The sequence below is a fragment of the Capra hircus genome, chromosome 15, assembly GCF_001704415.2.
Source record: "Capra hircus breed San Clemente chromosome 15, ASM170441v1, whole genome shotgun sequence".
Lineage (NCBI taxonomy): Eukaryota > Metazoa > Chordata > Mammalia > Artiodactyla > Bovidae > Capra > Capra hircus.
The window spans coordinates 64,067,960-64,169,960 of NC_030822.1; the positions used below are offsets into that span (position 1 = coordinate 64,067,960).

General features: G+C 39.9%; 1 protein-coding gene across 7 annotated transcripts; it reads left to right on the forward strand.

The window, feature by feature from the left end:
• EXPH5 (exophilin 5) lies at positions 1,414-94,205 on the forward strand. Of its 7 annotated transcripts, none has more exons than XM_018059823.1 (7): positions 1,414-1,864; positions 2,357-2,513; positions 60,547-60,707; positions 64,114-64,276; positions 73,189-73,234; positions 85,030-85,165; positions 88,079-94,205. In XM_018059823.1, exons 1-7 carry the CDS (start codon positions 1,789-1,791, stop codon positions 93,409-93,411), a joined length of 6,072 nt encoding a protein of 2,023 aa, XP_017915312.1. In that variant the 5' UTR covers positions 1,414-1,788; the 3' UTR covers positions 93,412-94,205. The 7 variants fall into 7 exon arrangements, with proteins under 7 accessions (XP_017915312.1, XP_017915313.1, XP_013824953.2 ...); XM_018059824.1 differs by having other exon boundaries at positions 85,033-85,165; XM_013969499.2 differs by lacking the exon at positions 2,357-2,513.

A 102,001-nucleotide genomic window follows, 5' to 3' on the forward strand; every position in this document is an offset into this window, starting at 1 on the left:
CCTTGTTGCATTTTTTTTTCCCTTGGGGATGGTTTTGATTACAGCCTCTGTCCATAGTTCTTCAAGCACTCTATCAGATCTAATCCCTTGAATCTATTTGTCAATTCCACTGTATAATCATAAGGGATTTAAGTCATATGTGAATGATAGTTTTCCCTACTTTCAATTTAGTAAAAATGAAATTCAAATTGACTGCAAATTCAAAATAAGGATCTCCTTATTGCAAAATTCAAAGTGTATGGTGCTTCCTTATAGTAGGTGGAAATCAATTAATTGCTATACCCGGAAAAAAGAGCCTGTGTCCACATTTTTAAAGTTCCATAATTATGCTGAATAAATGAACACACTAAAGAGGAAAAAATACAGACATCATGAAGGAGACACATTCCTAAACCATCATTAATACAGAGATTATTTATAAAGGAGCTCTGTGAGTTGTACAACATTAGTGAACTGAATTAGTTCCTGCTTCACCGAAGTAACAAATAGACACCCACGGAAATTTATTTAAATGGTTACTTGCCTAGACATATCTTAAATAAGGTGAATAGAGGATCTTGAGGCCAAAACATAAATAACCATTTTTGACATTTTGTTACAGATACAAAATCTTTATTATGGTTTTTGCTGTGAAAAGGGATGATGTACATGGAAGCAAATTTTAAATGTTAGTAACCATCACCACTACATAAGAAGTGACCAAATTAAGGCTTTGGGGCAATAAAGTTGATCTGATGAAGTTATTGTGTGCAAAATGAAGCCAAAGAAACAAAATGTTTTCTGAAACAGACTTGATAATTTTTAAAATGTATATTTTTGAATATATTTAGAAATTTCCATCAGATCTTGGAATAATGCTTTCTAGGGAAAGCTATTTCTGTGGTTTCATAGGATTACATTTTACTTTAGTCAGAGGATTAAGATGTTTTAAAGTGGCACTTTTATTACTTCCCTGAAACTGTTTATTAAGATTATCAAATCTTACAGAAAACTACAAACAGGTGCTTTTTAACCATCCTTTGGGTATGTCCTCTCCTGAAATACCATAAACGGTTTTGATTTTTCTAAAGTCTGAGAATGACTTTGTGAAACAATGACCTGCAGGTATCCGAGAGGTGGGAGACTCGGCAAAAAATTAATTTCCAAGGATAAACTAAATTCAGCCTTGTGGCTGTATAAAAGTTCAATTCTTCTGGGTCTTTCTAAAAGGAATAACCCTCCTGCCAGTTCTAAAGCTCATAAGCTCAATTCTATTTCCTATGGGCTCTTTATTAGAAACGAGAATTTGTCGTGAAACTCTCTTTTTCACGCCTACTAGTCAAGTTCAAGTTTTGTGGGCAAACAACAGCCAAAATAAATACGCTGGAGCCAACACTCAAGCCTCCGCCCCACTTCGGGGCTAAATTATGTGTAGGCTTGTTAGTTAAACAAGTTTGATACCGGGTGGAGGAGGGACAGGCAGGAGCTGGGAACGGCCCGCCCCTTCGGGATGGGATTGGTTCCCTCTCCCCCTCAGCGGTTCATTTTGCATCTCGGTTGGATACGCTGAGAGAAATATGTCATTAAGGTGTCATCAAAATTAGTCCTGTAGGTGTGGGCTGCTCCCTAGGTTTTAGATTTTCAAAGGGACGGGCTTCATTGGCTCTGAAATCAAGTACCTGAAACTGGTCTTCTGTAGCTTGAGAAATGTCACTGTAACAGGAGGCGCCAAGGAGCTTAAGGGTAATGCACACACAGTAGAGAAAATGACGAAAGTTCCTCAGGGGTTTGACTGCAGTTTCCTAAACGATGAAGAAGCCAGGAAGATCCTTCAGGTGCTGGAAAGAAATGAGGAGCTCCGGAGAGCAGAGAAGGAGAGGATCAGGTACCGAGCTAACTCTTTGTTCCCCCGGGTCTGGTGCACAGTTGAGGGGGGGCCCGCGGGGTCCGCCGAGCCCGGCGCGCGCGGAGCTGTCGCCGGGCACCTGTCTGAGGCTCGGGGACGTGCAGCCTCCGCCCGCGGCGCGCGGCGCGGCAGGGGGAAATCTGAAGAACCTGGGAGGCCTGGCGGGTGCTCTTTCCAGACGCCGCCTCCCAGGCAGGCTGGTCGGCGAGCTCCGCTCCCGCCGCGCGGGGCGCGCCCCTGCCCTGGGCGTGCGGGCGGGCGCCTCGGCGCGTTTCTCTCCGCGTGGGTCCCGCGCGGCTGCCCCGCCCCTCGGCCGCGACGCGTGGGCGGCAGTCGCTGCTTGCGGTCCGTCCGAGCCGGGCGGCAGGTCGCTCAGGTGTCCTCCAAGCCGCCGCGTGGCGTGGGCCGGGCGGACCCGTGAGACGGGGCGGGGAGCGCGGTCTTGGCCGGCGCGGACCCACGTGTTTGCAGAGTCCTCCGGGTCGTCCACTCTCGCCGCACACGCTCTTGGAGAAACCTCCCCCTCTCCACCCACGGAGCCAGTCAGCAAGGCCCAGGAGAGCTGGCACCTCACTGAAGGTCAAGTGTTTCCCGCCTCAAGAGCTGGAGTTCGAGGAACTTCCAAACGGTATGGAGTGAATTTAGCTGGAACTGGGGACCCTTGGGGTCGCTGCAATGGTTTGATCCCCTCGTGTGTGGTGCTTGGGGAAGATGAGTTGCTGCAGACCTTCACCCTTGACCTTATTGTGCGGTATTACAGATGAGGGATTAAGTTACCAGGGAATGAAATCCGGAGATAATTGCCTGAGACGTAAAGTAACCATTTTTTTCTGCTGGGGAAGTGTGGGATAAGTCCTGGAATGAATTAAAGACTTTCTTATCTGTCCTGGATTAAACCTACTCAAGGCCTTCTCCAGTAGACTGTGGAAAAAAATTCAAAGTATCAGTCTTGGACCAGAAAGTGTGGCATTGATTGGAATTTAGAAAGCCGTTTTGTTTGTGAACAACTTGTTGGTGATCTAAGTTCTGTGTTGCGACTTTCTTCCAGGCATCACACTTACCCACCGGGCAATACCCCAACCAAAAAACCTCCAAAGATACTCTTCACATAGGGAAACCCTTGCTGGTTTTTTAGAAGCAATTGGAATACACTGGGCCCAAAGCCCTGTCTTCACCAGATATGGCTAAGCCCACCCCCAGCCCCCAGAAATGACTCCTGTGGGGAGAAATGAATATTTGAAGTTTGAGGATGTGTATTTCATACCATCATAATCTGCCATTAGAAAAACAGGCTCTATCATTTCCTCAAACTGCAGAAGTGTGCCCTACTGAGCCCAGTATATCCATACACACACACACACGCTTGTACCCACATGTGGGCACATGCAATGTACACAGGCACACCCAACCTTGGAAAGGAGAGCTTTGCAGTTTGTTTTCAACACATACTCCAAAAGGACTAAGAAACTGGTTGCTCTCAGTGTGTGTTCTTGGAAGTATTTGTTGTTTCTGGAGAGGATTGGACTTCTTAAGTGAACCCAGTATATTTGGGGGGAAAGTGAGGGTAGAATTAGGAAATAATGTGGAGGGTAGCTTCCACTGAAGATGTTATCAACATCCTGCTAACTGTTCATGAAGTATAGTTTTTAGAAATACTAATGTCATTTATTTTAAAATTCAAGGAAATTTTGACTTTTTGTATTTGACCTGATGCTTGCCTTGTTGTATTTTCTATACAGCAGCCTATGGTGCCCATGGCAGCTGACCTTAGAGGGAAGTGGAATTACACTTGGGTGGCAAAGGCCCTTAGGCTAGGCTTTAGAAGGAAGCCTAAAACACACTCATATCCTAACTGGAGCATCAGCAGAAAAAGCCATAATGCAAAGACAAAATCAATACTGTTAACTACTAAACAAACTTTGAAAAATAATAATAATAAATAATTAAACGACACCATTAAAACAGAAAACTAATTTAAGGAAAGCAGACACTTGAGCCCAATGCTCGAGGCAATTATTTCTACTATTTTATTTTCCCCTGGTTGATTCCTGAGTCCCATTGTCAAATACCTATCACTGGATAGCAGTCTCCGTGGGATTGCTCTGCTAATGAGCTCACAGGCATCAGTTTTAGTAGCAGATACTGGCATACAGAAAAGGCCTGTAATGACGTATCAACTTGGTTCTTCTGCTCAATTTTTTATCATCATATTTTCCTAATCAAAAGTCAAGACACATGACATATAAATCAAGGGTTTTATTTGGCAGAAAGTACAACAGTCCCAAGAGATGCTCAGAGGCCTTTTTAACTATACTGAGAAACAGTCTCCAGATCTCTTGACCAGGACAAAAAGAGAAGGGGTTAAATGTGGAAGCTTGGGATGTTTGCTGGTTGAGGCCTGTCTATGATAGCATTGAGCTGTCTACAAGACAACTAAGAAGTATCCTACAGTTAGAAATATAGGACTACAGTATCATGCAAGGCCAGAGGTATCCAGAGGTGGATCTTAATGGCATAGAACTAGCTGAGTTCACTGTGCAGGAGATTGTAGCCCCACCTATAGAAGTGAGCTTCCCCTGATCTTCCTTCATTGGTACCAGCACTCTCTGACTCCACCTTACTGGGAAAGTATTTACATGAAATATTATAATGTTTCAAATATATGAAGAGTTTATTCAAATTTTTAAGAAAACCTGAAGATTCAAGTTGTTAAATAGGCAAAACATAGAAATAAATAATTTATACTGTTTGGAATATATCCAAACAGTAAACAAAACATATGGGAAAATGTTCACCCTAACAGTAATTTTAAAATAAGAAAACTGAAGTAATCTCATGATACCATGTTACACCTTTAAAAATAACAGAAAAGTGGGGAGGGAGGTGGGAGGGGGGTTCATGTTTGGGAACGCATGTAAGAATTTAAGATTTTAAAATTAAAAAAAAAATAAATAAATAACAGAAAAGACTTCGTGAAGTGAAATGGATACATTCTACACGTTGTTAGTGGCATTTTAAATTGAATACTATCTTTTTGGTGAACAATATGCTAATACCTATGAAGACGTGACTTGCTGTTGACCTAGTCATCCAATTCTTGGATGTTTCTCATTAGTAGGAGATTGAGGTGGAGAAGATGACCACACGAACATTTATTAAGTGCTGCCTTTTAGGTAATAATAGTTATTATTGTGATAATAATAATAATAGCTAACATTTATTGGTCTCTTACTATATACTATGTACTGTATTAAACATGTTATATATATTTAATTAATCCTCTCAATAACCTCAGATACACACTTTAATTCCATTTCACAAAGCTGGAAACAACTTAGAAACAAAACATAGCATATGTTATGTTATGTTAGAGGAAAAACAAAACAGATACTCTCAGATATTGCAGTTTTACCTGTAAGCAAAAGAGTGGGAATTTTTAAATCTAAGTAAGAGTGCAGTCATTACAAAGGACAGTTATGAAGATATCATTATGTTCCATCCAGTGTGATATTTTAGTTCCATATTTCTGACTACCTTGGTTGTTTTGTACGCACCTCAAGCTTTTCATGGATGGAGTGGTGGAAAAATATGTATGAGGCATTGTTCTGTGAAAAAGCAGAACACAAAATACTGCTTATGTTATTATTTCAGTTTCTTCTGGGCATCTGGGCACATGCTTAGCAACTAGAAGAAAATAAGTAAAAATTTGTTCATCTCCTTTCTGTGACTCTCTAGGGCCTGCCATAGCTCCTGGCCTATGGGGAACATTCAGTAAATGTTTTCTGAAAGGTGTGGGCTTGCCCTGACAGCTGGGGGCTGGGTCACGCTGCCCTCAAGCCCAACACTGCCAAGATGGGAAGGCAGACCTGGGGGTAAGGATGCAGGAATCCTGGGCACATGCCACCTGGCTCTGGGAAGGCAGATGAGGGGAAAGGTGTAGGATTTCATGGCTTAAAGGAGAGGGAGGCCCTAGTCACAAGGTTCCTGTCTGTATCGGTTCAGTTCAGTTCAGTCGCTCAGTCGTGTCCGACTCTTTGCGACCCCATGAATCACAGCACACCAGGCCTCCCTGTCCATCACCAGCTCCCGGAGTTCACTCAGACTCACGTCCATCGAGTCAGTGATGCCATCCAGCCATCTCATCCTCTGTCGTCCCCTTTTCCTCCTGCCCCCAGTCCCTCCCAGCATCAAAGTCTTTTCCAAGGAGTCAACTCTTCGCATGAGGTGGCCAAAGTACTGGAGTTTCAGCTTTAGCATCATTCCTTCCAAAGAAATCCCAGGGCTGATCCCCTTCAGAATGGATTGTATAGCCCCTTGTAAATACTTGATGAAGGAATTAATGGTCCGCACTGGCTGGAGTCAGAGGTTTCTGCAGTCCCTTGCTTTTCTTCCCATTTCTCAGTCTCTGTTTCACCTTCTTTTCATTGCCCAGTACCCTCTGCAGGATGGTATTTCTCCCTCCTGAACCCTGTCGTGGACTATAATCACCCTGTTACATGTGTCCTCTTCAATCCTGTGAGTTTGGGATCTGAGCTACAGAAATTCTCTGAGATCCCGTAACAGAAGTGAAAATTACAACTTAAATTCCAGTCCATCAGTTATACTTCATTTTGGATTGTGGAAAGGTTTTTTTCCTGGAAGTGTTAACTTGGGTATGACTTTTTGGGCCTGGTACAGTCTGTGGTTCTAGCTGCAGTGAAGAGAAATGGCTGAGATTTTAAATCATGATTGGCAAGTGAAAACTTTCCCCTTACTGCTCTCACACCTTGGAGAAAATATACATCTGTGTGTATACATATATACATATATATATATATACACACACATAAATATGATAGATATAATAAAATGTGAAAAGCATCTTCCATTTTACAAAAGTCTTTGGAAAACCCAACTACCTATCACCCTCACCATGCCCATCTCATAAGTGTGACTGAAAGTACTAAGAGATTATATCAAGTAGTCAGCTCACTGAAGAGACAACAATAAATCAAAATGTGTTTTTTTCTATTGCAGAAAACTTATAAAGTATAAGATGTTATAGCACCTGATGTAATTAAGTTAGAAAATGGCATGTCTAGATTTAGACTATCTTTGCTCAGTGGCAAGATTGCAGCCCAGGATGGTTTTCCCATGCTTAGCTGTTTCAGTTGATTTACACTAGTGTAGCTGAGCTGTGACTCAGTCTTGAGGAGGTCTGTATATATCAAAGTGGTGAAGTAATTGATAGCTGGTGGCAACTGCAGCATTCTGCAGAGATTAAAAGCCAGATACACAGGTGTCCTTTCTCTCTTAGGCTTTCTGCCTGCTTTCTCCTCTCCCAGCAGGTGAAATCTGCCTCTGGCAAGGACAGACTCAAGAAACATTGGATATTTATGGGGCATCTGTTATGTGCCAGACACTGTGCTGACCTTGAGGATACAGCAAAGAAATTCTGCTGCAAATGGCTTCAATCTATGAAAGTTTTTGGTTGGTGGTAAACCCTGTAAGATGAAGAGTTCATATATATGTAGCTTGCTCTCATGGAGCCCTGCATGGCTGAGGAAGGGACTGTGAGAACTGCCTGGAGGTCATTGGGATGCCCTATAGGCTGGAGTGTTCTGATAATGTAACAAAGAATGGGGTCAACATCATGGATCTCTGAGGTGTCTACACTTTTCAATAACATCCAGTTTAGTTAATTTCTTTAAATTGAGGGGAAAGCTTTCTCTCAGACAAATTCTCCTGTCTAATTGCTCCTTAAATTGGTCTCTGTGGGCAATACATGTGGAACTACTATACTATTATAGTTCCACATCTAATCTGCAGAAATAATTAAAAGAGTTAAGGCTCAGAATAACCAAATAAAGTGAGTTTACAGCTTATTGTACAAGTGAGTTTGTTTTAGTGACCTTAGGAATTATTGACCTTTCATAATTTTTACTTTTTGAGTTTTTTTTTAAATATAGGCAAACTGAAAATATATTAAGTAGATCAAAAGTTAGATGTGGGTCTTTTCAAGTGAGAGTGGAAAAAAAGTTGAGACACTTAAAAGAGATGAAAACATATGCTTGGCTGCATTTTGTTCTTACAATGAAGAGGGCTGAAATGCAGCCATGTGGGAAGTCTGCTTGAGAGAGTGGTGTTGGCAGATAATGACAGGAGCCTGGTAAATAAGGACTTTCCTGGTGGCTCAGCAGTAAAGAATCTGCCTGCCAATGTAGGAGACATGGTTTCAGTCCCTGGGTCAGGAAGATCCCCTAGAGAAGGAAATGGTAACCCACTCTAATATTCTTGCCTGGAAAATCCCATGGGCAGAGGAGCCTGGTGGGCTACAGTCCATGGGGTCGCAAAAGAATTATACATGACTTGACAATTAAACAACAACAACAAATCTCAAGGTTGATGATTAGTGCCCTAGTTAGGTTTTGTGAGATTTTAACTCTTAAAGTTAGCTTTTATCCTCATCTTAATCTAATAAAGCAGGTATGTTTTTTTTTTCCAAAAGCTAACAACAGCGGCAACAGTAATAATAGCTCTTATTTATTGATTACTTGCTCTGTGCTAAACTCTTCATATCCATTATCTCCTTTATTTTTACAACAATCTGATGAATTGAGGGATATTTTTAGTCTCCATTCAGATGAAGTTTAGGGAGGATAAGTAACTTGATTGAGATAATATTGCTAAGAAGCACTGGATTTGTGGACTCCATCAGCACTTAAATCACTGTGCGGTACTGCTTTCTACAATGAAGTTGAACTGATTATCCTCACATTGTCATGTAGCTTGTAACAGAACCAGCTCTGATATCTTTGCACTTACAGATCTTGCTATTCACTGACCATAAAAATAGAGAACATACAATTCTAGGTAATCATGTGTCCTTACTAAAAATTGGGAATATTGTTACTAAGGAAAAGAACATAATGGATATTGGAGGGCCACTAATGATATTTGCCATATATACAGGAAAATTGCCAGCAACTGTTGTCAAGGGAAATAATCAATAAACAATATAATAGGAAGAGAAAGGAGTTTTACTTGAGCCAATAAGGACTTATAGCCCCCCAAACAGCCTCTCAGATAACTCTGAAGAACTTCTCTGGAGAAGCATGGTTTTCAACACAGTTTTGTATATTTTCAGAGCAAAGAACATCAAACAAGTCAAGGATACATTCCTTCAAATTAAAAAAAAAAAAAAAGAAAACAGTTCAGCATGTACATAGCAAGCCAGTACAGCCTTAGCACCTGGGAAAGGAGTCTTATCATTTAAATAGTACTAGTATTGGTATCCCAGGAAGGGAAGCATTTAATCTTTATTTTTAACATGCACATTCTTTACTTTTGCATATTCTGCCCTTTTCTTTAATAATTAAAGCAGATATACAATGTCTGTACACACAGACTGTTTTAGTTAGCACAAAGTTCAGGTTTACTTGTGTATAAGCCAGAATGACTTCCTCGTACCTCAATATGTGAAATTTTCTCTTATTACTGTTTGTTTTTTTAAAAAGTATATATGCATTTTGTAAGGATATACTGTAAACTACTAAGATGGTTATCTCTTGGGTGTGATATTTATAGGAACTCTAACCATTTTATTATTATTTTATTCCTTAAAATTATTATAGATTTTTAAATTACTTCTTTTGATAATAAAGAAATGCAAGAGATATAAAATAACTATATTTTCCTTCATAAATATGACTTTAAATATCTGAATATTTTTCTGCCCTTTTCTTGATAATGTTTTACACATTTTGTAATGTTAATATATTCATGGGTAAGTTCATTTCTGTACATCAGTCTCGAGTTCCTGTGGTCAAGGATTGTCTCAGGGATGGAGAGCCTCATACACCTAGTAGGTACTCAATTCCTAATTAAGTGAACCTTAACTACTTCCATGAGGGAACACAAGTAAGGGAAGGATAGATCTGGGGATATGACATAAAGGACAAAGAAGGTCAAGTTAAGGCTAGTCAGAAAATATTTTTCTTCCTATTAACACATTTGAGTTTTAAAACTGAGAACCAGTTGGCTAAGAGCCTTGCTGAAGCAACTCGCGTCTGTTTTTCTGCAGTTAGTTACTGCACAGGCCATAATATTGAGAGCCTTAGGCTCACTTCACTCTCCTCAGGAATGTTTCCTTATTGGCATTGCCGATGGCCCTATCTAAAGGCTGTACTCAAAACACCAGCTTGGCATACCACAGGAGCCAGCTTCCTCATTCCTCTGTGTGTTAGACTTTCTAGTGATGAAAGAGGAAATTGGGGGCTATAGCAACACCAAACTCACCACTTTCCAAAGAAAGGTTGTGGTGTTTTATATTTATATCAAGTTTGCCTTGGTTTCGACTTTAAAACAACACATGTAATGGTAGTTAAGGAGGGAGCAGCCTGATCTGAGCTGGGAGAGGGTAACCTGGCAACCACTGTTCTGTTCTGCAGATCTGTGGTAAAGAGCTGGCCTCCAGGTGTCAGGACGGGCGCACCCTCTGAAGGCACTTGAGTAGACTCTGTTCCAGGGCTCTCCCAGGAACTCTGCTGGTTCCTGGGCTGGTGGCAGTGTAACTCCAGTCTTCACATGGCATTCTCCCTGTGTGTATCTGCCTCTGCCGTCTAAATTTTGCCCTCTCCATAAGGACACCAATCATACTGAATTAGAGCCCACACTAAACACCTCATTTTAGCTTGATTACCTTTGTAAAGACCCTGTCTCCAAATAAGGTACTAAGGGTTAGGACTCCAGCATATCTCTTTTGGAGGACACAATTTAATATATAACAGTAAGGCTCATTCTCTATTTTAAAATAAATTACTGTAAACCACTATATCAATAATCTAAAAAAGAAACACGTGTGATCATATCAATTGATGCAGAAAAGGCCTTGATAAAAACTCATGGCAAGGAAGAAATAGACCCTAAAAAAAGGCATCTACAAAAAATCTTTTAGCTAACATAATACCTAATGGTATAAGACTGCTTTCCCCCTTAAGATTGAAAACAAGACAAGACGTACAATCAATCTTACCGTTCCTATTTAACATCATACTTGAGGTCCTAGACAGGCAGAGAAGTAAAAGATACACATATCAGAAAGGAAGAAATAAAACTATCCATATTTGCTAATGACGTGATTGTTTACAAAGAAAAAAATCTAGCAAAAGAAAAAAATCCTAGAACTAATAAGTGACTTTAACAAGGTGGTAGGATACAAGATTAATATATAAAAACCTATTGTATTACCATATACTAATAATGAACAATTAGAAATCTAATTTTTATGGAAGAACAAAGGAACTGAATAGACAAAGCAATTTTGAAAAAAAGAAAATTGAAAGAACCACACTAATTGATTTTAAGACTTACTATAAAGTCATAGTAATCAAGATATCATAGTATTTGTGAAGGGGAAAATTTATATGATTTAATGGAACAGAATATAGTTCAGAAACAGAGCCCCAAAATATAGCCAATTGATTTTTTTCACAAAGGTATGAAAGCAATTCAATGAAGGATAGTCTTTTTCAGCAAATGGTGTTGGAATACTTGGACACAAGGCCAAAAAATCTCATCACCTCAAAATTAAACTCATTAAATAGTTACTCTTTGAAAGGTAAATACCATATGCTATCATGTATATGTAGAATCTAAAATATGACACAAGTGAACTTATCTATGAAACAGACTCACAGACATAAAGAACAGACTTGTGATTGTGTTGCCATGGGGGAGGGATGGATTGGGAGTTTCAGATTAGCATATGCAAATTTATATATATGGAATGGATAAACAGCAAGGTCCTACTGTATAGCACAGGCAACTGTATTCAATAAACTGTGATAAATCATAATGGAAAAGAATATGAAAAATAATGAATCACTTTGGTATATTAACAGCAGAATTAACACAACATTGTAAATCAACTATACTTCAGTGAAATTAATTTTTTAAAAAGTTATTCCTTATTCCTGCTCCCTCCAATTGCTGGCAGCCACCAATCAGCTTTCTGTCTATATGTATCTACCTCTACTGGACATTTCATATAATAGAATCTTCCATGTGATATGTAACCTTTCGTACCCACTTTACTCAGCATGTTTTGACGTCTGTCTGCCTTGTAGCATCTATCTGTACTTCATTCTTTTTTAAAAATTGTTCTGAATGATGTTTCATTATATGTTTATACCGCAATTTGTTTATTCATTCTTTGGGTTGTTTCCACCTTTTGTCTATTGTGGATAGTGCTGCTATGAACATTTATCTACAAGGATTTTGAGTACCTGTTCTCCTTTCTTTTGGGTGTATACCCAGGAGTGGAATTACTGTGACATTTGCCAATTCTGGGTTTAACTTTTTAGGAACCATCAAAACTATTTTCATCCACACTCACTTTCATATAATTGTAAGAGTATTATGTATATTTTTATGTGTAATATCTGACATAAAAATAACCCCTTCAAATTAAAGACTCTTAGTCAACATTTTTTGTGGCTGTATACTATTCTTCTATGTGTATTTTATAATTTAATTAATCATTCCAATATTTTAGGTACTTCAATTTTCTCTTATTCTTTTTTGTTTCTCATTGCTATTGTTAACAAGTTCAAGCTCATACTGCTTACTATACTACACACCTATAAACTGAGAGATGAGTTGTTGGGGCTACTTTACTTAGAAAGCCAGCAGATCAAGAAGATGATGAACTAGTAACCCAAAGAATCATCTTACCTGAGTTAGAATTTTGGCTTCTTTTATACCTGGAGGGGAGGGGATGTGGCTGGTTGTTGCAAACTTCTTGATGCCAGAATTCTTTGTTTTTGCATCTGTACATTTAGGTGTGGTCACAATGTTCTTACAAACCTCCAACAAGACAAATATTATTCTCTGTTCTGCAACTTTTTATCTCTATATGAGTGGGGAAAGTGTTATGCCTTTAAAGATAAGAGCCTTGAGAATGGGCTGTCCTGTATATTTCAAGTTACAGGCAACATTATTTTACAAATGGTTCAGAACCAGCATGACTAAGCACAAGCAACAGAGCACAAAGATTAGAGATAAAGGAATAGATTCAATATGGAATCAAGTTTGTTATGCTGTGTTATACTATGTTAAACAATGTCATTACAAACACTTGTGCTTACATCCTTAATTCAATTAAAAGTGTCTCCCAGATAAATTCTAGGCTTCCCTGGTAGCTCAGCTGGTGAAAAAATCTGCCTGCAATACAGGAGACTATGGTTCAATTCCTGGGTTGGGAAGTTCCCCTGGAGAAGGGATAGGCTACCCACTCCAGTATTCTTGGGCTTCCCTGGTAGCTCAAATGGTAAAGAATCTGCCTGCAATGCGGGAGACCTGGGTCTTGTATTCTTGCCTGGAGAATCGCCAGAGGAGACTGGCGGGCTACTGTCTGTGGGATCGCAAAGAGTAGGACACAACTGAGCGACTAAGCACAGCTAGGTAAATTCCACAGTGTAGAATCATTATTCTATAATATAAATATTTTCTAAATTCTTGTTTTATGTTGGGAAATGATTTCCAAAAAGTTCTACCAAATTGTACTTTGACTTGCAGCAGAAACTGTCCTTCCCGGGACTGAATTGTACTATTATTTTTAATCTTTGCTAATTTTGTAGGCTAAAAATTCTTATACTAGATTTAATTTCTGAAACTGTGGTTATAATGAATTTGAACTTTTTTCATATGTTTACTATTAATTTACATTTCATAACTTATGAATTATCTATTTATACCTTTGCCTATTTATATTTCAGAATTTATATTCAGAAAGCGTCTTGTCACAAATAACAAATCTAATCATGGCTTTAATCCATTGGGAATACATTTTTTGGAAATAACTAGGTATCTGGAAATAGGTCTGCTAGCTGGTTTAATGGTTTAGGATGTCAGGTTGGTCCCTTTGCAATGAAAGATGGCTACAACTGCTCCAAACACCACATCCATATTTAAGGCGGGAGAGAGGGGATAAGGGTGCAGCCAACTACATCTGTCCATTTGATTATGAAAGTGAAAGCTTTGCTGAATGCTATCCCAGCACACCTCCCCTTAACTCTCATTGACCAAATCCAGGTCATAAAGCCACCCGTTGCTGCAAGGGAATTGAAAATCAAGGCGTCGGATTTAAATGTTAGACAAATCATTTGTGATCCATCCTCTGGGACTGCATATTTTGATGCCCACAACAAAATCAAAAAGGGGGGAAACTAGGGGAATGGATTCTAGAAAGCAAACACCACTATGACACAGAGTCTTAATGGGGTTTTTTCTTACTGCTTTATATGTTTCTCTATACATGAAGGAAATTGACTTTTGTCCTATTTATGACAAATATGGTGAAAGAAATGGCAACCCACTCCAGTTTTCTTGCCTGGAGAATCCCAGGGACAGAGGAGCCTGGTGGGTTGCCATCTATGGGGTCTCACAGAGTCGAACACGGCTGAAGTGACTTAGCAGCAGCAGCAACAGCAGCATAACAAATATATTTCACAGATTTCATTGCACTTAATTTCTACTTATCTAAGAAAACGATTTTTAAAATTGTTTATATAATAAAATGTAACCAGTCAGTCCTAGAGGAAATCAGCCTTGAATATTCATTTGAAGGACTGGTGCTGAAACTGAAGCTCCAATACTTTGGCCACCTGATGCGAAGAGCCAACTCATTGGAAAAGAGCCTGATGCTGGGAAAGATTGAAGGCAGGAGAAGTGGGCAACAGAGGATGAAATGGCTGGATGACATCATCAACTCAATGGACATGAGTTTGAGCAAACTTTGGCAGATAGTGAAAGACAGGGAAGCCTGGCATGCTGAAGTTCATGGGTTTGGACAGGACTGAGTGACTGAAGAACAATTAAGTTTAAATTTTTTTCTTTTTGTTTTTTTAGAAGCAGGCAGGGTTAGCCAAGCCCTACAGATTAGGATCCTTCAAGAGAAACTGGGACCTTGGCAGACCTGTCCGGGGATTTGGAAAACTGGGAGAGACAGTCGCTACCGGAAGTTCCTCATAAGGCAGAGGGAGGAGGAGAAATACCCTGACTTTTCCCTTCTAGACCTCCAGTTCCTGCCAGTGCCTGGCTGAAGCCAGCTGGAAGCCTCAAACTTCTAGTTGAGCCTGAGAAGTGTACTTATAGGAGTCATCTTCCAACAGCGCAGAGCAGGGAAAGAAGTTTCTTGTCCTCTTCTTCCCTCTTCCATCCTGGTTGCCCTCTTCTATCATCCTGTAAATTCTGCTTTTTCTCACTTCCCAGCCTTATATTGCTAAGGCTCTGTTTCCCTGCCAGAAAATTCCCTTCAGTTTTCTTTCTGATTATCCTGCACTCACTGTTCATGCCCCGTCTGCCCTCTCACAGTTTCTGTCTCTTGCTTCAGCATCTTTTGAGAGTTGCCCTGTTCTTCTCTTGCTTCTCTGTGCTGCTGCTTCTCCCCATCCTTCTGGGTGCCATGGTCAGTCTCCAATACGCTCAGGTTAGTCAGGGTCTTTGGATGGAAAGGAGGAGTCAGTCAGGGCCCCTTAGATAGAGAGGGCTTTGCCCAAAAGTTACATGTGGGCTGAATTTGGAACTTGAAGGACTTGGGAAACCAAGGCAACTCTAGGGAGCAGCTACACTGCTTGCCTGTCAGAGCCTAGCCTGTCCTTCTTCTAGGATGTCTTTGATTCCCTCACTTCATGCTGTGCACTTTCAACTGGCTGACTGTACACATTCTCTGGTCCAGATTCTGATGTTCATGGCCATTATGGCAGGTCACCTGATGCACCTCTAGCCTGCCTGTGAATGGGCTGCCCTAGGATCAGAATCCAACCTGTGGCACCTCCTAGGGAAAACTTATTGCTGGATTTCCTAAGTGGGAGCTGTAGACCATTCCAGTTCAGCTCAAGGTGATAAAATGTTGACTTGGTAGGTACTAAGATTCACTTGTCTGGAGGGGGTTGCACCTGGGTTCTCTGTACTCACTCTGTGTCTCCTCTCTGTGTGCCTACCTGGGCACTAAGATACATTTAATGTGTCTGCTTGGCTTCTGTGATGACAAGTCTTGGAACTGCAGGCTCTGCCAAGGCAGAGATTCTCAACCCTGGCTGAAATGACAGCCACCTGGGGAACTCTCCAAATGTCTGATGCCATGTCCCACCCTGACATTCCAGCCAAATTGGTTGTGATGGGGGAAGCATAGATGTTTTTCAGAGCTTCCAAATGACTCTAATATGCATAAGAGATCCTATCTTGGTTGCCAGGACATTAGGTTGTGACTTCACCTACAGGCCACTCCTTTACATAAATTGAGGGACTGTTGATTTCTCAGAAAATCCTGCGGTTTGGGAAGGGAAAGGCTGGAGTCTTGGAGGGCTATGCCTGACACAAATGTAAAAAGCCTCATTTCTAGTATTTAAAAATTACTTGGCAGGATCAAAGGGACCTTCTGCCCCTGAAGCTGTTCAGTCTGACAGTTGGAAGAATTTCTTTTTCACTTTCTGCTGTTTTTGTTTTCTTTTACTGCCTCTGTGTGGTTACACAAATACAAATGCTGTAATATTCAGGAGCTGATTAGCTCCTGGCTCTGAACTCCCTTCCCTGAAGGAATGACCGAGCCCTGGTCATACTTCACATTGACTGTTGAGTGGTTATGTTCATTATGAGAAAATAGGACATAGTTAAAGAAGGACAACACGGAAGTCCAAAGAGTTTCTGAAAAGGTAAAGCATCCTGCTTTCACTACAAGTTGGTCAAAAGAAAGAGGAAGGAATTAGATCTCTTTCTTTGCTGATTCTGTGATTATTCAGGAATATGTGATCGGTAATATTTTAAATGTATGCAATACTTTAAAGCTTCCCATACTCACAGGATTCTCTCAGATATCCTTTAAAGTAGAAAAATGGAGAAGGAAATGGCAACCCACTCCAGTATTCTTGTCTGGAAAATCCCATGGACAGAGGAGCCTGGTGGGCTACAGTTCATGGGGTCACAAAGAGTTGGACATGACTGAGCGACTGAGCACAAAGTAGAAAGAGCAGATATTATTTCCTTATTTTCCCAGGTGAGATATTATTGTCCTTATTTTTCTCTTTTCTCAAAATATCTCATGACCATAGTACCACCAGGGGTGGATGTGAGACTGGAACGCAAGACTCTGTGCCCTGTGGCAGCTGTGCATCATATCCTGAGGCTTTACGGGTGAACTGACCCAGACACTGAACAGTGGAGATGTGTGGATTCAAAGGGAAGTTAATGCCTTAGCTTTGAGGGAGTTAAATAGCCATTGAAAGAATGTGTGGGTTGTGATCCTAGACTGCGATGATATGCGGGGGTCAGTATGGGACCCCTGTGATCCCCCTCACCCCCACCTACAGCCACACCAAATAAACCCACAGTCTAGGTGAGACCCAAGTGCAGTCCACGTGACACAGCTTCTTGACAAGACCCCCCACCCCCTTTTCTGCTGCAGATGGCTTGCTGCTCTTCAGCCCTGCAGTGAGCTTCCCAGAGGTGGGGCTCTGAGACAGGAAGGAGTGACCGTGGGGCCAAGGAGTACAGCAGTCAGAACCCCCAAAGGGTCTGGAGTGGCCTGAGGAACATCCGAGGGGTCCCCATTAAATCCTCTAAACAGCCAGCATTTTGATTTAAACAGTATCAGAGCCCAGATAGGAGCAAAGGTTTTTCTTTTCATTTGTCAGTTTTTAAATTGCAGAACTTTTTGCAGTCTGTTTTAAAATTTCTGTCATGTATTTACATGTGGTCCTCTTCCTTTCTTCCTGGTGCCATAAGGTAGATTCTCATGACTTTTGGATCATCCACACTTGAGTAGCTGAATCACCTCATTTGCACTTGAGCCTACACTTTGCACCCCCCTTCAGGATCACTGAAGGCCAGGTGAGAACTCTTGTCTGCTGAAAGTTGTCACCTCAGTAGCTGGTGTTGGGTCCTTCACTCCTCAGAGCAGAAGAATCGCTGGGGCTTGGCAAGGGGACTGCTGACAATGGCCTTCTCAGTGAGGGAGTAGGTCAGGAGGGTCTGGCCATCCCTGCACTGGGCCTGCTTGCTTGTGCTGTTGCCATCAGGTTTTTGTGCCCAATGCACAGTGAGGCCAAGCAGACTTTGGAGTTTGGAGCAGAGAAAGGTTTATTGCAAAACCAGGCAAGGAGACGGGTGGCTCATACCCTAAAAGCCCCGAACTCCACGAAGGGCTTAGGCAAAGCACTTTTAAAAGCCAGATGAGGGAGCGGGGTCTGTGATCAGCTTCTGCACAGTTCTCTGGCTGATGGACAGGTAGCAGGGTGGTGTCACAAAGGTTAACATTGTCACTTGTTATGCTCCAGGAGACCTGGGGCTATGTGCTGATGGTTGTCAAGTAGTTAACATCTTCTGTTTGTTGGAGAGGGGGAAGGTTTTTTTTTTAATATATCTGCAAAACAAATTAGGAAATGTGTGTCAAATACTATCTAGGTACTCGAGAGAGGAGCCAAAGAAGGCCCCATGTCCTGGGAAGGCCCCATGGGGTCCTGCTTGGGTACAGTGCCTCTTCTTCCTCAAGGACATCAGTTTCTCCCCTATTCTCAGCAACCCCCAACCTTGCCCCCACCAAACACTCTTAGTCTCAGGTTAGGCTATAGCACCGACTGCACCAAAGACAACAGGAAAGGCCAATAAATTAGGTCATGTCTGTCTGCCCACAGCTGTTTAATTGCTTTGCCGCTGCCATCCAGGCAAAACTCTTTAAAAGGTTTATGAGTAACACATTCCCTCCAGGGTAGCTGTCTCCACCTTCAAAGCCACACAGTCCCCACCCTTACCTAGCTCTACTTTGCACTTTGTACAGCCAGTTCCCCTGAGCTCTGGCTCCAGCTGCTACCCCAGCTTTTTTCACTTCTTCTATCAACTTGTAACATCTTGTTCTGGGCCTCCCAGGTCCTTAAGGAGAGTCAGGGGGAACAAAATGATACATTAATGTACATTTTAAAAAAATTATAAGCAATTTTAAGTTGTCTAAAAGCCAACAAAGTGTTGTATCACAATTTCCAAACAGTGATGCAAAACAATTACAGTTTTATCATCAAAGTGATTAAAGTGCTTTTCTCTCCTTACCTCATCCAAGCTTATCTCTGATATGCTATAGATGCTTACAGGTAGCAGTCCCTAAAGACAGAAGATTCTACACCTCCAGGAGCCTAAGTCTCTTGGGGAAGTAAGCCAGATCCTCGCTATTCATTTGGATCTGCCTTTCTTAGGAGATTGGTTGCCATCAGGGTTTTCTTTTTATTATTGTAGAGCAGTCAACTGTCAAAGTTAAGTGTTGAGGGTAGCATTGCAATTTCACCTCTTTCTCTTGGACCTGCCAGATATGACAAGCTTCTCCGTTTGCAACATTACGTCAACAGTCTTGGGAATATGTCGCTGCCTCAGGACTCTTCTCATAGCACCTCACTGCATCGGAACTCAGAGTCAGGTCCTCTGTGATCCTTTCAAGAGTGAAAGCCCCATAGAATAGAATTTTTTTCCCAGTGTGTTGACTCAACAACATGTCTGTTAGGTAGCACAGTCATTTATAGATTCAAGGGATTAGATCTGGTAGAAAGAGTGCCTGAAGAACTATGGATGGAGGTTTGTAACATTGTACAGGAGGCAGTGACCAAACCCATGCCAAAAAAAAGAAATGCAAGAAGGTAAAGTGGTTGTCTGAGGAGGCCTTACAAATACCTGAGAAAAGAAGAGAATCAGAAGGCAAAGAAGAAAGGGAAAGATATACCCAACTGAATGCAGAGCTCCGAAGAATAGCAAGGAGAAATAAGAAAGCCTTCTTAAGTGAACAATGCAGAGAAATAAAGGAAAGCAATAGAATGGGAAAGAATAGAGATCTCTGCAAGAAAATTAGAGATACCAAGGGAACATTTCATGCAAAAATGGGTGCAATAAAGGACAGAACAGCAAGGACTTAACAGAAGGAGAAAAAAATAAAAAGAGGTGGCAAGAATACACAAAAGGACTATACAAGAAAAGGCCTTAATGACCTGGATAACCACATGGTCACTAACCTAGGCTAGACATCCTGGAGTGTGAAGTCAAATGGGCCTTTAGGAAGGATTCATATGAACAAAGGCAATGGAGGTGATGGACTTCGAGCTGAGCTATTTCAAATCCTAAAAGAGGATGCTGCTTAAGTTCTGCACTCAATATACCAGTAGATTTGGAAAACTCATCAGTGGCCACCAGACTGGAAAAGGCATTTTTGTTCCAATCCCAAAGAAAGGCAATGCCAAACAATGTTCAAACTACCGTACAAATATGCTCATTTCAAATGCTAGCAAGGTAACGCTCAAAATCCTTCAAGCTAGGCTTCAACAGTATGTGAACCGAGAACTTCTAGATGTACAAGTTAGATTAGAAAAGATAGAGAAACCAGAGATCAGATTGTCAACATCCACTGGATCATAGAAAAAGCAAGAGAATTCCAGAAAAACATCTACTTCTGCCTCATTGACTACCCTAAAGCCTTTGACTGTATGGATCACAACAAACTGTGGAAAATTCTTGAAGAGGTGGGAATACTGAACTACCTAACCTGCCTCCTGAGAAACCTGTATGCAGGTCAAGAAGCAACAGTTAGAACCAGACATGGAACAGACTCGTTCAAAATTGGAAAAGGAGTATGTCAAGGCTGTGTATTGTCACCCTGCTTATTTAAATCATATACAGAGTACCTCATGTGAAATGCCAGGCTGGATGAATCACAGGCTGGAATCAAGATGGCCAGGAAAAATATCAACAACCTCAGATATGCAGATGACACCACTGTAATGGCAGAAAGTGAAGAGGAACTAAAGCTCTTCTTGATGAGGGTGAAAGAGGTGAGTGAAAAAGCTGGCTTAAAACTCAACATTCAAAAAACTCAGATCATATCATCAGGTCCCATCACTTCATGGCAAATAGATGGGGAAACAGTGGAAACAGTGACAGACTTTATTTTCTTGGGCTCCAAAAGTCACTGCAGACAGTGACCTCCGTCATGAAATTAAAAGAAGCTCCTTGGAAGTAAAGCTGTGACAAACCACTGCATATTAAAAAGCAGAGACATCACTTTGCCAACAAAGATCCATGTAGTCAAAGCTATGATTTTTCCAGTAGTCCTGTATGGATGTGAGAGTTGGACCATAAAGAAGGCTGAGCCCCAAAGAATTGATGCTCTTGAACTATGGTGCTGGAGAAGACTCTTGAGAGTCCCTTGGACTGCAAGGAGATCAAACCGGTCAATCGTAAAGGAAATCAACCCTGAATATTCACTGGAAGGACTTCTGCTGAAGCTGAAGCTCTAATACTTTGGCCACCTGATGTGAACAGCTGACTCCTTGGAAAAGATCCTGATGCTGGAAAAGATTGAGAGCAGGAGGGGAAGGGGACAACAGAGGATGAGATGATTAGATGGCATCACTGACATAACGGACATGAGTTTGAGCAAGGTTCAGGAGATAGTGAAGGACAGGGAAGCCTGGTGTGCTGCAGTCCACTGGGTTGCAAAGAGTCAGACATGATTTAGTGATTGAATAACAGTACTTAAGATCCTACCATGGGGCTTAGTACCAAACATACTAAAGTTCTCTCTACAATCTCTTAATGTAGTGAAGGAGATGGATTTGAAAACAGTATATTCACTATAATGTGGTAAATAATAAGACACTTTCACACAGGGACAAAGAGGTCATTTAACCCTATGTGTGGTCTCAGGGAAGACTTATTTTTTAAACAGTTGGACATGGGTACCAAATCACTGTGCTATTTAGATTCTTGTGGATTTTAAAAATTAATTTATCTTAATTGGAGGACAATTATTTTACAATATTGTGGTGGTTTTTTGCCATACAATGACATGAATCAGCCACAGGTGCACATGTGTCTGCCTATCCTGAAGCCCACTCCTACCTCCCTCCCCATTGCACCCTCTGGGTTGTCCCAGAGCACTAGCTTTGAGTGCCCTGCTTCATGCATAGAACTTGCACTGGTCCTCTATTTCACATATGGCAATATACATGTTTCAATGCTATTCTCTCTTATAATCCCACCCTCGCCTTCTCCCACAGAGTCCAAAAGTCTGTTCTTTACATCTGTGTCTCTTTTGCTGTCTTGAATTTAGGATCTTCGTTACCATCTTTCTAAATTCCATATATATGCATTAATATACTGTATTGGTGTTTCTCTTTCTGACTTACTTCACTCTGTATAATAGGCTCCAGTTTCATCCACCTCATTAAAACTGACTCAAATGCATTCTTTTTTATAGCTGAGTAATATTCCGTGTGTATATCTACCACAACTCCCTTATCCATTCATCTGCTGATGGATCTGGTTGCTTGCATGTCCTAGCTATTGTAACCAGTGCTGCAGTGAACATTGGGATACGTGTGTTTCTTTCAGTTCTGGTTTCCTTGGTGTGTATGCCCAGACATGGGATTGCTGCATCATATTGCAGTTTTAATTTCAGTTTTTAAATGAATCTCCACACTGTTCTCCATAGTGGCTTTCCTTCATTTCAGTTTGCATTCCCACCAACAGTGTAAGAGGGTTCCCTTTTCTCCACATTCTCTCCAGCATTTATTGTTTGTAGACTTTTTGATGGCAGCCATTCTGATTGGCGTGAGATGTTACCTCATTGTGGTTTTGATTTGCATTTCTGTGATAATGAGTGATGTTGAGCATCTTTTCATGTGTTTATTATCCATCTGTATATCTTCTTTGGAGACATGTCTGTTTAGTTCTTTGGCCCACCTTTTGATTGGGTTGTTTATTTTCCTGGTACTGAGTTACATGAGCTGCTCGTGTATTTTGGAGATTAATTCTTTGTCAGTTGCTTTGTTAGTGGGCTTCATTCCAGGGTTGCAAGGATTCTTCAATATTCACAAATCAATGTGATATACCATATTAACAAATTGAAAAATAAAAACCATATGATTATCTCAATAGACGCAGAGAAAGTCTTTGACAAAGTTCAACACCCATTTATGATTTTTTTAAAAAATCTCCAGAAAACAGGCATAAAAGAAACATACCTCAACATAATAAAAGCCATATATGACAAATCCACAGCAAGCATTATGCTCAATGGTGAAAAATTGAAAGCATTTCCTCGAAAATAAGGAACAAGACGAGGATGCCCACTCTCACCACTACTATTCAAAATAGTTTTGGAAGTCCTCGCCACAGCAGAGAAGAAAAAAATAAAAGGAATCCAGATTGAAAATGAAGAAGTAAAACTCTCACTGTTTGCAGATGACATGATCCTTTACATAGAAAAACCTAAAGACACCACCAGAAAACTACTAGAGCTAATCATTGAGTATAGTAAAGTTGCAGGCTATAAAATTAATACACAGAAATCCCTTGCATTCCTATATACTAACAATGCCAAAACAGAAAGAGAAATTAAGGAAATTAAGAATGGTCCCCTTTACCATTGCATTGCAATGAAAAGAATAAAATACTTAGGAGTAAATTTACCTAAAGAAACAAAAGATACATTATCTCTCGATGAGTATTATCTCCTAACAGTTAAATTCATTTTGGGCCTGTGACCAGGATTGCGGGTGAAGGGAGGAGTAAGCAGATTTCTAAACAGAATTCTGTTTTGAACAAGGGAGATTGAAACTTATTCCCCTGCTCCAGATGGCCTGTATAGGAATCTGGGGAGAAGGAGAAAGCAGGAGAGGAAGGGACTGACTGGCCTACAGGAGCCACCCCATGGCCAAGCCAGGGTGAACAGCCTGCCCAACAGCAGGTGCTCAGTCAGCAGAGGAAGCTGCAAGGGGTTTCATTTCCTCCCCTTCAGCTCTGGACTTCTGTCAGGAGGTTTATTTCTCTCCAATTGCAAGTAAAAATAATTAAGACTGACTGATCATTAAAATACCTTCTCCTCCCCTTCCAAAAAGAAGCAAGACATTTTATTTCGAGTGTCTGTTTCCCTCTGAGAAGTTCAGCAGCACCATTCTCTTCATTCTGGACTCAGCAGAATTGTATTTCACCTTCAGCAAGTGGGAGATGATCCCCTGTCTTCCATGTGCCCTGTCCACCAGCCCAAGGCATTGGAAATCTTGTCTGGAAGCTGTCTAGAGTCACTGAAGAGAGAGGCAAAGCATCATTCTGCCTTGTGCTACTCAGCACCCATCAGGTAAGCTGCTGTACACCAGGCTAAAGGCCCTGGCAGACCATTTGGTCCTGGGTCTTTCAGACTTTGCTTGAATATTTTGAACGCACACCTCTCGGTTCAAAGCAGCAAGACTGAGAATGGTGTCTTCAGCAGGAACGATGATAAAAAGTATACCCCTTTCCAAGTTTATCATAACAGTATTTAATTTGAATAAATCCCAACATGTTTTAGGATCAAGATTAGTGATATTTTTATTAAAATAAGAAATCGTTGACAAATATTTTGAAGACCTACTATTTGCATGGGCTATGCAGACTTCTTTGGTAAATGCAAAGTGCAGAACCCGAGAAATTTATAACCTATCATTTGGGCAGACAAGTTGTGAAAATGTAAATAATATAAGGTTACACATGACTAAGTACCTAATGGGTGGTACAGACAGTAGGGTTTTAGCATGAGAGAAAGATGGATAGTAGCTGAAGACTTAATAAAGAAACTGGCCTTGAAGGGTGGTTGGATGTGGATAAATGGAAGGTGTATAAAGGGAGAATAATTTTCAATTATGACTGTTAATGCTTCCATTGAATCAAATCTACATAACAAACTACTTGAACTTTAATTTTAGCTGGAATATGTAAATCTTCAATTCAGGAAAGCTATTCATGTCAATATTAGAAACAAAAGTCCTAAGGAAAAAGGCTGATGTTTATGTACTGTGGGAAACCGCTGGCTTGCTAGGGCATTCTGTCAATTGAATTCCTTTCCTCCTCCTCCCCAGAGATCTATTCATCGTTGGTAACTTCTGCTGAATGTTTGCTAATTTTTAGCAATCTTTTGCATGGAAAATGAGATTTAGGTTAACTGTTTATATTTTTTCTGTGTATGATAAATACCAGAGCAGCACAAAATCACTTCTGATAAAACTTCTGTCTTATCAGAAGATATGGAGAAAGCATTACACTTTCTCCATATCTCAGGCTTTCAGCTGAATCTGCTTCATCAAGGAGCAGTCACTAGCTGCTGTGTAAGTGACAGGCTGGAGGCCACAAAAAGAAATCTTTAGCTTCTCCTCCAAGGTCTGTTCTTTACATGAGAGCATAGGAGTCTCCACAAGACTTGCATGATCTTAGTATTGACATTTACATGTATATGTACAAAAGAATTGAGAGAATTTCAGGTAATTCTTCTTTATAATCCAATGACCAGGACAGTATTAAAAATATTAATAGATAATGGTTGATCACCATGAGTAAATTTGGATAATCTTTCTTGACATAAGGCCAGCAAATGTAAACTCCCTATAACCATTTAAAATAAACAAAAAAAAAACAAAGTTCTTTACTTTCCTACTTCGTGTCCTTTGCTCAGATTACTTTCTGCCAATGATGGTCTGCATGCATCCTCCTTCCTCAGCTCTACACACACACACAGCCACACACACACACACAGACGCACACACACATACCCTGTACCTACTGTCCAAACCATTCCAATATTCACTGGGGATGAGCTTCACTAGTAAGGAACAACCATGGATTCAGACTCTGCCCTAACAGGGCTTATTCTCCAATCTGTATTCTATCTGTCTTTTAAGACCCACTTTCAGGAATGTTTTTCCAGCCTGTAGTCAGAATTAATCTTATCTTTCTTTATGATCCCAAACCAAGAGTTTTGGTTTTCTACTATGTGATTGTGCTATAGTAAGAAATATATATGTATTTGGTCTTCATCCAAAGTTCCTGGCACTGAAAGTCTAAAACCCTTGACATTTCCTGGGTGGGAGGGGTGAGAGGAGTATTTCTTGTTATTCATTATGAGCCCGTTTCAACCACCTGAGTTTACACAGTGCGGTAACTCTTGGAGGATGGGAGTTAGTTGCGAGAGGCACCAATCATGTGATAACAGGGCTGGAAATTTTAGCCATCCCCCTAGTGGCCCCCCCCCTTAATCACCATGGCTAGTGATTTAATTAGTCATGCCGACATAATGAAGCCTCCATAAAAACAATAAACAGCAAAGTTCAGAGAGCCTCTGCGTTGGTGAACAAGAATGCCTTTGCATGCTAGGAGGGTGGCATATTCTAAACTCCATGGGGACAGAAGCTTCTGTGCTCAGGACCCTTCTGGATCTTGTCATATGTGTCTCTTCATCTGGCTATTTATTTGTATCCTTTAAAATATCCTTTGTAATAAATTAATGATAGTAAGTAAACTATTTACCTGGTTTCTGTAAGCTGTTCTAATAAATTGTCAACCTTTAAGAGGGGATTTGGGGAAACCCCAATTTACAGCCAATCAGTCAGAAGTACTGGAAGTCTGGGCATGAGATTGGTGTCTGAAGTGGAGTTAGTTTTGTGGGACTGAGCCCTTGATTTGTGGGGTCAGCACTAACTCACTCACAGAAGTGCTGTGAATAGAGAATCTATTGGGTCTATATCACAGCTATTTTGTGTGTATCTTTTCCCACTGTTAGATCTTAAATTTCCTAGTGTCTTCAAATCATTCTTACAAATTTAGATTCTCATTATAGTTTAATTGAATTCTTTTTTTCTCCATTCAAAGAATATTTTTCAAACATTTAGCTAACAGCCAGCCCTGGTTCTTTCAAACATTTAGCTAAGAGCCAACCCAGTTTTTTGGTCATGTGACCAAAGGAAAAATGTGTAAGCAAGGGCATTGCAAACAGAAGAGAAACTTGGAAAACAGCCCACAGAGCATGACAAAAAGTTTTGGATGGCTGGCACATAGGATTTAAATGAGAGTGTAATGAAAAACTAGTCCAGATAGGTAATCGTGAAATCTGATCATAAAGTTTTACAGATGAGGAGAATGAGACACAGAGATGTTATTTGATCAGCCCCAGCAACAAAGGGATCAGAACCCATCATCTGATTGTCCCCACCATCCAAACCCAGCACTTTTATGGAAGCACAGACAGTGATGTTATGCAACCATGCCAGTCTGAGGCGAGTGGCTGGGAAAAGATGAAGATAGCACTGGAGAGTATCTATGGCAATAATGTCTGGGCATCGGGCCACATGATGCTTCTCTTTGTACTTCTACTGAAGCAAGACAACAATAGCAGGCAACAACCAAGAAAATTAGGTGCACTGAAGACAACAGCTTGCATTGCTCTGTGGCATGTCGCAGTGGCCAACTGGAGCTCCAGTTATGATACAAAGACTGGTCTGTGAGCTACACTTTGAAGCAAACACCAAGAATTACCAGCTCTGCCATTCTTTTGGTCTTTGCCTTGAGTTTAAAAGAACTAATATTTTCAATGACACCTGTTAATTACAAATAATAAGCAAAGGTGTTAAGCAGGTAAGACATTAAAAAATGACACAGAGCCTATAAACATATGAGGTTAAGTTCAACCCTCTCCAATAATCAAAGAAAAAATTTTGTGAAAAAATTCTTTTTCCTTATTAGATATCAGATTATCAAGACTAATAACAATAATAACTACTGTCGGCAAGAACATGGGATAATTGATACAGATATAGAATCTGCTGATTGGAGAAAAATTGGTATAAGCTTTCCACAGAACAATTTGTCAATATGTTTCATTAGTCATTAAAGGGTGTTTATCCTTTCTGGCAATTCTACTTCAAGGAAATTTATCCTAAGACATTCATCAGAGAGGTGCACAATGCTAGGTTGGAATTCTGTTCACTCCAACATTATGGCTATGAAAACTTAGAAATAACTCACATGTATAATATTAGGGAAGCTGGTACATACCCTATGGCACAAAGTCACAATGGTAAAAGGATACTGACGTAGTGCAGCATTCTTAATATAATGCTAAGTGGGATGTGCTGGCTGCAAAAGAAAAAAAAAGTTTTTGTAGCTTAAAAACATTTTTTAAAAATACGTACGTGTATAACAGGCATGTTGAGCAATCAAGACTCACAGAATATAATCAGAAAACACCTTTAGTTTTGCCTTGAAATGCCACTGAATAACAACTTGGGCTGTCCCATGACTTTTTTGCCCACTCTCAGCTGATAAGCATCCTTTGGTCACTTGAGGACACAAAACACAGCCTCAATTCAATACGATGGTTAGATTGTCCAGTCCCTGATGAATTCCAGTGTCTTTCAGAGAGCAGCCATTTTCCCGGCACAGCCACAGCTTGCGGCAGTGACGGTGAGGGAGAGTTTGATCCTACCTTACCCTGTCAGCCTCTCCCCTCCATCCCCTCAGAGATGGCTCTTGTCTATTCCAGAGCTGAAATAGAAGGTAGATGGGAGGAGAGGTACATGTTTGGATGGGGTCAGGGTGTATGTTAGAAAGCTCTTGCTTGCCTGGGATAGAGGTAGTGTGGTTGGCTTCATGCTCTCTGAAGCTGGGCCGATGTTTAAATTTGCTTCTTGTGGGCTCAGGTGGGGTTTTCATGCTCTATTCTGCAGCTCTCTTGATGCAGCCATGTGCCGTCCCCTGCTCTCTGTCAACTCCTCCATGTCCCTAGGAATCCTGTGACTCATTCACAGCCTTTCTACTAAGATTTCTTCACCTCCTGAGCCAACTCTCACGGACGAAAATGAAGACAACCTCGTTCCCCGCCCCAGCCTCTCCTGTGGTCCAGGTCTTATCCGTGGGAAACGCAAAGAAGTGTTTGTGCATGAGAAACTCTGGAAGTAAGGACTGAGCAGTCTCTCTTCCGTCTCCCTTTACTTCCCACATTCTGGGCTGGGTGGCTGGCCTGTTTCTCAAACTCCTGCTTCTCAGGCAGGAGTTGACACCAGTTGTCCTTTCCCCAAAATTCTAAGGAACATATATTAAGCTCTTTCACTGGTACTGTTTTTTTTTTTTTTTTTAAGATAAGCTTTATTTATTTACAAAGATTTTTAAAAATTAAACATATAATTTTATAAGTTAGTATTTTAAAATTCTCATACATTTTATCAATTTTTAATAATACAACAAAAGATTTAATCTTATAAGAAGATTTTAAAAAGCAAACATCATGAAAATGCAGACAGTGGTACTGTTGAAGTCTAGCTTTAAAAAAAAAGACTCCGTGTCTCTGCTCTTCTGAACCAGTGTGGGTGAGTAAAGGGACTTGTTATGCTACCATGAGATCCACTCTCTTTAACAGATTTTTCAGTACACATTACAGTATTGTTATCTACAGGCTCAGTGTTATACAGTGGACCTCTAGAATTAATTAATTCATAAATAAATGAAGTTTTATACCTTTAATTAGCAACTCCTCATCTCCCCTTCCCCCAGGCCCTAGCAATCATTATTCTATTATTTGCTTTTATGAGTTCGACTATTTTAGAAACCTCATGTAAGTGGAATCATGCATTATCTGTCCTTCTGTGACTGGTTTATTTCATTTATAATTTCATAATGTCCTCAAGGTTCATCCATGTTGCATATTACAGGATTTCCTTCTTTTTTATGGCTGAATAATATTCTATTATATGTATATACCGCATTTTCTTTTACCAATTCATTTATGATGAATTGGTAAATGATGGGCGTTTAGATTGTTTCTGCATTTTGGTCATTATGAATAATGCTGCAGTGAACATGGGAGTGCTAATATCTTTTTTTCTAGATTCTGATTTCAATTACTTTGGGTAAATACCCAGAAGTGGGATTGCTAGATCATATGATAATTCTATTTTTTAAATTTTTTGGAGGAACCTCCATTGCTGTTTTCCTTAGTAACTGCACCATTTTGGAGTCCCATCAATAGTGCACAAGGGTTGTAATTTCTCTACATCCTTGCCAACACTTGTCTATTGCTACTACTACCACTACCTCTACTACTATTACCACGACCACCACCACCACCACCACTACTACTACAATGGCCATCCTAATAGGTGTGAGGCAATATCTCAATGTGGTTTCAATTTGCATTTGCCTAATGAGTCCCTTGGACTGCAAGGAGAGCCAACCAGTCCTTCCTAAAGGAGATCAGTCCTGGGTGTTCTTTGGAAGGACTGATGTTGAAGCTGAAACTCCAATACTTTGGCCACCTCATGCGAAGAGTTGACTCATTGGAAAAGGCTGATGCTGGGAGGGATTGAGGGCAGGAGGAGAAGGGGACGACAGAGGATGAGATGGCTGGATGGCATCACCGACTTGTTGGACCTGAGTTTGAGTGAACTCCGGGAGTTGGTGATGGACAGGGAGGCCTGGCATGCTGTGATTCATGGGGTGGCAAAGAGTCAGACATAACTGAGCGACTGAACTGAACTGAACTGAATGATTGTTGACATTGAGATTCTTTTTATATACCTATAATTTACTTGTATGCCTTATTTGGAGAAATGTCTATTCAAGACATTAGCCCATTTAAAAATTAGATTATTAGGGGTTTTGCTATTGAGTTTTAGGAGTTCCTTATATATCTTTTCATTCTGTTCATGAGGTTCTCAAGGCAAGAATACTGAAGTAGTTTGCTATACCTTTTTCCAGTGGACCACGTTTTGTCAGGCCCTAACTACCAGGGACATGACCTTCAGCCAGCAACAGTATATCTTAGAAATTTTATTCCTTTATCAGAAATATAATTTGAACATATTTTCTCCTATTCCATAGGTTACTTTATCAACCTACTGAGTATTTTCTTTGCTGTGCAGAAGATTTTTATTTTGATAAAGTCTTTCTTGTCTACTTTTGCTTTTGTTGGCTATATTTATATTTTGTTGGCTTTTGGTGCCATATCCATGAAATCATATCACACATCCTGTTGTCAAATATATTACAAAGCTACAGTAATTAGAATAGTATGATACTGGTGTAAAGGTATACATATAGACCAGTGGAACAGAACAAAGAGCCCAGAAATAAATCTATGCATATATGTCAACAAGAGTGTCAAGAATACACAAGGTATAAAGCATAGATAGTCTGTTCAATAAATGATATTGGGAAAACTGGATATCCATATGCAAAAGAATGAAATTGAACCCTTGTTTTACTGCATACACAAAAATCAACTCAAATGGCTTACACATAAGACTGGAAACTATAAAAGTAGAAGAAAATGTAAGATAAAGTCTTTGGCTTTTTTTTTTTTTTTTTTGCTTTGTTATTATAAATCCTGCCAAGCAAATTCTCCTTACTAGTCTTCTCACAGTTCACTTGGGTATGTGGAATCTGTTGCTTTCATGGCTCAGCTAAAATTAAGACGGGCCAAGGCCCAGTGTAACATCGTATTACCCCTGCTTTAAAATGCTCAATGGACATATGCGCACAAAGCAGTATCTCTGGTTGTGGAGACTGAGTGACTTTTCCACCCCTCCAAGCTTTTCTGTAATTTTCACGTCTTCTGAACTGAGTGTAATTTCACTTTAGTAATTAGAAAAAAACTGAGCTTAAAAATTATATAATAGCAAATCAAAGTCAGTTTTGTTGACATTTGAAATTTCCTGCCTCCACCCTTGTAAACAGTTTCCTACATGTTGCTATGGCTGGCTGTTTTCACTATACTCTTTCAGATGACAAGGAGCTTGCTGTAATTTATCTTAAGTGATGAGTGACACTCTATTGTAAGTCTGCAGTGGGGAAGTATGGAAAAAACTGGCTCACCCTGTACAACCAGTCCTTGGGAATGGACACAGTGATTGCAGCATAGCAACATTCTGGTGCCAATCCACCAAGCTGAAAAGCTACCAGACTTGTGGCTCAGCTCCTTTGCTCTGCTTTTCCCTGATCACATCCTTGGCCACAGCTGCTTTTCTTCTTGCCACTTTCCTTTCTGCTGCATGGCTTCTGCCTGTTCCATATTCTGTTGCCTCATGTCTTCTACTCACGGTATTGCTTAACACCTTCTCACTGTGTATCTCAGTCTTTGTGTCGCTTTAGTTTGTTTTACTTGTAATAATGATTTCAAGACATATCAAGAAGAAGGATGTGATTAATCACTTTCCAAAATAGAACACATCAGTTAGACAGCATTCTTGCTAATGTTTAGCTTTGGGGTTAAGCATAAATCCCTGGTTTAGTTGATTAGGGCCAGGAATGTGAAGAATTTTGAATTGCATGACCCAAAGCACAGCAACTACCCATGACTATTTTGCTATAAGTGAAACAGGCTCCCAACACATCATGGACTGCCTCTGTGCTAGAAGAGCAGTCTATGTCTCTCAGACATATCTACCACCATGTTTAATTCATTGCCTCTATGGCTTGAGTCCTATTTTTGGATATCAGTAAAACATCCATTCCATAATTTACAAAGCAAAACAAGAGGGAGGAAACCAGATATCTAGATTTCTTTTTCTATGCTATACATTATTTCATCATATCCTACCTAAAAGAAAACAAGCATTTTTGCAAAGTCAAAGTGATTCAAAACCAAACAGAGAATAACTTTTAAAATCTAAGGTAATTGTTAATAAAGAATAGGCCATATCCATCTACAATACCAAGTAAAAGTTCTTTCATTTCTACTTGTCTTCTGTAAAATACATCTGGCATTACTGCTTCGTTATGACTTAGATTTCTTTTCATTTTTGACCACTGATTGTTTATAGATTGAGAATAATTCTGTACCTCTTCTTGATACACTGAGACATATTCATGTAAAGTACATAATAGCTTCTGATGGCAGGTTTCCCTGGTGGCTCAGATGGTAAAGAATCTACCTGCAATGTGGGAGACCTGGGTTCGATCCCTGGGTTGGGAAGATCCACTGGAGAAGAGGATGGCTACCCAATCCAGTAGTCTGGCCTGGAGAATTCCATGGACAGAGGAGCCTGGCAGGCTACAGTTCACAGAGTCGCAAAGATTTGGACACAACTGAGCAACTTTCACTTCACTTCACTTCAGCCTCTGATGTACAATATCATTTTCATTGTGGAACAAAGCTTCATTTAGGCCTTTTCTCCAAAGACCACTAAGATTTTATGATAAATAATTTAATACATTATAAAGAATGATCACAATTTTTTTTTGTTATGAGAAAGAAAAATTTTAGACATTAGAATCTGAGTTAAAATGAGAGTAAATAATGCCTAATAACAGTATTGCCAATAAAATTCCTTTTACCTAAGTGTTAAGTTTCCATAAATAAGTTACATAATTTGGAGTAGAGACAAATATTTGTACTGCTGGCATTGCTTCATTTCACCCCAGGTACTGATTTTATTATGGAATAATTCTAGGAGTGCTTCTCAGGAGTATGTTTGGGTAAATAAGTGAAACTAAATCTAAAGACAAAACTTAATAAGATCTTCTGAATAATACCATATGAAAGCAGACATAACTGATCATAATAATAATAATTATTATCATTGATAATATTCAGCACAATGATTCAAGGGGAAATGTTCAAAGTAAAGCCCTTTGGGATGTGATTCTGCAGTAATTTCTGATGAAATGGAATGTTGGTTTGTCAGGTGAGTAGATGGAGGAAAGCCCTTTAAACCCAAGCTGATCATTGTGAGGCAAGTTTTCTAGGGAGGACTTGGAAAGGCAGCAGCCCTTTGAATAAGGGTTACTTCAGACTGTATTACAAATTGTAATCCAAACCAATGAACTTTAACTGATGTCCGTGTCAAACTTTCTTTGAATCCTTCAGTGGGTAATGGTTTGCAAGTCATGGACTTTCTGAACCTCCATTATACCTGGTGACAACCCAGGGGCCATTCATGGTGGTGGCATTTAGGAAACCTCAAGCATTTTCTTTAAGTTCTGTATCCCAAAGCAAAAACTGAATAACCATTTGAGAACTATCTTTCTTTCCCCCTTTGCTTACTTATTTGGTCAGTATGTAGGAAGGGATCTAGGGGAGAGAGTCTCATATAGTAACATTAAGTTCCTTAAAGTTAAAGCTACTTCCAAAATACTGGATTTGAGTTGATTTTCTAACATCTTTAAGCTTTTATGATACAGAGAATGAATTAGTCAAGTATGATAATTGTGGGTATTAATTACAGTGAAGGCAATATAGTCTTGCGACCATTCTGTCTGGACCCAGAATGAAACTATGAGGGCATCATTTTCTTTCATGGAAAGAAAGAACTGCCTAGACTCCTGCCTAGGCTCCTGTAAGACCTACCTAGGCTCCTCTGAGACTGTTTCTCTTTCTGTATTTTTTTCCTGTCAGGACACATTATAAGAATTAGCATTAAATTGTCTGAATATGAGAAAAAACATGCTCTGAGTTCTCACTCATGAAAATGGAGGAAGGATGCACCAGATTTGCATGAGTACAGTTGTCTTGCTACATAACGAGCAGTGTAGACAGTGTGGTCAGAATTTAGGATTAGTTGTTTTCGGGAAGAAGCCATGAATAAGAAACAAATCTAGATGTTGAGATCATATACTTTATCTATTGATCAGAATTTATTGGCTCTAACCTGCCTTGCAGTTGTCCTAGTAACATAACAGCCTTACAAGAGGCATTCATATCTGATTCTGTAGCTCTGAGCAACTTTCCTATACTTATAAAACCGTAACAGTCAACTTGAATTAATTAACAATTGCCTTACAAGTTCCAGTGGAAGATGTCTGAGCATCTATGTAAAGAGAAAAGGGAGAAGCAAAGGCTATAAACTCTAGTTTTTAATTCTCTTGTGTTCCTTTGTTGGGTTATTCAACAAGTACTTCATCATTGTTTGTTGTATGTTCAGAATATCTGGCACTCTGCTTAGGGAGATGGCGATTCAGTGATAAGACACCCATTGTGGAAAAAAAGTTCAGAGACAAGTGAGCATTGATAATTCAGACTCTGGAAAACAATCTGGAAATAACTGTATTCACTCAACACATGTTATGCTAGGTAGTAGGATCTGAGCCTAGGTGGAAGCCTAGCTCTTTCACTTACCACTGTATAACCACAGGCAAGATTTTTCATGCAGCCTTAGCATGATAAAATACTAGAAAGCATCCTTGAGAACATCTAGTTCAAACCCCTAATATAACAGAAGAAGAAATTCTGGTCCACAGAGAAGAAACATTCATGTTCGTTTGTTCACCAAGGGCTTACTGAGCCCCTGCTCTATATAAGACATCATTCCAGAAGACAGGACAGGCAAGGTCTTTCCTTTTATGGATTATATTCTCATCAATAAAAAAATAAATGAAGAAGATGAAATCATATGATGATAAATGAGATTAAGAAAGGCAAGCCAATTAATTTGATAGAAAATGATTATAGTTTTGGAGAGTCATGGAAGGCCTCTCTAAGGTTGTGACATTTTAGCTAAGGCCTAAACGACACAAAGGAACCACCAGGAGACAAAATAGGGAAGAGCATACCATGTGGAGGAAATGGCAAGTGGCTTGCTGGAGGAACAGAAAGAAGGCCAAGTCCTGAGTGGTGAGGAGAGGAGTATGAGAAAATTGAAGAAAAGGCGAAGGGCCAGATACTGTACAGACTTGAAGACCATGGAGTTTGGAATTCTAAGTATGATTGAAAGGTCCTGGAGAGACTGAAGCAGGGAAGTGGAATGCATGATTTAACTAGCATTTTTAAAACGTCACTCTGGCTGCTGTGTAGAAGCTGGATGGAGGGTCAGAATGGAAGCACACAGAGAAATAGGGGGTTCCTATGTTTGTCCTGGTGAGCGATGGTGGTGGCTTGGGCCAAGGAGGTGGCCATGGAAATACTGCTAGAAAGACTACAAATTTCAGGAAGGCTTGGCACTGTCTCTTTTGTGCACTTATGTATCCCAGGCTTCCTGAACAGTGCCTGGAGCATAATATGTGCTTTAAAAATATTAGTTGAATCATTGAATGAATAATCACTCTCTGAAGTTAGACTGGAATCAGGTTTAAGGTTCTTCTCAGTTCATGTATGTTTGCCTTAATAGAGTTGAAAACAATAAATATTCTTTAGACCTTCTACTAAAATTGATGCAGCGTGCTTAGCAAATCGTGTGCCCAAATCTTAGCATCAGCCAGTGCATTCAGTGCAGTGTGAGGGCTAGTCCAGTGACATCAGTGAGTCTTACCCAGTGCCCCTCACACCCTATACCCCCACTGCTATCTTTAACGTGGTATTTAGGCTTTTTGTGAAATCTGCAATGCAAGGTTTGGTTTTCTTACAATCCTACTAAAAATTTAAGTGCAACTTGGAGATTCAAGAGGGGTGGGTGGCCCACAGTAAACTTGATGCTTTTGAGTTTCTCTATAGGAAAAGGAAAAGCCTAAGGGAAATTCTCTTTACTGCTGGCCATCCACCTCTGTTGAGGAAGGAGATAACCCAAGTTCCACTCCCCAGTCTCCATCCATCCACCCCTTCACTGCCTGTTCTGTCATTTTGCAGATCACCCTCACTTAGCATTTCATTTGTGCCAGAGCAGGTATATGGGCCTTACATGCATTAACTCTCTTAATCCTCAGGAAAACCCTATGAGGATTGTTATTGCTTTTATCCCTTCTTTACAGATAGGAAAACAGAGGCAGAAAAAGGTTTAAATCACACTTTAATAAAGATCAGGGACTGCATTCCAACCAGCCAGTCTGACTTTAATTTAGCCTCTTTGTATTTTAATTTCCTTGTTTCCAGAATGAAATAAAAGTATCTTTCTCATAGAGTTCTTGTAAAGATTAAATTAAGTAATCATGCCTGACCTAGAATCATATAGTAATATATATTATATAATATAGATAATATGAGTTAATATAAGTAATCATGCCTAGCCTAGAATCAGTATTGCACAAATCTTACCTGTGACTAAGTTTCTAGTGTTATCCCTATGGAAAAATTACTTTTTGCTTATATGACTTTTTGGTTTTTATGGTTTTTTAAAAAAATTTCTTTTTTTAACACCAAAAACATTTTGTATTTGGTATTGCTAATTAAGAATGTTCTGATAGTTTCAGGTGAACAGCAAAGGGTTCAGCCGTACGTGTATCCATTTTCCCCCAAATCCTGCTTCCAAGCAGGCTGTCTCATACCATTGAGCAGAGTCCCATGTGTTATACAATAGGTTCTCATTGGTTATTCGTTTTAAATATAGAAGTGTGTACATAACTTTCTGAAAGTCCCTAACTATCCTTCTCCCCAGCAGCCATAAGTTTATTTTCTAAGTCTGTGATTCTCTTTCTGCTTTATAAATAAGTTCATTTGTATCATTTCTTCTTAGATTCCACTTACAAGAAATATCATGATAATTTCTCCTTTTCTGTCTGACTGACTTCACTCAGTATGACACTGTCTAGGTCCATCCATGTTGCTGCACATGGCATTATTTCAATCTTTTTAATGGCTGAGTAATACTCCATTGTGTATATGTACCAAATCTTTATCCATTCCTCTGTTGATGGACATTTTGGCTGTTTCCATGTCTTGGCTATTGAAAACAGTGCTGCAAAGGACATTTGGGTGCATGTATCGTTTTTGGTCATGCTTTTCTCTGGATATATGGCCAGGAATGTGATCACAGGGTCATATGGTAGTTCTGTGTTTAGTTTTTTAAGGAATCTCCATACTATTCTCCATAGTGGTTGTACCAATTTACATTCTGACCAACAGTACAGGAAGGTTTCCTTCTCTCCACACCCTCTCCAGCATTTGTTGTTTGTGGATTTTTTTGTTATAGCCATTCTGACTGGTGTGAGGTGATATCTTGTTTTAGTTTTGATTTGCATTTCTCTGATAACTAGCAATGTTGAGCATCTTTTCATGTGCCTGTTGTCCATCTGTATGTCCTCTTTGGAGAAATGTCTATTCAGGTCTTCTACCCATTTTTTGAGTGGTTTTTTTTTATGCTATTAAACATCATAAGCTATTTGTAAATTTTGGAGACTAATCCCTTATCAGTCACATCATTTGAAAATTTTTTCTACAAATCTGTGGGTTGTCTTTCCTTTTTGTTTATTGTTTCCTTTGCTGTGCAAAAGCTTTTGAGTTTAAGTAGGTTCCATTTGTTTATTTTTGCTTTTATTTCCATTATTCTGAGAGGATTGAAAAAGATGTTGCTATGATTTATGTCAGAGAGTGTTCTCCCTATATTTTCCTCTAGGAGTTTTATAGTATCTGGTCTCACATTTAGGTCTTTAATCAATTTTGAGATTATTTTTGTGTGTGGAGTAAGAAATGATCTAATTTCTTTTTTTTACACATGACTGTCCAGTTTTCCCAGCATTTCCCACCATTTTTTGAAGAGACTGTCTTTCCAGCATTGTATAGTCTTGCCTCCTCTATCATAGATTAATTGATCATAAGTGCATGGGCTTATTTCTGGGTTCTCTATCCTGTTCTATTGATTTATATTTCTATTTTTGTGCCAGAAACATACTGATTTCATGACTGTAGCTTTGTAATATAGTGTGAAGTCAGGAAGCCTGATTGCTCCAGCTCCGTTTTTTCTTTGCTTTGGCTATTCAGGGTCTTTTGTGTTTCCATACAGATTTTGAGACTTTTTGTTCTATTTCTGTGAAAAATGCCACTGGTAATTTGATAGGGATTGCATTGAATCTGTAGATTGCCTTGGGTAGTATAGTCATTTTGACAATATTGATTCTTCCAATCCACAAACAAGGTATTTCTTTCCATTTTTCTATGTCTTCTTTGATTTCTTTCATCAGCATCATATAGTTTTCAGAGTACAGGTATTTTGTCTCCTTACGGTAGGTTTATTCCAGGGTATTTTATTCTTTTTGAAGCAATGGTAAATGGAATTGCTTCTTGAATTTCTCTTCCTGATCTTTTGTTGTTAGTGTATAGAAATACAACAGATTTCTGTGTATTAAGTTTGTAACCTGCAACTTTACCAAAGTCATTGATGAGTTCTAGTAGTTTCCTGGTAGTGTCTTTAGGATCTTCTATGTATAGTATCATGTTATCTACAAACAGTGACAGTTTAACTTCTTCTTTTTCAATTTGGATTAACTTTATTTCTTTTTCTCCTCTTATTACTGTAGCTAGGACTTCCAAAACTATGTTGAGTAAAAGTGGTGAGAGTGGACATCCTTGTCTTGTTCCAGATCTTAGAGGGAATGCGTCCAGCTTTTCACCATAGAGTATGATGCTAGATGTAGGTTTGTCATGTATGGTCTTTATTATGTTGAGGTATGTAGACTCTATGCTCACTTTCTGGAGAGTTTTTTTTTATTATTATTATAAATGGGTGCTGGATTTTGTCAAAAGCTTTTTCTGCATCTATTGAGATGATCATATGGTTTTTATTCTTCAGTGTTTTGATGTCCTGTATCACATTGATTGATTTGCAGATGTTGAAAAATCCTTGCATCCCCGGAATGAATCCCACTTGAGCATGGTATATGATCTTTTTAATGTATTGTTGGATATGGATTGCTAGTATTTTGTTGAGGATTTTTGCATCTATTCATCAGTGATATTGGCCTGTAATTTTCTTTTTTGTGGTATCTTTGGCTTTGGTATCTGGTCGATGGTGGCCTCATAAAATGAATTGGGAAGTTTCTTCCCTCTGTGACTTTTTGGAAAAAGTTTCAGAAGTGGTCCACTTGAGAAGAATGTGTAGTCTGCTGCTTTTGTATGGAAATGAAGTGAAGTGAAAGTTACTCAGTTGTGTCCAACTCTTTGTAATCACATGGACTATAGCCTGCCTGGCTCCTCTGTCCATGGGGGTTCTCCAGGCAAGGATACTGGAGTGGGTTGCCATGACCTCCTCCAGGGAATCTTCCCAATCCAGGGATCAAACTCAGGTCTCCACATTTCAGGCAGATTCTTTGCCAACTGAGGGAGACTAAGAATACTGGAGTGGGTAGACTGTCCCTTCTCCAGGGGATCTTCCTGACCCATGAATGGAACCAGGATCTTCTGCTTTGCTGCTGCTGCTAAGTCGCTTCAGTCATGTCCAACCCTGTGCAACCCCATAGATGGCAGCCCACCAGGCTCCCCTGTCCCTGGGTTTCTCAAGGCAAGAACACTGGAGTGGGTTGCCATTTCCTTCTCCAATGCATGAAAGTGAAAAGTGAAAGTGAAGTCGCTCAATCGTGTCTGACTCTTAGCGACCCCATGGACTGCAGCTTACCAGGCTCCTCCATCCATGGGATTTTCCAGGCAGATGGATTCTTTACCAACTGAGCTTCTGGGGAAGCCCAACTTTTGCATGGAATGCTCTATAAATATCAGTTAAGTCCATCTCATCTGTCATTTAAAGTCTACATTTCCCTGTTGATTTTATGTATGGATGATCTGTTCATTGATGAAAGTCGGGTATCAAAGTACCCTACTATTATTGTGTTACTGTCAATTTCTACCTGTATGTATGTTAATATTTGCCTTACATATTGAGGTGCTCCTATGTTGGGTACATATATATTTATAATTGTTATATCTTCTTGAATTGAACCCTTGATCATTATGTAGTGTCCTTCTGTCTCTTATAAAAGTATTTGTTTTAAAGTCTTTTTTGTCTGATAGGAGTGTTGCTACTCCAGCTTTCTTATGATTTCCATTTGTATGAAATACCTTCTCCCATTCCCTTACTTCAGTCTGAAAGTGTCCATAGGTCTGAAGTGGGTCTTTTGTAGACAACATATATATATAGGTCTTGTTTTTGTATCCTCCTAGCCAGTCTATGTCTTTTGGTTGGTGCGTTTAATCCATTTACATTTAAGGTAATTATTGATGTGTATGATCCTCTTGTGCAGATCATAATGACTTATTATGACTGTGTGGCTCATAATAAACTGTGGAAAGCTCTTAAAGAGATGGGAATAGCAGATGATTTTATCTGTCTCCTGAGAAACCTGTACGTGGGTCAAGAAGTAACAGTTAAAACCCTGTATGGAACAACTGATTGGTTCGAGATTGAGAAGGAGTATGACAGGGCTGTCTGCTGTCACCCTGTTTGTTCAAGCTGTACACTGAGCACATCATGAGAAATGCCAGGCTTGATGAGTTACAGGCTGGAATCAAGATAGGTGGGAGAAACATCAACAACCTCAGATATGCATATAATATCACTCTAATGGCAGGAAATGAAGAGGAACTGAAGAGCCTCTTGATGAGGGTGAAGGAGGAGAGTGCAAGAGCTGGCTTAAAACTAAATATTAAAAAAACTAAGATCATGGCATCTTGCCCCATTACTTCATGTCAAATAGAGGGATAAAAGGTAGAAGTAGTGACAGATTTCATTTTCTTGGGCTCTAAAATCACTGCAGATGGTGACTGCAGCCATGAAATCAGAAAATGCTTGCTTCTTGGCAGGAAAGCTATGACAAACCTAGACAGTGTGTTGAAAAGCAGAGACATTACTCTGTCAACAAAGGTCCATATAGTCAAGGCTATGGTCTTCTCAGTGGTCATGTATGGTTGTGAGAGCTGGACTGTAAAGAAGGCAGATCACTGAAGGATTCATGCCTTCGAATTACAGAGGTTCTGGAAAAGACTCCTGAGAGTCCCTTTGAACAGCAGAGAGATGAAAGCATTCAATCTTAAGGGAAATCAACCCTGAATACTCACTGAAAGAACTGATGCTAAAGCTGAAACTCCAGTATTTTGGTCATTTGATGTGAACAGCTGACTCATTGGAAAAGCCCCTGATGCTGGGAAAGATTGATGGCAGAAGAAGAGGGTGTCAGAGGATGAGATGGTCGGATGGTATCACCGATGCAATGGACATGAACTTAGGCAAATTTCGGGAGATGGTGAGGGCCAGAGAGTCAGAGCATGCTGCAGTCCATGGGGTCACAAAGAGATGAACATGACTGGGTGACTGAACTTCACGATCCTCTCACCATTTTGTTAATTGTTTTGGGTTTATTTTTGTAGATCTTTTCCTTCTCTTATGTTTCTTGCCTAGAAAAGTTCATTTAGCATATGTTGTAAGACTGGTTTAGTGGTGCTGAATTCTCTTAACTTTTGCTTATCTTGAAAGCTTTTGATTTCACCATCAAACCTGAAGGACAGTTGTTGGGTAAAGTATTCTTGGTTATAGGTTCTTCCTTTTCATCACTTGGAATATATTATGCCATTCCCTTCTGTCCTGTAGAGTTTCTGTTGAGAAATTGGCTAATAATCTTATGAGACTTTCCTTGTATGTTATTTGTCTTTTTTCCCTTGTTGCTTTTACTATTTTATCTCTGTGTTTAATTTTTGTCAGTTTGATTACTATTTGTCTCAGAGTGTTCCTCCTTGGGTTTATTCTGCCTGGGACTCTCTGTGCTTCCTGGACTTGGTTGACTATTTCCGTTCCCATGTTCAGGAAGTTTTCAGCTATTATCTCTTCAAATATTTTCTCATGTCCTTTCTCTCTCTTCTTCTTCTGGGACCCCTAAAATGAAAATATTGGTGTCTTGAATGTTTCCCCAGAGGTCTCTTAGGCTGTCCTCATTTCTTTTCATTCTTTTTTCTGTATTCTGTTTTACAGCATTGATTTCCACCATTTTATCTTCCAGGTCACTTATCCATTCTTCTGCCTTAGTTATTCTGCTATTGATTCCTTCTAATGTATCATTCATCTCTATTTGTTTGTTCTTTAGTTGTTCTAGGTCTTTGGAAAATATATTTTGCATCTTCTCCATTCGTTTTCTACGATTCTGGATCATCTTCACTATGATTATTCTGAATTCTTTTTCTGGGAAATTGCCTATCTCCATTTCATTTAGTTGTTTTTCTGGGGATTTGTCTTGTTCCTTCATCTGGGACATACTCCTTTGTTTTCATCTTGGTTAGCTTTCTGTAAGTGTGGTATTAGTTCTAGAGGCTGCTGGAATTGTAGTTATTTCTTCTGTCTGCCCTTTAAGTTAAGTCGCTCTGTCAGTCGTGTCCGATTCTTTGAGACCCCGTGGACTGTAGCCCACCAGGCTCCTCTGCCCATGGGATTCTCCAGTCAAGAATACTGGAGTGGGTTGCCATTTGCCCTTTGGTGGATGAGAATAAGAGGCTTGTGCAAGCTTCCTGCTGCGAGGGACTGGCTGTGCGGAAAACTGGGTCTTGCTCTGGTGGGCAGGGCCTTGCTCAGTAAAACTTTAACACAATTGTCAGTTGATGGGTGGGGCTGTCTCCCTCCCTGTTAGTTGTTTGGAGTCTACATGCTCTATGGTAGGGCTATTGGTGACCTAAAAGAGGACTTATGCCAAGGCACATCTCCCAGAACTGCTGTACCAGTGCCCCTGTCCCTGTGTTAGGCCACTGTCAACCCACGCCTTTGTTGGAGACCCTCAAACACTCCCAGGTAGGTCTGGCTCAGTCTCTTGTGGAGTCAGTATTCTTTTCTCCTCGATCCTAGTGCACACAATGTTTTATTTATGTTACATTAAGAGTGGAGGCTTTGTTCTCCCCAGTCCTGTGGAGGTCCTGTAATCAAATCCTGCTAGTCTTCAAAGTCAGATTCCCTGGGGATTCCCAGTTCCTTGGATAGATTCCTAGGCTTGGGAGCCTGATGTGAGGCCTAGAACCTTCATAACCATGCAAGAACTTCCTTGGTATTATTGTTCTCAAGTTTGTGGGTCACTCACTCGGTGGGTACAGGATTTGATTTTATGGTGACTGTTACCCCTCCTACCATTTTGTTGCAGCTTCTCCTTTGTCCTTGGATGTGGGGTAGCTTTTTTTGGTGGGTTCCAGTGATTGAAGAGAGCTTCCCTGGTGGCTCAAATGGTAAAGTGTCTTCCTACAATGTGGGAGACCCAGATTCAATCCCTGGGTCGGGAAGATTTCCTGGAGAAGGAAATGGCAACCCCCTCCAGTATTCTTGCCTGGAAAATCTCATGGATGGAGGAACCTGGTAGGTTACAGTCCATGGGGTCTCAAAGAGTCGCACACGACTGAGCGACTTCACTTCTTCAGTGGTTGATGATTGTTCAACAGTTAATTGTGATTTGGGAGCTCTGGTAGAAGATGAGTGCACATCCTTCTACTCTGCCGTCTTGAACCAGTCTCCTGCATACATGACGTTTTGTGTGTGCAGGATCACATCTCTCACTTATGTCAAATACTGACTGAGTTGCTTCACAATGATGAGTGTAGAACTCATTCCTTACTCCAAATGTTGAACAAATATGTATGGATTGATCCCAGCTAAGAGCCTGTTAATGGAAGCTTGTGTGTCCAATGCACAGTGAGGCCAAACAAGCTGAAATGTCAGAGTTTGGATCAAGGCCAGGCAAGGAGACAGGTGGCTCTTGCCCTAAAACTGCCAAAGTCCCCAAAGGGTTTCCACAACACAGTTTAAAAAGCCAGGTGAGGAAAAAGATGTCTCAGGGTCTGTGATCAGCTTGTGCACAATTCTCTTGATTGGCTGATGGTGAGGTAGCAGGTTGGTGTCACAGGGGTTAACATGATCAGTTCTTAGGCTCCAGGAGGTCTGGGGCTATGTGCTGATGGTTTTCAAGTAGTAACATCTTCCATTTGTTAGAGTTGTTTTTGTTGTTCAGTCGCTAAATCATGTCCTACTTTAATTCAAGTCTCCTGGAGTTTGCTCAGATTTATGTTCATTGAGTCAGTGATGTTATCTAAGGATCTCATCCTCTGCCGCTCCCTTTTCCTTTTGCTTCCAATCTTTCCCAGAAAGAGGGTCTTTTCCAATGAGTCAGCTCTTCCCATCAGGTAGCCAAAGTATTAGAACTTTAGCTTCAGCATCAATCCTTCCAATGAATATTCAGCATTGATTTCCTTTAGGATTGACTGGTTTATTGGAAAGGGGGAGTTTTTTTGTTTTGTTTTTTTTTTAAATATCTGCAAAACAGCTTAGGAACTGTGCATCAAATACTATTATCTAGGTACTTCAGAGAGGAGCTAAAGCAGAGGATATGAGAGAAGGCTTGTCCTTGGAATGTCCCATGGTGTCCTGCCTGGTTATAATTATCCTCTTTTTCTTTGATACTCCTCAATCTTTAGGAGAACACGTGTTGAATAAGAAAATGAATAAAGGTTCAGGTGAGAAGGTTAATCGTTGACAGAGGTACCCACAGAGTCCTGCTCGATTACAAGACCATGCTAGGCCCTGCATCCATTTAGAGAAATGAGACACAATACTTGTCCTCAAGGAGCTAATAGCTAGTGAAACAAACATGAGCGTGACAAGCGATTCAATACGATTTGGCAATTATAGAGGTGACACTGGATGCTTTCCCAGGTGATTCAGGTAAAAGGTATAAATGGATTGTGTGTGTGTGCTCAGCCACTCAGTCGTGTCTGACTCTGGGTGACCCCCATGAACTGTAACCCACCAGGGCTCTTCTGTCCATGAAAATTTTCAGGCAAGAATGCTGGAGTGGATTGCCATTTCCTACTCCATAAATAGGTTAAGAAAGAGATAAGACAAAACTAGAAAGACAGAAAGCCATGAGGCCAAATGAGGGGATGGCACTTAAACTCTTAGGCCTTGGTTTGGACAGCTGGTTTTTTCTAGGCACCTTCCTTAGGGTGACTAATCAATAAGAAATGACTTGCTGTGATCTGAACCAGTAAAGGAATTACACATCCTTCGTATTACTTAGATCATTTTTATCTTTTGTTGTGACTTTGTATCACATGAGAATAAGCATTCAAGAAGATTTACACAGGTTAATTTTTTAAATATAGAGAAGGTTGTCTTTTATTCTAGGTTGGATCAATCACAGGCATTCAGGGATATTAAATGGGCTTTATTATCTAGCTTGGCTTGAATGCTGGTGCCATTATTTCCTACCACTCTTAGAGTTCTAAATGTTTATTGTTTTTGTCATCTCTTGCTTGCTTTTGTTTATCACTTTTCCTTATGTGAGCTTCCTTCCTCAGACTCCCTTCTATGGTTTAACTTTACTGTGATCAAAAGGACACATTTTTCCAATACACCTGCCCGTTTTTACCTAATCCCTGTCCCTTTCTGAGTCTTGGCCTTGGGCTGAGCCAAAAAATAGACTCTGATATCAGGGGCAGTGGCTGTTAAAAAAAAGACTTTTCAAAAGAGCAAACAAAGAGAAGAGTGGCCAGGCCCTGAAATGTAAAGCTGCAGTTATAGCCACTGAACAAGGGCTTTTGCATCCTTTATTCTGCCTCTTCTTGGCTGAGAACTTGCAGTAGTTGTCCTAAAGCTTTCCCTAGAGCATAAATGATGAGAAATCTAGACCTGGAAGTATCAGCTTTGGCGCAGGAAAACAAAGGCAACATTCTCCCCAAATTGTGAGTTTCCTTGGGGTTTCAGGGTTGGAAAAGCCCTTGCTTGGACAGGCTGATCCTATGTCTGCTATTATACTAATTCAATGTTTAGGCTTTGACTTGGACACAGTTCCCACCCCCTGCACCCGTCTGTTGTGGTTTTTCTTTTCTCTGTGTTGTGGTTGCTAGGCAATATAAAACAAAAATGTATTTGAATTCCTCTGTGAGAGGAAACTTTTAATGCTGCTTTGATCTCCTCTAATTCAAGTGACAAATACACTTTTATGGGATTCAGTGTAATTGAGCAATTTATTCTAGGGTTTACTGATAACTGAGCCAGTGGGACTATGATAAGGTGGGGGGTTTGGGGAGGATGTTGTAACAGGTCCCTATGAATAAGTTGAGGCTTGATAAAGATCAGGATCCTTAGCTGCCCAGAAGGCAAAAAAGATGTAAGAAGATAGATAGGTCAGCTGTGAAAGGAAACTGATATAAACCAAGGAAATAAGACAAGTAGAGGAAAAAGATGTGTGCTGAGGAGATGAAAAGGGAGGTGAAAACAGCCAAAAGAGGAATTGATGCCCTTGGCAAGAGGTAATGATAAGGGAACTATTTTGAGAAATTGGAGATTTTTCTGACAAGGAAATGGCCGTTGTAATTCCTGTTTTCTGGCTTTGGGGACCTGTTTGCTTTCAACATTTATCTAACTGCTCTCTGCTCAATCACATTTGAATATACATTGTCACCTTTTTAATTGGCAAAAGACCCTTTGAGCTTGTATTGGTTGCCTCGTTCATTAATGGGGTTCATAGTACCCAGAGACAGAGAGCTAGGTCAGGCTGCCACTGGCTTTCCAGTGAGGCATGAGCTCCCATCCCAGTTCTTCTGCCCCAGCCTGCTGGTCTCTGTAAATGAGGGCAGTGATACCTGTGCAGCTTTCTGAGGATGACTGCTGAATCCTGGGAGATAGTGGGTGTTCAGTACACAGCATCTTCCCTTATTGCTTCTTATTGCTGTTTCACCTAAAGACAGGGAGCTTGACCTGATTATGCTTTAAGCCCCTTTTCAGTTCTTATATGATTTCTCAATGATTTAATTAGATGTGAGAATGCTGAGTTGTTTGACTATACATTTCAGGCCAGAAGATATCTTCCAAATAATCTTACCTGTGTCCTTAAAAAAAAATATTGTGTACAAACTATCCCAAAGCTTAAAGACTTAAAATAACTTCTATTCATTTATTATTCTAAGGGACAGCCCTTTGTTCTGGGCTCAGCTAGGTGCTTCTCCCGGTCTGGCCTGGGATCACTCATTTGGCTCCATTCATCTGGCAGCTAGATGGTGTTGCCGACTAAAAAATTAGTCACAACCTGAAAGTAGAGAGTTATTTTATTTGGGGGGGAATGTTAAGGACTCTGAGCCCTGGAGGAAGCATCTCAGTTATCTTGAGGATACTGTTCCTAGTAGTCAGGTGAGGGAGCAGGCTTAGTTTGTAACAAAGGAGGCAGGCAGTCTGAACATCAAAGACTATTGTTAAGTAAGGAAAACCAGGAATTTAGCATCCTATCTTCTTTGTATGAGAAGATGCAAGCCTCTGAGCTCACTGAATTCATTCCTTTTGTATGTACCTCAGCTATCTGGGGCCAAATCCTGTTTCTTGATTGTTTGCATCCTAATTCCTTGTTCACCACAAGGAGTGGCAAATGTGGTGAATGACTGCTCTGGCATTCCCCCAGTTCCTCAGCAATCACTGCGGGGGGTGATGGCATCTGCTGGATCTCAGGCATTGTGTTCCCTTTTGGGATCCCTCACTCACATTTGGAAGGCCAGAATCACTGATGGCTGTGACATTTCTTGCCCACCAATATAGCAGGAAATATTTCATTTCACAGTGTCCAGATGGTCTAAGAAAGTTTTGCTCACACCTCTGGCTGGGCCCTTCTCTACACATGAATGCATCCTCCAGGAGAGGTTAGCCTGGGCCTTCTTCAGACCAGAGAATCAAGATTCCTAGAGGGAGAAGGCAGAAGCTGTAAGGCTTCTTGAGGCCTAGACTCAAAAGTCTCAAATTTCGTTTTACTACATTCAGTTGGTCTAAGCAAGCATAAGGCCAGCCCAGATTCAAGAAGGCAGATGAGGGACAAAATCACTCCACAAAGGAGTATGCCTTCAGCCATGAAAGGAACTGCGCAGGCCTGCTTTGTAATCAACCTACAGTGTCACTGAATCTTTCACAGGCGAGAAAAACAAAGCCAAGAAAGTTGAATATTTGGCCAAGATCACCCGTTAGACTAGAACCTAACCCTCATTCCATGCTCTTTCTACTATCTGAGGGCAGCTCAAGAACAGGCCAGGGTTTGGTTCTCAGGGAGCAAACAAGTGGGGCCAAAGATGGTTCTCAGGGAGCAGACAAGTGGGGCCAAAGACCGCAAGATGAAGAACACATTCTCGGTGGTTAGTACATAGTTAGTCATGAAAATAGAGATGAGGACAGCTATCTGCTCAGAAAAACATGGGCAAAGAACAGTAAGTGGCAAAGGTCAGCAAGGGCACAGTGGGGGAGTATAAGGAAGAGGACAGGGGAGATGGGTTTGTTACTCAAAGATGAAAAAGGGAAAGAAATTTAACATAGAAGGAGGAACCTCGGAGGACAGACTCATTGCAGGCTCTAGAATGGAATTGAAGGCAGCACATGGCAGACTGATTCCTATGAATGAAGGAAGAGCATTTGGACTTGGAACAGAAGGCTGGGACTGCAAAAAAAGACCTGATTTCCTTTAGTCAACTTAATCAGCCTGGGGGTAGATAAATTTCATGTGTAGACAGCAGTCCCTTGTAATATGCTGAGTCAAGCTGGGCTAATGAAGCAAAAAACTGTATACTGGTGATTTGTCTATATGCATGTCCTTTGTAACCTTGAGGTTATTTTCTTGATCATAAGGTAGACTGTGTGCTTGAAATGACTGGCTGAATATATAACAAACCAAAATAGATGAGGAAGAGCCCTGTGCAGGCTGGCCATGAAATTGGTTGAATTCTACTTGCAAGCAAATATTATCTCTTAGACTGAGGCCAGTGGAAACTTAAAACAGTGTCTTTTTAAGTTTCACACATCAAGGTACCGCTGCTTTATGTTCAGACTTTTTTTTTTTGCTAGTGTTGAGCTAATTTGAAATTTTATTTTTTAAGTAAATGAATGAGTTTATAATTGGTGTGCTTTTTTTAATGTAAGAAGCTCAGTCAACCTCTATAAGTATACAGATTGTATTTATTTTATAGAGCATAGGGCTTGTGGGTATATAACATTAAGGAGTTAAATTACTGACACCTTGGAGAAGGAAATAGCAACCCACTCCAGTGTCCTTGCCTGGAAAATCCCAGGTACGGGGGAGCCTGGTGGGCTGCCGTCTGTGGGGTTGCACAGAGTTGGACACGACTGAAGTGACTTAGCAGCAGCAAAGTATTTAGACTTTTATGTCATTCATAGTTTCCCTTACTGGTTTATCTTTACTTCAAGGGCCAGAGCTATTTGTGTTTACTTATTTAGTAATATGTAAACAAAATGCCATTGTTGTTGTTCAGTCGCCCAGTCATGTCCGACGTTTTGGAACCCCATGGACTACAGCACACCAGGCCTCCCTGTCCCTCACCATCTCCTGGAGTTTGCCCAAGTTCGTGTCCATTACATCAGTGATGCCATCCAGCCATCTCATCTTCTGATGCCCTCTTCTGCTTTCAGTCTTTCCCAGCATCAGGGACTTTTCCAACGAGTCGGCTGTTCTCATCATCAGGTGTCAAAATACTGGCACTTCATCTTGAGCATCAATTCTTCCAATGAGTGTTCAGGGTTGATTTCCTTTAAGATTGACTGGTTTGATCTCCTCACTGTCCAAGGGACTCTGAGGAGTCTTCTCCAGCACCACAGTTCAAAGGCATCAATTCTTTGGCACTCTGCCTTCTTTATGGTCCAGATCTCACAACTGTATGTGACCAGTGGGAAGACCATAGCCTTGACTATATGGACCTTTGTCAGCAGAGTGCTTTTCAACAGACTGTCTAGGTCATAGCTTTGTCTTGTCATAGCTTTCCTGCCAAGAAGCAATCATCTTCTGATTTCATGGCTGTAGTCACCATCTGCAATGATTTAAAGCCCAAGAAAATGAAATCTGTCACTGCTTCCACCTTTTGAAGTAATGGCCAGATGTCATGATCTTAGTTTTTTAAATATTTAGTTTAAGCTGGCTTTTTCACTCTCCTCCTTCACCCTCTTCAAGAGGTTCTTTAGTTCCTCTTCACTTTCTGTCATTAGAGTGGTATCATCTGCATGTCTGAGGTTGTTGGTGTTTCTCCCACCTATCTTGATTCCAGCTTGTAACTCGTCCAGTCCAGCATTTCTCATAATGTGCTCAGCATATAAGTTAAAGAAACAGGGTGACAACAGACAGCCCTGTCATACTCCTTTCTCAATCCTGAGCCAATCAGTTGTTCCATACAGGGTTCTGTTACTTCTTGACTCCCATACAGGTTTCTTAGGAGACAGGTAAGATGATTTGGAAGTTCTTGATTCAAGTAATGCTGATGTCTAGCATGCAAGATTTTAAGCATGACCTTACTAGCATGGGAGATGAGTGCAATTGTTCAATATTTTGAATATTCTTTAATATTTCCCTTCTTGGGAACTGGAATGAGGATTGACCTGTGGCCAGTGCTGGGTCTTCCAGATTTGCTGGCATATTTACTGCAACACTTTGATAGCATCATTTTTTAAGGTTTTGAATAGCTTTAATGAAATCCCATCACACCCACTAGCTTTATTGACAGCAGTGCTTCCTAAGGCCCACCTGAATTCACACTCCAGAATGTCTGGCTCTGGGTGATGACCACAGCATTGTAGTTATCCAGGTCATTAATATCATTTTTGTACAGTTCTTTTGTGTATTCTTTCCATATCTTCTTGATTTTTTCTGCTTCTACTAAGTCTCCACCGTTTCTGTCCTTTTATTGTGCCCATTTTTGGGCAAAATGTTCCCTCAGTATTTCCAATTTTCCTGAATAGGTCCCTAGTCTTTCCCCTTCTGTTGTTTTCCTCTATTTTTAAGCATTGTTCAATGACGAAGGCCTTCTTGTCTCTCTTTACTATTTGGAACTCTGCATTTAGTTGGGTGTAATTGGTTTTAGGAAAGGCAGAGGAACAAGAGATCAAATTGCCAATATCCACTGGATCATTGAAAAAGCAAGAGAGTCCCAGAAAAATATCTATTTCTGCTTTATTGACTATGCCAAAGCCTTTGACTGTGTGGATCACAAGAAACTGTGGAAAATTCTGAAAGAGATGGGAATACCAGACCACCTGACCTGCCTCTTGAGAACCCTGTATACAGGTCAGGAAGCAACAGTTAGAACTGGACATGGAACAACAGACTGGTTCCAGTTAGGAAAAGAAGTACATCAAGGCTGTATATTGTCACCCTGCTTATTTAACTTCTGTGCAGAGTACATCATGAGAAACACTGGGCTGGAAGAAGCACAGGCTGGAATCAAGCTTGCCGGGAGAAATATCAATAACCTCAGATATGCAGATGACACCACCCTTATGGCAGAAAGTGAAGAGGAGCTAAAGGGCCTTTTGATGAAAGTGTAAGAGAAGAGTGAAAAAGTTGGCTTAAAACTCAACATTCAGAAAACAAAGATCATGGCATCTGGCCCCATCACTTCATAGGAAATAGATGTGGAAACAGTGGCTGATTTTATTTTTCTGGGCTCCAAAATCACTGCAGATGATGACTGCAGCCATGAAATTAAAAGACGCTTACTCCTTGGAAGGAAAGTTATGACCAACCTAGATAGCATATTCAAAAGCAGAGGCATTACTTTGCCAACAAAGGTCTATCTAGTCAAGGCTATGGTCTTTCCAGTGGTCATGTATGGATGTGAGAGTTGGACTATAAAGAAAGCTGAGCACTGAAGAATTGATGCTTTTGAACTGTGGTGTTGGAGAAGACTCTTGAGAGTCCCTTGGACTGCAAGGAGATCCAACCAGTCCATCCTAAAGATCAGTCCTGGATGTTCACTGGAAGTGCTGATGTTGAAGCTGAAACTCCAATACTCCAATCCCCCTGATGCAAAGAGCTGACTCATTGGAAAAGATCCTGATGCTAGGAAAGATTTAGGGCAGGAAGAGAAGGGGACGACAGAGGATGAGATGGTTGGATGGCATCACCAACTCAACGGACATAGGTTTGGGTAGACTCCAGGAGTTGGTGATGGACAGGGTGGCCTGGCTTGCTGCGGTTCATGGGGTCGCAAAGAGTTGGACACTACTGAGCGACTGAACTGAACTGAACTAAACCTTTCCCCTTCTCCCTTGCTTTTCACTTCTCTCATCTTTCTTCAACTGTTTGTCAAGCCTCTTCAGATAATCACTTTGCCTTCTTGCTTTTCTTTTTCTTTGGCATGGTTTTGTTCACTGCCTCCTGTACAATATTACAACCTCTGTCCATAGTTCTTCAGGTACACTGTTTTCTAGATCTAATCCCTTGACTCTGTTCATCACCTCCACTGCATATTCATAAGGGATTTGATTTAAGTCATACCTGGCTGGTCTAGTGGTTTCCCCTGCTTTCTTTAGTTTAAGCCTGAATTTGGCCATGAGAAGATGATGATCTGAACCATAGTCAACTCCAGGTCTTGTTTTTGCTATCTAGATGCAGCTTCTCCAAGTACAAAGAATGCAATCAATTTGATTTTGGTATTGATCATTTGGTGATGTCCATGTGTAAAGTTGTCTCTTGTGTTGTTGAAAAAGGGTCTTTGTTATGACCAGTGCATTCTCTTGGCAGAATTCAGTTAATTAAGAATTAATTAATTCAGAATAAAACTACTATCTTACCCTTGAATTTTCTCACTCTTGGTTGTACATGTTCACCCACTTTCCTGACAAAGTAGGAATACTTCTGATTTAAAAGCCACTGGATTTCTTCAAAATCGTGCCCTTTCATTTATCTACATGTAACCACTATCCACATTTCATTTCCTATTCTTTTAGAGACAAATATTAGCATAAACTTACAGATTAATTATGTTTTAACCTACTCTAAACCTTGAGAGAGAATGAGGTTTATATGGCTCAACATTCAAATTTTAATTAGAATTTTAAAAACCTAGGGGAAATAACTTTTCTCACATTACAGTGAAAAACTCTGAGACATTGATTTAGAAATTGATGAAATGTACAATTGCCAAAACACAAAATATAGTTAGCAAACAGACATATGGGAAAGTGTTCAAAATGTAGCTTTTTTTAAGATGAGAAAAAAATTCTTAAAAGAAAAAATAGCTGCCCACATTTTAAATTGAAAGTATGAAATTTAGGAAGTAAAAATAATCAAAATAGGAGATCAGCCCTGGGTGTCCTTTGGAAGGACTGACGCTAAAGCTGAAACTCCAGTACTTTGGCCAACTCATGTGAAGAGTTGACTCATTGGAAAAGACTCTGATACTGGGAGGGATTGGAGGCAGGAGGAAAAGGGGACGACAGAGGATGAGATGACTGGATGGCATCACCGACTCGATGGACGCGAGTCTGAGTGAACTTCAGGAGATGGTGATGGACAGGGAGGCCTGGCGTGCTGCAGTTCATGGGGTCACAAAGAGTCGGACATGACTGAGCAACTGAACTGAACTGAACTGAGTCTTCCAAGGATGACCACTAGTAGTCTTACATGTTGCTGGCATGAGTAATATTGCTGCAGCCATTTTGAAAAAAATAAAAATAAAGAGTCATAAACACACTTTGACTTTTTGAACCCATAATTCTACTTCAGCACCTGTCAGGGCACTATGAAAATAGAAAATGTGCAGTGATGTTCATTAAGCAGTATTTATAAGGAAAATAACAATGTTCTATACCAGAGGAATAGAAAATAAATTATAGAAATCATAGTAGTTTGAATATTATGCAAATATTTAATGGTTGCTCCAAAAATAAGTAATGTTGAAGGTGTTTTATATATAATTTTTAAAGATTATATATGTATTATCTGAAGAATGACTTCTTCTACGCACCTATGGAAATTAGAAATTGAGGAATCTTTCTTGATATGTCTGTGTCCATAACCTTCCAAGGTCACGTAATCATTTGGTTGACAGTTTCACCCACTTAGTAGCTCTGAGTACTTTCTACTTTCATTCTACTTCACCACCACTCTCCTTGTCCAAGTAAACAGGGTCTCTCTCTCCTCGCCCCGTAAGTACCCTGACCACTCTCTCCTGTTCCCCACTGGAATCTTTTCTCCATCTGCTGCTAGAATGATGTTTTTAAAAAAAAAATTTATTGAGGTGTAATTGACATTATTCATTAATGTAAAAAGCCTTTAAAATTATTTTACAGCATTAATTTCAGGTGTACAAAATAATGATTCAATATTTGTATAAATTGTGAAATGATCATCACAATAAATCTAGTTAACAACCATCGCTACACATAGTTATAAGCTTTCTTTTCTTTTGATGAGGGCTTTTAAGATCTCTACTCTTAGCAACTTCGAAATATTCAGTACAGTATTAATAACTATTGTCACCATACTGTACATTACATCCACATGACATAATTATTTTATAACTAGAATTTTGTAACTTTTGACCTCCTTCATCCATTTGTCCCACCCCGGCACCCTCCCCCCACCTCTAACAATCACCAATCTGTTCTCTGTGTCTATCAACTTAGTTTTGTTGTTTAAATTTCACACACAAGTGAGGTCATATAGTATTAGTCTTTCTCTGACTTATTTCACTTAGCATAATGCCCTCAAGGTCCATCCATGTCATAGTAAATGGCGAGATTTTATCAAGATTTCATTCTTATTATGGCTGTGTGTATGAAGTCGCATCTTCTTTATCCATTCATTCATCGACGGACACTTAGGTTGTTCTCTATCTTAGTTATTGAAAATAATGCTGCAATGAATACAGGAATGCATATACCTTTTCAAATTAGTGTCCTCACTTTCCCAGAAGTGGAATTGCTGGATCACATAGTAGTTCTATTTTTAATTTTTTGAGGAACTTCTATATTGTCTCCAGAGTGGCTGCACCAACTGTGTTCCCACACATAGTGCATTGAGGGTTCCCTTTTCTCCATATCTTCGCCAACATGTCATTTCTTATTTTGATAATAGCCCTTCGGACAGGTAAGAAGTGGTTTTATTTGCATTTCTCTGATAATTTGTGGTATTGAGTATCTCTTCATGTGCCTGTTGGCCATCTGTATGTCTTTTTTGGAAAAATATCTGCTCAGATCCTCTGCCCAAATCATATACTTTGCTTTTTTTGCTGTTGGGTTTTATGCATGGTTTGTGTATTTTGGTAATTAACCCCTATCAAATAATATGATTTGCAAATATCCCACCCCCACCCCCATCCAGTAGGTTGCCTCTTCATTTTGTTGGATTCCTTTTTAGTCTAGGATGATCTTTTTTTTTTTTTGGCGGCACTGAGTTTTCACTGTGGTGTGTGTGTGGACTCCTCATTGTGCCATGTGAACTTTATCTAGTTGCAGTGCACAGACTTCTCTTGTTGCAGAGCACAGCCTAGAGCGCACAGGCTCAGTAGTGGTGGCATGAGAGCCCTCTGGCTGCTGCTCACAGGCTTAGTTGCTCTGTGGCATGTGAGATCTTAGTCCCCCAGCGAGGATTGAACCTGTGGCCCCTGCACTGGAGGGCAGACTCCCAACCACCAGACCACCAGGTAAATCTTTTTAAAGTACAAATCTGGGGACTTCCCTAGTGGCTCAGTGGTAAAGAATCTGCCTGCCAATGCAGAAGACACAGGTTCATTCCCTGACTGGGGTAGATCCCATGTGCCACAGAGCAAGTAAGCCCATGCGCTGCAACTGCTGAGCCCGTGTGCTGCAACTAGAGAATAGCCCCCACTCTCCACTAGTCGAGAAAAAAGCCTGTCCAGCAACAATGACCCAGCACAGCAAAAAGTCAATCAATCAATAAAATAAAACTAAAGTACAAATCTGATGTGTCATGCTCCTTCCCTGTCATTCATGCTTTATCACTGCTCCAGGACTAATGGTCAAACTGATTAACCCAACCCTCAAGTTTGCATGATCTAGCAGCTACCTTTCTGCTCTCCCTTTTCAGTTCAGTTCAGTTCAGTCACTCAGTCATGTCCAAATCTTTGCAACCTCATGAATTGCAGCACGCCAGGCCTCCCTGTCCATCATCAACTCCCGGAGTTCACCCAAACTCATGTCCATCAAGTCAGTGATGCCATCCAGCCATCTCATCCTCTGTCGTCCCCTTCTCCTCCTGCCCCCAATCCCTCCCAGCATCAGAGTCTTTTCCAATGAGTCAGCTCTTCGCATGAGGTGGCCAAAGTACTGGAGTTTCAGCTTTAGCATCAGTCCTTCCAAAGAACACCCAGGACTGATCTCCTTTAGTATGGACTGGTTGGATCTCCTTGCAGTCCAAGTGACTCTTAAGAGTCTTCTCCAACACCACAGTTCAAAAGCATCAATTCTTCAGTGCTCAGCTTTCTTTATAGTCCGACTCTCACATCCATACATGACCACTGGAAAGACCATAGCCTTGACTAGATAGACCTTTGTTGGCAAAGTAATATCTCTGCTTTTGCATATGCTATCTAGGTTGGTCATAACTTTCCTTCCAAGGAGTAAGCGTCTTTTAATTTCATGGCTGCAATCACCATCTGCACTGATTTTGGAGCCCAGAAAAATAAAGTCTGACACTGTTTCCACTGTTTCCAATTCTATTTCCTATGAAGTGATGGGACCAGATGCCATGATCTTCGTTTTCTGAATGTTGAGCTTTAAGCCAACTTTTTCACTCTTCTCTTTCACTTTCATCAAAAGGCCCTTTAGCTCCTCTTCACTTTCTTCCATAAGGGTGGTGTCATCTGCATATCTGAGGTTATTGATATTTCTCCCGGCAATCTTGATTCCAGCCTGTGCTTCTTCCAGCCCAGCATTTCTCATGATGTACTTTGCATATAAGTTAACACTCACTGGTCATAGCTCTCCCCTTTAGTTAGTCTTATTTTCCACCTCCACATTCCAGCCAGGCCAGCCTTGTTTCAGTTCCTGGCTTCTTTCCTTGGGGGCATTTCCTCTACAGCTACTACTCTTTTGCCTGGAAAGCTCTGTCCCAGAACCGTCCACCCACTACCTTTTTGCTTCTTCCTTCAGGCTATATGTCATCTTCTTAAGGAAATCTTTGCTTCCGCCTCACAAAACCAGGTCCCCTTGTTATATGCTCTCATAACATCTGCTTAATTTTTTATTGTTTGCCTCCACTCCTACCCCAGCAGACTGTAAATTCCATGAGGGCAAGGACTTGACTTATTCATTGATCTTTGCCCAGAGTTCAGACATGTGTTGAATGAAGAAATCATACCACTGTTTGTTATCTTATGTTTATATCATTATTGGACTCATATCTGTCTCTTCCATTAAACAATAAGCTCTCTAGGGTAGTAGCTATATCTGCTCTGCTCACCTTTGTATCTCTGTATCTTCTCTCTAGGAGGCTTTCCACAAGTGCATATTTAATACATTTTATTACGACCATATGAGAAATGCAGAGGAAAAAAATCACATCAAAAGGGCAATACTGATTGCATTAGGATTGTGAAAATATGATTGATTTTTCTCTATCTACAAGAAAAATTATAATGGAAAATGATCATATAAATTAAAATTCACAATTAAAGAAAAATGTATTTATTGAATAAACATAATTTTATAGAAGTTAAAAGTGGAATTGATACCTGTAATTATTCTATTCTAAGAAATCAGGTGTTTATTTTTCTTTCTCTAGTGTGTCCAAATAGGTGCATTATTTTCCACATAGCTATAAGTATAGATAAAATGTTGTACTTTGTTTTTTCTGCTTCATGCTATGTCACATGCATTTTTACAGGACACTACATTGCCGGAGTAATTTTTAGCAACTTCATACTGTTGAGTTAAATTAATGTACTTTGGGGAAGGGCCATTTCTTTAAGATCTGTTTCCTGGAGTAAAACTCACACAGAGTATTCACATAGAAGTACAGATTTCTGACTTCACTGGCCAGATGTTAAAAAGAAATATGTGGTGATGGATTTGAGTGCGAGTGTGGAATGAATGCTTGAGATGAAATTAAATGAAGTGTGACTACTTTAAAAGACAGTCAGTGTTATATGGAGGCTTTAGAAAAAATAACAAAGTTATATTTATTGAGCTCAGTTCAGTTCAGTCACTAAGACGTGTCCAATTCTTTGTTACCCCATGGACAGCAGCACGCCAGGCTTCCCTGTCCTCCACCATCTCCTGGAGTTTGCTCAGGTTCATGTCCATTGAGTTAGCAATGCAATCCAAAGTATTGGAGCTTTAGCTTCAGCATCAGTCATTCCAGTGAATATTCAGGACTCATTTCCTTTAGGATTAACTGGTTTGATCTCTTTGCAGTCCAGAGGACTCTCAAGAGTCTTCTCCAGCACCATATTTCAAAAGCATCAATTCTTCAGTGCTCAACATCCTTGATGGTCTAACTCTCACATCCATACATGACTACTGGGTAAAACTATAGTTTTGACTATACAGACCTTTGCTGGCAAAGTGATGTCTCTGCTTTTTAATATGGAGTCTAGGTTTGTCATAGCTTTCCTTTCAAGGAGCAAGCGTCTTTTAATTTCATGGCTGCAGTCACCATCTGCAGTGATTTTGAGGCCCAAGAAAATAAAGACTAGAAAGTTCCTAAGTCAGGTAGCTTAACTGTCTTCTGAAATGAGAAGGATATGTTGAAAAATGGGCAGGGGTGCTGCTGAATGTTGTGGTCTGATCACTTGGGAGGGCATTGAGACACTAAAAGTCAGGTATAAACATGGAATATTAGGGAATTCTCTGGGAATCCAGTGGTTAGGGCTCAGCACTTTCACTTCCCTGGATCCAGGGTTCAGTCCCTAGTTGGGAAACTAAGATCCTGCAAGTGGTGTGGCATGGCCAAAAAAAAAAACAACAGTGAGACAGTAATAAATAAGGTATTGATAAGTTGACAGCAGTCAGTACTGGTTAGAAGCAGGTACCTGTGGTCTCTTAGTCTGTAAGAGTGACAGGAGTGACTATGTGTCAGAGGGGTGGCAATGGCAAAATGGAAGGGGCTAATGCAAATTATGTGGACTGGATGTGATGATTGCTGCTTAATGCTTTTCAAAATACAAGTCTGGGCAGGATGGCCTCTGACTTCCCTCTTGATTATTTTATAAGATGACAGTATCATAGCCCTAAGCAGGAACCTGACTTGCAACCATTAGAGTTCACTGCCTTTAACCCCAAATTAGCCATTCTGCAGCTGTCTTGCACACTGCTTTCTTAGAGTACAGAGTCTCTAACATTTGTGCTTCACAAAGGACCCTGGATAAAGGGCAACTCTGGAGTCATAAGAAATTCTTTCCAAAGCAGCAGAATTTCCCAAGCTTGGAGCCCAACAAGAAGCTTGGCTTTTTCTTCAGAAGTTTGTCAACCTGACCCTTTGATGAAATTTATCATTAGGTTCTTCTGACTCCCCTTCCTGCTTTATTTACCTATGTACAGGACAGTCTCCCTCTAGATTAAACATCTCTCATTTCCAAACAGTTCTAGGGTCCTCCTCAAATGGAACAAATGATCTGCTTTTTTTTTTTTTTTTAAGTCACAACTGATGATTTAACTAAGAACTTAGAGCAGCATTTTCATTTGAAAGAAGACTAAGTAGATAAGGACAGGAGAGAAAGAAAAAGAAATAATAGCAGAATTTCAGTTCTGACATTCTGGAAGTATGGGTCAGACACATTTGTGCTTTGGATGACTTTTCCTATTAAGCTCAAATCACACTTTCCCCTTACTACTGAGCATTAGCCATGCCCTCATCACAGGCTTTTGTGATTTTGTGTTTAAAGAATTCCAGTATCTAAGACCATCACATTTAGCGATGTAAGCTTTTCTCTATGTAAGCTTTTCTTCTTGACCACTGGATGGGCAAATAAGGACCCAAATGGCAACCCACTTTAGTAATATTGCCTAGAAAATTCCAAGGATAGAGGAGCCTGGTGGGCTCTAGTCCATGGGACTGCAAAGAGTTGAACATGACTAAGCAACCAAGAACTGCTGCTTACATCTGTTATAGGACCTGTTGCGTAAACATTGCTCAATAAACATCTGATTGTTAACAAACAAATGAATGAGTAAACAGAACTAGAATATTCTAGTTTCTCCATGTCATTAAAATATCTATCAATCAGTTGCATTATTAGGTCAGGTTTGCACAATGCTCAACCCACAATGTCCTCAGCAACTTGATTATTTCAACTACTAGGAAAAACTTTTAGATTGTCATTGTGTTTAGATGATTACAGTCAAACTTACTCCAGCTAGAGCCAATTTGCTCCTGGACTTACAGGTTATGCAACTCCTCCACCAGGTAAAGTTTGACCCATCACATGAGTTTGCACTTCATGTGAAGAAATTTAAAGCGTGTGTATTTTTGTTTTATTTCAGCAAACTCCAGAAGACAAAGAGGGATATCAGATGGCTTCAAGGAGTGACTGGTGAATGGTTTGAAGAAATTCAAAGGAAAAAGTTTTGTAATGAAACAGATGTTAGCCAAATGTTAAAACAACCGCTTACACATAGGCTGAGAAAGGGGATGGCAGAAAATGGTGAGACCTTATGGCTCTTCGTTGTAGATAGGGGTTCAATGGGATCTCCAATTTAACCAATCTGTGTTTAGGACTATTTTAAAATTATAAGGGACAAAAAGTTCACAATAAAAAGAGTGAACTGAAAATGTACTGTGATGTCTTGGGCGGGGTTGGGGGGGATGTTTTTATAGTCATGCAAGATAGCACAGTGGTTAAGAACATGGACATCAATATCAAAAAGGGCTAGATTCAAATATCCACTCTCTCTCTCTACTCTCTATTCTATCAGAATTCATGTGACTCTCTTTAAGCCTCAATTTTCACATCTTTAAATGGGTATGATCATCATATGGTGGTTGTTGAGAATTAAATAAAATAACATGTATAAAGTACTGAGTCCTAACATGGTAAGCATTTAAATAAATGGAATGATGGTGCAGAAGAAGGGGGAGACAAAGGAGGGGAGGAAAAGGAGAACAGAGAATGAGGAGAACAGGTGGTAGAGATGCTTCCACCCTTTTGGTACTTTGGTAACTTAAATGCCATAAATGAGTGCAAACAAATGTCTTCCGTAGACATTCTAACTTTGTAACTACGAGCATGTCAGCATAAGTATTACAGTATGATGGACTTGATATATGCAGCTCTGGAGAAAAGGAAAGATATATCCATTTGAATGAGGAGTTCCAAAGAATAACAAGCAGAGATAAGAAAGCCTTCCTAAGTTATCATTGAAAAGAAATAGAGAAAAACAATAGAATGAGGAAGATTAGAGATCTCTTCCAAAAACTTAGAGATACCAAGGGAAGGTTTAATGCAAAGATGGGCACAAGAGGAGTTCCCTGGTGGTCCAGTGGTTAAAAATCTGCCTGTCAGTGCAGGAGACACAGGTTTGATCCTTGGTCCAGGAAGACTGAGATGCAGCAGGGCATCTAAAGCCCATGCACCACAACTACTAAGCCCGTGTGTTGCAGCTACTGAAGCCTGATCACCCAAGAGCCCGTGCTCTGCAAGAAAAGCCACCGCAGTGAGAAACTCGTGCACCACCACAAGAGAGTAGCCCCTGCTCACCACAACTAGAGAACAGTCCATGCACCAACGAAGACCCAGCACAGCCAGAAATAAATAAACACTTTTTAAAAAAAAGATGGGCACAATAAAGGACAGAAACAGTATGGACCTAACAGAAGCAGAAGGTATTAAGAAGAGGTGGCAAGAATATACAGAAGAACTATACAAAAAAAGATCTTCATGACCAAGATAACTACGCTCATGTGAGCACTCACCTAGAGCCAGACATCCTGGAATGTGAAGTCAGGTGGGCCTTGGGAAGCATCACTATGAACAAAGCTAGTGGAGGTGATGGAATTCCAGCTGAACTATTTCAAATCCTAAAAAATGATGCTATTAAAGTGCTGTACTCAATATGCCAGCAAATCTGGAAAACTCAGCAATGGCCACAGGACTGGAAAAGGTCAGTTTTTATTCCAATTCCAAAGAAAGGCAATGCCAACGAATGTTCAAACTACCACACAATTGCACTCATTTCACACACGAGCAAAGTAATGCTGAAAATTCTCCAAACTAGGCTTCAACAGTACATGAACCGAGAACTTCCAGATGTTAAAGCTGGATTTAGAAAAGGTACAGTAACCAGAGATCAAATTGCCAACATCTGTTCAATCATAGAAAAAGCAAGAGAATTCCAGAAAAACATCTGCTTCATTGACTATGCTAAAGCCTTTGATTGTGTGGATCACAACCAATTGTGGAAAATTCTGAAACAGATGGGAATACCAGACCACCTTACCTGCCTCTTGAGAAATCTGTACACAAGACAAGAAGCAACAGTTAGAACCAGACATGGAACAATGCACTGGTTCCAAATTGAGAAAGGAGTACGTCAGGGCTGTATATTGTCACCCTGCTTATTTCACTTATATGCAAAGTACATCATGTGAAATGCTGGGCTTGATGAATCACAAGCTAGAATCAAGATTTCTAGGAGAAATATCAATAATCTCAGCTACGCAGATGAAAGCAAAGAGCCTCTTGATGAAAGTGAAAGAGGAAAGTGAAAAACCTGGCTTAAAACTCTACATTCAAAAAACAAAGATCATGGCTTGTTGTCTCATCACTTCATGGCAAATAGGTGGGGAAACAATGGAAACAGTGACAGAATTTATTTTCTTGGGCTCCAAAATCACTGCAGATGGTGACTGCAGCCATGAAATTAAAAGACACTTACTCCTTGCAAGAAAAGGTATGACCAACCTAGATAGCATATTCAAAAGCAAAGACATTACTTTGCTGACAAAGGTCTGTCTAGTCAAAGCTATGGTTTTTCCCGTAGTCATGTATGGATGTGAGAGTTGGACCATAAAGAAAGCTGATCACTGAAAATTGATGCTTTTGAACTGTGGTGTTAGAGGAGGCTCTTTAGAGTGCCTTGGACTGCAAGGAGATCAAACCAGTCCATCCTAAAGGAAATCAGTCCTGAATATTCATGGGAAGGACTGATGCTGAAGCTGCAGGTCCAATAGTTTGGCCACCTGATGTGAAGAACTGACACGTTAGAAAATCCCCTGATGCTGGGAAAGGTTGAAGGCAGGAGGAGAAAGGGATGACAGAGGATGAGATGGTTGGATCACTGACTTGATGGATGTGAATCTGAGCAAGCTCCAGGAGTTGGTGATGGACAGGGAAACTTGGCATGCTGCGGTTCATGGGGTCACAAAGAGTTGGACACAACTGAGCGGCTGAACTGACTGAACTGAGCTCTTGTCTTAGAATTTTTAATACTCATAAATAATACTATGTATTATCTGTACATATATTATACATATTTATGTTACATGTTTACCCACATATAAAGCATATATGTAGCAAATACATATACACAGAGATAGATTTTTGATGGGAGTAAGAAATACTCTGAAGGGTTTAATATGCTTTTCCTTTACTTTCTTTGATATGAAAATTATGTAGTGTCTCATGATAGTTTTAAAGCACCAAAATAAAGATTTCTAAAGGACATGGTAGTTAAGAGTGGCATGAGAATTGAATGGGGTCCCTAACAAAGTTTTGGTTTTGGTTCACCAGGGGGAAGATACATTGAGAAAGCCTTGAAGCTGGAATAGGGGGAGGGACATTCTATAGAACTGCAGTCCACAATACATATTGAAAGACTCCCTGCTTTTTGTGAGGTTTTTTTCCCAATAAGCAGAACCGTTCATGGCACAGGAGTGCCCCTAGTTCCTGAGGTTCATTTGGGGATGAACCCCACCCCCACCACCACCCCCACCCAGTTCATATAGGGATGCCGGCATTTCTAGACTGTGTGGGGGGTGAAGAGAGATTAGTTCTCCAATATACTTACCTGGGAATATTTTAGTCATGCAAAATTTTTATAATTTTCATTTAGATCCTGTGGAATTACAAACATCAAGATCTAAAAATACACTCAATCAAAGAAACCCAAAATCTGTTCCTTCTCTGCTGAGCTTCAGATCATCATTTGCTTCCTTGTTCTCATTCAGAAAATCCAGAAAGGAGACTTCAAAGCTTCAGTCGCTGGGACAGACAGGGTGAGTAAACTCAGATCATGTGACAGCTCATTAGTTACCAGATCCCAGAGGCCAGCAGCCTGTTTTGTGTTCAGAATGTTTAATGTTTGTTTTTAGCATTTAATTCCAGATAGTAACAAAGGAAACAGGGCTGAGCTCCGTAAGGGACAAAGTCCTTACGAAACTTTGAAACTGGGCTTATCTGAAATTCAACTTCTAACCAATGGCACAAGTCCCAGGAGGTGGACATGGTGAATAATGGGTTAAATGTTGAGAAATAATTATTGACAGTTTTTCCACTGCTCCAAGAGCCTGGTCTATCCCCTGGTCATGAAAACACATTTTAATCAAAACTACTCCTTACTGGAGGAGTATGTGTGTCAGGAGAGTTGGGGCATAAAGAGTAAATGACATAAATCAGATGAACAAAGAGTAGAGAAAATCTGAATTTTGAAGCAGAGAAAAATATATAACCATCATTAAAAATATTCAGAGCAGCCATTTTTCTGTAGTTGCCTGGAATTTAAACTTAAAGTGAAGAAAGGGAAGCTTTGAGAGCAATGGAGGTATTGTTCCAGTGGATTCCCAGTTGAAAACTGTGTAAATCAGTTCGTCTTGACTCATTATGCTGTTGGATTGTTTTGTGAAAAACAAGCAAGTCTTTGCTTACGTGCAGTTGAGCTGACTGCTAAGTATTTTCAGCATGTCTTCCTGGTTGAAAAGCTTCCCACCCTCTTAAGGTGTTGGCTTGGCACGTGATATGTTCCTTGTGTGCCATTAAGTGTGCACTGCAGTGCTAAGTAAAAGGTGTTGGAGGTCACTCTTGCTGAAAAACAGTAGGCAGCAAGCAGCTGGCAAGGTATGTGATGAGTCTCTGAGACTCACTCAGCTCTGTCCTCCCCTCTTAGGGGAATGGAAGGTTTTTACTTCCAGCTTTCAGCTGAGGCTGTTTTTGTCCTTGACGAAATAATGAAGAGCTGAACAAAATGTAGATTTATGTGATTGTTTCTACGAGAGTTGCTTACAAGGAAATACTCTTCAAACCGGTGAGTTGCTTTTCTTTGTAAAAAATGTTTAAAACACTAGTAATTCTCTCATTTGACAATTTAAAATTGAGGAGTATTTCCTTTATAAGAAATATTTCTTTTAAAGAGAAAATATTTTTAATATGAGGGGTGGCTGGGGTTTATGATGTAATTTGTGTTTCAGGTAATTTTCTTTAAGGCAGAGTTTTATTGTAGCTGAACAATGTAACATTAGTAAACTAGGAAAAGTTGAGGTAACCAACAAGTTAATTTCAAGCTCATATTGTAAGTTGCTGCAAAAGTGGAACAAAGAAGGTAAAAAAAACAATAGTCTTCATTCTGGGCATCATGGATTTTGGTTATAGACCAAATTTTTAAAAAATAAAACTCTTACAAAATTCTGTTTAGCAACTATTCTTCTTAAATACCAAAATGACATGTAGCTCTCTTTTAACCAGACAAACACAATATATAAAAAGGAAACAAATTTTATCCTTTAAGCATATGTTTATGTTTCACAGTTTTCAGATTTGCCGTCTTTAAATACATTTTATTTTCAAACTGTAATTGTGCTGGTTTAAAATGTAACAAATACACTGTTTTTTGCTCCTAGTAGGTTTCAGAAGATAAAGCATAAAAATATACCCTTTTTATTTTTAAATATGAGTGTGACCTAAAGATTTGGATCTAAATCCTGAATTTGAATGTGTGTATTAGGAAAGAGGTTGTTTTTAAGGGTGTGTGGCACTATGGTAGGACAATAAATGATGTGTCATACATTCTGAGGGGCTCTTTATTATTTTCATTATCTTCATTATTTTTCATTCAGCAGTTCTGATCTTTTTCAAAATACAGAAGCAAGCTTCAGAATCAGACAGGAGCGGCTCCTTGCCTATAAGCACAGTGGGAGGAACTGACAAAGGCCCTGGGGGAAGCACAGTCATCCTGCGCTGGGAAGTAGTCAGGTTTCTACTTGCTGAAGCCATCAAAACTCGACATTGTCACATTCGGTCCTCTGGAGAACAAGTTAGCCAAGCAGTTTTAGAGGATCTTCTGTAAATCACAGAAAGAAGGCCAACCCCCAAAAGCTGTAGGAACATAGTGACTTCATTAATTAACAAAAAGGCAAAAACTTTTGCCATTTCTGATTCAAATATGACTACTGAAGTTTCTCCTCCCAAATGTATGTACTTCCTAATTATCCCACTTTAATCCTATTTGTAAATAATTGAACTGTACTCTCTGTGACTCTACCACAACCCCAGGAATAAAGAAATAATTTCCACTAGTGCTTTAATCATTTATTGCTAGCCAATAAATTCAAAAAAAGTATACATATACAATTGTAGCTTGGTATCTGTGGGGGATTGGTTCTGGGACCTCCTGCAGATACCAAACCCCACAGATGCTCGAGTATCTTATTAAAAATGTACAGATAGCACTCTCTATCCACAGATTCAGCCAACAGGCCCTCCATCCATGGCTAGTTGAGTCTGCAGAACCCACGGATACCGAGGGCTGACAGGATTGCATATCTTTCTCTTAACATTTCCCTGTAAGTTATGTTTTCTTGCATCTTGTTTGGGGGCATTTATTATCTGAGACATATGGTACTCAGCCCCCACCACAGAATTTCAGTAATGCCATTGCCTCACAAATGCCTTCTACTTAGTTTAGCAAGTACCTAACAGTGTATGTCATGAACTTATAAATGCAGCTTCCCTGGCAGCCCAGTAGTATCTCCAGTTATGTTTTCTTGTTTCAGATCCCCATTATCCCACTGATTACTCCCCTCCGTGAATAGGTGGTGTGTCACCCTCTGTTCTATGAGCCAACACACTCCACCATGAAGTTATCCTGCAAGGGGGCCCCTTATCTTTGTGCCTATAAATTCTCAAAGCTGTGAAGCCGCATGCCCCCAGTTCATTATGGTGATTTTAGGGCGGTGCATTATTTTCCCCTCTAGTCTTCCCTTTGTTGTAGTCCCAAGGACTAGAGCAAAGAGGAAGTACAAGAGAAATAGCTGAAAAGGCTCATGAGTAACATGTGCAATCAAATTCAAGTTGAGCTCTTTCCTTTGAAGACCTTCACAGTGTGTAGCATGCAGTAAGTACTCAGCACAATGCTGTGATTAGAGAGCGACAGCTGCTCTCCTGGAGTAAGGGTGTGCATGCTGACTACCCCGTCCCTTTAGGATGGTTGTTTTTACCTGAGGATGCAAAGTGTTTTGGTGGATCCATCCAGGCCCCCTAGCTGCTCTTCAGACATGCCCAAATTTGTCTGATCTATCAGAGGAGTCTAGCTGCAACCTCTGTTTACATAAGCAAAAAGTTCAAATGCAATTTTGGAAAGTTTAAAGAGCAGGTAACTTTTTCTCCCTGAATTCTGTTTTCTGTCTCTCTTTCTCTTTTCCTCCTTCTCTCTTTCCAAGTGTCCTACTATACCATCTTCCTTCTTCCTGCCAAGTACCTAGGTTTGAGTTGGAGGACACAGGAATGTAAGACACCTAGATCAAAGGAGAAGTCAGAGTAAGCAAAATCCTTCTTTGGAAATGCTCCTTCAGTGATCCCAGGTGTGGCACCCATTGTGGTGACAGAAGGGAGAAGCAGGACAAAGGGAGTGGTTCCCAGTTGATCTGGTTGATCGTTATTAGAGTTTCATCAGCACTTAAAACTAATGACAGATTACCAGGCCCCAGCCTCATGATTCTGATTCAGGTCTGAAGTGGGGCCCTTGATTTTTATTTCTCTAGGATATTCGGATGTTTATCCAGGTTTGGAAGCTACAGCAGCAAAGCTTCCTAGCCCGCACTACGGTAAGGGCCGTCAGAATTCCTGGCATGTGATAGCTTCTCTTATTTATCAAAGTCCCACTCTGTTGGTTAGATACTGCATTTAGTTCTGGAGATAAAACCCTGAAAACAAGGCAAAGTCCTCAGCTGGAGGGCTTTAAAATCTAGCAGGGAACACCAGATGATTGTGTATAGTTGGGCAGAACTCTAGGAAGTGACAATCACATCCCAATCATCATGGATTCATATATTCATTATGGTGACTTTTGGACAAATGACAGTAAGGATCTTGAGGAAGAGATGCCTTCTGGCCTAGCTGCAACCTGAGTGACATCAGTGAATACACTGATGATTATGGTGTGATATGGTGAGTGCTGTGGTGGGTGCATGGTATTCATGCCATGAGATTATAGGAGAAGCACGTAACTCAGACTGGAGAATCAGAAGCATTCCTGGGAAAAGAGAGCCTAGTGTCTGAAGGACATATAGGACTGAGCTGGGCAATTTAGAATTGGGAGGTTGTGCCAGGCAGAAAGAAATGACACAACAAAGATTCAGAAACTAGAAAAAAGCAAGAATCCATCTAGGTCACTGAGGTTCAGTGACTCAGTATAAGATGAGACTGATAAGAGTTGGGGTGGGAGTATATGGCAGAGGCCAGAACGTGGAAATCTTATACATGCTAAGGAGCTTGGTCTTGATCCTGTAGACAGCAGGGAGACATTCATCCCTTTCTAAGAATACCATTCTTTTCCTTATTGTATATACTGTGTATGTATATATAGTTCCTTATTTTATACATATATGTATTTTATACATGTAACAGATAAAATCATCCCTCTCACCAACTGACCTGAACAAGCACTAATATTTTGGTGTATTTCATGCATGTGTGCATGTGCATATTGTATTTATGTTTTTCATTAAACAGAAAAGTGACAATGAGATACTCACTTTAGCTCAGTGGTTTACAGTCAGGGGCAGTTTTACACCCCAAAAGGCATTTGACAATGTCTGAAGACATTTCTGGTTTCCACAGCTGAAGGGTGGGTGCTATTGGCATCTAGTGGGTAGGGGTCAGGGATGTTGCTAAACATCATATAATACATGTGATAAACCACCGCATGGAAGAAATGCCAGTAGTACCAAGGCTGAGAAACTGCTTTGTCTATAGCTGGCAGCGTGGGAATATACGTGAGAGATCTTTAAGGTATGGCCTAGTAGGACTTATGAGCAAATGCGTCTCAGATAGCTTTCTGTCTCTTGAAATCACCCAAATCCGGAGGACTTTAACCAGCATGGTTTTTGTGATGTCACGGTTTTAGTCACTCTCCAAGTGGAAGCCCTTCACACCAGAAACGTACACTAATTGGAATATGTTACAGTGTTATAATATACATTTATGGCAGGTCTGGAAGTGACTGTGGAGACTCTGGGCCTCCAAGCCTCCTGAGTCCTACACCCTGCCTGCTACCTCGACCCACAGTGGCTCCCACGGTCTCGCACGCTGTTAGGGAGCGTGCATCGTTGCCCTCACAGCACACCCTCACCCTCAGTGACACTCTTTCCCAGTTGTGCCACCTGCTGTCCTTAGGAATTCCCCTTCACTCCAAGTCAGGCTAGGGCCCTGATCAGCTGATAGAGAATGTTGAGCTGCGCAGGGACACCAAGAGGCCCACCTCTCTGCAGGACTTTGGGAAGAATCTTCACAGTCTGGCACATTCTCTTGGCTGCAGGCAAATGGAATTACTTGTCAATTCCCAGCTTCCTTGCTGTCTTACGTCTCCAGGCTTGTGCTCCTGGTGCTCTTTGGCTCTCATACCTGTTCAGCCAGCACCTTCTCTCCCTGTTGCTTTCCCTGTTCATCCCGACAAGTGCTCACCAGCCTTTCTGCATTTTCGTTTTACTTAAGCCTCTGTATTGCCCTTATAACACTGCGGCTTGCCTTTTGGCTCTTTATGTACCTAATCTTTCCTGTCATAAAGCCTCTTAGAGAATAGTCTCTATCTCAGTGATATTTATTTCCTTCAAAGCACTCAAAATAGTATTTAGCATGTAGAAGGCATGCAGGCTCAATAAAGATGTGTGAAAAGGAAGACTACAAATAAAAGCAATATTTTAACTTCTAAATATTATTAGTATAGAGCTGGTATTTCAGAATAATATGAAAAAAATCCATATTAATTTTAATTTCTGTTTAAATTTTGAGCTAAACTATAAAATATATGTTGTTGTTTGTTGTTCAGTCGCTAAGTAGTGTCCAACTCTTTGTGACCACATGAACTCCCCATGAACACCAGGGCTCCCTGTCCTTCACTATCTCCCTAAGTTTGCTCAAACTCATATCCATCGAGTCGGTGATGCCATCCAACCATCTCATCCTCTGCTGCCCCCTTCTACTGTTGCTTTCAATCTTTCCCAGCATCAAGGTCTTTCCCATTGTCAGCTCTTCACATCAGGTGGCCAAAGTATTGGAACTTCAGCTTCAGAATCAATACTTCCAATGAATACTCGGTTGATTTCCTTTAGGATCGACTGGTTTGATCTACTTGCTGTCCAAGGGACTCTCAAGAGTCTTCTCTAGCATAATCCAAAAGCATCAATTCTTCGCTGCTCAGCCTTCTTTATGGGCCAACTCTAACTTTCTTACATAACTACTAGAAAAACCATAGCTTTGACTATACGGACCTTTGTTGGCAAAGTGACATCTCTGCATTTTAATACATTGTCTCAGTTTGTCATAGCTTTTCTTCTGAGGAGCAAGCATCTTTTAATTTCATATTTAATACATGTTGTTATCTTTTAAATGTAACATTGTTTGACCTCCTAGGTTTTATGCTCAGCTTTCAAGAACCAAGAAGCAGGTAGGAGTTTGAATGAAGGAAAACTGCATCTTGACAGTTTTAACTAATCTGACCTAGTCTGAGTTTATTTAATTCTTAATTCCCTCTTGCTGTGCTCTTAATGAAGGAGAGGACTTGACTTCATACAAGAGCTCTGAGTCATATGAGAGTTCAGCTCAGTTCAGTCGCTCAGTTGTGTCCAACTCTTTGCAACCCCATGAACCGCAGCATGCCAGGCCTCCCTGTCCATCACCAACTCCCGCAGTCCACCCAAACCCATATCCACTGAGTCGGTGATGCCATCCAACCATCTCATCCTCTGTTGTCCCCTTCTCCTGCTGCCCTCAATCTTTCCCAGCATCAGGGTCTTTTCCAATGAGTCAGCTCTTCACATCAGGTGGCCAAAGTATTGGAATTTCAGCTTCAACATTGGCAATTCCAATGAACACCCAGGACTGATCTCCTTTAGGATGGACTGGTTGGATCTCCTTGCAGTCCGAGGGGACTCTCAAGAGTCTTCTCCAACACCACAGTTCAAACACATCAATTCTTTGACGCTCAGCTTTCTTTATAGTCCAACTCTCACATCACATCCATACATGACCACTGGAAAAACCATTGCCTTGACTCGATGGACCTTTGTGGGCAAAGTAATATCTCTGCTTGTTAATATGCTGTCTAAGTTGGTCATGACTTTCCTTACAAGAAGTAAGCATCTTTTAATTTCATGGCTGCAATCACCATCTGCACTGATTTTGGAGCCCCCCAAAATAAAGTCTGACACTGTTTCCACTGTTTCCCCATCTATTTCCCATGAAGTGATGGGACCGAATGCCATGATCTTTGTTTTCTGAATGTTGAGCTTTCAGCCGACTTTTTCACTCTCCTCAACTTTCATCAAGAGGCTTTTGAGTTCCTCTTCACTTTCTGCCATAAGAGTGGTATCATCTGCATATCTGAGGTTATTGATATTTCTTCTGGCAATCTTGATTCCAGCTTGTGCTTCTTCCAGCCCAGCATTTCTCATGATGTACTCTGTACATAAGTTAAATAAGCAGGGTGACAATATACAGCCTTGACATACTCCTTTACCTATTTGGAACCGGTCTATTGTTTCATGTCCAGTTCTAACTGTTGCTTCCTGACCTGCATACAGATTTCTCAAGAGGCAGGTCAGGTGTTCTGGTATTGCCATCTCTTTCAGAATTTTCCACAGTTTATTGTGATCCACACAGTCAAAGGCTTTGGCATAGTCAATAAAGCAGAAATAGTTGTTTTTCGGAAACTGTCTTGCTTTTTCAATGATCCAGCGAATGTTGGCAATTTGATCTCTGGTTCTTCTGCCTTTTCTAAAACCAGCTTGAACATGTGGACATTCATTGTTCACGTATTGCTAAAGCCTGGCTTGGAGAATTTTGAGCATTACTTTACTAGTTTCTATTAACTCTTACTCTGCAATTCAGGCTGCACACCCTTACTTAGGATTATAGATTTTAAAAATCAAAATTTATCTCAATTTTGGACCTAGGTCTTTAAAATTTTTCACCTTCTACTGAATTTTGGAGAAGCCATATAAATAGTAAAAGCATAATTGTTCTTCTCTAAGATTCTTTCATAATAAATAAGACTAACTTATAAAAATAAGCATCCTGAAGTCATCTTTATAAGGTTTGCCTTTTGAAAAAAATCCCCTTATTGTTGTCTGGTTCTGACTTAGTATCTCTTTAAAATAAAAATGTACAGAAACAGAAAATCTGTTTCTATGTGCCATACTGATCAAGAAGAGTTCTAGATTCATTCAGCCTGTGGCCAGCTCTGAGTTAAGCCACTATGTATCTTGTACAGTGTCTTCTAATTTCTCTGCACCTCCACCATCTGATCTGTAAAATGAGAGCTGTCACAGTATCCACTTGACAAGAGTGATGTATTTAAATGAGGTAACTTGTCTATAGAGCATACAAATACTGCCTAGCACACAGTACTCAACAAATGTAACTATTTCTGTTGTTGAGTCTTCATGCTATGTTCAAGTAAAAAGCCACTATTATGTATTTTTTCTTGGCTACCTGAGTGACAAAGATGTAAAACACTGATCCTAAGCAAGCACAAGAATATGTTTCTGAGAGATTTTTCAGCAGTGCACTGTGAAAGATCTCCCTACTAAGAATCAGAAACATATCTTCTCAAGATACGGAGATGTAATAGAAAATGTGCTATTAATTTTCCAAAAGGTAGGCATTTCTTCAAAGAAGTTATTTCAATTTTTTTCCACAGATGTGATGGCCACACACCTTCTGTGTCCGTGAGGGGAACCACTTTGGTAAGTAACCAAAGAACTAAAGGTTATGCTGAATAATTCAGAATTAATGTAATTCCTGGTTGATTACATATTTAAATAGAATTCTTGGTGCAGTCTTAAATTTACCTGAGAAGCTTAGATTTCTCTTGCAGAGCTCCAAGTTTCCCAATTGTGATTGTGGTACTGAAATGTTCAAACAGCAGCCTCTGCCTGAGACCTTGCCGCTGTCTCTGCTATTTTACCACCTGGCAGTCCTGTACAGCCCTAAAATGTTGGGTGGAGGAAGAGTTTATTTGAAAGTAGCAGAGGAATCGCGATTTGAGACATTCAGACTGAAGCAAGCTGTAGGCAAGTCTGCTGAAGGTCTATTGTTGTTTTTCAGTTGCTCAGTCATGTCCGACTGACTCTGCAGCCCCATGGACTGCAGCACACCAGGCTTCCCAGTCCTTCACCATCTCCCAGAGTTTGCTCAAACTCAATGTCCATTGAGTCAGTGATACCATCCAACCACCTCATCTTCTGTTGTCCCCTTCTCCTCCAGGGGGCAGGCTATATTTGGGCAGGGAATGTAAAAGGGGGAGAGTTCAGTTTAATTCTGTCAAAATCAAAAGCATATGGAGACCAGCTTTGAAAATTTCCAAATAAACTTGCAAACCAAGGTGGGTCTGCATAAGACCTCTTCTGGGTAAGATCATCATTTGTAGTCAAAGAGGAAGCCACTGATAGGTGAAATGCATCTGGACAGAACAAGTTCTCATGAGGGGACTGACCAAACAGGACCTCCACAATTTCTCTGTGTTCACGTCTTTAAGATTGAGAAGCTTTGTTTTCTGTTTCTTACTTTTTTTGCCCTCTTACATTTTGATCTACACACACCAGTGTCTCTGTGCAACTCATATATGGTTTGGAGATGAAAGAAAGAGTTTTGAAGGTACTTAAGAATGCAGGAGGAAGGTAGAGGCATTTTTCAATAGGTTTTGCCCTTAGTCCTAACACTTAAACCTTCTCTCTCTTCTTTTTTCAAAAAGCATGGGATAGAACTCTGGTGAGGAGTGCATATATCTCACTTTTGTTTGTCAAGTAAAGAATCTCCTGCAGAGCTCCAAGTTTCCCAATTGTGATTGGTTTCACAAACAAAAGTGAGCCTCCTTTCTTCTTCAGAGTAACACTACTTCTTTCTCAATAACACTGAACCCTATCTCTCTCTTTTATATGCTTGAGCCCCAGTCATGACACCAGGACCAACTGTTACACTCTCATGGAGAGCTTGTTATCATCCAGGCACTTGACATAGATCATTTCATTTAATACCCAGAGGCAATCTCTGAAGTAGGTATTATTATTATGCCCACTTAAAGATAAAAAGAACTGAGGTTCAGAGAATTTAAAGATCATGCTCAAAGTCACAATGATACTTGGTAGAGTCAGGATTAGAAGACCCAGGTCTCTTTAACTCTATCACCAGAAGTCAAAAATGCCTACAGCTTCATCGGTCCCAAAGCCCTGTGTGCTTATGAGCCCCTGTTGCTCTCTACCTGCAGACTTGCCTGTAACTGAGAAGGGGGCTGAACTGTCATGCATACAGCTTTGTTCTCTAAAAGAACAGAACCCTATGCCAGGATGGCTTCCCTGGTGGCTCAGATAGTAAAGAGCCTTTCTGCAATGCAAGAGACCCAGGTTCAATCCCTGGGTTGGGAAGAGCCCCTGGAGAAGGGAATGGTTACCCATGCTAGTACTCTTGCCTGGAGAATTCCATGAACAGAGGAGCCTGGTGGGCTACAGTCCACAGGGTCCCAAAGAGTCGGGCACAACTGAGCATCTAACACTATCCCAAGATGCTTCTGTACTCTTGGCTTTTCCTCAGAGAAGTGCTCAGAGCTAACCATCCTTTCCCATTTAAGAGCGGTGGTGTCTGAAACAGGTGAGGGGCATAAAAAGAAATGCAAGCACCTAGAAGTTATAAAACAGGAGAGCTAATCTGGAGTTCTTGGGATTTCAAAGTCCAGTCTGAGAATTAGTAAGATACCCTCTTCTTTGACGCTCATAATTGCTGTTTGCCTTTAACGATTTCACTCCTCAGAACACGTCAATCTAAAAAGATAAGAACTGGGAATATAAGTGAAACTCAAGCCAATGATGTAGCTCCCAGTTAATAACTATTTAAAAAGTAAGCGAGAAAAAATAATGAAACTTGAAGACAAGTATAACATGTAGATCTCCATTATTTATCCATAAAAGTCCTATCCCCTTAAACAGAAAAGAGCTGGAAGTTGGCCAGTGATGCCGCAGGGATTCTTGCCAAGACTTAAGATAATGAACTTCCTCTCATTTGGTTGGCAGCCTAGCAGGTATGGTACAAAGAGGATTCCAGTATTTTATAGGAGGCTGTTTTGGATGATCCTCTGTTCAAAGAGAAGGAAGCTGCTGTTTAAACATTTACATCAGCTTAAAAGAAGCCAAGGGTTTCAGAAAAACAGAATTTTTAGTGCTAGAGTATGAAAGAATTTCAATCTAAAATGGAACCAGGAGATATAAAGTGGAAAATCTCATGCATGCCCCCATAAATGCTTGATACACTGAAAACTGATAATAATATTAGAATTTTCTTAAATGATAGACACTTAGTTAGGGATTGCCTTATATCAGCCACGGGAAATTTTACTTATGGTTTCCAGGGGCATAAACAAGAAATGACCTGGATCAGGTTGGCCTTAGAAAATAAGCTGAATTGAGTTTTGTTTGTATGACTGGACTGGTTTTGTCTGCTTAGGAAATTTTTAAAGCTGGTCTTCATTTGTTTTTTGTTTAAATAGACTCTAACTGGACTCTCCCCACATTCTAACTGAACTCATTCCCTGTTCAGATACAGCCTGCCCCAAATGCTCAGCACACTTGCTTGCTGCTTACTATGGTTTGCATGTCCCAAACTGCAATTCTTCTGTTGCCAAATAAACTCATCTCTTAATCTTACTTCAGCTTATGCCTTCATTTAGGATGACAAGAGAAGCTTAGAAATCTTCTATCTCAGAATTCTCTTCACCTCAGGACTACTGACATTTCGGGTTGAATAATTCTTTGTTGTGGGGGCTCTCATATGTATTATAGGATGTTTAGTGGCAATCCCTGGCCTCTACCTACTAGATGCCAGCAGTTCACCTCCACTCAACTGTGACAATAAAAAACATCTCCAGAATTTTCCAAATGTTCCTTGAGGAGCAAATTTGCCTCCAGTTGAGAAGCATCTCCTTATAGGTGAGGAATACAAAATCCAAGTAGTCACCATCTCTGAGCACAGACAAACCATATGGCTCTGGCCATTTACTCACTCCTCATTTCTGAACACATTCTGGTGGTGATATGCCTACTCTGTACCCCTGGAAACATACCTCCAGTATGGCACTATCCACACTAGGCTGGTGTGAGCTCCCTGAGGCTGGGACTGTGCCTGCTTACCTGTGTCTCCCCACTTCCTGGCATAATGTGAGTACTCCAAAACTGAAAGAAGAAATGAATATGTGGTTTTTAAGCCACAAGGCACAATGCTGGATTTGACCTTGCAGGAAAGCAGATGCAGAGTACATTCAAGAACACCTTGAAAAATTAATTTGTTGACTTTACCAAGGCATTTGGTAACATCCATGACCTTAAGCTTCCGTTTTGACAGCTGTTCTACAGGTTTGGCTGCCCTAAAAGTAGTCAGATAATCTGAGGTTACTCTGTGACAGAGATTTGTTTGTCTCATGTCAGCACTGCAAACGTTAGTAGAGTGAATTGAAGTTGGAAAAACAGCCTTATTTTGCTCAGCATGTTCTATGTACCATGTTTAAGATTGTTAACAAACCCTAAAGCCAGAATATTGAGTCTAATCTTTTGGGATACTTCTCTAACTCATTAGGCTGAGAGCACTAGCCAAAGTCCACCAGAAAATCCTCTCTAACAACAGAAGACTAGTAATGTCTAACGATAAAGAATTATTAATATTAGGTGCTAAGTACCATTCTGGGCTTCCCTGGTGGCTCAGTTGTAAAAAATTTGCCTGCCAGTGCAGGAGCTAAGGGAGACACAGATTTGGTCCCTGGGTTGGGATGATCCCCTGGAAAAGGAAATGGTAACCCACTGCAGTATTCTTGCCTGGATAATTGCATGGACAGAGGATCCTGGCGGGCTGCAATCCATAGGGTCACAAGAGTCAGACACAACTGAATATGCACACGCGCACCATTCAGAAGTGTTTTACAAGTATTAATTCATTTAATTCTCACAGCAACATTATTATATGAGGGGTATTGTTGTTGCTGTATTCTCTTTTTTTCTCATTATTCCAAGAAAGAAAATAAGGCACAGGACAGAAAGGTTAAGCAACTTGCCCAAAGTTGTACAGCTTTTGAGGTTACTCTATGACAGAGATTTGTTTGTCTCATGTCAGGATTTGGACTTGTGTTTAACCATTGGACTTGTGTTTAACCATTATGATTTCCTACCTCAGACATGCTGTACTGAGTCCTAATATTTTAAATACTCAATGTCTGAATTTCTGTAATAATCTTCACTAAAAATCTTATATATATATATATATATATATAATTTTCTACCTTGGTATAGAAAAAAAAATCAATCCATAACTGTGCATAGACAGCATGGAATGTTTAAAGCAAAGTTCCTGCTTCAGAGAGTTTACCACCTAACTGAAGACATCTACATTCATAAAGTAACAATACAAAGCAACGTAGTGGAGAAAATAGAATTAGAAATCAGACCATATGAGTGTCAATATTCAGCATCACCTTTTGTTATTCCTGTGGCTTGAGTAAGGTTCTTAACTGAGACTCAGTTTCTTCATCTGCAAAGAGGGAATGATAATCCCTATCTATAATCCCTATCTAAATCTGTTCTAAAGATCAAACAAGAGAAAATATTTTTTAAATATATTGAAAACTGAAAAAATGAGTAGTTTTGTTCAGATAAAATATAATATAAAATGTATTGGAGGAATTCAAAAGTGGGAAATATTATTGTGGGAAGCATAGTCTTTGAATTCAGTTCACTAAATATGAATCAATCTCTTATATGCTGATGCTATGTTAAGTGCTCAGGATACAAAGGAGAATAGTATGCTTTCTTAGTTATTTTAGAAAGTGGACCACTTCCAGGGTCATTATTTATATGTCTGTGAATTCCTGGTTTCCTAGATCAGGGTAGAAATTAAAAAGCGTGATTCGGGGAGGAAGGGTAGAAATCTAGTGATAAAGTAAAAGTAGAAAGAATGTAAACAACTTTGATATGAAATAATATGCTTCCCTGGTGGCTCAGAGGTTAAAGCATCTGCCTCCAATGCGGGAGACCCGGGTTCGATCCCTGGGTCGGGAAGATCCCTCGGAGAAGGAAATGGCAATCCACTCCAGTATTCTTGCCTGGAGAATCCCATGGACGGAGAAGTCCATGGGGTCACAAAGAGTCAGACACGACTGAGCGACTTCACCTCACCTCACCTCAATATGCATAATATCAGAGGTACATTAAAAATACCATGATAATTAATTCTTCCTGTGAGAACTGGAGAAGGACTCACAGAGAGGGTGATATAGGAACTAGACTGTAGGATATTTTCAGCAGAAGAGAAGAGAGAGCAAAGATCAGGAGCAGAGACACAGAGTTGTCAAAAGTGTACTTTTATTTTTTTTTAAAGAACAATAAAATCAAGAGAAACTGAAAAGAAAAGTGTTTGACATTTTGTAGAACTGTGTGTAGAGAGTTTGGAACATGGGGGTTAAAGATAATTGGGGAGAAAAAGCTTAAATCAAAATTTGGAAAAGGATTTTGACACTGTTTTGCTACTCAGAGGTGTTTTGCTACTCAGAGGGCTCATCCTCTAGGCCAGGTATGGGAAATAGGCTTCATCTTTTATGATAACTCTATGGCATGAAACACTCTTTGGAGGAAAATTTGGAGTCCAAGACATCCCTGACTGAAGACCAGTGTGTGCTGTGAGCCCCAGAGGATTTACCTTTCTTAGCCATATAATCGGAGAAGGCAATGGCACCCCACTCCAGTACTCTTGCCTGGAAAATCCCATGGACGGAGGAGCCTGGAAGGCTGCAGTCCATGGGGTCGCTGAGGGTCGGACACGACTGAGCGATTCACTTTCACTTTTCACTTTCATGCATTGGAGAAGGAACTGGCAACCCATTCCACTGTTCTTGCCTGGAGAATTCCAGGGATGGTGGAGCCTGGTGGGCTGCCATCTATGGGGTCACACAGAGTCGGACACAACTGAAGTGACTTAGCAGCAGCAGCAGCAGCCATATAATAACCACAATGGTGTGATCACTCACCTAGAGCCAGACATCCTGGAATGTGAAGTCAAATGGGCCTTAGGAAGCATCATTATGAATAAAGCTAGTGGTGGTGATGAATTCCAGCTGAACTATTTCAAATCCTAAAAGATGATGCTGTTAAAGTGCTGTACTCAATATGCCAGCAAATTTGGAAAACTCAACAGTGACCACAGGTCTGGAAAAGGTCAGTTTACATTCCAATCCCAAAGAAAGGCAATGTTCAAACAGCACAATTTCACTCATTTTACATGCTAGCAAAGTAATGCTGAAAATTCTCCAAGCTAGGCTTCAACTTCATGTTCAAGTACATGAACCAAGAACTTCCAGATGTTCAAGATGGATTTAGAAAAGGCAGAGGAATCAGGGATCAAATTTCCAACATCCGTTGGATCATAGAAAACATAAGAGAATTCCAGAAAAACATCTACTTCTGCTTCATTGAATACACTAAAACCTTTGACTGTCTGGATCACAACAAACTGTGGAAAATTCTGAAACAGATGGGAATACCAGACCACATTACCTGCCTGCTGAGAAATCTGTATGCAGGTCAAGAAGCAACAGTTAAAATCAGACGTGGAACAACTTACTAGTTCCAAATTGGGAATGCAGTATGTCGTGGCTGTATATCTTCACCCTCCTTATTTAACTTATGTGCAAAGTACATCATGCAAATTGCCAGGCTGGTTGAATTACAAGCTGGATTCAAGATTGCCAGGAGAAATATCAATAACCTCAGATACGCAGATGACACCACCCTTATGACAGAAAGTGAAGAGTAACTAAAGAGCCTCTTGATGAAAGTGAAAGATAAAAGTGAAAAAGCTGGCTTAAAACTCAGCATTCAAAAAACGAAGATCATGGCATGTGGTACCATCACTTCATGGCCAATAGATGTGGAAACAATGGAAGCAATGACAGACTATTTTCTTGGGCTCCAGAATTACTGCAGATGGTGACTGCAGCCATGAAATTAAAAGATGCCTGCTCCTTGGAAGAAAAGCTATGACAGACCTAGATAACATATTAAAAGCAGAGACATTACTTTACCGACGAAGGTCCATCTAGTCAAAACTATGGTTTTTCCTGTAGTCATGATGGATGTGAGAGTTGGACTATAAAGAAAGCTGAGCACTGAAGAACTGATGCTTTTGAACTGTGGTGTTGGAGAAGACTCTTGAGAGTCCCTTGGACTGCAAGGAGATCAAACCAGTCAATCGTAAGGAAATCAATCCTGAATGCTCATTGGAAGGACTGATGCTGAAACTGAAATTCCAATACTTTGGCCACCCGATGTGAAGAACTGACTCATTGGCAAAGACCCTGATGGTGGGAAAGAGTGAAGGCAGGAGGAGAAAGGGACAACACAGGATGAGATGGCTGGATGGCATCACCAACTTGATGGACATGAGTTTGAGCAAGCTCCAGGAGTTGGTGATGGACAGGAAAGCCTGGTGTGCTGCAGTCCATGGGATCACAAAGAGTCAAACACAACTGAGTGACTGAACTGAGCTGTGTGGGAAACATCTTTAGTATCTTGGATGAATAGGGCTGACCTTGAAGTAGATCTGGGCAGAAATCTAACCAAAAGAGGTTATATTCACGGTCTTTAGGTGGTAGAAATACTTCCCACCTAAAGAAGTTTGTCTCTTCACCTTCTTGTTCAGTTCATGTATTTTTTATTTCATTATAAATTCAGTATTAAAGAATGTTATCCAGGAGGCCAGAAAGAATGTACTCCAGTCCACTTAAAGGAAATCTGAAGTTCATTTGAATGTTAAAATGACTGGGAGACACGTTGCTTACTGTCTCTTAATCAAATATATCCACTCTGTAACAAGTACCAAAACTACAGGTTTGGGAAGAATAGACTTATAAGTTCATGGCTTCATGTTATTAGCACAAATAAAGATTTGGATGGGACTTCCCTGGTGGTCCAGTGGTTAAGAATCTGCCTTGCAATGCAGGGAACTCAGGTTCAATCCCTGGTTGCAGAACTAAAATCCTGCATACTGGGATACAGTCAAGCCCAGGCATTGCAACTATTGAACTTGAGAACTCTAGAGCCCAGAAACCCAACTAGAGAGTCCATGCAGCTCAATGAAGGTTCCCATGTGATGCAATGAGGATACCATGTGCTGCAACTAAGATCCAAGGCAGCCAAATAAATAAATCTTGTAAAAAGACAATAGGTAGGGCATAAGAGAGAACACCTTGATGCACTGTAGAGAGAAAAGTGTAACTGTAACTGATCTGATTTCTCAATTGATTAGTTTCTGGTTTTATTATCTCCAATTGGTATATCCCTATAGTTATAATGTTCTTCTAATATTTGTTTACTTCTGAATTTAATATAAGTATATTAAATTATATCCAATAGCCAATAAAATATCATTGGATTATTTCTTTCTTATTAATAAATATCCTTTGTATGTATTAAATTATGGCTTGCCCCTCATTTAATGGGCAAGTCAATGAAATTTAAGCAGGGCTTCTTCTATAAGGAGTAACTGATCTAGATTTTAAGAAAGAAAGCAGACAAGTATAAAAATATTATACTAGATTATGGGAAATGCAAGGATTAAGAGAACCTAGGCTTTAGATTTGGACAGACCTGTGATGGAGAAGTTAAAAAGCTGGAGCTTTGGAAAGATTAGAGATTTGGTCTTAAGCATTCAAGATGAGATGAAATGTGATAGCAAATATCAAATAAGATTCAAGAGGCAGGGACTGGGTAGAAAGTGAACTGAAATCAAAGATGACAAAAACAGATGGAGAGATAGTCCATTTTCCTGGCAGGAAGAATCAATACTGTGAAAATGACTATACTACCAAATGCAGTCTACAGATTCAATGCAATCCCTATCAAATTACCAATGACATTTTTCACAGAACTAGAACAAAAATTTCACGTTTCATATGGAAACACAAAAGACTGCAAATAGCCAAAACAGTCTTGAGAAAGAAGAATGGAGCTGGAGGAATCAACCTTCTTGGCTTCAGACTATATTACAAAGCTATAGTCAAGACAGTATGGTACTGGCACAAAAAGAGAAATATAGACCAATGGAACAAGATAGAGAACCCAGAGATAAACCCACACACCTATGGGTACCTTATTTTTGACAAAGGAGGCAAGAATATACAATGGGGAAAGATAGCCTCTTCAATAAATGGTGCTGGGAAAAATAGCTACATGCAAAAGAATGAAATTAGAACACTTCTTAACACCACAAACAAATATAAACTCAAAATGGATTAAAGACCTAAATGTAAGACCAGAAACTATAAAAACTCTAGAGGAAAACATAGGCAGAACACTCAGTGACATAAATCAAAGCTAGATCTTCCATGACCCACCTCCTAGAGTTATGGAAATAAAAACAAAAATAAACAAGTGGGACCTAATTAAACTTAAAAGCTTTTGCACAGCAAAGGAAACTACAAACAAGGTGCAAAGACAGCCCTCAGAATGGAAGAAAATAAAGCAAAGGAAACAACTGACAATTAATTTCCAAAATATATAAGCAGTTCATACAACTCAAAACCAGGAAAATAAACAACCCAATCAAAAAGTGTGAAAAAGATCTAAACAGACATTTCTCCAAAGAAGACATACAGATGGCTAACAAACACATGAAAAGATGCTCAACATCACTCATTATTAGAGAAATGCAAATCAAAATTACAATGAGGTACCACCTTACACCAGTCAGAATGGCCATCATCAAAAAGTCTACAAACGATAAATGCTGGAGAAGCTGTGGAGAAAAGGGAACCCTCTTGCATTGCTGGTAGGAATGTAAATTGATACAGCCACTATGGAAGACAGTATGGAGATTCCTTATGACCCAGCAATCCCACTACTAGGCATATACCCTGGGGAAACCAAAATTGAAAATGACATATGTACCCCAATGTTCACTGCAGCACTATTTACAATAGCTAAAACATGGAAGCAACCTAGATGTCCATCAACAGATGAATGGATAAAGAAGCTGTGGTTCATATCTACAATAGAATACATTTCAGCCATAAAAAGGAACACATTTGAGTCGGTTCTAATGAGGTGAACGAATAGAGCCTATTATACAGAGTGTAGTAAGTCGGAAAGAGAAATATAAGTATTGTGTACTGATGCATATATATGGAATCTAAAAAGATGGTACTGATGAATGTATTTGCAGGGCAGCAATGGTGAAACAGACATAAAGAACAGACAGACCTGTGGACACAGGGGGGATGGGAGGAGGGAGAGGGTGAGATATATGGAGAAAATAACATGGAAACTTACAATACCATATGTAAAATAGATAGCCAATGGGAATTTGCTGTATAACTCAGGGAACTCAATCAGGGGCTATGGGACAATCTAGAAGGGTGGGAGGGAAGGGAGGTTCGGGAGGGAGAGGACATGGATGTACCAATGGCTGATTCTTATTGATATATGACAGAACACCAAAAAATTCTGTAAAGCAATTATCTTTCAATTAAAAAAATAAAATGGCAAAAAAAAAAAAAAAGAAAAGAAAAGAAAATGAACTAAAAAAAAGCAACTGGAATGGGAAATGGCCTTGTGGAGGATACCATGCAGAATGAGTTAAAGTGAAGTCAGGAGTGGCAGAGCCAGTGTGACAGAGGAAATGCAAATAGAATTTTGGCAAAAGGAAGTGAAGGGGTAGGAGTGGATAATTCCCCAAGGTTATAAAGACAAATTAAAACTTAAAAGAGCAATGATAGATTTAATGAAGTCAAGATAAAATTTGCTAGTAAAGAAGGTAAACAGCTCTCCATCTCTACATCATTCTCCTAAGTCCTATAAAACCAGCAAAGATTTAAAATATATATACGAGGTCATGCTTTTCAGCACCTTTTTTTCAGAACTATTAATCAGTTCCTTATGTGTGTCTGGAAGGTTCTACCATTTTACATGATTTCTGTGGATGGAAAATTTTTTAAAATTTAGAGTTAAAAAATTTATTTTAATTTAAATAAATTTTAAAATTAAAAAAAATTTTTAAATTTCTAAATCCATCAAGTTCACAAATCTGATGATCCACTACAAGTTTCAGCTAACTGCCTCTTGATAGAAAATAGGTACAATGTTAAGAAACCTAAAATTACAGCCACTGGGCCAGACAAACAACATTCCCCACTCAAGAGAAGTCGATTTCTTTCCATTTCCCAAGAAGCTCTGTAAGAGTTCTGTAGTGCTGTGTAAATTTGTAGGCATGTTTTGCAGAGACAGCCTAGATACCTTGCCTGAAAACTTATACAAAATGGAATTAATGTAAGTATGGGGAAGTTTGTGATCACCTGCAAACTGCAAAAACAACAAAACATTACAACTAGATAAATAAATGGTAGGAAAATTGATTTGCTGTCCTTAGATTAGGACTTTTAAGCTTGGGACATTTTTGTGGGAACATGTTGGCTAAAGAAGGTCCAAAAATAATATTACATTTTCTATTTTAAAATTAGCAGGCAAAAATATACAGTTCACCTCTGGAAAGCCAACCCACTGACAGTGCAACTGTCCCCAGGCCAGCAAGCATGAGGGAAGGAAGTACTGTCCCTCCGTGGGATGGTTCACTGCTAGAGGATGAGTTCTTCCAAGGTAAGTCTCTGCACTGAATTTCCTTTGGAATTCCCAGTACTAAAGGAAAGCAAATAATGATTACAGTTTATACTAAAATGCTCAAGCCCTGGTATTTTATTTTTGAAGTCCTCTTGTAATCCTCACCTGAAGAGGATGGGGTTACATTCTATTAACAGAAATATTTTTAAAATCTTATATTTAAATATAATGTAAGTAAATATTCTTGGATCAAGGCCTGATAAATCTATGGAATGGTAATAATGTTAATATATAAACTCAAGTAAAAAGATAAAAGGATATATCTTTAGACATATATTTATAAAGTTTACTATCCTTAATAGATTTTTATTGTTCCTGATTAGGGCCTAAATGCAGTGATGAAATCTAATTGTTGTTAAACTATTAACCTTGTAAAATAGATAACAATAAAGACTAAAACAGATTCCAAAAGTACTATATACCCATGGATCTTATTATGTAAGCATCACTCACCTTGACATAGTTTATTTTGTATTAAAATAAACCTGGCCATATGAAACGTGAAATCTGAAATCATTCACCAGCTTCAGTTTGCACAGTCAATGACATCACCTCAGCCCTATAGTTAGGACAAGCGGTGTGGTCACTGAGAGACCTGCAGCTGGATGTTCAATCTAGGCACTTCTTTCAGTAAAATGGTTCCTGGCAGAGAACTTGCTTCAGAGAAAAAAGACCCAGAGGAAAATTTCTGTTCCAAAACAAAGGTTTTGCCTAGTAGAGGAGAGCTATTTTTCATGAAGTGAAAAAAAAAAAACAAAAAACAAAAAATGACTGCTCTGAAAATAAAAAGGAGAACAGCAGACTTTTTCACCTTCAGAGTTGTGAGTCAAATAGCAGTATTGGGATTCAAGTGTTAAGAGTGGTTATCTCTAGGAAGAAGGACTCTAGGTGATTTGATCTCTTTTGTTATACTTTCCTGTATTTTCTATTATAACAACATATTTTTGTAGTCAACAAAAGACTTTAATGAGGAAAAAATACTATGAACAAGCTGAAAGAGAAAACGGAAATCAAAGAGATGTCATTATAATTTTTTTAAAGACAGATTTATGAAGATTTTTTTTCTTTTGCCCTGCCTTATATTTTGGCATTGCTCATTTTATCTGTGTATATAGTAAGTTATTTAGGGACAGGGGAAAACTAATCTTTTTTCATTAAAGCATTAACAGGATGATTCCCTAAAGAACTCCTTAGTTACAGATATTAAATGCTCAGGATTAATTCTTTTGCTGGCTATGCAAACTTAATGGTACCAACTAACAAATAAAATGGGATAGAGAAAATCTAGAATGGATATCAAAAACTTCTTCAATACCTGTCCTAAAATAATTGGCATATTATAAGTACATCTCACTTACATTCACTCAGATACTGATACACCTAATTTTCTCTGTCATTGAAGAGTTAAAATTACAATTTTTAACGACAACAAAGAGTGAAACATTTTATGTAAATCAGAAGGAAAGATTCTGTAAATGAAAAACTTCTTCAACAATTTAAATAATTTCCATAGCTTACCTCTCATGTCAGAGTTTATTTTTTAACATTTCTTCAAAATACACATCTACTCATTTGTTGTAACATGAATATGATGAAATATATATTATAAGATAGGTCTTAGGGCATCTTAAAACTTTAAAAGATCTTGATTCTATTTAAATTCTAACAGGTTTTTATTGAGGAAAAGATGTCAAATATGATTCAATAAACAATTCAAGGAAGAACCAACCAAGTGAAAATACCGTGATTTATCTGAGATCACAGAGACAGTGGTCCTAGTAAACATGAGCCCTGGGTCTTGGGTTGGCCTGCTAAGTCGCTTCAGTCGTGTCCGACTCTGTGTGACCCCATAGACGGCAGCCCAGTGGGCTCCCCTATCCCTGGGATTCTCTAGGCAAGAATACTGGAGTGGGTTGCCCTTTCCTTCCCCTAGGTCCTCGGAATTATAGGGAGGTCATTGGGGCCTGACTTACATACCACTCTCTGACCTTGCTACTGAGAGAAAAGTAAACATTGTTTGACAACAGCAACATCCTTGTAACATAATGAGCTCATAGTGAAATCATCTTTAGTTCATTAAAAGAAATAATGAAAAGTGAACTTTTGTGGCACAATGATTACATGTATGGACTCAGGAAACAGGCTTCCTAGATCTACTTCCTAGCTGTATAAGCTGGGCAATTTACTTAATTTCTTCATTCCTCAGTTTCCTCACTTATAAAATGAGAATAGTAACTACTAAACTTACAAGATTATGTGAGGATTTAATGAGTTAATCTATTTAGTGCTTAGAACTGTACCTGATAGACACATATAAATGTCTATTGGGTCACATTTTTTTAGGGGAAGCAAGCTACCATTAGTATATTATTTGATAGTATTTCATAGAACTTAAATTTTTACATATTGCTCAAATTCATCCAAATAAGTATGTTTATAAATTGGGTGCCAAATTTTTGGCAGTAATGTACAACTAAGTACAACTCACATATTATTTATAGACTTTCATTTCTTTTACAATCCCCTGATTTAAACACAGTTGGAAACATTATAGCTACCTAGTGACACAAAAGGTGCACTAAAAGAAATCATGATTACAGTCCTTATTAGGTGAAAAACAATGTAGCTATATGTTTTGAAGGCATTATGGAAGGTTAAATTTGAAAAAGTATGAAAAAGAAACTTCCATTGCAGCCTTGTAAGAGTTAAACTATCTTAAAGACATAATCAGTTAATGTCATAATGTTTGTGCTGATATGATCTAAAAATTATAAGTGATTATGCTTCAAGAAGGACTTTCAACAATTCAAATCATTTTGTAAAATCATTTACAAAAAAAAATGACATATATTCTCCTTTTATTTATTTTTTAAAAATATATTCTCCTTTTAGTTTTAGATGATTTGGATAGCAAACTGGCTCAGGAACAATCTCCAAGCTCAGTGAATACCAGAACACCTCTCAACATTGGATCAAGAACACAGTTCAGTCGTTTTTACTCCAGTGGGAGCAAATACAATAATATCACAGGAAGGCACAAAAATTGCTATAATGAAACTTCTAATATGTCTATCTATGATGTCTTAAGACCAGGAACCCCTAGGGAAGGTTTTAAAACCTTTTCTCCTAGAACAAGGACAATCTATAATATGTATAGGACAAGGGAACCCAGAATCTTAAAAGAAGATTGTGTACAAAACAATTCTTTTGGTAGTACTTCTCTGTGTTTTGACAGCAGGCAACGATCAGCTTCATCAGCTACAGGGTATTTCAAAGCAAGAAGCTTATATTTTCCAGCCACAACTCACAATAAGACTGGGTTTATATCACCAAGCCACCAACAAAGCCCAAAGAGAACTCCTTTATCATCTATCATATGGAATAGATCAGATTCTTCTAGAGATAGGAAGAACCAGGAAGAGTTCCTGGAGGCACCATCACCAATGGAAATTGACCCTGCTGACCAGTATATGTATCCCAGGTGTTTCCAGGAGAATAGCAGATATGAATTTTACCATTCACAGAGTGTTTACCAAAGTGTTGGTTTAAATGCCCCCATAGATAATGCAATGAGTCCTGACCCACTTGAGAACTCAGAAAATATGCCATTCTACCATGAAGATAGCCCATTTACTAGGTCTTTCTTTAGCAATACCTTTGGATGGAGCAGGGGACAGAGATTTGAACAAAATCCTTTTTGGAGCCAACAGGAAGAACATTCTTCTTCTGACTTTCATCAAAGCAGGAAACCATTTACTTCTTCTGACAGAGACTTTGAAATGATCTCCACTGAAGTAAACAGTGCACTAGCTGGTCATGGCCATAGTGTTCCTTCTCAACACTGGGGGTCATTTTCTTCTAGTTATAGAACAAATATTTCCAGAAACCAACAGATACCACATCCCTGGCAGTTTGATTCTCAGACATCCACATTGGAGAGCATGGAGGTGTCACAAGGTAATGGGAACCAGTCTACTCATTTCAGCCCAGCAAATGTTTGTTCCATAACTGGTGCAAGCTATCACATGAAATCTGGTGGGTTAGAATGTTCTCCTATGGAAATACATGTAAACAAAGAACCTTACTCATTTGGAATTGCTCAAACTCTAGCATCCCCATTCAAAAGTTCCTTCCCGCACATTCCTGATGACAGAGGGAATCCTCAGAGTCCTAACTTTCAGACTCCCACAGTCACTTTGCAGAAAATTAAGCCGGCCTCTCTTCCAAACAGAAACTATACAGAAGTCACTGTGACCAACAATGTTTCAGTTGATTCTCCACCTCTGACTGAAAGCCAAGCCAATATCTTGGTCACAGAAGTAAATAATGAGAAAGACTTGAAGGCATCTGTTTTGGAAAAAGACGAAAAAATAAACAAGATAGACCAGACAAACATGACAGGTGAAATACCCCAACTTGTTTCACAGACAGTAATTTCCAACCCTTTACCTGATGTTCAAAATCCCCTTTCCCAGGACTCAGACAAGAGCAACAGGTTTGTTTTTAATGCATCTACCACAATAAGTTCAAAAAGTTTGCCTGGAATCATTTCCAGGAGAGATACCTCCAAAATTCATAAAGCCAATGAACTAAAAAAAGGTAAGGGTTATACTGGGACCAGAAAACTTGACTCAACAACTTCCCTTCCTTTCATTCAGGAAAGCAGAACAACATCACTTTTTCTCAGCCCAAGTCAAATTTGTCACCAGGAATTAACAGTAAGTAATGAAGATATTTCAAGCATTATTAAAAAGAACCACGGGAGTTCTGAACATACTGATAATCAATACTCACAGTTTCCAGAAAAGCCTGCTCGTTTCCATACCAAGGAAGAACAATGTATCATGACTTATTCTACCAGCTGTCGCAAGTCAGATGCTGATCACAACCTGCCTCATAATTCTTTAGATCTGTCTTCAGGGGCACTACCAGATTCCTCACCGTCAAATGATTCTTGCCTTGATGCTCCGGTAATTCCTTCTACCACGATGTTCTGGAAATGTCCTTCAAACAAAGACTCATCTCTGGGAGAAAGAGAAGACACTGATTACAAGAACCAAAATAGTCAATTTTCCCTAAGCCACTTAGAAAACCAAAAGAGTAATGATAATCACACACCTGTACATAATGAAGAGGTTAATGTTGTCAAATGTGAGTCACACCCTCTTTTCAGGGGTGGAAAGGGAAAAGGAAAAATAAGAGAACGCATATCCTACATCGAAAAATTAAGCAAAACAGAAAGTAGATCAGTGCCTACAAGTGACAACAGCAGTCTTACTGAGGGAACTCAAAGCAATTCCAAGTCTCCTGAGCTTGATACAACTTATTGTACTTTACCAAGAAAATCAGCCAAGGATAACAAGGAGCCTGAAAGTACAATAATGCCTTCTTTGTTCAGGAACGAGCCAGTTGCATTACAAATCAAAAATAATATGGAAGATCCAGTAGGAAAGAACACTTCAAAAAAATTCAGTGCCAGTTATTGTGAATCAGAGAGCGAATGTTCCAAAGTAGTTTCAGACTCAGTCTCAGTAGCACTTGAAGCCACAGAAGGGATGACAGATATGACAAACACTGGATCTACTTCTGTTAGAAAAGGGCCACTTCCAGTCCTCATCAAGAGGGCTGTGTCATGGCCTTCAGAAGTGCTTTATGCCTCAACTGGAAGAGATGAAAGAGAAAAATGCTTGGTTTCCAATACAGATGCTTCTCCTATAACACTGAGGCCTAGGGAGAGACTCATTAACCCTCTGGGAAGTGACTCATCTGTTTGTGAGTGTTCTTTAAGCAAGAAACACCACCAGGAGGAATGCTTACAAGAATATACTGAAAAGAGTGGTAAAATTTCTGCCTCCAAGACAGGCATATTTTCCCATCCAAATGAACACCCTTTACCTTTTTCTTCAGATATGTCAGGACAAGAAAGTGGGAAAACTTTACATAAATTTAAGACTACGAGTATGTTTTCTGTTTCTGGTGATGAAGATAATGTGAAATGTCTTGAGGTAGTTTCAATATATTATACTCTACCAAGGAAACACAGCAAAAAATTCTGTGACCTTCTTCAAAAGTATACACAGAACATTGATTCACTTACGGAATCAACTAAAGTGGGGACTAAAACATCTCCCAGTGCTTTAGAAAAAGACCAACTGAATTGTTCTGTGCAAGACCAGTCAGGAACACCTTTGTCTAAAGATACCTCTGCTCAGGAGACCAGTCAGCTTTCTCATATCACTGAAAATATGACTGTTTTACAATTACCAAGTGTTGAGTCCTCAGAATCTACATTACAGGAAATGGCTTCTATTGAAGCAGATGTTTTTCTTCATAAACAAGAACCTAAAACTGGAGAAATTTCCCCATACAACTTAGCTAAAACACCTCCATCTGATTCACAAAGCAGGAAAGAGAAAGAGAAAAAATTGCAAAGTGAAACTGTGTTTACTTTACCAATGCTTCAGGAAAAAAAATTTACAAGAGAGAAATCTGAAAATCGTCCACGATTCATTAAATCAGATGACAGTGGTTTTTCTAACCTCCCAGCCCATTCAGAAGAGAATATTGAAAACTCCCGCATCATAAGAAGTTCTGGGGAGCGTACAGGTAGTAATACAGCCATTACAACTACTGGAAGTCTTCAAAAAGATATCACAGGCATAGTTACAGAGGAGAGCGCCAATGGATTGCAGCCTAGGGAAGTTAGAGGGGAAATTAGAACAGATTTCCCAAAAAACTCTGAGACACCACTTTCTGACTCAGAAAGCCAAGTCTTTGCTCTTACTCCAGCCTTGAGTAAACTACAGCTTGATGAAGAGACTTGTTCAAGTGAACAAGATTTAGACAGTTCACAGTCTAAACCCAGAGAACTACCTGAAAGAAGACAGGAGGTAAATACGACAGAGAGCAAGGCCAAGGATGAAATGCAGAAGTTGGCATGGAATCAATGCTCACTTCCTGAAGGAAGTAATAAAAGTAAAAAAATCTTGGCTGACCTAGAAAAAGGGAAAAGTGGATCTTCAGTTAAACACAGATTGGTAGTTATGTCCAAACCCAGCAGAAAATTTCCAGCTAAAGATTTCTACCCTAGAAGACATGTAGCTACTATCTTTCCCCAAAGTGGGAACAGTTCTGGCTTTAGCAGTTTGTCCCTTGGCACACCAGAGTGCAACCCACTGTCCCTTGAGCCTACTTTAAAGTCCACAGAAACCACAGATGAAAGCAGGTTAAATAATGATGGAATAAATGTGGAGAAATCCGAGAACCCTCTCCAGCTTACTGCAATACCCAATAGAGAAGCTTCTACACACTTAAGTAATCAGAAGTCCAGCAACATTTCACAATTACATCAAAACGAGTTTGAAAATATCTCAGAATCACAACCAAAGTGTGAGAATTCTGAGGATGTAACAGTTGCTCAGATTTTGGAAAGAGAATCAGGAGCCCTGGCCCAACCCACATTGATCAGCCTCAGGGAAGCAGACTTCCCTGACCGTCAGAGGAAGTCGAAACCCCCTTTTCAATTGGAGCCTGTAGAGAAATCTACGGTTTGCATCCCACTGACCAGTTGTCGGCAAGGACAAAACAGTGCTTCATCTCTGGAGTGTGAACGTCAGCTACACCCCTATCGTTCAGAGAGCTTAAAAAGCGTCAATGTACATGGTGATATACTACGAATAAGCCATCCTCCAAAAGTCAGAGAGCGCCATTTCTCTGAAAGCACTTCTATTGATGATGTCCTGAGTCGACTGACCCTTGGGAATGAATTCTCTAACAACAGCGGGTACAGTCGAAGATTTAAATCTTTTTCTGAACTTCCCTCCTGGGGTGAAAATGAAAGTTGGGCTTTGAACAACAGCAGGACAAAAATGGGTCCTAGGTCTGCAACAGCTATATCCAGGCCTATTGACTATGGGATTTTTGGGAAAGAACAACAGCTGGCTTTCTTGGAAAGTGTAAAGAGGTCACTCACACAAGGGAGATTATGGAAACCAAGTTTTCTTAAGAACCCTGGCTTCCTGAAAGATGATGTAATTAACCCTGCTAACCCGGCAGAGTCATCGACTCCAAATTCTCCTAGTAACCAGAGGCCAGAGGATGGCTTATCTCTAAGTGCGCCACTTAATATCTATGAAGAGGATCCAATAGACTCAGATTGTGCCACAGACACAACCACGGATGACGAATACTACTTGGATGAAAATGACAAGGAGTCAGAACTGTGAGCCTTTTTCAATGAAATGTATAGCCTTTTCACCAAAAGTTTATAATGTAAATAAATTGTAAATATGTATGTCTATGGCAAGGACAGATACTAAAAAAATCTAGTCTGGGCACTGCTACTGCTGCTGCCAAGTCGCTCAGTCGTGTCCGACTCTGTACGACTTCATAGACAGCAGTCCACCAGGCTCCCCCGTCCCTGGGATTCTCCAGGCAAGAACACTGGAGTGAGTTGCCATTTCCTTCCCCAATGCATGAAAGTGAAAAGTGAAAGTGGAGTCACTCAGTCATGTCCGATTCTTCGCGACCCCATGGACTGCAGCCTACCAGGCTCCTCCACCCATGGGATTTTCCAGGCAAGAGTACTGGAGTGGGGGGCCATTGCCTTCTCCAGTCTGGGCACTAACTGCTGTGAAACAATCCAAATTCTCTCCCCTCCCCACCCCATTCCCCACTATGTATAGACTTCCTGAATCTTAGAGCAATGAATTCTTGTTTAGTGTTTTCTTCCTCTGTATATATGCTTGGTCTTCTGCCACTCAGCCCCAAATTAATCTCTTAATTCATGATCCAGTTTTGGTTGTCTGCTCTATGTTCCCCCTAACTTTCTTTCACCTTTCCTATCCCAGCACAACAGCAAATCTCTGTATTGCATCTTCCAGTCCATACTCCATATTCATGATTGTTAAATAAAATGTAGGGTGATAACAATGGAGTAAGTATTATTATCCTGTTTGACTCATCAACATTTAGAAGGTTTAGAGTTTGGGTTTTTTGTTGTTTTTTTTTTTCTTTCCTTGAACAAAGATCAGGGGATTTCCATAAGGATATCTTGTTTTATCCATAGTGGAGAAAGGAGGCACATATTTGAAGTGCTTATTGTGAAGAGGAGAATCTCTAGTAAGCCAAAAAATATTGTTGTTGTTCAGTCATTTCCAACTCTTTGCAACCACATGGACTGCAGCACATCAGATTTCCCTGCGCTTCACTATCTCCTGGAGTTTGCCCAAACTCATGTCCATTGAATCAGTGGTTCTATCCAACCATCTCATCCTCTGTCACCCCCTTCTCCTCTTGCCCTCAATCTTTCCTAGTGTCAGGATCTTTTCCAATGAGTCAGGTCTTCACATCAGGTGACCAAAGTGTTGGAGCTTCAGCTTCAGCATCAGTCCTTCCAATGAATATTCAGGGTTGATTTCCTTTGGGATTGACTAGTTTGATCTTTTTGCAGTCCAAGGAACTCTCAAGAGTCTTCTCCAGCACTACAATTTGAAAGCATCAGTTCTTTGGCACTCAGCCTTCTTTATGGTCCAACTCACATCCGTATATGACTACTGGAAAAACCATAGCTTTGATTATGCAGACCATTGGCAAAGGAATTCATTTGAAATAGTTTCTAGGATGGTACAGAGGGTGGCTTAGCCACAGAATTTCTGCTTAGGAAGGGAACACATCTGTGGGGTGGAGATAAGCAGACATCCCTTCATGAGATTGACATCCTTAATGCAGCTCTTTCAGCAACTGTTTTTTGTTTTTGTTTTTCTTATTGTTGCTTTGTTTCTGTTGTTCCCCATTTCTCCAGAACCATCCATGTAAAAATTTTCTTTATTTGCAGGATAGAACACTTTTTTCCATGTGAGACATTTTAGTCACAAGCGATAGCCGTGGTCAAGTCCCTAAAGTACTGTCATATTAGATCTGACACCTTGAGGTTCACAGCCTTCTTTGCCAGATTTACCAAACCCTTCGAAGTTAGAAGGCAGAGCTTCTAAAGGCTTGTCACTATGATTCCTTCAATAATTTTATCAAGACTAAATAGCTTATCATACCCACTGATAACTTGGCTTTCCTAATTCTTTAATTTGCTGTGCAGAACTTCTGGAGATTTCTCTTCTCCTAATCAGGAAAGACCAATAAATAGGCTGCAGCAAAGCTAACCTGATAGAACTACAGAAAACACACCATCCTAGTTCTTGTATTGTGAGGGTCAACATGAACGGATTTTATCTTGTTTGGTCTATATTTACTTCCTGGCCTATTTTGTTTCCATTTTTCTCACCTAGTCTGTTTTATCCATTTGAGGATAATGATAGGAGCTGGGGAAATGTACAGAGATCTGGAACTGATAGAAATGCAGGAAAGGACCACATTGTTATTATCCTCTCAAATACTGCCTTGTCTAGAAGCTAAATGCCAGAGCCAGTTTATATTGTTCCCATGAAACTCAAAACTGATGACAATGAAGTAACTACATGAAAGGTACTTCTTAAACCTATAAATTGTCTTAAACTTCAAGTTCTGACCAATTCTGACCAATTCTCAAAAAGACTGATGGTAGAATTTTAAATGAACTGTTCTAAATATTTCCATTTAAATTTATATGGTAAAGCATAGGTAACATTTTATTCTTTGTTCATGTATGTTTGTAAATTCTACCTTCCTTTTTCTATTTATCTGATTATTTAATTAAAACTTCATAAACCATAACCTATGTTTTCTATTTAATTTTAAAATATTCAAAGTTAATATTTTAATATTAAGATTCTTGGTTTTTTAAATGATCAGCTTGCAAGTTCTATTTAGGTAAACAGTTTGAGCCTACATGTATGTTACAAAAGATGAAATGAAGTTAGCTTATTTTTCACTGAATTTAGCCTTTATCAGCAGTTAGGTAAGTTAAGATCAGGCTAAACAACTACTTTCAGGCCCTGATTCTCTGTACTAGAACCTACCACCTGAATTTAAAGGTAATTGATAGCCAGCGCTCACTTGCACCATTTGTAATGTTTGCTTGTTGGTGTGGCTCAAGAATCAAGAAAACAGAAAATTTATGAAAACAGCACCTTCTGTAAAGTTTTATACCTTTATAAAACACTTCATTAAAGAAGTATAGCAAATACCTGTGTATTTTAACATACAAAGTGCTTCTTTTTAATACTCATTTTTGGTATAGCTATAGTAATTTATACTAGTCTTTTTTTATACTCATAGCTTGCTTTCTAATATATAATCACCATTAAAGTAAATATTCACATAAATGGAGTCACTAATGAGGGAATCAATGCAAATAATTACCTGGTAAATTACTAGTTCATTTAAATAATAGACTTATACAACCATAAATTTTATGTGTGAACTCCATTTAAAATAAGGCTCAATGAGATTAATATTCAGAGACTTCCCTCTAAATAATTTATATCCTTACATTGTCAATACATTACTATTAATAAAACTCCAACAGCTACTAATAAGGTTTTTGCTGATGATAAGCTAATAAAAACTGGGAAGTACATGGGTACCTGTGCCCGTCCTAGGGTTGGTGAAAGTCCATTGAAGTTTACGGTGAAGATAGGTATCAAATTGGAAAATCCACACCTGTATAAAAGTTATATAGTCCATTGAATGCCAGAAGGTTAAAGAGGCCTTATTGCTAAGCGTTTATTGTCAATAATAGTAATAATGCTTCAGAATATCCAATTTACATGTATAGTGTAAATATGTAAATATTTTACTTTGAGGTTCTTCATGACTGGCATTTCTGTGTTTCTGAAACATATAATAAGCCTTAAACACTATTGTTTAAAATGTTGTCAAATAATCTTTTTATGTACTTGCTATCAAACTTCTTCTTCAGGTATGAAATATGTTACAAGACAAGGTGCAAATTTAAAACAATAGTGTTGAAATAAATGATTTAAATGGATGCATTGTTTGACTTGACTTTTATTCCCATTCTCAAATGATTGTCTTTAAGTGTGAAAGTTGCCAGAAAAATACAAAAAGGGGAGTGGGATGGACAAAATTATTCAAACAAATTTTTCTGGTGGATATTGAATAAGATCACCCATTTGAGTGATTTTGGAAAATGACTCCTCTCTTCTCCTTCCATTTGTATCAAAAAGCAGTCAACCAACAAACGGAGGTCAGTGTCCCTGGCTGCATAAGCTGCTAAGAGAGAAGGAATGAGGATGGTCTGGAACTTTTTTCTGAGAGTTGTCATATTTATAAAGGAAGAGGAAGCCCAGTGGCGTTGGGTCATCTGCTTCCCAGTAGTAGTATAAGCAGATCTTTCCAGTTGAAATGTTAGACTTGCATTGATATGTTAATATTGAAATGTTAATTCCTGCTAAACAAATGAGTAGATTTGTACTAATCTTTACCTTTTCTAGAAAAGGAACCCAAAGCCATCTTTCTACCAAGGACAAGAGAGTGTTGTCAGCTTGAATATGAGCAGTATTTTATTCAAAATATTTTTACTGTCCTTTAATAAAATTTAAAATACATTAGATCAGCTAGGGTTTTAGTTGTAGAGAATAAAATCCTTTTCCTGCCTGGAATGGTCTTCTCCCCTTCGTCTTGCAGCAGATTCTTATCTGACCTTCATGATAAAAATAGATCAGCATAGATGACCATCTTCATGATCAGCACAGATGTCATCTCTTTCAGAAAGCATCTCTCAAGGTTGGGTTAACTGGACCTCATACAGTGTACTTATGTTGGTAGAGGCAATCTGCCAAGGGCCCTGGACATACCTGGACATTTGTTGCTGGGTATGCCAAGAATGTAAGTTCTTGATCATTGTTTACTCATGCCATTTTTCAGGGTGTGTATGCAGCCATCAAACGCAAGAGGGATGAGATAACATCTCCCCACTGACAAAGGGCAGACTTAATTACCCCTACCCTAAAAATGGTAAGCCCTTAAACTTAGAGTGTACCTCTTGAAATGCAACTCACTTCAGGCATCTATGATAGGCATTTTGCATCATCCCTACAGGACCTTTGTGGGTGGCTGGGGTCTGGGGTGGGGGGGGGGGGCGGGGTATGGGAAGGTAGGGGGAGATGTATTTGTTTGCTAGGGCTGCTGCTGCTGCTAAGTCACTTCAGTCGTGTCCGACTCTGTGTGACCCCATAGACGGCAGCCCTCCAGGCTCCCTTGTCCCTGGGATTCTCCAGGCAAGAACACTGGAGTGGGTTGCCCTTTCCTTCTCCAATGCACGGAAGTGAAAAGTGAAAGTGAAGTCGCTCAGTTATGTCCGACTCTTTGCGACCCCATGGACTGCAGCCCACCAGGCTCCTCCATCCATGGGATTTTCCAGGCAAGAGTACTGGAGTGGGGTGCCATCACATCCTCTGTTGCTAGGGCTATCATAGCAGAATTCCAGAAACTGATTGGCTTAGATATCAGAATTTATTTTCTCACAGTTTTGGAGGCTAGAAGTCCAAGATCAGTATGTTGACAAATTTGACTTCTCCTGACCCCTCTCTCCTTGGACTGCAGATAGCTACCTTCTCACGGCATCCTTACATGGTCTTTCTTCCGTACCCAAGCATTGCTGGTGTCTCTGTGTGCCCAAATTTCCTCTTCTTAGAACAGCAGTTAGATTGGTTTAGGGCCCACCCATCCCAAATACAGTAATATTCTGATGTACTGGGATTAGCATCTCTGTATGAAGTATGCTGTTGTTGTTTAGTCCCTAAGTTGTGTCCAGCTCTTGCAACCCCATGGACTGTAGCCCACCAGGCTCCTCTGTCCATGGGATTGTCCAGGCAAGAATACTGGAGTGAGTGGCCATTTCCTTCTCTAGGAGATCTTCCCAACCAGGGATCAAACCTGTGTCTCTTGCATTGATAGGCAGATTTTTTTTTTTTTTTTTTACCACTGAGCCACTAGGGAAGCTCATATAGGAACATCCTAGACACTATACAGTCCTTGACACCCGTATTTTAGCACCTATAACACTATTTACATTGCCTCTTTGTCTTTGTCCATTGCCTCCTTGTCCAGTGAACCACAGGAGCTGTGAAGTCAAAGTATAATGTCTATAACATAGTAGGCATTGAACAAATGTTTGTTGAGTGAATGAAATTTGATTTATTATAAAGAATCTAGTCAAGGCATTGGATGATGTGAAGAAATATACTTTTTAAGATATGAGTTAGGATGAGAAAGAAAACACGTTGGTAGGGATTCAATACAGCTAAACAAGTGTTCAGATACAATTATATGACTTCTCTGATCTGTTCTCAAAAATGCCAGGTGTTACCATGTGTTATATAATTTATTAAGCTATATTTTACTATCATCCAGTACCAGCTAACTCTCAGACTATTTCTCTGAAAAAAAACTTTAATATTTTGAAAGAATGTAAACAAAATGTGTTCTAAACAACTTTTTAAGTGATAGCTAGAGCAAAGCTTTCCATTTAAAGTATGCAGACACTCCCACAAAATAAAATTTAGCAGTGAAAGTAATGCCAAATAATGCTACACTTTAGCTCTACAATTTATCAGTGATATACCACCAGTTCCTAAAAATCTTTCCAAAGTATAAAGAACACTGTCTACAAACTCTGCTCAGCATTCCTAAAGCAGGTCAAGAGGACTGGGAAAAATACAGTAAGGATTTTGCCCTGGTAAACCTTGGTCATAGCAAGAATGCTGAGCCCAACTAAAGCCAGGAGATGAACAGGTGGCTTCTCAGGGCCTGATTCTGGCAACTCTGGATTAAGAAACTGCCAGCAGAGTGCAGAAATCCTGTGTCCATACCAGGACATGAGTTTCTCTAGGCTCACACAGCCTGTGAAGAACTTTCTTTCCTTTGTATAAATTAAAACCACAAGCAGATAAAAGAAGAACATATAATTAACTAATATAGATAAAATTGAGGTAGGAGATAGATGGGCCCCTGGGCCAGTCAGCTGGGATTTATAAAGTGAAGTAAAATTAAAGCTTTGTTCTCACTCAGACAGTCCAAGGACAAAGCTGATGGCAAAAGCAGAGTGCTACTAGAGTAAATAGATAAGGTGCCTACTCCTGAAGTCAAGAACTTCCCTGTCTGCACATGTGCAGGAAGGCTCTTTGGGGGTCAAAAAGGGAGGCGGAACCACCCCATAGTATGTGGACATACACCCATAGGCTTCTGAGGTAGGATCCATCTCAGTAAAAAGTTGCACACACATGTTGGGGAGAATCCTAGGACCAGTTAGGAGAGAAGAAACAAGATAATTGGCCAAAAGTAAACCAAGACCCTGGGAAACCTGTGTGCATGCAGGTCAAGAAGCAACAGTTAGAACCAGACATGGAACAAAGGAGTAAATCAAGGCTATATGTTGTCACCCTGCTTGTTTAACTGGTATGTAGAGTACATCATGCAAAATGTCAGGTTAGAAGAATCACAAGCTGGGATCAAGTTTGCCAGGAGAAATATCAACAACCTCAGATATGCAGATGATACCACTGTAATGGCAGAAAGCGAAGAGGAACTAAAGGGCTTCTTGATGAAGGTGAAAGAGGAAAGTGAAAAGCTTGCTTAACACTCAACATTCAAATGACTAAGACCATGGCATCTGGTTTCATTAGTTCAGTTCAGTTCAGTCACTCATTGGTGTCTGACTCTTTGTGACCCCATGGACTGCAGCATGCCAGGTCTCCCTGTCACTTCATGGCAAATAGATGGAGAAAAAATAGAAACAGTGACAGACTTTATTTTCTTGGACTACAAAATCACTGGGGATTATGACTGTAGCCATGAAATTAAAAGATTCTTGCTCCTTGGAAGAAAAGCTATGACCAACCCAGAGAGCATATTAAAAAGCAGAGATATCACTTCAAAAAAGGTCCATAGTCAAAGCTATGATTTTTCCAGTAGTCATGTACAGATGTGAGAACTGGACCATAAAGAAGGCTTGAGCACCAAAGAATTGATGCTTTCACATTGTGGTGCTGGAGAAGAAACTTAAGAGTCCTTTGGACTGCAAGGAGATCAAACCAGTCAATCCTAAAGGAAATCAACCCTGAATATTCATTTGAAGGACTGATGCTGAAGCTGAAACTACAATACTTTGGCCACCTGATGCGAAGAAACAACTCATTGGAAAAGACCCTGATGATGGGAGACTGAGCTCAGGAGAACAGGGTGACAAAGGATGAGATGGTTGGATGGCATCATTGACTCAATGGACATGAGTTTGAGCAAACTCCAGGAGATGGTGAAGACAGGGAAGCCTGATGTGCTGCAGCCCATGGGGCTGCAAAAAGTCAGACTTAGTGACTAAACAACGAAGACCCAGAAGGACTGTCTTATATGTGTGATTTACTTTACCTGTTTACTCATTAGAGAGGATGCCCATACCTTCTCTCTTCGGGTGTATATTTCTGCCTAGTTTCTGACTTAAATAAACTGCTTCTCTGTGTGCTCTCCCACTTGTTGTGCTGTGTCTTTAATAATAAACTTTGTACCTTTTTTAGTTTTTACCTCCTTGAAACTTTCAGATTAGGGTAAGAGCCACTTTGCTTTCAGCTTCTAGCTCCTGGGCTTCCCTGGTGTCTCAGACAGTAAAGAGTCTGCCTGCAGTGCCGGGGAGCAGGGTTCGATCCCTGGGTTGGGAAGATTACCCTGGAGAAGGAAATGGCAACCCACTCCAGTATTCTTGCCTGGAAAATCCCATGGACGGAGGAGCCTGGGAGGCTACAGTCCATGGGGTCGCAAAGAATCCCTCATGACTGAGTGACTTCACAAAATTAAGTAGGAGGTTTGTCATTTTCACCTAACAGGAAGTCCAGAAGGTGCTGGGAGGTAGGGGGATGGATCCTC

Excerpts from the sequence above, each read along its gene's own strand:
- EXPH5 (XM_018059823.1), top strand. The coding sequence starts at position 1,789 with ATGAAGAAGCCAGGAAGATCCTTCAGGTGCTGGAAAGAAATGAGGAGC. Across the intron at positions 60,708-64,113 it reads AAAGGGGATGGCAGAAAATG|ATCCTGTGGAATTACAAACA; the intron begins GTGAGACCTTAT and ends ATTTTCATTTAG. Across the intron at positions 73,235-85,029 it reads CCGTGAGGGGAACCACTTTG|CAGGCAAAAATATACAGTTC; the intron begins GTAAGTAACCAA and ends TTTTAAAATTAG.